The 144,179-nt window shown below is 40.3% G+C and overlaps 6 protein-coding genes across 24 annotated transcripts in view; 5 read left to right on the top strand and 1 right to left on the bottom strand.

The window, feature by feature from the left end:
• Positions 1-8,439, top strand: part of LOC110532740 (uncharacterized) — a 9,810-nt gene extending 1,371 nt beyond the window's left edge. For 4 of the 12 annotated variants that reach the window (XM_036988809.2, XM_036988811.2, XM_021616859.3 and 1 more), the window contains exons 4-14: positions 1-848; positions 1,031-1,155; positions 1,843-1,894; positions 2,050-2,178; positions 2,421-2,558; positions 2,767-2,915; positions 4,238-4,292; positions 4,402-4,481; positions 5,420-5,855; positions 6,566-6,777; positions 7,705-8,439. The exon at positions 1-848 is cut by the window's left edge and continues 110 nt beyond it. In XM_036988809.2, coding sequence (XP_036844704.2) covers positions 1-848; positions 1,031-1,155; positions 1,843-1,894; positions 2,050-2,178; positions 2,421-2,558; positions 2,767-2,915; positions 4,238-4,292; positions 4,402-4,481; positions 5,420-5,855; positions 6,566-6,777; positions 7,705-7,770 — 2,290 coding nt within the window. In that variant the 3' untranslated portion in view covers positions 7,771-8,439. Of the gene's footprint in view, positions 921-1,030; positions 1,156-1,842; positions 1,895-2,049; positions 2,179-2,420; positions 2,559-2,766; positions 2,916-4,237; positions 4,293-4,401; positions 4,482-5,191; positions 5,856-6,565; positions 6,778-7,704 lie in introns of those variants that run through there. The other 8 variants (XR_016483532.1, XR_016483531.1, XM_090185764.1 and 5 more) reach the window with 6 other exon arrangements.
• Positions 8,440-28,830: 20,391 nt separating this feature from the next.
• LOC110532739 (ATP-dependent 6-phosphofructokinase, muscle type) lies at positions 28,831-63,648 on the top strand. The gene is made up of 21 exons (XM_036988808.2): positions 28,831-29,068; positions 42,562-42,635; positions 42,959-43,036; positions 43,682-43,871; positions 47,786-47,951; positions 48,049-48,202; positions 49,605-49,700; positions 49,952-50,044; positions 50,338-50,463; positions 50,566-50,630; positions 50,738-50,801; positions 51,661-51,807; positions 52,105-52,175; positions 53,126-53,213; positions 53,499-53,651; positions 54,446-54,610; positions 58,504-58,565; positions 61,215-61,326; positions 62,057-62,156; positions 62,723-62,828; positions 63,180-63,648. Exons 1-21 carry the CDS (start codon positions 28,987-28,989, stop codon positions 63,364-63,366), a joined length of 2,379 nt encoding a protein of 792 aa, XP_036844703.2. The 5' UTR covers positions 28,831-28,986; the 3' UTR covers positions 63,367-63,648.
• Positions 63,649-63,866: 218 nt separating this feature from the next.
• On the top strand, positions 63,867-76,727 carry LOC110532738 (integrin beta-7). Of its 4 annotated transcripts, none has more exons than XM_021616853.3 (17): positions 63,867-64,152; positions 69,292-69,365; positions 69,462-69,541; positions 69,777-69,960; positions 70,687-70,857; positions 71,218-71,381; positions 71,560-71,640; positions 73,044-73,202; positions 73,277-73,372; positions 73,492-73,581; positions 73,677-73,817; positions 74,060-74,250; positions 74,627-74,865; positions 75,089-75,299; positions 75,588-75,772; positions 75,938-76,095; positions 76,289-76,727. In XM_021616853.3, exons 2-17 carry the CDS (start codon positions 69,299-69,301, stop codon positions 76,388-76,390), a joined length of 2,319 nt encoding a protein of 772 aa, XP_021472528.3. In that variant the 5' UTR covers positions 63,867-64,152; positions 69,292-69,298; the 3' UTR covers positions 76,391-76,727. The 4 variants fall into 4 exon arrangements, with proteins under 4 accessions (XP_021472528.3, XP_021472526.3, XP_090041887.1 ...); XM_021616851.3 differs by having other exon boundaries at positions 75,935-76,095; XM_090185761.1 differs by having other exon boundaries at positions 63,867-64,318.
• A 68-nt stretch (positions 76,728-76,795) lies between these two features.
• LOC110532737 (la-related protein 4) lies at positions 76,796-94,025 on the top strand. Of its 4 annotated transcripts, none has more exons than XM_036988806.2 (16): positions 76,796-77,365; positions 79,856-79,958; positions 80,571-80,741; positions 80,973-81,060; positions 81,338-81,474; positions 81,807-81,910; positions 82,087-82,197; positions 82,310-82,363; positions 82,528-82,746; positions 83,083-83,186; positions 88,442-88,660; positions 89,131-89,182; positions 89,411-89,569; positions 89,731-89,867; positions 90,124-90,355; positions 90,527-94,025. In XM_036988806.2, the coding sequence occupies exons 1-16, from the start codon at positions 77,249-77,251 to the stop codon at positions 90,953-90,955; spliced, it is 2,436 nt and encodes an 811-aa protein (XP_036844701.2). In that variant the 5' UTR covers positions 76,796-77,248; the 3' UTR covers positions 90,956-94,025. The 4 variants fall into 4 exon arrangements, with proteins under 4 accessions (XP_036844701.2, XP_036844702.2, XP_090041886.1 ...); XM_036988807.2 differs by lacking the exon at positions 76,796-77,365 and adding an exon at positions 78,763-78,984; XM_090185760.1 differs by lacking the exon at positions 76,796-77,365 and adding an exon at positions 78,814-78,892.
• Positions 94,026-104,097: 10,072 nt separating this feature from the next.
• LOC110532736 (myeloperoxidase) lies at positions 104,098-121,940 on the bottom strand. Its single transcript, XM_036988805.2, has 13 exons — positions 121,889-121,940; positions 121,048-121,207; positions 119,948-120,132; positions 119,691-119,823; positions 118,830-118,959; positions 118,500-118,706; positions 117,999-118,362; positions 116,765-116,925; positions 115,127-115,385; positions 114,534-114,704; positions 105,275-105,512; positions 104,791-105,040; positions 104,098-104,632 (listed from the first exon to the last, which is right to left on the bottom strand). Exons 2-13 carry the CDS (start codon positions 121,203-121,205, stop codon positions 104,627-104,629), a joined length of 2,262 nt encoding a protein of 753 aa, XP_036844700.2. The 5' UTR covers positions 121,206-121,207; positions 121,889-121,940; the 3' UTR covers positions 104,098-104,626.
• A 20,813-nt stretch (positions 121,941-142,753) lies between these two features.
• LOC110531249 (cyclic AMP-dependent transcription factor ATF-7) overlaps positions 142,754-144,179 on the top strand; it is a 47,636-nt gene continuing 46,210 nt past the window's right edge. For both annotated transcript variants that reach the window (XM_036988804.2, XM_036988803.2), the window contains exon 1: positions 142,754-143,216. The gene's annotated coding sequence lies outside the window, so the exon portion shown is untranslated. The remainder of the gene's footprint in view (positions 143,217-144,179) is intronic.

Raw genomic sequence — 144,179 nt, 5'->3', positions numbered from 1 at the left:
TGCAAGGGCTGGTGCTCAACCAACCCAACCTAAAAGTACTTTTAGCACTGCTGCCCATCTAAAAACAAGACCCACAACAACCACTACCCAACTGCCCAGTAGCATCCCAGCAACTCATAACAAGGCCCAATCAAAGTCAACAATAGCGCTTGCTGCTCAACTAAAAACAAGACCCACAACAACCACTGCCCAACTGCCCAGTAGCATCCCAGCAACTCATAACAAGGCCCAATCAAAGTCAACAATAGCGCTTGCTGCTCAACTAAAAACAAGACCCACAACAACCACTGCCCAACTGCCCAGTAGCATCCCAGCAACCCATAACAAGGCCCAATCAAAGTCAACAATAGCGCTTGCTGCTCAACTAAAAACAAGACCCACAACAACCACTGCCCAACTGCCCAGTAGCATCCCAGCAACTCATAACAAGGCCCAATCAAAGTCAACAATAGAGCTTGCTTCTCAACTCCCAACAATTGCACTACACTTGGCAGCTAGAAAAGCAGGCTCAGGGCCTGGCGGGATCTTGTCACAGCAAAATAGAGAGTTGGGGAAGCCTCATCAGACCCAGGCTCCCAGTGCTGCCACCTCCATGTCTTTGTCTCAACATCCCAAACAGTCTTCTTCAGATACTCTATTGCACGTACATGGATTGGGACAACTTTCCAGACCTCTCAGTTCATTTGCTCTTGGCTCAGGTCTTTCGTCCAGTGCTTTCTCATTTAGTAGTGCCTCCACTGCCTCAGCCCAGCCCACTGCCCTCAGTACGGAAGCCTGTGGTGGCCATTTTGACATGCTCAGCCTGAAAGATCCTTCCATGCCTGGGCAGTTACCAAGTAGTAGCACTGGTGAGAAGGGATTTTTATTACCAATGGTGGGGTACCAGTAAAGGACTCAAACATCCTCTGCTTCTTTCTCTGGTAATATTAGGCATAGTAGCCTACTATAGTCTCTCTCCCCAATCGCTTCATTTCACACATGTTTCTTTTTGAAATTGAAGATGTGCTCCATTGTACTGTGTGTGTTCCAGGGAGTGTGGAGGCTGCCTTCCACTCTGACCCCTCTGCCCTATGTAGTATCCTCCAGAATGAGGGAATCGGTGCAGCCAGGGTTTTTATGTCCAGCCGTCCCTCTACACAAGCCTATAACAACATGGTGAGTTGTCTTGTGGAATGAGGTACAGGGATTTTGGGTCGGTTGTAGTGCGTTGGTATTTGTTTGTTTTCAAATCAAATCGAATTGCATTAATCACATGCATCGAATACAACAGGTTGTCTTGACCTTACAGTGAAATGCTTACTTACGAGCTCCTAACTGACAGTGCAGTTTCAAAAATACAGATAAGAATATGAGATATAAGTAAAAAATAACAATATATACAGGGGGGTGCTGGTTATTTAGCCAGTATGTACATGTAGGTAGAATTAAAGTGACTATGCATAGATGACAGAGAGTGGTGTGGAGAGGGGAGGGGGGCAATGTGAATAGTCTGGGTAGCCATTTGACTAGATGTTCAGGAGTCTTATGGCTTGGGGGTAGAAGCTGTTTAGAAACCTCTTGGGCCTAGACTTGGCGCTCTGGTACCGCTTGCAGTGTGGTAGCAGAGAGAAAAGTCTGACTAGGGTGGCTGAAGTCTTTGACAATTTTCAGGGCCTTCCTCTGACACCACTTGGTATAGAGGTCATGGATGACAGGAAGTGATGTACTAGGCCGTTCGCACTACCCTCTGTATTAATGCCAAAGCAATGTTTGAGGTTGCCTGTACAATTGGTACTGATGAACTGTGAGTTTGTGTCCATCAGTTTGCCTATTAACTAACTAGAGGTATTATTTTATTTGCAGCCCCAGAGAGTGTCCATCATGAAGAATGGTCTGAGGACAGTGCCCTCTGCTGGTCAGTGTATTTATTTTTTATTTTTCCTCTTGTGAATTTGCATTCCTTCATGTTATGTACATTTTTACAGGTGGACATGTTTAATGTACTGTAGCATCTTATAAAAAAATACAATTTGCTGTTTTAGTATACTTTATGTTCTTGTGTTGAATTAGGTCCTGTCAGGAATGTAAAGTTGTCTCCGGCCCTGGGCAACATCCTGCAAACTGAAGGGGTCGGCTCCCCTCTGGAGCTGGAGAGGGTATCTGTCATGAAGAGTCACCAGACGACAGCAGCTTCTGCAGGTCCGTGGTAGTACTACTGAACACATCCCAGATGGATTTGTGTAACTTTCCTAATGCTGCAAATAAATGGTCTATGTGCTACTGATATAGTGTAAACGTTTAGGGCTATTAGAGGGTGGAAATGTTATATGTAGCACCTGTTTGATTAGCCAGTCTATTCAAACCCCTACTCCGGCTCAATCTATGGAAGCTGGGATCGGCTAGCAAGTCTGTTACCTTGTATGTGCATGTATTGTTTATAGGTCCCGTAAGGTCTGTTCAGTTCTCCCCTGAGCCTTCATCCCTCAACAGCATCCTGCAGGATGAAGGGGTCAGCTACTCTCTCCAGCCCCAAAGAGTGTCTGTCATGAAGAGTCACAAGAAGTCAGCAGCCTCTGCAGGTCAGTGGTAGTACTAGTGGACACATCCTATCTTTAGGCAAGTTTAAATAAAATAAAAAAATACATTTAAGAAACAAAGCTTAGAAATCCCAGAAATAGATCAGTACTGCTTCATTAATCATAATGCAAAAAAAATGAATTTTTAAAGACAGCAAAGAAGAAAAAACACTGTCAAACTATTAAGTCTGTAACCTTGTATGTGTTCCAGGTCCAGTACGGCGTGTTCAGTTCTTCCCAGATGCTGCAGCCCTCGGCAGCATCCTGCAGAAAGAAGAGGTGAAGGCTGGGAGACCCCTGGAAGCCACACCCCAGCGCACCTCTGTCTGTCCATCTGGCAGGGGCACCTCCATCTACACTGTCAGTCACCGTTTGATCGATTTGATTTATTAATAACAAAAACACATATAAAGCTGCTCCCACCAGGGCGAAAACAACATTATACATTTAGTTTTTGCGTCTTTTGCTTTTGGTTTTGTACACCAGCTTCAAACAACAGGGTTTTGAATGGTCCTGGAAAAGTTATGGAATTTTTATAATGGTGTTTTCAAGGCCTGGAAAAGTTTTGGAAAATTATAAAATCCATGAAGTCAGGGAAATTAAATGTATGTTAGGGTTAGGGTTAACCCTAACCCTTCAATCGCGTTGAATCAAATCATGTGAATCTAAATAATAATTTGTGAATCGTCAAACGAGATCATAGATGTAGCCTGTTTTTTTGGATTATGTTGATTCAAAACGTGTTTTTTTTTTTAGATCCAGGTTTATACAATGCCCCAATATATGGGGCATTGTAACTCTATATATTCCAGTCAGCCAGCAAAGTAAACACTTCTGAGATAGTTTAGCTAAATATGACTGAAGAAAATGTGAGGGATTGCTTCAATTGAATTAGAATATTTGCAGCCTTCCATAGTCATTTGATATTTTAATATATTAAATGAGTGAATTATTTAAAGGCGAAGCGTATTTGTTTGTAATGTTGCAATGTTTTACATCGAGGGTGGTCAACCATCCTCCAGTACCTCTCTAACAAACCATATTTTAGAAATGAGCTGCTCAACCAATCTTGATAAACTGTCTCTGACCTGTTTGAGCAGGGCTTGATCAAAAGCCTGCACACCCAATAGCTTTCCAGACCTGAGGGTTGACCACGTGTTATATACAGTTGCCTAACAGGTATTCTACTTTGTGGGAGTTTTGAGTGCCTTGCTGAAAGACGGGAGCTGGTTCATGAGAGCAGCCTCCCAGTGTTGGTACCACATTATTCTTACTTTATACATACTGTACATAAAGGTTTCATTGTTGGTCATGGACATTTGGTTAGAAGTAATTGAGAAGTCATGAAATTCCATCTATGAGTGAGTGCATGAACCCTGACAGCTGAAAATGCTTATGGAAAATATTTCACAGCGGTTTAGATGGTACAATGTTTTAAAAATGTTTTTTTTTACAAAAGAACAGCTTGTTTTGTCACAAACTGAAATTTAGGCAAACTATTAGAATTTTAGAAACCAGGAAATATACCAGAGCATTTTTCCTCATATTACACCCTGTAAAATGATTACCATCCTACTTTCTCATGTGCCTACTTGTTATGTCACCTTAGTGCTGTATGAAACAAGCAGCCACCCTCTACGGGTGAGTAACACAAGATTCACTGTGGTACTTTACCTTTCCAGGCACAGCGAGTACCCATCACAAAGTGGCACACTGAAGCTCCTGGAGAACCTATGGGTACGTTGGTCATATGCCTCCTTTTCTATTGCCACATCTCAACCAGATATTCTCCTGTTTGTCCCTCTCCTCTTTGGTCTGCCTTATGTCTATCTGTCCCTCTCCTCAGTGACATCAGTCAGCCTGACCCCAGCCTTAAAGTGGACACCCCAGCGGGTCCCTGACACAAGGCATCAGCCCATGTCCATGGTCAGTATGTTACAGTACACCCCTGACTCTTATGTCCATGGTTAATCTGTGAACACTAAAGTGATAACATTCAGTATTTGTTGCCCAATCAATCAAATGTAAAACGGGCTTTATAAATACATCAACAGATGTCACGAAGTGCTTATTCAGAAACCCAGCCTAAAACTCCAAATAGCAGGCATTGCAGATGTAGAAGCGCGGTGGCTTGGAAAAACACCATAGAAAGGCTGGAACACAGAGGAACTAGGCTATGAGGGGTGGCCGGGTGGAGGCTAGCTTGTTCTTCAAGATGTTCAAACGTTCATGGATGACCAGCAGGATCAAATAATAATCACAGTGGTTGAAGAGGGTGCAACCGGTCAGCACCTCAGGAGTAAATGTCAGTTGGTTTTTCATAGCGGAGCATTCAGAGGTCAAGACAGCAGGTGCTGTAGAGAGATCAAGAGAGGTCCCCGAACTGCTGTTTTAGACCAAGGTAGCACATCTGGTGAACAGGTCGAGGTTCCATAGCCTCAGGCAGAACAGTTGAAACTGGAGCAGCAGCACAACCAGGTGGACTGGGGACAGTCAGGAGTCATCAGGCCAGGTAGTCCTGAGGCTCAGATCCTCCGGGAGGGGAGGGAGAGAATTAGAGGGAGCATACTTAAATTCACATCCCTGCTATTGCCAGCACCATGGATGCTCTAACTCACTGAGCCATCTTCTTTCAGAGGAGGCTCCTGTCTGCCCATTGGACCCCCTACGCAGGCTCTCCCAGACTCTGGGGCCTCCAGGGCCACAGCGGAGATCTGGAGACATGGAAGGGGGGGGGGGGGGGGGCTAACAGGTGGCATTTACTTGCCACGATTGATGGATTTACATACTTTAGTTGAATGCATTGTTTGTAAGTCGCTCTGATTAGGTGTCTGATAAATGACTAACATGTCTATGTGTGGCAGGAGGTTGTCCAGACATTGTTTAAGGAGACTGAGGAGGAAGAACAGACAGACTGTGTGGTGTTGGATCAAGACCCTGCTGAGACACGAGCAGACCAACAGCTGGTGAAGGAGGAGAAGCAAAGTAACACAGGAGGACGACTCCAGACTTTCTTCCAAGCCACACACAGAGAATCAGTCATTTTCTTCTCAACTGGCAAGAAGCTGCACAGACCAGCTCCAGCACATGAACAGGAGAGCCCTGTGGCCGGATTTCTGGAGCGAGGTGGGCCCATGGAGCATTGTGCTGCAGGAGGACAGGAGGCGATGCACCTCCTCCCTCTGCATCCAAAGTTAGACAGAGCCTCTGCACCAGAGATCCCGGAAGTCACAGCTGCAGCCACAGATCTGACCAGGTTGACCAACCTCTCAGCTTTTGTCCCCCTGCGCCAGCCCAGAGGTAGGACTCAAAGTCAGTGTATGTACCAGCTGATTGTGCTTCTACTTGCTCTTTGTAGTCTAGTCTGGGTTACTGTAAAGCAGTGTTCGACAACTGATGTTGCAGAAAGGGCTTTATAAATGAATCTGTTTAATTGATCTATAACCGTGTATTGTTTCAGAAAGGGCTTTATAAATGAATCTGTTTAATTGATCGATAACCGTGTATTGTTTCAGAAAGGGCTTTATAAATGAATCTGTTTAATTGATCGATAACCGTGTATTGTTTCAGAAAGGGCTTTATAAATGAATCTGTTTAATTGATCGATAACCGTGTATTGTTTCAGAAAGGGCTTTATAAATGAATCTGTTTAATTGATCGATAACCGTGTATTGTTGCAGAAAGGGCTTTATAAATGAATCTGTTTAATTGATCGATAACCGTGTATTGTTTCAGAAAGGGCTTTATAAATGAATCTGTTTAATTGATCGATAACCGTGTATTGTTGCAGAAAGGGCTTTATAAATGAATCTGTTTAATTGATCGATAACCGTGTATTGTTGCAGAAAGGGCTTTATAAATGAATCTGTTTAATTGATCGATAACCGTGTATTGTTTCAGAAAGGGCTTTATAAATGAATCTGTTTAATTGATCGATAACCGTGTATTGTTTCAGAAAGGGCTTTATAAATGAATCTGTTTAATTGATCGATAACCGTGTAATGTTTCAGGTAGTATTATGTTCCCAAAGAGCGGTGCTCTGAGTTCTGCTACAGCCTTGCTCCGCCGGCGCCTCCCTCCTCTGAAGGAGCTACGTCTGGATGAGGAGGTGGCCACCTACACCTCCTCCTCCTCCCCAGCCCTACCTCCCTCGTCATCCTGGCCCCTGCAGACCCGCTGTGGAAACCCTGTAGCAGCAGCCCTGCATCTCCAGGACTACACTGTGAGTTGGGTATCATCCTTTAGTTTACATACAGTTGCGGCCAAATATATTGTCACCCTTGCACTTTTCTGAAGTCATTCCATATTTCTTCTAAAATATGTTAAAATTCAAAAAGCGTTTTGTCCCCACACTTAGTTATTGGGTTTTCAACATTGCAGAACAATTTTCTTTTTGTAAACTAAAGTTTACCATTTTTATTTAGAAAATTAGGACATGGCATAGACAGAAATATTGGCAGATAAACTCTTCTTGTAGCCATCAATGAGCTTACTGCACCTTTCTACTGGCAATTTGGCCCCTCATCAGCAGCAAACCACTCTAATTATTCAATGTGTGAGGGGTACCCTCCACCAACTGCTGTTTTCAGCTCTCACTGTAGGTTATGGATGTGATTGGGATCTGTACTCTTCGCTGGCCACTCCAGAACAGTCCAGCATCTCGTCTTGAACCATTTCAGGGTGCTTTTTGATGTAGCAAGACAACAACAACAAAAAAACACAAGAACCATCACCTTCAATGGACACTGGGTCGAACATCAATCTGCTGAGTTCATGATGTCTTGCATACATTGAAAGCCCCCAGTAGCAGAGGCAGCAAAGCCCCCCCCCCCCACATGTTTAATTGTAGGGAGGGAATTATTTTTCTTCAATTTAAATGATTTAAGAAAAGTGCAATGGTGCTAATACATTTGGCCCGTAACTGTATTAGTCCTATAGGCATTTATCTATAGCCTCGGGTTCCAGGATTCCTCCAGCAGCCGATTTGATAAACAAGACTTGGTAGGATAACATCGTGAGACTATCCAACCTATAGACTCTGATTCATGTTCATTGTGGATTAATCAGAAGAGCATCATTGATCATGTTGCGATAGTTGAAAGTATTTAATACTCTTTTCCTGTTCTTCCCGTTCATTCCTCCCCTTCAGTTTTTTCGGCCAATTATCTTGGACCCCTCATCTACTTCCTCCTCCTCTCCTCTCCGGGAGAGATGATGACTCATCACTGTTTTATTTTTTTGAGTCAGGTCTAGTTTACTGATAAGAAGAGACCCATAATGGATTGTTAAGCTACGTCTTTAAGGACTGTGCATGTTTGTTTTCCGAACCCTGTTATAGCCAGATTTGCTGTCACACTTACAAAATATCTATTACTGCTCCAAGTAGCTACTTTTCCAAAACATAACATGTTCAATAATGTATCAAGTTAGAAACATTTTTACCACATTGGCATGCACTGGCTATATAATGCTACTAATAATTTTTATTTCTGACAGTATTACAGTATGCAAAATATCCAAGAATGAGACATTTTTACATTTTGATTGGAATCAGAAACTAAGTGAATGAATTGATGTCCAGAAATCAAATGTTGGTGGGTACCAGTGATTGAAATCTATGATTTTGGAGTAGGCTACTGAACCTATTGGAGTAGGCTACTGAACCCAATGGGAATTGTTAACTTGATCAATGTTGCAATAAAATTTATTTTTTACAGCTTTCATAAATACGAAAGTAAAATTTTCATTGACACTTTTTAGAATGTGTATTATGTTTGCATTTTTTAATTGTGTGTGTGTGTATAGTGACATAGTTCAACACTAACTAAATGAGGCCCAAATCAGATTGTCTAGATTTGTTTATAATAAATGTATATGAACTTTCTTTACTGACGTGTATTATTTCTGTTATGTGATGCATGTTTTGTGAGTTTTATTATAGTGAAGCCCATTGGAAATGGCCAATACAAATTGACATACCTTTGTATGCCTCCTTGTCTGTGTACCTACAGACACAAAAGTGAGAAGTTCAGTCATCTGCACCCAATACAGATAGCTTTCAACATATTCTTAGTCTACATATTCTTATAGTCTACATATTCTTATAGTCTACATATTCTTATAGTCTACATATTCTTATAGTCTACATATTCTTATAGTCTACATATTCTTATATACATATTCTTATAGTCTACATATTCTTATAGTGACATATTCTTATACATATTGTTATAGTCTACATATTCTTATAGTCTACATATTCTTATAGTCTACATATTCTTATAGTCTACATATTCTTATAGTCTACATATTCTTATAGTCTACATATTGTTATAGTCTACATATTCTTATAGTCTACATATTCTTATAGTCTACATATTCTTATAGTCTACATATTCTTATAGTCTACATATTCTTATAGCCAACATATTCTTATAGTCTACATATTCTTATAGTCTACATATTCTTATAGTCTACATATTGTTATAGTCTACATATTCTTATAGTCTACATATTGTTATAGCATACATATTCTTATAGTCTACATATTCTTATAGTCTACATATTCTTATAGTCTACATATTCTTATAGCCAACATATTCTTATAGTCTACATATTCTTATATACATATTCTTATAGTCTACATATTCTTGTAGTCTACATATTCTTATAGTCTACATATTGTTATAGTCTACATATTCTTATAGTCTACATATTCTTATAGTCTACATATTGTTATAGTCTACATATTCTTATAGTCTACATATTCTTATAGTCTACATATTCTTATAGTCTACATATTCTTATATACATATTCTTATAGTCTACATATTCTTATAGTCTACATATTGTTATAGTCTACATATTCTTATAGTCTACATATTCTTATAGTCTACATATTGTTATAGCATACATATTCTTATAGTCTACATATTCTTATATACATATTCTTATAGTCTACATATTCTTATAGCCTACATATTCTTATAGCCTACATATTCTTATAGTCTACATATTCTTATAGTCTACATATTCTTATAGCCTACATATTCTTATAGTCTACATATTCTTATAGTCTACATATTCTTATAGTCTACATATTCTTATAGCCTAAATATTCGTATAGCCTACATATTCTTATAGTCTACATATTCTTATAGTCTACATATTCTTATATACATATTCTTATAGTCTACATATTCTTATAGTCTACATATTCTTATATTCTTATAGTCTACATATTCTTATATACATATTCTTATAGCCTACATATTCTTATAGTCTACATATTCTTATAGCCTACATATTCTTATAGTCTACATATTCTTATAGTCTACATATTCTTATAGTCTACATATTCTTATAGCCTACATATTCTTATAGTCTACATATTCTTATAGTCTACATATTCTTATAGTCTACATATTCTTATAGTCTACATATTCTTATAGCCAACATATTCTTATAGTCTACATATTCTTATATACATATTCTTATAGTCTACATATTCTTATAGTCTACATATTCTTATAGTCTACATATTCTTATATTCTTATAGTCTACATATTCTTATATTCTTATAGTCTACATATTCTTATATTCTTATAGCCTACATATTCTTATAGTCTACATATTCTTATAGCCTACATATTCTTATAGTCTACATATTCTTATAGTCTACATATTCTTATAGTCTACATATTCTTATAGTCTACATATTCTTATAGTCTACATATTCTTATAGTCTACATATTCTTATAGCCTACATATTCTTATAGCCTACATATTCTTATAGTCTACATATTCTTATAGTCTACATATTCTTATAGTCTACATATTCTTATAGTCTACATATTCTTATAGCCAACATATTCTTATAGTCTACATATTCTTACATACATATTCTTATAGTCTACATATTCTTATAGTCTACATATTCTTATAGCATACATATTCTTATAGTCTACATATTCTTATAGCATACATATTCTTATAGTCTACATATTCTTATAGTCTACATATTCTTATAGCATACATATTCTTATAGTCTACATATTCTTATAGCATACATATTCTTATAGTCTACATATTCTTATAGTCTACATATTCTTATAGTCTACATATTCTTATAGTCTACATATTCTTATAGCATACATATTCTTATAGTCTACATATTCTTATAGTCTACATATTCTTATAGTCTACATATTCTTATAGTCTACATATTCTTATAGTCTACATATTCTTATAGCCTACATATTCTTATAGTCTACATATTCTTATATACATATTCTTATAGCCTACATATTCTTATAGTCTACATATTCTTATAGCCTACATATTCTTATAGCCTACATATTCTTATAGTCTACATATTCTTATAGTCTACATATTCTTATAGCCTACATATTCTTATAGTCTACATATTCTTATAGCATACATATTCTTATAGCCTACATATTCTTATAGCCTACATATTCTTAGTCAACATATTCTTATATACATATTCTTATAGTCTACATATTCTTATAGTCTACATATTCTTATAGCCTACATATTCTTATAGTCTACATATTCTTATAGCCTACATATTCTTATAGTCTACATATTCTTATAGTCTACATATTCTTATAGTCTACATATTCTTATAGTCTACATATTCTTATAGTCTACATATTCTTATAGCCTACATATTCTTATAGTCTACATATTCTTATATACATATTCTTATAGCCTACATATTCTTATAGTCTACATATTCTTATAGCCTACATATTCTTATAGCCTACATATTCTTATAGTCTACATATTCTTATAGCCTACATATTCTTATAGTCTACATATTCTTATAGCATACATATTCTTATAGCCTACATATTCTTATAGCCTACATATTCTTAGTCAAAATATTCTTATATACATATTCTTATAGTCTACATATTCTTATAGTCTACATATTCTTATAGCCTACATATTCTTATAGTCTACATATTCTTATAGCCTACATATTCTTATAGTCTACATATTCTTATAGCCTACATATTCTTATAGCATACATATTCTTATAGCCTACATATTCTTATAGTCTACATATTCTTATAGCCTACATATTCTTATAGTCTACATATTCTTATAGTCTACATATTCTTATAGTCTACATATTCTTATAGCATACATATTCTTATAGCCTACATATTCTTATAGTCTACATATTCTTATAGCCTACATATTCTTATAGTCTACATATTCTTATAGTCTACATATTCTTATAGCCTACATATTCTTATAGTCTACATATTCTTATAGTCTACATATTCTTATAGTCTACATATTCTTATAGCCTACATATTCTTATAGTCTACATATTCTTATAGCATACATATTCTTATAGCCTACATATTCTTATAGCCTACATATTCTTAGTCAAAATATTCTTATATACATATTCTTATAGTCTACATATTCTTATAGTCTACATATTCTTATAGCCTACATATTCTTATAGTCTACATATTCTTATAGTCTACATATTCTTATAGTCTACATATTCTTATAGTCTACATATTCTTATAGCCAACATATTCTTATAGTCTACATATTCTTATATACATATTCTTATAGTCTACATATTCTTATAGTCTACATATTCTTATAGTCTACATATTGTTATAGTCTACATATTCTCATAGTCTACATATTCTTATAGTCTACATATTGTTATAGCATACATATTCTTATAGTCTACATATTCTTATAGTCTACATATTCTTATAGTCTACATATTCTTATAGTCTACATATTCTTATAGCCAACATATTCTTATAGTCTACATATTCTTATATACATATTCTTATAGTCTACATATTCTTATAGTCTACATATTCTTATAGTCTACATATTGTTATAGTCTACATATTCTTATAGTCTACATATTCTTATAGTCTACATATTGTTATAGTCTACATATTCTTATAGTCTACATATTCTTATAGTCTACATATTCTTATAGTCTACATATTCTTATATACATATTATTATAGTCTACATATTCTTATAGTCTACATATTGTTATAGTCTACATATTCTTATAGTCTACATATTCTTATAGTCTACATATTGTTATAGCATACATATTCTTATAGTCTACATATTCTTATATACATATTCTTATAGTCTACATATTCTTATAGTCTACATATTCTTATATTCTTATAGTCTACATATTCTTATATACATATTCTTATAGCCTACATATTCTTATAGTCTACATATTCTTATAGCCTACATATTCTTATAGTCTACATATTCTTATAGTCTACATATTCTTATAGCCTACATATTCTTATAGCCTACATATTCTTATAGTCTACATATTCTTATAGTCTACATATTCTTATAGTCTACATATTCTAATAGTCTACATATTCTTATAGTCTACATATTCTTATAGCCAACATATTCTTATAGTCTACATATTCTTATATACATATTCTTATAGTCTACATATTCTTATAGTCTACATATTCTTATAGTCTACATATTGTTATAGTCTACATATTCTTATAGTCTACATATTCTTATAGTCTACATATTGTTATAGCATACATATTCTTATAGTCTACATATTCTTATAGTCTACATATTCTTATAGTCTACATATTCTTATAGTCTACATATTCTTATAGCCAACATATTCTTATAGTCTACATATTCTTATATACATATTCTTATAGTCTACATATTCTTATAGTCTACATATTCTTATAGTCTACATATTGTTATAGTCTACATATTCTTATAGTCTACATATTCTTATAGTCTACATATTGTTATAGTCTACATATTCTTATAGTCTACATATTCTTATAGTCTACATATTCTTATAGTCTACATATTCTTATATACATATTCTTATAGTCTACATATTCTTATAGTCTACATATTGTTATAGTCTACATATTCTTATAGTCTACATATTCTTATAGTCTACATATTGTTATAGCATACATATTCTTATAGTCTACATATTCTTATAGTCTACATATTGTTATAGTCTACATATTGTTATAGTCTACATATTCTTATAGTCTACATATTCTTATAGTCTACATATTCTTATAGCCTACATATTCTTATAGCCTACATATTCTTATAGTCTACATATTCTTATAGTCTACATATTCTTATATACATATTCTTATAGTCTACATATTCTTATAGTCTACATATTCTTATATTCTTATAGTCTATATATTCTTATATACATATTCTTATAGCCTACATATTCTTATAGTCTACATATTCTTATAGCCTACATATTCTTATAGTCTACATATTCTTATAGTCTACATATTCTTATAGTCTACATATTCTTATAGTCTACATATTCTTATAGTCTACATATTCTTATAGCCTACATATTCTTATAGCCTACATATTCTTATAGTCTACATATTCTTATAGTCTACATATTCTTATAGTCTACATATTCTTATAGTCTACATATTCTTATAGCCTACATATTCTTATAGCCTACATATTCTTATAGTCTACATATTCTTATAGTCTACATATTCTTATAGTCTACATATTCTTATAGTCTACATATTCTTATAGTCTACATATTCTTATAGTCTACATATTCTTATAGCCTACATATTCTTATAGCCTACATATTCTTATAGTCTACATATTCTTATAGTCTACATATTCTTATATACATATTCTTATAGTCTACATATTCTTATAGTCTACATATTCTTATATTCTTATAGTCTACATATTCTTATATTCTTATAGTCTACATATTCTTATATTCTTATAGCCTACATATTCTTATAGTCTACATATTCTTATAGCCTACATATTCTTATAGTCTACATATTCTTATAGCCTACATATTCTTATAGTCTACATATTCTTATAGTCTACATATTCTTATAGTCTACATATTCTTATAGTCTACATATTCTTATAGTCTACATATTCTTATAGTCTACATATTCTTATAGCCTACATATTCTTATAGCCTACATATTCTTATAGTCTACATATTCTTATAGTCTACATATTCTTATAGTCTACATATTCTTATAGTCTACATATTCTTATAGCCAACATATTCTTATAGTCTACATATTCTTACATACATATTCTTATAGTCTACATATTCTTATAGTCTACATATTCTTATAGCATACATATTCTTATAGTCTACATATTCTTATAGCATACATATTCTTATAGTCTACATATTCTTATAGTCTACATATTCTTATAGCATACATATTCTTATAGTCTACATATTCTTATAGCATACATATTCTTATAGTCTACATATTCTTATAGTCTACATATTCTTATAGTCTACATATTCTTATAGTCTACATATTCTTATAGTCTACATATTCTTATAGTCTACATATTCTTATAGTCTACATATTCTTATAGCCTACATATTCTTATAGCCTACATATTCTTATAGTCTACATATTCTTATAGTCTACATATTCTTATATACATATTCTTATAGTCTACATATTCTTATAGTCTACATATTCTTATATTCTTATAGTCTACATATTCTTATATTCTTATAGTCTACATATTCTTATATTCTTATAGCCTACATATTCTTATAGTCTACATATTCTTATAGCCTACATATTCTTATAGTCTACATATTCTTATAGTCTACATATTCTTATAGTCTACATATTCTTATAGTCTACATATTCTTATAGTCTACATATTCTTATAGTCTACATATTCTTATAGTCTACATATTCTTATAGCCTACATATTCTTATAGCCTACATATTCTTATAGTCTACATATTCTTATAGTCTACATATTCTTATAGCATACATATTCTTATAGTCTACATATTCTTATAGTCTACATATTCTTATAGCATACATATTCTTATAGTCTACATATTCTTATAGCATACATATTCTTATAGTCTACATATTCTTATAGTCTACATATTCTTATAGTCTACATATTCTTATAGTCTACATATTCTTATAGCATACATATTCTTATAGTCTACATATTCTTATAGTCTACATATTCTTATAGTCTACATATTCTTATAGTCTACATATTCTTATAGTCTACATATTCTTATAGCCTACATATTCTTATAGTCTACATATTCTTATATACATATTCTTATAGCCTACATATTCTTATAGTCTACATATTCTTATAGCCTACATATTCTTATAGCCTACATATTCTTATAGTCTACATATTCTTATAGTCTACATATTCTTATAGCCTACATATTCTTATAGTCTACATATTCTTATAGCATACATATTCTTATAGCCTACATATTCTTATAGCCTACATATTCTTAGTCAACATATTCTTATATACATATTCTTATAGTCTACATATTCTTATAGTCTACATATTCTTATAGCCTACATATTCTTATAGTCTACATATTCTTATAGCCTACATATTCTTATAGTCTACATATTCTTATAGTCTACATATTCTTATAGTCTACATATTCTTATAGTCTACATATTCTTATAGTCTACATATTCTTATAGCCTACATATTCTTATAGTCTACATATTCTTATATACATATTCTTATAGCCTACATATTCTTATAGTCTACATATTCTTATAGCCTACATATTCTTATAGCCTACATATTCTTATAGTCTACATATTCTTATAGCCTACATATTCTTATAGTCTACATATTCTTATAGCATACATATTCTTATAGCCTACATATTCTTATAGCCTACATATTCTTAGTCAAAATATTCTTATATACATATTCTTATAGTCTACATATTCTTATAGTCTACATATTCTTATAGCCTACATATTCTTATAGTCTACATATTCTTATAGCCTACATATTCTTATAGTCTACATATTCTTATAGCCTACATATTCTTATAGCATACATATTCTTATAGCCTACATATTCTTATAGTCTACATATTCTTATAGCCTACATATTCTTATAGTCTACATATTCTTATAGTCTACATATTCTTATAGTCTACATATTCTTATAGCATACATATTCTTATAGCCTACATATTCTTATAGTCTACATATTCTTATAGCCTACATATTCTTATAGTCTACATATTCTTATAGTCTACATATTCTTATAGCCTACATATTCTTATAGTCTACATATTCTTATAGTCTACATATTCTTATAGTCTACATATTCTTATAGCCTACATATTCTTATAGTCTACATATTCTTATAGCATACATATTCTTATAGCCTACATATTCTTATAGCCTACATATTCTTAGTCAAAATATTCTTATATACATATTCTTATAGTCTACATATTCTTATAGCCTACATATTCTTATAGTCTACATATTCTTATAGTCTACATATTCTTATAGTCTACATATTCTTATAGTCTACATATTCTTATAGCCAACATATTCTTATAGTCTACATATTCTTATATACATATTCTTATAGTCTACATATTCTTATAGTCTACATATTCTTATAGTCTACATATTGTTATAGTCTACATATTCTCATAGTCTACATATTCTTATAGTCTACATATTGTTATAGCATACATATTCTTATAGTCTACATATTCTTATAGTCTACATATTCTTATAGTCTACATATTCTTATAGTCTACATATTCTTATAGCCAACATATTCTTATAGTCTACATATTCTTATATACATATTCTTATAGTCTACATATTCTTATAGTCTACATATTCTTATAGTCTACATATTGTTATAGTCTACATATTCTTATAGTCTACATATTCTTATAGTCTACATATTGTTATAGTCTACATATTCTTATAGTCTACATATTCTTATAGTCTACATATTCTTATAGTCTACATATTCTTATATACATATTATTATAGTCTACATATTCTTATAGTCTACATATTGTTATAGTCTACATATTCTTATAGTCTACATATTCTTATAGTCTACATATTGTTATAGCATACATATTCTTATAGTCTACATATTCTTATATACATATTCTTATAGTCTACATATTCTTATAGTCTACATATTCTTATATTCTTATAGTCTACATATTCTTATATACATATTATTATAGCCTACATATTCTTATAGTCTACATATTCTTATAGCCTACATATTCTTATAGTCTACATATTCTTATAGTCTACATATTCTTATAGCCTACATATTCTTATAGCCTACATATTCTTATAGTCTACATATTCTTATAGTCTACATATTCTTATAGTCTACATATTCTAATAGTCTACATATTCTTATAGTCTACATATTCTTATAGCCAACATATTCTTATAGTCTACATATTCTTATATACATATTCTTATAGTCTACATATTCTTATAGTCTACATATTCTTATAGTCTACATATTGTTATAGTCTACATATTCTTATAGTCTACATATTCTTATAGTCTACATATTGTTATAGCATACATATTCTTATAGTCTACATATTCTTATAGTCTACATATTCTTATAGTCTACATATTCTTATAGTCTACATATTCTTATAGCCAACATATTCTTATAGTCTACATATTCTTATATACATATTCTTATAGTCTACATATTCTTATAGTCTACATATTCTTATAGTCTACATATTGTTATAGTCTACATATTCTTATAGTCTACATATTCTTATAGTCTACATATTGTTATAGTCTACATATTCTTATAGTCTACATATTCTTATAGTCTACATATTCTTATAGTCTACATATTCTTATATACATATTCTTATAGTCTACATATTCTTATAGTCTACATATTGTTATAGTCTACATATTCTTATAGTCTACATATTCTTATAGTCTACATATTGTTATAGCATACATATTCTTATAGTCTACATATTCTTATAGTCTACATATTGTTATAGTCTACATATTGTTATAGTCTACATATTCTTATAGTCTACATATTCTTATAGTCTACATATTCTTATAGCCTACATATTCTTATAGCCTACATATTCTTATAGTCTACATATTCTTATAGTCTACATATTCTTATATACATATTCTTATAGTCTACATATTCTTATAGTCTACATATTCTTATATTCTTATAGTCTACATATTCTTATATACATATTCTTATAGCCTACATATTCTTATAGTCTACATATTCTTATAGCCTACATATTCTTATAGTCTACATATTCTTATAGTCTACATATTCTTATAGTCTACATATTCTTATAGTCTACATATTCTTATAGTCTACATATTCTTATAGCCTACATATTCTTATAGCCTACATATTCTTATAGTCTACATATTCTTATAGTCTACATATTCTTATAGTCTACATATTCTTATAGTCTACATATTCTTATAGCCTACATATTCTTATAGTCTACATATTCTTATAGTCTACATATTCTTATAGTCTACATATTCTTATAGTCTACATATTCTTATAGTCTACATATTCTTATAGTCTACATATTCTTATAGCCTACATATTCTTATAGCCTACATATTCTTATAGTCTACATATTCTTATAGTCTACATATTCTTATATTCTTATAGTCTACATATTCTTATATTCTTATAGCCTACATATTCTTATAGTCTACATATTCTTATAGCCTACATATTCTTATAGTCTACATATTCTTATAGCCTACATATTCTTATAGTCTACATATTCTTATAGTCTACATATTCTTATAGTCTACATATTCTTATAGTCTACATATTCTTATAGTCTACATATTCTTATAGTCTACATATTCTTATAGCCTACATATTCTTATAGCCTACATATTCTTATAGTCTACATATTCTTATAGTCTACATATTCTTATAGTCTACATATTCTTATAGTCTACATATTCTTATAGTCTACATATTCTTATAGCCAACATATTCTTATAGTCTACATATTCTTACATACATATTCTTATAGTCTACATATTCTTATAGTCTACATATTCTTATAGCATACATATTCTTATAGTCTACATATTCTTATAGCATACATATTCTTATAGTCTACATATTCTTATAGTCTACATATTCTTATAGCATACATATTCTTATAGTCTACATATTCTTATAGCATACATATTCTTATAGTCTACATATTCTTATAGTCTACATATTCTTATAGTCTACATATTCTTATAGTCTACATATTCTTATAGCATACATATTCTTATAGTCTACATATTCTTATAGTCTACATATTCTTATAGTCTACATATTCTTATAGTCTACATATTCTTATAGTCTACATATTCTTATAGCCTACATATTCTTATAGTCTACATATTCTTATATACATATTCTTATAGCCTACATATTCTTATAGTCTACATATTCTTATAGCCTACATATTCTTATAGCCTACATATTCTTATAGTCTACATATTCTTATAGTCTACATATTCTTATAGCCTACATATTCTTATAGTCTACATATTCTTATAGCATACATATTCTTATAGCCTACATATTCTTATAGCCTACATATTCTTAGTCAACATATTCTTATATACATATTCTTATAGTCTACATATTCTTATAGTCTACATATTCTTATAGCCTACATATTCTTATAGTCTACATATTCTTATAGCCTACATATTCTTATAGTCTACATATTCTTATAGTCTACATATTCTTATAGTCTACATATTCTTATAGTCTACATATTCTTATAGTCTACATATTCTTATAGCCTACATATTCTTATAGTCTACATATTCTTATATACATATTCTTATAGCCTACATATTCTTATAGTCTACATATTCTTATAGCCTACATATTCTTATAGCCTACATATTCTTATAGTCTACATATTCTTATAGCCTACATATTCTTATAGTCTACATATTCTTATAGCATACATATTCTTATAGCCTACATATTCTTATAGCCTACATATTCTTAGTCAAAATATTCTTATATACATATTCTTATAGTCTACATATTCTTATAGTCTACATATTCTTATAGCCTACATATTCTTATAGTCTACATATTCTTATAGCCTACATATTCTTATAGTCTACATATTCTTATAGCCTACATATTCTTATAGCATACATATTCTTATAGCCTACATATTCTTATAGTCTACATATTCTTATAGCCTACATATTCTTATAGTCTACATATTCTTATAGTCTACATATTCTTATAGTCTACATATTCTTATAGCATACATATTCTTATAGCCTACATATTCTTATAGTCTACATATTCTTATAGCCTACATATTCTTATAGTCTACATATTCTTATAGTCTACATATTCTTATAGCCTACATATTCTTATAGTCTACATATTCTTATAGTCTACATATTCTTATAGTCTACATATTCTTATAGCCTACATATTCTTATAGTCTACATATTCTTATAGCATACATATTCTTATAGCCTACATATTCTTATAGCCTACATATTCTTAGTCAAAATATTCTTATATACATATTCTTATAGTCTACATATTCTTATAGTCTACATATTCTTATAGCCTACATATTCTTATAGTCTACATATTCTTAAAGCCTACATATTCTTATAGTCTACATATTCTTATAGCCTACATATTCTTATAGCATACATATTCTTATAGCCTACATATTCTTATAGTCTACATATTCTTATAGCCTACATATTCTTATAGTCTACATATTCTTATAGTCTACATATTCTTATAGTCTACATATTCTTATAGCATACATATTCTTATAGCCTACATATTCTTATAGTCTACATATTCTTATAGCCTACATATTCTTATAGTCTACATATTCTTATAATCTACATATTCTTATAGCCTACATATTCTTATAGTCTACATATTCTTATAGTCAACATATTCTTATAGTCTACATATTCTTATAGTCTACATATTCTTATAGTCTACATATTCTTATAGCCTACATATTCTTATAGTCTACATATTCTTATAGCCTACATATTCTTATAGTCTACATATTCTTATAGTCTACATATTCTTATAGTCTACATATTCTTATAGTCTACATATTCTTATATACATATTCTTATAGTCTACATATTCTTATAGCCTACATATTCTTATAGTCTTCAACATATTCTTATAGTCTACATATTCTTATAGTCTACATATTCTTATAGCCTACATATTCTTATATTCTTCAACATATTCTTATAGTCTACATATTCTTATAGTCTACATATTCTTATATACATATTCTTATAGTCTACATATTCTTATAGTCTACATATTCTTATAGCCTACATATTCTTATAGTCTACATATTCTTATAGCCTACATATTCTTATAGTCTACATATTCTTATAGTCTACATATTCTTATAGTCTACATATTCTTACAGTCTACATATTCTTATAGCATACATATTCTTATAGTCTACATATTCTTATAGTCTACATATTCTTATAGTCTACATATTCTTATAGTCTACATATTCTTATAGCCTACATATTCTTATATACATATTCTTATAGTCTACATATTCTTATAGTCTACATATTCTTATATACATATTCTTATAGTCTACATATTCTTATAGTCTACATATTCTTATAGTCTACATATTCTTATAGTCTACATATTCTTATATACATATTCTTATAGTCTACATATTCTTATAGTCTACATATTCTTATAGTCTACATATTCTTATAGTCTACATATTCTTATAGCCTACATATTCTTATAGCCTACATATTCTTATAGCCTACATATTCTTATATACATATTCTTATAGTCTACATATTCTTATAGTCTACATATTCTTATAGTCTACATATTCTTATAGTCTACATATTCTTATAGTCTACATATTCTTATAGCCTACATATTCTTATAGCCTACATATTCTTATATACATATTCTTATAGTCTACATATTCTTATAGTCTACATATTCTTATATTCTTATAGCCTACATATTGTTATAGCATACATATTCTTATAGTCTACATATTCTTATATACATATTCTTATAGTCTACATATTCTTATAGTCTACATATTCTTATATTCTTATAGTCTACATATTCTTATATACATATTCTTATAGCCTACATATTCTTATAGTCTACATATTCTTATAGCCTACATATTCTTATAGTCTACATATTCTTATAGTCTACATATTCTTATAGTCTACATATTCTTATAGTCTACATATTCTTATAGTCTACATATTCTTATAGCCTACATATTCTTATAGCCTACATATTCTTATAGTCTACATATTCTTATAGTCTACATATTCTTATAGTCTACATATTCTTATAGTCTACATATTCTTATAGTCTACATATTCTTATAGCCAACATATTCTTATAGTCTACATATTCTTATATACATATTCTTATAGTCTACATATTCTTATAGTCTACATATTCTTATAGTCTACATATTGTTATAGTCTACATATTCTTATAGTCTACATATTCTTATAGTCTACATATTGTTATAGCATACATATTCTTATAGTCTACATATTCTTATAGTCTACATATTCTTATAGTCTACATATTCTTATAGTCTACATATTCTTATAGCCAACATATTCTTATAGTCTACATATTATTATATACATATTCTTATAGTCTACATATTCTTATAGTCTACATATTCTTATAGTCTACATATTGTTATAGTCTACATATTCTTATAGTCTACATATTCTTATAGTCTACATATTGTTATAGTCTACATATTCTTATAGTCTACATATTCTTATAGTCTACATATTCTTATAGTCTACATATTCTTATATACATATTCTTATAGTCTACATATTCTTATAGTCTACATATTGTTATAGTCTACATATTCTTATAGTCTACATATTCTTAAAGTCTACATATTGTTATAGCATACATATTCTTATAGTCTACATATTCTTATAGTCTACATATTGTTATAGTCTACATATTGTTATAGTCTACATATTCTTATAGTCTACATATTCTTATAGTCTACATATTCTTATAGCCTACATATTCTTATAGCCTACATATTCTTATAGTCTACATATTCTTATAGTCTACATATTCTTATATACATATTCTTATAGTCTACATATTCTTATAGTCTACATATTCTTATATTCTTATAGTCTACATATTCTTATATACATATTCTTATAGCCTACATATTCTTATAGTCTACATATTCTTATAGCCTACATATTCTTATAGTCTACATATTCTTATAGTCTACATATTCTTATAGTCTACATATTCTTATAGTCTACATATTCTTATAGCCTACATATTCTTATAGCCTACATATTCTTATAGTCTACATATTCTTATAGTCTACATATTCTTATAGTCTACATATTCTTATAGTCTACATATTCTTATAGTCTACATATTCTTATAGTCTACATATTCTTATAGCCTACATATTATTATAGCCTACATATTCTTATAGTCTACATATTCTTATAGTCTACATATTCTTATAGTCTACATATTCTTATAGTCTACATATTCTTATAGCCTACATATTCTTATAGCCTACATATTCTTATAGTCTACATATTCTTATAGTCTACATATTCTTATAGTCTACATATTCTTATAGTCTACATATTCTTATAGTCTACATATTCTTATAGCCTACATATTCTTATAGCCTACATATTCTTATAGTCTACATATTCTTATAGTCTACATATTCTTATATACATATTCTTATAGTCTACATATTCTTATAGTCTACATATTCTTATATTCTTATAGTCTACATATTCTTATATTCTTATAGTCTACATATTCTTATATTCTTATAGCCTACATATTCTTATAGTCTACATATTCTTATAGCCTACATATTCTTATAGTCTACATATTCTTATAGCCTACATATTCTTATAGTCTACATATTCTTATAGTCTACATATTCTTATAGTCTACATATTCTTATAGTCTACATATTCTTATAGTCTACATATTCTTATAGCCTACATATTCTTATAGCCTACATATTCTTATAGTCTACATATTCTTATAGTCTACATATTCTTATAGTCTACATATTCTTATAGTCTACATATTCTTATAGTCTACATATTCTTATAGCCAACATATTCTTATAGTCTACATATTCTTATATACATATTCTTATAGTCTACATATTCTTATAGTCTACATATTCTTATAGCATACATATTCTTATAGTCTACATATTCTTATAGCATACATATTCTTATAGTCTACATATTCTTATAGTCTACATATTCTTATAGCATACATATTCTTATAGTCTACATATTCTTATAGCATACATATTCTTATAGTCTACATATTCTTATAGTCTACATATTCTTATAGTCTACATATTCTTATAGTCTACATATTCTTATAGCATACATATTCTTATAGTCTACATATTCTTATAGTCTACATATTCTTATAGTCTACATATTCTTATAGTCTACATATTCTTATAGCCTACATATTCTTATAGTCTACATATTCTTATATACATATTCTTATAGCCTACATATTCTTATAGTCTACATATTCTTATAGCCTACATATTCTTATAGTCTACATATTCTTATAGTCTACATATTCTTATAGCCTACATATTCTTATAGTCTACATATTCTTATAGCATACATATTCTTATAGCCTACATATTCTTATAGCCTACATATTCTTAGTCAACATATTCTTATATACATATTCTTATAGTCTACATATTCTTATAGTCTACATATTCTTATAGCCTACATATTCTTATAGTCTACATATTCTTATAGCCTACATATTCTTATAGTCTACATATTCTTATAGTCTACATATTCTTATAGTCTACATATTCTTATAGTCTACATATTCTTATAGTCTACATATTCTTATAGCCTACATATTCTTATAGTCTACATATTCTTATATACATATTCTTATAGCCTACATATTCTTATAGTCTACATATTCTTATAGCCTACATATTCTTATAGCCTACATATTCTTATAGTCTACATATTCTTATAGTCTACATATTCTTATAGCCTACATATTCTTATAGTCTACATATTCTTATAGCATACATATTCTTATAGCCTACATATTCTTATAGCCTACATATTCTTAGTCAACATATTCTTATATACATATTCTTATAGTCTACATATTCTTATAGTCTACATATTCTTATAGCCTACATATTCTTATAGTCTACATATTCTTATAGCCTACATATTCTTATAGTCTACATATTCTTATAGCCTACATATTCTTATAGCATACATATTCTTATAGCCTACATATTCTTATAGTCTACATATTCTTATAGCCTACATATTCTTATAGTCTACATATTCTTATAGTCTACATATTCTTATAGTCTACATATTCTTATAGCATACATATTCTTATAGCCTACATATTCTTATAGTCTACATATTCTTATAGCCTACATATTCTTATAGTCTACATATTCTTATAGTCTACATATTCTTATAGCCTACATATTCTTATAGTCTACATATTCTTATAGTCAACATATTCTTATAGTCTACATATTCTTATAGTCTACATATTCTTATAGCCTACATATTCTTATAGTCTACATATTCTTATAGCCTACATATTCTTATAGTCTACATATTCTTATAGTCTACATATTCTTATAGTCTACATATTCTTATAGTCTACATATTCTTATATACATATTCTTATAGTCTACATATTCTTATAGCCTACATATTCTTATAGTCTTCAACATATTCTTATAGTCTACATATTCTTATAGTCTACATATTCTTATAGCCTACATATTCTTATATTCTTCAACATATTCTTATAGTCTACATATTCTTATAGTCTACATATTCTTATATACATATTCTTATAGTCTACATATTCTTATAGTCTACATATTCTTATAGCCTACATATTCTTATAGTCTACATATTCTTATAGCCTACATATTCTTATAGTCTACATATTCTTATAGTCTACATATTCTTATAGTCTACATATTCTTACAGTCTACATATTCTTATAGCATACATATTCTTATAGTCTACATATTCTTATAGTCTACATATTCTTATAGTCTACATATTCTTATAGTCTACATATTCTTATAGCCTACATATTCTTATATACATATTCTTATAGTCTACATATTCTTATAGTCTACATATTCTTATATACATATTCTTATAGTCTACATATTCTTATAGTCTACATATTCTTATAGTCTACATATTCTTATAGTCTACATATTCTTATATACATATTCTTATAGTCTACATATTCTTATAGTCTACATATTCTTATAGTCTACATATTCTTATAGTCTACATATTCTTATAGTCTACATATTCTTATAGCCTACATATTCTTATAGCCTACATATTCTTATAGCCTACATATTCTTATATACATATTCTTATAGTCTACATATTCTTATAGTCTACATATTCTTATAGTCTACATATTCTTATAGTCTACATATTCTTATAGTCTACATATTCTTATAGCCTACATATTCTTATAGCCTACATATTCTTATATACATATTCTTATAGTCTACATATTCTTATAGTCTACATATTCTTATAGTCTACATATTCTTATAGCCTACATATTCTTATAGTCTACATATTCTTATAGTCTACATATTCTTATAGTCTACATATTCTTATAGCCTACATATTATTATAGTCTACATATTCTTATAGCCTACATATTCTTATAGTCTACATATTCTTATAGTCTACATATTCTTATAGTCTACATATTCTTATAGTCTACATATTCTTATAGCCAACATATTCTTATAGTCTACATATTCTTATAGCCAACATATTGTTATAGTCTACATATTCTTATAGTCTACATATTCTTATAGTCTACATATTCTTATAGCCAACATATTCTTATAGTCTACATATTCTTATAGTCTACATATTCTTATAGTCTACATATTCTTATAGTCTACATATTCTTATAGTCTCCTCTGTTTTAGAAAGATTTGCACAAATATGAAAAGATAAATGGAATCTTCAAAAAACAATATATATATATATTTAGGTCATACAAAGGGGTCCTACAATTTAACTTAAATTGAGGAGATCTTAACATTTTTTCAGTTAAGTGCCTGCACCTGCTGTCCTTTCAAATCCAAACGTTTCAGTTGGGCAGTTAGGTTCCTGCAAGAACCTCCACCAAATAAGGAGGTTCCTCGATGAACCCAACCTCCTATGGGGTTCTTGGAAGAACCTTTTGGGAGGAATTTTCAGTGCCCAGAACCCTAAGTTTCTTCAAAGAACTTTGAGGATCTTAGAAGAACCTATGTTGAACCCCTAATTTTTAGAGGTCGAGTGATTGTGGAGACCAGGTCATCTGATGCAGCACTCCATCACTCTCCTTCTTGGTAAAATAGCCCTTACACATCCTGGAGGTGTGTTGGGTCATTGTCCTGTTGAAAAACAAATTATAGTCCCACTACGCGCAAACCAGATGGGATGGCGTATCGCTGCAGAATGCTGTGGTAGCCATGCTGGTTAAGTGTGCCTTGAATTCTAAATAAATCACTGACAGTGTCACCAGCAAAGCACCACCACACCATCACACCTCCTCCATGCTTCATGGTGGGAACCACACATGCGGAGATCATTCATTCACCTCCTCTGCATCTCACAAAAACACAGCGGTTGGAACCAAAAATGTAAAATTTGAACTCATCAGACAAAGGACAGATTTCCGCTGGTCAAATATTAATTGCTTGTGTTTCTTGGCCCAAGCAAGTCTTCTTATTGGTGTCTTTTAGTAGTAGTTTCAAATGCTCAAATGCTTTAAGAAGGAAAGAAATTCCAGAAATCAACTTTTAACAAGGCATACCTGTTAATTGAAATGCATTCCAGGTGACTACCTCATGAATCTGGTTGAGAGAATTGCAAGAGTGTGCAAAGCTGTCATCAAGACAAAGGGTGGCTACTTTGAAGAATCTCAAATTTAAAATATATTTTGATTTGTTTAACACTTTTTTTGGTTACTACATGATTCCATATGTGTTATTTCATAGTTTTGATGTCTTCATTATTATTCTACATTGTAGAGCATAGTAAAAAAAATTTAAAAAAAATAAAAAAATTAAAAAAACCTGGAATGAGTGGGTGTGTCCAAACTTTTGACTGGTACTGTATATTTAGCCCAGAGTTGTGTGTGTGTGTGTGTCTGTGTGTGTGTTTGTGTGTGTGTGTGTGCGCGCACGCATGTGTTATGCGGGGGGGGGACCAAGGGGTAGTGTCTTATAAAGCTGGTGCCGTTACCATTCTCTCTCTGAGATGCAGGGTATCTGCCATAGGAGAGTATCAGACATAGCCATCTCCTTTCCTTCCTTAGTGCCACCACCTGGTTGGAGTTGAGCCCTGTAGACACCATGTCACAAACAAGCATGGATCCAACCAAGATGGGTATCGGCCGGTCTGTCGCCGTGCTGACCTCAGGAGGTGATGCCCAAGGTAAGAAGTGTATGTGTGTGTGTCATCAGAGAGACAGTGTGGGTTGGTTTGTGTGTGTGTGACTGCGTGCGTCTGTACACATATTTGAGTGTGTGTGTACGTGTGCTTCAGTATTAGAAGTATTAGATGGTGATTGGGAGCATATAGAGTCTGTTCTTTATTATGTCAACTTTACTAACTCATCACCTGTTAGTATGTCAACTTTACTAACACAGCACCTGTTAGTATGTCAACTTTACTAACCCATCACCTGTTAGTATGTCAACTTTACTAACCCAGCACCTGTTATTATGTCAACTTTACTAACCTAGCACCTGTTATTATGTCAACTTTACTAACCCAGCACCTATTATTATGTCAACTTTACTAACCCAGCACCTGTTATTATATGTCAACTTTACTAACCCAGCACCTGTTATTATGTCAACTTTACTAACCCATCACCTGTTAGTATGTCAACTTTACTAACCCAGCACCTGTTATTATGTCAACTTTACTAACCCAGCACCTGTTATTATGTCAACTTTACTAACCCAGCACCTGTTATTATGTCAACTTTACTAACCCAGCACCTGTTATTATGTCAACTTTACTAACCCAGCACCTGTTATTATGTCAACGTTACTAACCCAGCACCTGTTATTATGTCAACTTTACTAACCCAGCACCTGTTATTATGTCAACTTTATGAACCCAGCACCTGTTATTATGTCAACGTTACTAGCCCAGCACCTGTTATTATGTCAACTTTATGAACCCAGCACCTGTTATTATGTCAACTTTACTAACCCAGCACCTGTTATTATGTCAACGTTACTAACCCAGCACCTGTTATTATGTCAACTTTACTAACCCAGCACCTGTTATTATGTCAACTTTATGAACCCAGCACCTGTTATTATGTCAACGTTACTAGCCCAGCACCTGTTATTATGTCAACTTTATGAACCCAGCACCTGTTATTATGTCAACTTTACTAACCCAGCACCTGTTATTATGTCAATGTTACTAGCCCAGCACCTGTTATTATGTCAACTTTATGAACCCAGCACCTGTTATTATGTCAACTTTACTAACCCAGCACCTGTTATTATGTCAACGTTACTAACCCAGCACCTGTTATTATGTCAACTTTACTAACCCAGCACCTGTTATTATGTCAACGTTACTAGCCCAGCACCTGAGTGTACAAAACATTAGGGACACCTTCCTAATATTGAGTTGCACCCCCTTTTCCACCCCGAAACAGTCTCAATTCGTCGGGGCATGGACTCTACAAGGTGTCAAAAGCGTTCCACAGGGATGCTGGCCCATGTTGACTCCAATGTTTCCCACAGTTGTGTCAAGTTGGCTGTCCTTTGGGTGGTGGACCATTCTTGATACACACAGGATACTTTTGAGCATGAAAAACCCAGCAGTGTTGCAGTTGTTGACACAAACTAGTGCACCTGGCACCTGCTACCCTACCCCGTTCAAAGGCACTTAAATATTTTGTCTTGGCACACATACACAATCCATGTCTCCTGAGTGGCGCAGCGGTCTAAGGCACTGCATCTCAGTGCTAGACGCGTCACTATAAACACCCTGGACCGAATCCAGGCTGCATCTGGGAGTCTCATAGGGCGGTGCACAATTGGCCCAGCGTCGTCCGGGTTTGGCCGGTGTAGGCCGTCATTGTAAATAAGAATTTGTTCTTATCTGACTTGCCTAGTTAAATAAAAGTTGAATGTATATATATTTTTTAAATGTCTCAATTGTCTCAAGGCTTAAAAATCCTTATTTAACCTGTCTCCTCCCCTTCATTTACAATGATTGAAGTGGATTTAACTAATGCCATCAATAAGGGATCATACGTTTCACTTGGATTCACCTGGTCATTCTATGTCATGGAAAGAGCAGGTGTTCATAATGTTTTGTATACTCAGTGTACAAAGCATTTAGCTGTTAGTTAAATAACTTTTGCGGTTAAATTCCCATGTAATCAAATAAAAAACACAAGTTAAATGAGTTTTCAACTGTGCTAATGATTTTGTCACAAAAACTATTGCGTTATCAAGCAAATGTGATCACTGTGGTCTTGGCATGTGCGCTCTAGCCAACAGCTGGCAGAGACAGTGCGGGTAGGCTACCTACGTTATGACACTATTAGGGGGTAGGGGATATTATTTGTATTTGTCAAACGGCAGCCAAGCATCTATCATCATGACACCAGAATATGATGTATTTATTGGAAAGGACCATCATGCTCATCATGTGCACTTTCACCACCATGTGAAGTTCATCACGTGCACTTTCACCACCCTGTGAAGTTCATCACGTGCACTTTCACCACCATGTGAAGTTCATCACGTGCACTTTCACCACCCTGTGAAGTTCATCACGTGCACTTTCACCACCCTGTGAAGTTCATCACGTGCACTTTCACCACCCTGTGAAATTCATTACAATTAATTTAATCTGTAGACTAATAAACTGAGTCGAAGTGGGAGGAACACACAAAATATCATCTCGTGACTCCAAGTTTACTTCAATATGATGGTAATTATATCAATATTTGAGTGTTAAAGGCTTTTTTACCTCCATTTCTCAAATAAAGGATTTTACAGACACAAAAAGATCCCATCGTGTCCAACAAACAAATTATCTGTCGGCATTTATAAAATTCTACCGAAATGTCCTGTTTCCATCACGGATGTTGTTATTTTTTATGCTGTTGTATTAGTTATGACTGTACACGCATAAAAACAGTGGATGGAAATGTGGTTACTCATACATATTCCAACAGTCATCCTCTGGATACGGTAGAGAGAGAGACATAGGCCTACATTTGGGCCTCTTGACGGAGTAAGGGCTGACTGGTCCTAAAGGCATTGTCTTGGGCCATTTCCCATGCGGCTGGAGGTGACAGAGCACATCATTTAGGTCCCAGCCTACACTAGCATTATTCTCTGATTTTGACTGACCTCCAGCTCTCTCGGTTGAACTGACACAGTGTCAAAGGAGTTTATATCAAACTCAACACCCTGAGTTGAACTAAACACCCTGAGTTGAACTAAACACCCTGAGTTGAACTAAGAGTTAGGGCTGGAGTTATTCTGTCTGAAGGGCTTCCAAAGCATGTGTAAGGCAGACAAAAAAACTGAAAGGGCAACTGAGATCAGCTATGCCAGTCAGATGCTGGAGGGGCTTGTGTTCTTGGTCGCTCAGTCCCAGGAGCCAGGTGTCAGTTGCAGATGGATGACTTTGGCTTTTACCTTCCCTGTGGTGGGTAGGGCAGGGAGGAGAACGTGATAAGTATAGTATGATAGCTATCCTGTACTCTTAGAGCCATGGGACTTTGGGACGTGTAGTCTGACATCCCATACAAATAACTGCACTTCTTGGCCATGATTTCACGCCCAGTCATCAGCTAGCATGTAAACAAAGATTTTTATACACTTGATCTCGGTTAACTGTGATTTGTTCAGATGCTCTATGTCCACAAGAGATTATTATATAGTAGACTGCATCTTCCCCTAGCAGAGTTGCAGAATAATATGTCTAATTACTCTTTACACAACAGTGAATAGATATCCTGGTAATATCCTACGTCACTCTCTTCTTTCACTTGGTCCCTGAACAGCCATGGTCCCTGAACAGACGTGGTATACATTAGTTTGTCTATAGTATGATGACTGATGTTAATATTGCTGACTTGTATCATTGCTAGATGATTCCAATTCTAGGATTCCAAATGTGCCCCCTAACCTTTTCCTTTGAGTCACTGTTATCTCCCGCCTGTTCCTCCTCTGTCTTCCCCTCCGTCTCCCCCTTGTGATCCTATGTCCCCCCAAAAAATGTGGGTCTAATTTTAGACCCTCTGACCTTTTTGTGGAATGTCATGTTATGGAGGCTTTCTTCCACAGCTGCTCTGTTGAAACTAGAGACCATCCTGTCCATGCTTGTGTATGGAGCAACCACAACACACATAGACGCAAGGGTGCACACACACACACCGTGGCCTTTACAGTGTTCTGAGCATGGAAGGAATATAGAGTAGAGTCAGATAGATCTGTTTACAGACATGACACCCTCTCTATTCTCACTCTGAAAATATGTGCAGGAGCCATTTTGAATGTTGTAGCCAAAACACTCTGAACCCAAAACACAAATGTCAAGTGACTTGATACCCATATGTCCATGCTTGATAACACATGAAATTTATGTGTATAAAGCATTGACATATGGGTATCAAGTCACTCTAGAGCTATAAAAGTCATTTTAATGTGTTTAACCATGTGTCATGACTCTCCTGACAGTGGATCAAAGGACCCATCAGCTAGGCAAATGTTTGAAGATAGCCAGAACCTCTCTCTCCCACAAAAGAGGGATGGGGGGGGGGGGGCTGTGCCAGTCTTGACACCTTACCACTGGGTCGTAAATTTAGAGAGAACTTTCTCTTCCTTTCCCTGCAGTATTGGAAGACTGAAACGCTCTTTGTTACAGAGAGACTTTTGCCACCAAAACCTTTTTTCCAAGAGAGTGAACAATATTCATAAGATAGGAATGTTAAGAATGGTCCGGCGTGGTCTAAAGAATAATTGTCACATTGTTTACTATTTTGTGATGTCATTAATGATGGTATAACACAGTAACTGTAAGTTAGGAAGGAAACACATTATATCTGTCAAGTTTACATCTAAATGTTGTATAAAATATATGATTACATATGAAAATACTTTTGTGAAGATAGCAATGTAATTTTGGCCTTCTAAATGAGAATTGTTTTTCATATAAACTTGTTGTAACGGTTTTCTTCGTGAGAAGGAGAGTCGGACCAAAATGCAGCGTGTAGATTGTGATCCATGTTTTAATGAACAAACGTAAAACACGAATCAATACAAACACTACAAAATAAAGAACGTGATGAACGTAACGAAAACCTAAACAGCCTATCTGGTGAGAACACATAAACAGGAACAATCACCCACAAACACACAGTGAAACCCAGGCTACCTAAATATGGTTCCCAATCAGAGACAATGACGAACACCTGCCTCTGATTGAGAACCATATCAGGCCGAACATAGAACTAGACAAACTAGACATGAAACATAGAATGCCCACTCAGATCACACCCTGACCAACCACAACATAGAAATATACAAAGTAAACTATGGTCAGGGTGTGACAGTACCCCCCCCCCCAAGGTGCGGACTCCGGCCGCAAAACCTGAACCTATAGGGGAGGGTCTGGGTGGGCATCTGTCCGCGGAGGCGGCTCTGGCGCTGGACGTGGACCCCACTCCATAATAGTCTTTGTCCACCTCCTTAGCGTCCCTAGATAGGTGACCCTCCTAAGAGACAGCTCGGGACAGAGGGGAAGCTCGGAACAGAAGGACAGCTCGGGACAGAGGTAGCTCGGGACTGATGGGTAGCTCAGCACTGAGAGGAAGCTCAGGCAGGTGGTTGGATCCGGCAGATCCTGGCTGGCTGGCGGATCCGGAAGATCCTGGCCGACTGGCGGATCCGGAAGATCCTGGCCGACTGGCGGATCCGGAAGATCCTGGCCGACTGGCGGATCCGGAAGATCCTGGCCGACTGGCGGATCCGGAAGATCCTGGCCGACTGGCGGATCCGGAAGATCCTGGCCGACTGGCGGATCCGGAAGATCCTGGCCGACTGGCGGATCCGGAAGATCCTGGCCGACTGGCGGATCCGGAAGATCCTGGCCGACTGGCGGATCCGGAAGATCCTGGCCGACTGGCGGATCCGGAAGATCCTGGCCGACTGGCGGATCCGGAAGATCCTGGCCGACTGGCGGATCCGGAAGATCCTGGCCGACTGGCGGATCCGGAAGATCCTGGCCGACTGGCGGATCCGGAAGAGTCTGGCCGACTGGCGGATCCGGAAGAGTCTGGCCGACTGGCGGATCCGGAAGAGTCTGGCCGACTGGCGGATCCGGAAGAGTCTGGTCGACTGGCGGATCCGGAAGAGTCTGGTCGACTGGCAGATCCGGGAGAGTCTGGTCGACTGGCAGATCCGGGAGAGTCTGGTCGACTGGCAGATCCGGGAGAGTCTGGTCGACTGGCAGATCCGGGAGAGTCTGGTCGACTGGCAGATCCGGAAGAGTCTGGTCGACTGGCAGATCCGGAAGAGTCTGGTCGACTGGCAGATCTGGAAGAGTCTGGTCGACTGGCAGATCTGGAAGAGTCTGGTCGACTGGCAGATCTGGAAGAGTCTGGTCGACTGGCAGATCTGGAAGAGTCTGGTCGACTGGCAGATCTGGAAGAGTCTGGTCGACTGGCAGATCTGGAAGAGTCTGGTCGACTGGCAGATCTGGAAGAGTCTGGTCGACTGGCAGATCTGGAAGAGTCTGGTCGACTGGCAGATCTGGGAGAGTCTGGTCGACTGGCAGATCTGGGAGAGTCTGGTCGACTGGCAGATCTGGGAGAGTCTGGTCGACTGGCAGATCTGGCTGCTCCATGCTGACTGGCTGCTCCATGATGACTGGCAGCTCCATGATGACTGGCAGCTCTGGCTGCTCCATGCTGACTGGCTGCTCCATGCTGACTGGCAGCTCTGGCTGCTCCATGCTGACTGGCTGCTCTGGCTGCTCCATGCTGACTGGCTGCTCCATGCTGACTGGCTGCTCCATGCTGACTGGCGGCCCTGGCTGCTCCATGCTGACTGGCGGCCCTGGCTGCTCCATGCTGACTGGCGGCCCTGGCTGCTCCATGCTGACTGGCGGCCCTGGCTGCTCCATGCTGACTGGCGGCCCTGGCGGCTCCTTGCAGACTGGCAGCTCTGGCGGCTCCTTGCAGACTGGCAGCTCTGGCGGCTCCTTGCAGACTGGCAGCTCTGGCGGCTCCTTGCAGACTGGCAGCTTTGGCGGCATCCTGCAGACAGGCAGCTCTGGCGGCTCCTTGCAGACTGGCAGCTCCTTACAGACTGGCAGCTCCTTGCAGACTGGCAGCTCCTTGCTAACTGGCAGCTCTATGCTAACTGGCAGCTCTATGCTAACTGGCAGCTCTATGCTAACTGGCAGCTCTATGCTAACTGGCAGCTCTGAACAGGCGGGAGACTCCGGCAGCGCTGTAGAGAAGGAAGGCTCTAACAGCGCTAAACAGGCGGGAGACTCCGACAGCGCTGGAGAGGAGGAGGGCTCCGACAGCGCTGGACAGGCGAGGCGCACTATAGGCCTGATGCGTGGTGCTGGCACTGGTGGTACTGGGCCGAGGACACGCACAGGAAGCCTGGTGCGGGGAGCTGCTACCGGAGGGCTGGGGTGTGGAGGTGGTACTGGAAAAACCGGACCGTGCAGGCGCACTGGAGCTCTTGAGCACCGAGCCTGCCCAACCTTACCTGGTTGAATGCTCACGGTCGCCCTGCCAGTGCGGCGAGGTGGAATAGCCCGCACTGGGCTATGCAGGCGAACCGGAGACACCGAGCGCAAGGCTGGTGCCATGTAAGCCGGCCCAAGGAGACGCACTGGGGACCAGCTGCGTAGAGCCGGCTTCATGGCATTAGGCTCGACGCTCAATCTAGCCCGGCAGACACGCGGAGCTGGAATATACCGCACCGGGCTATGCACCCGCACTGGAGACACCGTGCACCACTGCATAACACGGTGCCTGTCCGGTCTCTCTAGCCCCCCGGTAAGCACAGGGAGTCTGCCCAGGTCTCCTACCTGGCGTAGCCATACTCCCTGTTAGCCCCCCCCCCAAGAAATTTTTGGGGCTGCCTCTCAGGCTTCCATCCGCGTCGCCGTGCTGCCTTCTCATACCAGCGCCTCTCTGCTTTCACCGCCTCCATTCTACGGTAACCTTCCTCGCACTGCTCCAGCGAATCCCAGGCGGGCTCCGGCACTCTCCCTGGGTCGGCCGCCCACCTGTCGATCTCCTCCCAAGTAGTATACTCCATACTGTACTCCTCCTTGGGCTGTTCCTGTTGTTTCTTCTCCCGCTGCACCTTAGTGCGGCTACACTCCCCTGGTTTAGCCCAGGGTCCTCTCCCGTCGAGGATTTCCTCCCATGTCCAGAAATCCTTATTGCGCTTCTCCTCGCGCTGCTCCTGCCCGTTGACACGCTGCTTGGTCCTTTTGTGGTGGGTGATTCTGTAACGGTTTTCTTCGTGAGAAGGAGAGTCGGACCAAAATGCAGCGTGTAGATTGTGATCCATGTTTTAATGAACAAACGTAAAACACGAATCAATACAAACACTACAAAATAAAGAACGTGATGAACGTAACGAAAACCTAAACAGCCTATCTGGTGAAAACACATAGACAGGAACAATCACCCACAAACACACAGTGAAACCCAGGCTACCTAAATATGGTTCCCAATCAGAGACAATGACGAACACCTGCCTCTGATTGAGAACCATATCAGGCCGAACATAGAACTAGACAAACTAGACATGAAACATAGAATGCCCACTCAGATCACACCCTGACCAACCACAACATAGAAATATACAAAGTAAACTATGGTCAGGGTGTGACACTTGTGCCCAGTCAGTAACCGCCTACCCTAATGAAGTCAGAAGAGCGTGTCAGCGTCAGCGCCTTTCCGACCAGAGTGCTTAAAATGACAGAATGAACATATCAGACCAGCCTGATGGACAGCGTGAGCTGAATGTTACGAAATGGTTTAAACTCTAAAGACCAGTCTGACAGACAGCGTGAGCTGAACATTATGAAATGGTTTAAACTCTACAGACCAGCCTGACGGACAACGCGAGCTGAACATTACAAAATAGTTTATACTCTACAGACCAGCCTGACAGACAGTGTGAGCTGAACATTACAAAATAGTTTAAACTCTACAGACCAGCCTGACAGACAGTGTGAGCTGAACATTACAAAATAGTTTATACTCTACAGACCAGCCTGACAGACAGTGTGAGCTGAACATTACAAAATAGTTTATACTCTACAGACCAGCCTGACGGACAGTGTGAGCTGAACATTACAAAATAGTTTATACTCTACAGACCAGCCTGACAGACAGTGTGAGCTGAACATTACAAAATAGTTTATACTCTACAGACCAGCCTGACAGACAGTGTGAGCTGAACATTACAAAATAGTTTATACTCTACAGACCAGCCTGACAGACAGTGTGAGCTGAACATTACAAAATAGTTTATACTCTACAGACCAGCCTGACAGACAGTGTGAGCTGAACATTACAAAATAGTTTATACTCTACAGACCAGCCTGACAGACAGTGTGAGCTGAACATTACAAAATAGTTTATACTCTACAGACCAGCCTGACAGACAGTGTGAGCTGAACATTACAAAATAGTTTATACTCTACAGACCAGCCTGACAGACAGTGTGAGCTGAACATTACAAAATAGTTTATACTCTACAGACCAGTCTGACGGACAGCGTGAGCTGAACGTTTCAAATGGTTAAAACTACAATACCAGACAGCATGGAGCAGTGGCTACACAGTGGCTAAAATGGTGAGACCTGTATATTGCCAGGATACTACTCGTGTGTAAAGTGATTGGCAGCTGAACCCTGAATAATCAACCATTGATACCAAAAGACATGAGACGTTTGTCAACATGTTGAAATGGTGAGAAGCTCTGAAGCTCTCAACCTCAACACTAGAAGATAACCAAACACACCACTACCAGAGAAGCTCTACAAAGGACATTGTGACCTCTGGTGGACAAACCGGAGCCTTACAGACATCAACAACTTCACCATAGGAGTTGTCGAGTTCAACAGAGATGTAACAATGATCAAGGACAGCTACGCATAAATATATATAGCATTTCTAATACAAATGAGTGGTGGTTAGGGTGCTAAGTGTTGTCTCTCTTTGTCTCTCTCTCCCTCTCTTTACTTACCCCTCACTCTCCATATGTGTTGTCTCTCTTTGTCTCTCTCTCCCTCTCTTTACTTACCCCTCACTCTCCCTATGTGTTGTCTCTCTTTGTCTCTCTCTCCCTCTCTTTACTTACCCCTCACTCTCCATATGTGTTGTCTCTCTTTGTCTCTCTCTCCCTCTCTTTACCTACCCCTCACTCTCCATATGTGTTGTCTCTCTTTGTCTCTCTCTCCCTCTCTTTACTTACCCCTCACTCTCCATATGTGTTGTCTCTCTTTGTCTCTCTCTCCCTCTCTTTACTTACCCCTCACTCTCCATATGTGTTGTCTCTCTTTGTCTCTCTCTCCCTCTCTTTACCTACTCCTCACTCTCCATATGTGTTGTCTCTCTTTGTCTCTCTCTCCCTCTCTTTACTTACCCCTCACTCTCCCTATGTGTTGTCTCTCTTTGTCTCTCTCTCCCTCTCTTTACTTACCCCTCACTCTCCATATGTGTTGTCTCTCTCTCCCTCTCTTTACCTACCCCTCACTCTCCATATATGTTGTCTCTCTTTGTCTCTCTCTCCCTCTCTTTACTTACCCCTCACTCTCCATATGTGTTGTCTCTCTCTCCCTCTCTTCACTTACCCCTCACTCTCCATATGTGTTGTCTCTCTTTGTCTCTCTCTCCCTCTCTTTACTTACCCCTCACTCTCCCTATGTGTTGTCTCTCTTTGTCTCTCTTTGTCTCTCTTTACTTACCCCTCACTCTCCATATGTGTTGTCTCTCTTTGTCTCTCTCTCCCTCTCTTTACTTACCCCTCACGCTCCATATGTGTTGTCTCTCTTACCCCTCACTCTCCCTATGTGTTGTCTCTCTTTACTTACCCCTCACTCTCCCTATGTGTTGTCTCTCTTTACTTACCCCTCACTCTCCCTATGTGTTGTCTCTCTTTGTCTCTCTTTGTCTCTCTTTACTTACCCCTCACTCTCCATATCTGTTGTCTCTCTTTGTCTCTCTCTCCCTCTCTTTACTTACCCCTCACTCTCCATATGTGTTGTCTCTCTTTGTCTCTCTCTCCCTCTCTTTACTTACCCCTCACTCTCCCTATGTGTTGTCTCTCTTTGTCTCTCTCTCCCTCTCTTTACTTACCCCTCACTCTCCATATGTGTTGTCTCTCTTTGTCTCTCTCTCCCTCTCTTTACTTACCCCTCACTCTCCCTATGTGTTGTCTCTCTTTGTCTCTCTCTCCCTCTCTTTACTTACCCCTCACTCTCCATATGTGTTGTCTCTCTTTGTCTCTCTCTCCATCTCCTTACTTACCCCTCACTCTCCATATGTGTTGTCTCTCTTTACTTACCCCTCACTCTCCCTATGTGTTGTCTCTCTTTGTCTCTCTTACCCCTCACTCTCCCTATGTGTTGTCTCTCTTTGTCTCTCTCTCCATCTCCTTACTTACCCCTCACTCTCCATATGTGTTGTCTCTCTTTGTCTCTCTCTCCATCTCCTTACTTACCCCTCACTCTCCATATGTGTTGTCTCTCTTTACTTACCCCTCACTCTCCCTATGTGTTGTCTCTCTTTACTTACCCCTCACTCTCCATATGTGTTGTCTCTCTTTGTCTCTCTTACCCCTCACTCTCCCTATGTGTTGTCTCTCTTCGTCTCTCTCTCCCTCTCTTTACTTACCCCTCACTCTCCATATGTGTTGTCTCTCTTTGTCTCTCTCTCCCTCTCTTTACTTACCCCTCACTCTCCCTATGTGTTGTCTCTCTTTGTCTCTCTCTCCCTCTCTTTACTTACCCCTCACTCTCCATATGTGTTGTCTCTCTTTGTCTCTCTCTCCCTCTCTTTACTTACCCCTCACTCTCCCTATGTGTTGTCTCTCTTTGTCTCTCTCTCCCTCTCTTTACTTACCCCTCACTCTCCCTATGTGTTGTCTCGCTTTGTCTCTCTCTCCCTCTCTTTACTTACCCCTCACTCTCCATATGTGTTGTCTCTCTTTGTCTCTCTCTCCCTCTCTTTACTTACCCCTCACTCTCCCTATGTGTTGTCTCTCTTTGTCTCTCTCTCCCTCTCTTTACTTACCCCTCACTCTCCATATGTGTTATAAGCCGTCATACCTTGTCTTTTTTTTACCCCCTTTTTTCTCCTCAATTTCGTGGTATCCAATTGGTAGTAGTTATAGTCTTGTCTCATCACTGCAACTCCCGTACGGACTCAGGAGCGGCGAAGGTCGAGAGCCATGCGTCCTCCGAAACACAACCCAACCAAGCCGCATTGCTTCTTGACACAATGCACATCCAACCCGGAAGCCAGACGCACCAATGTTTTGGAGGAAACACCGTACAACTGGCGACCTGGTCAGCCAAACCTTCCCTAACCCGGACGACGCTGGGCGAATTGTGAGCCGCCCCATGGGCCTCCCGGTCGCGGCCGGCTGTGACAGAGCCTGGGCTCGAATCCAGGGTCTCTGGTGGCACAGCGAGCACTACGATGCAGTGCCTTAGACCACTGCAACACCCGGGAGGCCCCGTCATACCTTGTCAGTCCACTAGGGACATGTATCTCATGTAAGTGTGTATGTCTATTCTGTGTCATTATTTAGTTAGTTAATGAATACATTATTAAATCAATTTGTGCAGTACTGAATATACAGAAGGGCTAGGGTTCTCTCGGATCCAAAGATTATGCGACGTTCAGAATGAGACTGATGAGGTAATCATTCATAATTGACTGTTATTTATGTAAGAGATATCTGCATATCTTTAGAGTTTAAGTCGGGAAATAGTAACTCGTTAAACAACTTTTCCCGTGGTGCCCCAAATTCCTTGATGAGACCAAGGCGCAGCGTGATAAGCATACATTCTTCCTTTTACTGAAGGAAAACCACTAAACAAACGAACAAAGAAACCAAACGACCGTGACGCAATATAACACGAGTGCTGACAGGCAACTACACATAGACAATAACCCACAAAACCAAAATTGAAAATGGCAACCTAAATAGGATCCCCAATCAGAGACAACGATAAACAGCTGTCTCTGATTGGGAACCAATTCAGGCCCCCATAGACCTACATTTACCTAGACAATACCAAAACCCCATAGATATACAAAAAACCCTAGACAAGACAAAAACACACATACCACCCTCGTCACACCCTGACCTAACCAAAATAATAAAGAAAACAAAGATAACTAAGGTCAGGACGTGACATTCCTAATGAAATGATTGTTACGTGATTCAATTAATCAAGTAACAATTAAACGTAGTTCATTTATAAAATCAAATTAATGATAGTCACGTCACAACAGATGACAACCCTGAATCTAAACGTAAACTTGATTTAGTATTAAATGTTAGCATTGGTGAAACGGGTTGTTTTACGTCATAACTACTGTACTGCCATTGTGAGCTGTGTGTGTGTGTGTGTGTGTGTGTGTGTGTGTGTGTGTGTGTGTGTGTGTGTGTGTGTGTGTGTGTGTGTGTGTGTGTGTGTGTGTGTGTGTGCGTGCGTGTGCGTCACTGTAAACTTTGACAAGCTATTATTTTTTTTGTGCAGAGCATTGACCCTCAGGGCAACACTTTACTGAAATGTGTAAGGCTTTATAACTTGTTATATGCTTATATGAGCCTTCAGGCAGTCCTGAAAACCCCATGTTTGTCTGTCTGTGTCTCTCAGGTATGAACGCGGCTGTGAGGGCCACAGTCAGAGTTGGTCTCTACACTGGAGCCAAAGTCTACTTTGTTCATGAGGTAAAGACATACAGTAGAATATAATACAATCACAATCACAGTTCTGTGATTCAAGTTTATACACTTGATAATGTGTTTGTCTATCATTGCTGATCACCCATACTATAGTGTCTTCTACTATTAATTCATTCCTGATCTGACTGAAGGTTTAAGAAATTCACCGCCAAGAAATAGATTCTTTCACAAACCACATTGAGAGCAAAGTTGTGTCGCTGTAGTAGCATGCTGTTGTCTCCCATTTCAGAAGGCAGTGTTCCTCGTGTGTGGGTGAAACCCCGTTGAAGATAATAGTTTGTATTTGTGTTGATGATGTGTGTCTCCAGGGTTACCAGGGTTTGGTGGACGGAGGAGACAACATTAAACTGGCCACCTGGGAGAGTGTGTCCATGATGCTGCAACTGGTGAGTCCTGTTATCAGACTCACAACCACTGATGCCAATACAGGAGTCAGGACACAACTGTCATAAACTCACTGTCTAGAGAGGGTATGAATAAATGAATGACAAGAAACCAAGAGTTCTGCTTTATTTGAATATTAGAGACAGATACAGACTCACAACCAAGAGTGTTCATAGATGGTGATGATGATGATGACGATGAGAGAACAGCGGTCGGCTCCAGTAACACAAACTGACCTCTGCGCCCACAGAGTATTTGGATTGAGTCGGGACCTGGCCAGGCGGGTGGGCGGGCGGGCAGGCAGGCAGGCGGGCGGGCGGGCGGGCAGGCAGGCAGGCAGGCAGGCAGGCAGGACTGGGTTCTGAACAGATAGTTCAGGGCTTCTGCTCTTTTCTATAACCTGTAGGAACACAAAATATGGTCTATACTTGCCATTTAGGTTTCTCAGTTATGGGTGACACAGATTGCTATATGGGGGGGGGGATTTGCAGGGTATATACAAATTAAATACTGTAGTATTTACTATAGTTTAAAAAGTGTAGTGTTTTTACATATAATACTTTAGTATTTACTATAGTATTCTACAGTATTGCACCGGTCTGAGGGACTTTGTCTTTATTCTGATTCAATGAGTCTCTCTCTACCAGGGTGGCACGGTCATCGGCAGTGCCCGCTGCATGGACTTCAGAGCCAGGGAGGGCCGCATGAAGGCTGCCCTGAACTTGGTCAAGCTGGGTATCACCAACCTGTGTGTGATCGGGGGTGACGGTAGTCTAACCGGAGCTAACCAGTTCAGGACGGAGTGGTCCACTCTGCTGGTCGACCTGGTCAAAGCCGGTAAGGCTGACAAACCCCACGGGGACTATGGAAAACGCCTAAGAACTGGGAAGGGTCACAAAAAAAATCTATGTCCACATGGAAACACTTCATTTAAATTGGATAGTTAATTGAAATTGAATAGTTCATTGAGATTGGATAGTTCATTGAGATTGGATAGTTCATTGAGATTGGATAGTTCATTGAGATTGGATAGTTCATTGAGATTGGATAGTTCATTGAGATTGGATAGTTCATTGAGATTGGATAGTTCATTGAGATTGGATAGTTCATTGAAATGGGATAGTTCATTGAAATGGGATAGTTCATTGAAATGGGATAGTTCATTGAAATGGGATAGTTCATTGAGATTGGATAGTTCATTGAGATTGGATAGTTCATTGAAATGGGATAGTTCATTGAGATTGGATAGTTCATTGAAATGGGATAGTTCATTGAGATTGGATAGTTCATTGAAATGGGATAGTTCATTGAGATTGGATAGTTCATTGAAATGGGATAGTTCATTGAGATTGGATAGTTCATTGAGATTGGATAGTTCATTGAAATGGGATACTTCATTGAAATGGGATCGTTAATTGAAATGGGATAGTTCATTGAAATGGGATAGTTCATTGAAATGGGATAGTTCATTGAGATTGGATAGTTCATTGAAATGGGATAGTTCATTGAGATTGGATAGTTCATTGAAATGGGATAGTTCATTGAGATTGGATAGTTCATTGAAATGGGATAGTTCATTGAGATTGGATAGTTCATTGAAATGGGATAGTTCATTGAGATTGGATAGTTCATTGAGATTGGATAGTTCATTGAAATGGGATAGTTCATTGAAATGGGATAGTTCATTGAAATGGGATAGTTCATTGAGATTGGATAGTTCATTGAAATGGGATAGTTCATTGAGATTGGATAGTTCATTGAAATGGGATAGTTCATTGAGATTGGATAGTTCATTGAGATTGGATAGTTCATTGAAATGGGATAGTTCATTGAAATGGGATCGTTAATTGAAATGGGATAGTTCATTGAAATGGGATAGTTCATTGAAATGGGATAGTTCATTGAGATTGGATAGTTCATTGAAATGGGATAGTTCATTGAGATTGGATAGTTAATTGAAATGGGATAGTTCATTGAGATTGGATAGTTCATTGAAATGGGATAGTTCATTGAGATTGGATAGTTCATTGAAATGGGATAGTTCATTGAGATTGGATAGTTCATTGAGATTGGATAGTTCATTGAAATGGGATAGTTCATTGAAATGGGATAGTTCATTGAAATGGGATAGTTCATTGAGATTGGATAGTTCATTGAAATGGGATAGTTCATTGAGATTGGATAGTTCATTGAAATGGGATAGTTCATTGAGATTGGATAGTTCATTGAAATGGGATAGTTCATTGAGATTGGATAGTTCATTGAAATGGGATAGTTCATTGAGATTGGATAGTTCATTGAGATTGGATAGTTCATTGAAATGGGATAGTTCATTGAAATGGGATAGTTCATTGAGATTGGATAGTTCATTGAAATGGGATAGTTCATTGAAATGGGATAGTTCATTGAAATGGGATAGTTCATTGAGATTGGATAGTTCATTGAAATGGGATAGTTCATTGAAATGGGATAGTTCATTGAGATTGGATAGTTCATTGAGATTGGATAGTTCATTGAAATGGGATAGTTCATTGAAATGGGATAGTTCATTGAGATTGGATAGTTCATTGAAATGGGATAGTTCATTGAAATGGGATAGTTCATTGAAATGGGATAGTTCATTGAGATTGGATAGTTCATTGAAATGGGATAGTTCATTGAAATGGGATAGTTCATTGAAATGGGATAGTTCATTGAAATGGGATAGTTCATTGAAATGGGATAGTTCATTGAAATGGGATCGTTAATTGAAATGGGATAGTTCATTGAAATGGGATAGTTCATTGAAATGGGATAGTTCATTGAGATTGGATAGTTCATTGAAATGGGATCGTTAATTGAAATGGGATAGTTCATTGAAATGGGATAGTTCATTGAAATGGGATAGTTCATTGAGATTGGATAGTTCATTGAAATGGGATAGTTCATTGAGATTGGATAGTTCATTGAAATGGGATAGTTCATTGAGATTGGATAGTTCATTGAAATGGGATAGTTCATTGAGATTGGATAGTTCATTGAGATTGGATAGTTCATTGAAATGGGATAGTTCATTGAAATGGGATAGTTCATTGAAATGGGATAGTTCATTGAGATTGGATAGTTCATTGAAATGGGATAGTTCATTGAGATTGGATAGTTAATTGAAATGGGATAGTTCATTGAGATTGGATAGTTCATTGAAATGGGATAGTTCATTGAGATTGGATAGTTCATTGAAATGGGATAGTTCATTGAGATTGGATAGTTCATTGAGATTGGATAGTTCATTGAAATGGGATAGTTCATTGAAATGGGATAGTTCATTGAAATGGGATAGTTCATTGAGATTGGATAGTTCATTGAAATGGGATAGTTCATTGAGATTGGATAGTTCATTGAAATGGGATAGTTCATTGAGATTGGATAGTTCATTGAAATGGGATAGTTCATTGAGATTGGATAGTTCATTGAAATGGGATAGTTCATTGAGATTGGATAGTTCATTGAGATTGGATAGTTCATTGAAATGGGATAGTTCATTGAAATGGGATAGTTCATTGAGATTGGATAGTTCATTGAAATGGGATAGTTCATTGAAATGGGATAGTTCATTGAAATGGGATAGTTCATTGAGATTGGATAGTTCATTGAAATGGGATAGTTCATTGAAATGGGATAGTTCATTGAGATTGGATAGTTCATTGAGATTGGATAGTTCATTGAAATGGGATAGTTCATTGAAATGGGATAGTTCATTGAGATTGGATAGTTCATTGAAATGGGATAGTTCATTGAAATGGGATAGTTCATTGAAATGGGATAGTTCATTGAGATTGGATAGTTCATTGAAATGGGATAGTTCATTGAAATGGGATAGTTCATTGAAATGGGATAGTTCATTGAAATGGGATAGTTCATTGAAATGAGATAGTTCATTGAAATGGGATCGTTAATTGAAATGGGATAGTTCATTGAAATGGGATAGTTCATTGAAATGGGATAGTTCATTGAGATTGGATAGTTCATTGAAATGGGATCGTTAATTGAAATGGGATAGTTCATTGAAATGGGATAGTTCATTGAAATGGGATAGTTCATTGAGATTGGATAGTTCATTGAAATGGGATAGTTCATTGAGATTGGATAGTTCATTGAAATGGGATAGTTCATTGAGATTGGATAGTTCATTGAAATGGGATAGTTCATTGAGATTGGATAGTTCATTGAGATTGGATAGTTCATTGAAATGGGATAGTTCATTGAAATGGGATAGTTCATTGAGATTGGATAGTTCATTGAAATGGGATAGTTCATTGAAATGGGATAGTTCATTGAAATGGGATAGTTCATTGAGATTGGATAGTTCATTGAGATTGGATAGTTCATTGAAATGGGATAGTTCATTGAAATGGGATAGTTCATTGAAATGGGATAGTTCATTGAGATTGGATAGTTCATTGAAATGGGATAGTTCATTGAGATTGGATAGTTCATTGAAATGGGATAGTTCATTGAGATTGGATAGTTCATTGAGATTGGATAGTTCATTGAAATGGGATAGTTCATTGAAAGTACAAAATGCTTATTTATTATTAAGACCCAATACAGGGTTTATTTACTTAACCACTGATGCAGTTTCAGCATTCTTTGTCATTTCTTTTCACCATAAAACATTTTGAGCGATCCCAGATACACCAGATAGCCTGGCTACATTGGTGGAATTGCTGTTGAATATAACTGACAGAAGTGTGGGACTTCTCTGTCTCCAGGTAAGATCAGTGATGACGAGGCCAAGACGTCGTCCCACCTCAACATAGTAGGCATGGTGGGTTCTATCGACAATGACTTCTGTGGCACAGACATGACCATCGGGACAGACTCCGCCCTCCACCGCATCATAGAGGTGGTGGATGCCATCACCACGACCGCACAGAGGTGAGGAGAGGAGAGGTCATCGCTGTCACACACGGTTTCTGTTGTCTCTTTGGCACCTGGTTTATAACAAATAGGTTTCCGTTGTTGTTCTCCTCAGTCACCAGAGGACCTTCATCCTGGAGGTGATGGGTAGACACTGTGGCTACTTGGCCCTGGTGACTGCTCTGGCCTGCGGTGCTGACTGGGTGTTCATCCCAGAGATGCCCCCAGATGAGGGATGGGAGGGGCATCTGTGCAGAAGACTGGCTGATGTATGTTTACAATCACAGACAGACTGACACTAGCCTTCTGGACAGGATTCTCTTCTCTTCTTCTCTTCTCCTATTCTCCTCTTCTCTACTCTTCTATTCTCCTCCTCTTCTTCTCCTCTTCTCTACTCTTCTCTTCTCCTCTTCTCTACTCTTCTTCTCTTCTCTCCTCTTCTTCTCTACTCTTCTTTGCTTCTTCTTCTTTTCTTCTCCTCCTCTTCTTCTCCTCCTCTTCTTCTCTTCCTCTTCTCCTTCTCCTCTTCTTCTCCTCCTCTTCTCCTTCTCCTCTTCTTCTCCTCTTCTTCTCCTCCTCTTCTCCTTCTCCTCTTCTTCTCCTCCTCTTCTTCTCCTCTTCTCTACTCTTCTCTTCTCCTCTTCTCTACTCTTCTCTTCTCCTCTTCTCTACTCTTCTTCTCTACTCTTCTTTGCTTCTTCTTCTTTTCTTCTCATCCTCTTCTTCTCCTCCTCTTCTTCTTCTCCTCTTCTTCTTCTTCTCTTCTTCTCCTCCTCTTCTCCTTCTCCTCTTCTTCGCTTCTTCTTCTTCTCTTCTTCTCCTCCTCTTCTTCTCCTCTTCTTCTCCTCCTCTTCTTCTCCTCTTCTCCTCTTCTTCTCCTCTTCTTCTCTTCTTCTCCTCCTCTTCTTCTCCTCTTCTTCTCCTCCTCTTCTTCTCCTCTTCTCCTCTTCTTCTCCTCTTCTTCTCCTCTTCTTCTCTTCTCTACTCTTCTTCACTTCTTCTTCTCCTCCTCTTCTCCTCTTCTTCTCCTCTTCTTCTCCTCCTCTTCTTCTCCTCTTCTCCTCTTCTTCTCCTCTTCTCCTCTTCTCCTCCTCTTCTTCTCCTCTTCTCCTCTTCTCCTCCTCTTCTTCTCCTCTTCTTCTCCTCTTCTTCTCTTCTCTACTCTTCTTCACTTCTTCTTCTCCTCTTCTTCTTCTCCTCTTATTCTCTTTTCTTCTTCTCCTCTTCTTCTCTTCTTCTCCTCTTCTCCTCCTCTTCTTCTCCTCTTCTCCTCCTCTTCTTCTCTTCTTCTCCTCTTCTTCTCCTCTTCTTCTCCTCTTCTTCTCTTCTCTACTCTTCTTCACTTCTTCTTCTCCTCCTCTTCTTCTTCTCCTCTTATTCTCTTTTCTTCTTCTCCTCTTCTTCTCTTCTTCTCCTCTTCTTCTCCTCCTCTTCTTCTCCTCTTCTTCTCCTCTTCTTCTCCTCTTCTTCTCTTCTCTACTCTTCTTCACTTCTTCTTCTCCTCCTCTTCTTCTTCTCCTCTACTCTTCTCTTCATCTCTTATTTTCTATTTTCTTCTCCATATTGAAGTACTTTTTAAATACAACACATTACACCACAATCTTTCATTCCAGTTATCTGTTTCCACCCTTGGTACCTAATCACCAAACTGACGTATTGTGTCTCTGACAGCAAAGGGCCAGAGGATGTCGTCTGAATGTGATCATTGTGGCAGAGGGAGCTATGGGCAGAGATGGAAAACCCATTGGCTCTGAAGACATCAAGAAGGTCAGCAAACTCTCCCTCATATTACTGTTCCTAGCAGTTCAAATGGTTTTGTTTGCTTGTTTGTTAAGACCTCTTTTAGAGTAGTCTCGTCCACCAACCATTTCACTCTATGTGGACAAGGTTACTTTTAGCCCATTTCCCAAATATTACCTCAGAGTTAAAGCATTAATATTCTACTGCGTTGTCTACCAGGGGTTGAATAGGGTTAAACAGTCAGTTGCTAGCAGCTCTCCGTGTGTTTACGTTTGTAGTTGGTGGAGAAGAATTTGGGCTTTGACACCCGTACCACTGTCCTGGGACACGTGCAGAGAGGCGGTACCCCCTCCGCCTTCGACAGAATCCTGGTAGGTCTCTCTCTCTCTCTCTTCTCTATTTCACCCTGTCTCTTTCACACTCTCTCTCTTTCACCCTCTTTCTCTCTCTCTCTCTCTCTCTCTCTATGCGTATGAGCAAAAGCATGTCTGACTGTGTAATGGTGTAATGTGATGTGTTTGTGTGTGTGTGTGTTCTTCCCAATCCCAATTGCAACAGGATTTGTGTGGAGGCTCTGTTGGTGTGTTTGTGTGTGTCTCTCTAGTGTGTTGTGATTGTGTCTGGCTGTGGTGTCTCTCTAATCCTGGTGTGTGTTCTCCCCCAGGGCAGCAGGATGGGTGTGGAGGCTGTGATGGCCCTGTTGGAGGCCACTCCAGAGACCCCGGCCTGTGTGGTCAGTCTGTCCGGTAACCAGGCTGTCAGGCTGCCCCTCATGGAGTGTGTCCAAGTGGTCAGTATCAGTCACTAAGCCCCATCAACTGTTGTATGTGTGCCATTCTAATGTGTTCACCTATATCTGAGCACCCCCCCCCCCCTCTCTCTGTCTCCTCAGACTAAGGATGTGACTACTGCCATGGCTGAGAATAGATGGGAGGATGCTATCAAGCTCAGAGGAAAGTAAGAACACTAGCCTACTTTTACCAATCTAACAATGTCTTCCCTGTTACTGAAACTACTACATCCGAGTGGGATGTTACATCACTGTTTTTGTTGGCCCTGTCCAGGAGCTTTGAAAACAACTGGAACACATACAAAATGCTAGCCCACATCAACCCTCCAGATACCAAGGTAAGGGACAACACCTACACAATTAACACAGGAGTTGCATTAAATTAGTTACAAAACTAGAGCACTAACAGATCAATATATCACCATTCTCTCCTCTCCTCTCCTCTCCTCTCCCCTTCTCTCCACCTCCACCTCTCCTCTCCCATTCTCTCCACCTCCACCTCTCCTCTCACATTCTCTCCTCTCCTCTCCTCTCCTCTCCTCTCCTCTCCTCTCCTCTCCTCTCCTCTACTCTACTCTACTCTACTCTACTCTACTCTCCTCTCCTCTCCTGTACTCTACTCTACTCTACTCTACTCTACTCTCATTTCCTCTCCTCTACTCTCCTTTCCCCTTCTCTCCACCTATCCTCTCCTCTCCCCACCTATCCTCTCCTCTCCCCTTCTCTCTACCTCTTCTTTCATCTTCACTCCACCTCTCCTCTCCCCTTCTCTCCTCCTCTTCTCCACAACTTCTTTCCTCTTTTCTCCACCTTTCCTCTCCCCTTCTCTCCACCTCCACCTCCCATCTCCCCTTCTCTCCACCTCCACCTCTCCTCTCCACCTCTCCTCTCTACCTCCACCTCTCCTCTCCCCTTCTCTCCACCTCCACCTCTCCTCTCCCCTTCTCTCCACCTCCACCTCTCCTCTCCCCTTCTCTTCACCTCCACCTCTCCTCTCACCTTCTCTCCACCTCCTCCTCTCCTCTTCTCTCCACCTCTCCTCTCCTCTTCTCTCCTCTCCTCTTCTCTCCGCCTCTCCCCTTTTCTTCACCTCCTCCTCTCCTCTTCTCTCCACCTCCTCCTCTCTCCACCTCTCCTCTTCTCTCCACCTCTCCTCTTCTCTCCACCTCTCCCCTTTTCTCCACCTCTCCCCTCCAGAGCAACATTAATGTGGCCATAGTTAACGTCGGTGCCCCCTGTGCTGGTATGAATGCTGCCGTGCGTTCTGCAGTGAGGATTGGAATCATTCAGGGACACAATATGCTGGCCGTTCATGACGGGTTTGAGGGTCTCGCTCACGGAAATGTACGTACACATTACTAACTATGCACTGCACTCTACGCAGAGCCCATTAGCCTCAGCCTAAACTCCTCTATTGATCAGGGCCTGTACTCGTAAATCATCTCAGAGTAGGAGTGCTGATCTAGGATCAGGTCCCTTTTGTCCATTTAATCCTATACATAATGGTATATAAGGCTTGGATGCTTTGTTGTTTACAGAACCAGGTCATCTATAATCTAAAGATAGAACAAGGCCTGGTACAATAACTCTTGTCCAGTGAAGCTTGAAACCTCTGACCACTGATCTTTACCCCTTGACCAGATCGTGCCCATCACCTGGACAGGAGTGTCAGGCTGGACTGGGAAGGGAGGCTCTGAGTTGGGCACCAAGAGGTATTACATCATATCTCTTTTTCAACTCAGTTTGTATTGTCAACTGGGGTGGAACCAATGATTTATATATACACTAGATGACTGACAGGTGTCTTGTTTTGAAGCCACTGCGCCTCCATCTTGGCATTCCCTACCATAGTAAAAAATTATATCTTTACTTGTTTTTGCCATGTTTATTCTATTACAGACACCTTAATGCATACTTTTAAATTATTTTATGTGAGCTAAACATAAAAATAAAAATGAAAAAACATATTTAAAAAATGTCCTTATAGTATAATATTGTCATCAAGGCAAAGGGTGGCTATTTGAAGAATCTCAAGTATAAAATATATTTTGATTTGTTTAACACTTTTTTTGGTTACTACATGATTCTATATGTGTTATTTCATAGTTTTGATGTCTTTTTTATTAAGTTTTATTATTAAGTTTTTTATTCTACAATGTAGAAAATAGTAAAAATGAATAAAACCATTGAATGAGTAGGTGTTCTAAAACTTTTTACTGGTAGTGTAAATTCCCCAAAATTCCCATAAAGTGACGTTAGCTGATAAAGATTATCTCATTGAACATCTCCTAAGCCTGTGTTTTCCACAGACCTTATTTTTCGCCATTTATCCAAAAACGGCATTCAATTTTCTCATAGGCTTTGTCTTTTTGTAGGCTTTAGTGCCTACAAAAAGACGCCATTACTATTTCTCTCTATACTGTGGAATCCCATTCATTCCTATGGAGGACTGCTCCTACTTGGGAGTGTCAATACGGCCGACTGTTGGCTTCAAAGCCTTTCATTGGCCAATACATATTATCAGCAATCCAGGGTTAATGTAAAAAAATGTAAAAATATTTTTTGAGCAGAGATTAAAAAATATGAACCCTTCCCCTGCTTGTGAGTACTGTATATCACTGATGTTTCACACAATAACTGCTGTCTGCTTCTTCATTTGAAGAGTCCTGCCTTCTAAGTACATTGAGGAAATCAGCTTGACTATTGCTAAGTTCAATATCCACTCTCTGGTAATAATTGGAGGGTTTGAGGTAAGAGTCCTAAGACTACCCCATCACATGTATGTCTTCTTTGATATATGGTTATCTTACCTACTTCAGAACATTAAATTCAATTTGATAAATGACTAAGGTGTCAATGTAATGTATAACCACAAAACCACAAAAGACAAGTAGGCCCGGTACCTCAGTAGTGTCTCCCACTGCTGCACTTCCCCTCCTTTCACCTCCCTCTCAAAATCAAATCAAATTGTATTTGTCACATGCTTCGTAAACATCAGGTCTAGACTCTCCCCTCTCCTCCTGTCCCCTCACCAGGCGTTTATGGGTGGTCTGGAGCTGGTGACAGCCAGGGAGAAGTATGAGGAGCTGTGCATTCCCATGGTGGTCATCCCCGCCACTGTCTCTAACAACGTACCCGGCTCCGACTTCAGCATCGGAGCTGACACCGCCCTCAACACCATCACCTCGGTGAGTACCGTAAAACATCAACACCATCACCTAGGTCAGTACTGTAATACATCAACACCATCACCTAGGTCAGTACTGTAAAACATCAACACCATCACCTAGGTCAGTACTGTAATACATCAACACCATCACCTAGGTCAGCACTGTAATACACCAACACCATCACCTAGGTCAGTACTGTAATACATCAACACCATCACCTAGGTCAGTACTGTAATACACCATCACCTAGGTCAGTACTGTAATACACCAACACCATCACATAGGTCAGCACTGTAATACACCAACACCATCACCTAGATCAGTACTGTAATACACCAACACCATCACCTAGGTCAGTACTGTAATACACCAACACCATCACCTAGGTCAGTACTGTAATACACCATCACCTAGGTCAGTACTGTAATACATCAACACCATCCCCATTACATCACCAACATTTGGTTTGTGTTCAGTAGAGAGAAAATGTTTTGAAACTGTGAGGTGCTGTACCTGAGCTCGTCCCATAAGAAAACAAATGTTCAATTCTCCATTGCAAAACATTTTCCTATGATGTGAGTCACACATCACATCACCCAACTCAATCCCACAGTCCAAACCATAACTACCACATTCTGTAACACCTGTGAGACCTGCTTAAAATGTATGTAATGTCTGTCTTCAACTGAAGCAGTTTAATATGTGTTTTCACTGTCATCAAATGAATCATCACTATGCCCCTATCCTCGCTACGCTCACTTTTGCTTCTTCCCTCTCTCCCCCTCTCTTGATTCCTGATTCCCCTATAACAGACCTGTGACAGGATCAAGCAGTCAGCAGCAGGCACCAAGCGTCGTGTGTTCATCATTGAGACCATGGGAGGGTACTGTGGTTACCTGGCTACCATGGCAGGTCTGGCTGCAGGGGCGGATGCTGCTTACATCTATGAGGACAAGTTTGGAATCAGGGACCTCGAGGTGAGATGATGGATACACTCTCTCTCTCTCTCTCGCTCTCTCGCTCTCCCTCTCCGATGACATTGAGCGCTTTAGACACCGTGTACATAAAGAACACTACATTATGCTAGCTTGTGAAAATCTTTGGGCCAGTTTCCCGGACACAGATTAAGTTTAGTCCTGGACTATCCCACATTTAAAAAAAACTACTATAGTGTACTATTCACTGTAGTGTTTCTGTGGACTTTAGTATATACTGTAGTATACTGTAGTATGTACAGTTAAATATAGTATAATTACTGTAGTAAAATAAAAGGGTAGTATTTTTGCAGACTATACTAGTAGTTACTGTAGTGTTTTTGTTTTATTATCTTTGACATAGAAGTGGAGGCTTTCTCCTTCAGGAAACCTACTGGAAGAGCATCTTTCCATAACCTGTTGATAGTTAGGACTGGGGTCTGAACAGATAGTTCAGAGATTCAGCTCTTTTATATAACCTGTTGATAGTTAGGACTGGGGTCTGAACAGATAGTTCAGAGATTCAGCTCTTTTATATAACCTGTTGGTAGTTAGGACTGGGGTCTGAACAGATAGTTCAGAGATTCAGCTCTTTTCCATAACCTGTTGGTAGTTAGGACTGGGGTCTGAACAGATAGTTCAGAGATTCAGCTCTTTTATATAACCTGTTGGTAGTTAGGACTGGGGTCTGAACAGATAGTTCAGAGATTCAGCTCTTTTCCATAACCTGTTGGTAGTTAGGACTGGGGTCTGAACAGATAGTTCAGAGATTCAGCTCTTTTATATAACCTTTAGGAACACAATATATGGTCTATACTTGCATGTAGGTTTCTCACTTATGGGTGACACAGATTGCTATATGGGGGAGGGGAATTTGCAGGGTATATACAAATTAAATACTGTAGTATTTACTATAGTTTAAAAAGGTGTTGTGTTTTTGCGGACGTTACTGTAGTATTTACTACATTTTTTGTTGTTGCATATAATACTTTCGTATTTACTATAATATTCTACAGTATACTACAACATTTTATAGTAAGTACTACAAATTATCGAGGGATACTACAGTGTGTACACCTTTAAAAAAATATATACATATTTTTTTAAATATCCTTTTTTAGGAGGTAGCTTTAATATTGCAGATTGATTGTGTTTTTCATCAAAGTAATTGTCTGCATCATTTCCAATCCCCCATATGTATTTGTTTGTAAATATACAGTACCAGTCAAAAGTTTAGACACACCTACTCATTCAAGGGATTTTCTATATTTGTACTATTTTTACATTGTAGAATAATAGTGAAGACATCAAAACTATGAAATAACACATATGGAATCATGTAGTAACCAAAAAAGTGTTAAACAAATCAAAGTCTATTTTAGAGTCTTCAAAGTAGCCACCCTTTGCCTTGATGACAGCTTTGCACACCTGTTTTTGCCATATATCTTTCAACTGTGCTGTGTTACTTCACAAAAGTTTTGAACCTTTCTATTCTCATAGTTTCTACAGATCGTAAATTAAATATACAATTTTTTGCTAAAAGTATTATTGTTATATTATTGGTCGATTGACTTTGACTTTTCAAACCATTATTGCTGTCTGCAGAGTTAGCTCCAGGTAAATGTTGCAATTCTTCAGCCATTCCTGGACCTGTGACCAAAAACAAGCTACATATGGACATTGCCTAAATAAATAATCTAATGACTCTGCCTCCTCGCAGCAGAATCTGCAGAGCTATATATAACATTCTATTGGTTGCAAGAATTTTGTATAATAATTTAAATTGAACAATACTACGTTTTGAATCCGGCATCATTTTGCATATCAGTTCATAAATCATGTGCCATGGAATCAGTACATCTAAAATCTCTTCCCAACTATTTTGCAATCTATATGGCACAGCTGCCAATTCTTTGGTCCTTAAATGAAACGGGTATATTTTTTTATTTATCACAATTTAACCAATTTTGGTCTTTAAATGCGGAAGACACATTTCAATTGAAGGCATTTAGTTGTACAACTGACTAGGTATCCCACCTTCCTTTTCCCTAATTGCATCTCGAAGTTCCTCTTCTGTAATTTTTCCTTCACATGAGTCTTTCCGTACAGCTTTTAATTTTACATTATTAATACAAAAAAATCCATACAACGAGCTTCGGTTAGTGGAGATGGAGGATACTGAAACAATAACAGATGCATATAGTACTTTACTTCCTCTTTCAAAATATTGTTTGGCGAATCATGGGTGACTGTAACAAGTTTCAGTAAATTATTTTTGGTAGCATTTCTATTATTATTATTATTGTGTCCCATACAATAATGGGATCTGCTGTACCCATGTTATGTATGCAGCACCTTAATTGGGGAGGACGGGCTCGTGGTAATGGCTGGAGCGGAATCAGTGGAATGGTATCAAATACATCAAACACATGGTTTCCATGTTGGTTTCCAACATTATTATGAACTGTCCTCCCCTCAGCAGCCTCCACTGGTGTGTAGTATAGTACTCTGCAGTATACTACAGTTTACTATATAATTCTATAGTAAGTACTATAGTATACAATAGTATACTTTTACTATAGTAAAATGTAGTATTTTTTGGGGCGTCAGGTAGCCTAGTGATTAGATTGTTGGACTAGGAACCGAAAGGTTGCAAGATCGAATTCCTGAGCTGAAAAGGTAAAAATCTGTCGTTCTGCCCCTGAACAAGGCAGTTAACCCACTGTTCCTAGGCCGTCATTGAAAATAATAATTTGTTCTTAATTGACTTGCCTAGTTAAATAAAGGTTTAAAAAAATGTGAGCACTGTAAATCTTCATTGAACATGATTTCTAGTCCAGGACAAGGCTTAATCTGTGTCTGTTAAACCAAGACCTTTCCTATGTATAATATATAATTATTGACGATACATCTATATAAAAGTAAACATGAGGTCTCCTCTATATAATGTATATAATGTATCTATACAATCTATACAATGTACAGGTTAGTCAAGGTTATTTGTACATGTAGGTAGGGGTAAAGTGACTATGCATAGATAATAAACAGAGAGTAGCAGCAGTGTAAAAACAAAGGGGGGGGGTAGAAAGGGGGGGTAGAAGCTGTTAAGGAGCCTTTGAGACCTAGACTTGGCGCTCCGGTACCGCTTGCCGTGTGGTAGCAAAGAGAACGGTCTATGACTTGGGTGACTGGAATCTTTGACAATTTTTTGGGACCTTCCTCTGACACCGTCTAGTACATAGGTCCTGGATGACAGGAAGTTTGGCCCAAGTGATGTACTGGGCCATACGCACTACCCTCTGTAGCGCCTTATGGTCGGATGCCGAGCAGTTGCCATACCAGGTGGTTATGCAACCGGTCAGGATGCTCTCAATGGTGCAGGTGTATAACTTTTTGAGCATCTGAGGACCCATGCCAAATATTTTCAGTCTCCCGAGGGGCAAAAGGTGTTGTCATTCGCTCTTCACAACTGTCTTTGACCATGATAGATTGTTGGTGATGTGGACAACAAGGAACTTGAAACTCTCGACCCGCTCCACTACAGCCCTGAATATGTGAATGGGGGCGTTCGACCCTCCTTTTCCTGTAGTCCACCATCATCTTCTTTGTCTTGCTCACGTTGAGGGAGAGGTTGTTGTCCTCCCACCACACTGCCAGGTCCTGACCTCCTCCCAATAGGCTGTCTTATCGTTGTCAGTGATCAGGCCTACAGTACCACCGTAGTGTCGTCAGCAAACTTAATGATGGTGTTGGAGTCGTTCTTGGCCACACAGTCGTGGGCGAGCAGGGAGTACAGGAGGGGACTAAGTATACATTATATAAATGTTTATAGGATTCCTCTATATAAAAGTATACATGATATGAATGTGTCCTGACTGACTACCTCCGGTTTACAGATGAACGTAGAGCATCTCGTGCAGAAGATGAAGACAGACGTGAAGAGAGGTTTGATTCTCAGGTGGGTTTCATCCAAGCATTCATTAATTTATTTATTCAGTAATTTATTCATTTGTTTATTTATTTATTTATTCATTCATTCATTCTTCTAGATCTCTATCTGCCATACTTGTTATTTTCCAAAACTCTCTCCCTCCCACCCTCATGTTACATTTTTGGCATTTAACAGATGCTCTTATCCAGAGTGATTTCCTTAGTGGGCCCATAATGGCTGTCACAAAAACGGTTGTGTTATATAGCAAATGTGCCCACTCTGGTTGCAAATGCGCTCTAGCCAACAGCCCGAAAATACAGGCTAGCCTACTGTACATGATGAGATTATTAGGGATAAGAGCTAGATTAATTTTGTTTGTCAAACGGCAGCCAAGCATCGATCATCATGTCACGAGAACATGATGTATTTATTGGAAAGGACCATCAAGCTCATCACGGGGACTTTCACCACCCTGTGAAGTTCATCACAATTTATTTAATCTGTAGCCTAAAAAACGGTATGCTTTCCCCAATCATAGTGGGAGAACCACACAATACAGTTGAAGTCAGAGGTTTACATACACCTTAGCCAAACACATTTAAACTCAGTTTTTCACAATTCCTGACATTTAATCCTAATAAAAATTCCCTGTTTTAGGTCAGTTAGGATCACCCCTTTTTTTTAAATGTGAAATGTCAGAATAATAGTAGAGAGAATGATTTATTTCAGGTTTTATTTATTTTATCACATTCCCAGTGGGTCAGAAGTTTACATACACTCATTTAGTATTTGGTAGCATTGCCTTTAAATTGTTTAACTTGGGTCAAACGTTTCGGGTAAGCTTCCCACAATACGTTGGGTGAATTTTGGCCCATTCCTCCTGACAAAGCTGGTGTAACTGAGTCAGGTTTGTAGGCCTCCTTGCTCGCACACACTTTTTCAGTTCTGCCCACAAATTTTCCATGGGATTGAGGTCAGGGCTTTGTGATGGCCACTCCAATACCTTGACTTTGTTGTCCTTAAGCCATTTTGCCACAACTTTGGAAGTATGCTTGGGGTCATTGGAAGACCCATTTGTGACCAAGCTTTAACTTTCTGACTGATGTCTTGAGATGTTGCTTCAATATATCCACATAATTTTCCCCCTCATGATGCTATCTATCTTGTGAAGTGCACCAGTCCCTCCTGCAGCAAAGCACCCCCACATCATGATGCTGTCACTCACGTGCTTCACGGTTGGGATGGTGTTCTTCGGCTTGCAAGCCCCCCCCTTTTTCTTCCAAACATAACGATGGTCATTATTGGTAAACAGTTCTATTTTTGTTTCATCAGACCAGAGGACATTTCTCCAAAAAGTACGATCTTTGTCCCCATGTGCAGTTGCAAACTGTAGTCTGGCTTTTTTATGGCAGTTTTGGAGCAGTGGTTTCTTCCTTGCTAGGCAGCATTTCAGGTTATGTCGAAATAAGACTCGTTTTACTGTGGATATAGATACTTTTGTACCTGTTTCTTCTAGCATCTTCCCAATGTCCTTTGCTGTTGTTCTGGGTTTGATTTGCACTTTTCGCACCAAAGTACATTCATCTCTAGGAGACAGAGTGCGTCTCCTTCCTGAGCGCTAAAATGGCTGCGTGGTCCCATGGTGTTTATACTTGCGTACTATTGTTTGTACAGATGAATGTGGTAACTTCAGGCGTTTGGAAATTGCTCCCAAGGATGAACCAGACTTGTGGAGGTCTACAATTTTTTTCTGGGGTCTTGGCTGATTTCTTTTGATTTTCCAATTATGTCAAGCAAAGAGGCACTGAGTTTGAAGGTAGGCCTTGAAATAGATCCATAGGTACACCTCCAATTGACTCAAATTATGTCAATTAGCCTATCAGAAGCTTCTAAAGCCATGACATAATTTTCTGGAATTTTCCAAGCTGTTTAAAGGCACAGTCAACTTAGTGCATGTAAACTTCTGACCCACTGGAATTGTGATAGAGTGAATTATAAGTGAATTACTCTTTCTGTAAACAATTGTTGGAAAAATGACTTGTGTCATGCACAAAGTAGATGTCCTATCTGACTTGCCAAAACTATAGTTTGTTAACAAGAAATTTGTGGAGTGGTTGAAAAACTAGTTTTAAAGACTCCAACCTAAGCGTATGTAAACTCACGACTTTAACTGTATATCAGTGACTCCAAGTTTACATCAGTATCATGGTTATTATATGAATATTTGCTCATAAAGGCGTTTCCACCCCTATTTCACACATAATACATTTTACCTACTCAAAACGATCCCGCCATCTCTTTGCCCAAACGAGAAAACCCTCGAGTGTCAGCCCTGCCTCCATAGCCATCTTTCATTGAGGATTGTCATGTGTATCCTACCAGAGTCCTTAGCAGGATAGTTTTAAACCCCTTTAATGCTTAGATGGAAACCCGGTTATGGTAAGCAAATAATTCCTCCATAAAGCAGCTATCAGCAAAGTCAGTGCTCGTGCTCTGTATCCTGTTTGTGGTCAGGAATGAGAACTGCAATGCCATGCCAATTCAACTGTAAATATACAAAATATTCATGTTTTGATCTCATCTGTACTCCTTTCCTCTGTCTCAGGAATGAGAACTGCAATGCCATGCCAATTCAACTGTAAATATACTGTATATTCATGTTTTCCTCTGTCTCAGGAATGAGAAATGCAATGCCAACTACACTACAGACTTCATCTTCGCCCTCTATTCTGAGGAGGGCAAAGGTGTCTTCGACTGCCGCAAGAACATCCTGGGACACATGCAACAGGTCAGTTAACAGTCTGCTCACAAATGGCACCCTATTCCCTTTATAGTGCACTACCTTTGACCAGGGCTGTGTTCAAAGAAGTGCTCTATGTAGGGAGTAAGTGCCATTTAGGATGTAACCACAGTTTCAATTAATTACAAGAGTGCTCCTAATTGGGTTTAATTCCATTTCAAGTAATTCAATTGAGAAAGTAATCTGAAATTCCAATTTTCCCTTATTACTTATAAAACTTAACCAGAACATGAAGTACATAAACTTTAGTTAAGTAATCCAACCTCAACTCTCCCCTCCCCTGTACTCCACTCTCCCCTCTCCCCCTCTAACTCTTCCCCTCTAACTCTCCACTCCCCTGTACTCCCCTCTCCCCTCTAACTCTCCCCTTGTCCTCCACTCTCCCCTCTCCCCCTTTAACTCTGCCCTACCCTGTCCTCCACTCCCCCTCCCCTGTCCTCCACTCTCCCCCTCTAACTCTCCACATCCCTGTACTCCACTCTCCCCTCTCCCCCTCTGACTCTCCCCTCCCCTCCCCTCTCCCCCTCTAACTCTCCCCCTCTAACTCTCCCCTCTCTTCCCCTCTAACTCTCCACTCCCCTGTCCTCCACTATCCCCCTCTAACTCTCCTCTCCCCTGTCCTCCACTCTCCCCCTCTAACTCCCCTCTCCCCCTCTGACTCTCCACTCCCCTGTCCCCCCCCCCCCCCCCCCACCTTTGTCCTATTCTCTCTCCCCAGGGCGGAACCCCGACACCTTTCGACAGGAACTTTGGTACAAAGATGGGCTCCAAGGCTGTTCTGTGGCTCACAGAGAAACTCAAGGAGATGTACAGACATGGTAAGACAGGCTGTGGGGTGTCACCATTAAAAAATACTGAGATAAAGGAATGAGAGGCATATTGCTGCACCCAAATACACATCGTTTTGAATTCACTCTTAGAAAAAAACGATTCCAAAAGGGTTCTTCGGTTGTCCTCATAGTAGAACCCTTTTTGGTTCCAGGTTGAAATATTTGGGGTTCCATATAGAACCCTCTGAGAAAAGGGTTCTACCTGGAACCTAAAAGGGTTATTCAAAGGGTTCTACAATGGGGACTGCCGAATAACTGTTTTAGGTTCTAGATAGAACCCTTTTTGGTTCCATGTAAAAACCCTTTTCACAGAAGGTTCTACATGGAACCTAAAATAGTTCTACCTGGAACTAAAAAGAGTTCTACCTGGAACCAAAAAGGGTTCTTCAAAGGGTTCTATTATGGGGACATCCATATAACTGTTTTAGGTTCTAGATAGAACCTTTTCTAAACAAGAGTCTAAGTTTTTACCTACTGATACCAGTTGTTAGTTTGTCTCATTGAGTATAACGCCATGTGACCCCATCTGTCACCCTGCCTTCTCTCTCCTCCAGGTCGTATCTTCGCTAACACCCCAGACTCTGCCTGTGTGCTGGGCATGAGGAAGAGAGCACTGACCTTCCAGCCGTTGGCTGAGCTTAATGAACAGACAGACTTCGAGTAAGATCCTTTCATTCTCAGAGATTTCTTCTTAGAAACCCAAGGCACTATGACGCTAAAACATGAGAGTGGCAGTTGCTGACTGTTGCTCACTCTCCTCAACATTAATTGAGTCATACTTTAACACCCTGTTCATACTGATCCACAGTTCAAGTGGATATTGTGAGTGCATATCCCTCAACTAATATCTGTTTCGAAAAGGAACATTCCTTCTTCTCTTTCTGACTACATCACTGTTTTCACATTATGTATGTAGACATAATGGTATGTAATGATTTAAAGGTAAAAAAGTGGTGAAGTGTCCATTTAACATCCCTCTACCCCCCCCCCCCCCTCTGCTGTCCTGTCCAGGCACCGCATCCCCAAGACATCGTGGTGGCTGAAGCTGAGGCCCATCATGAAGATCTTGGCTAAATACAATATCAGCCTGGACACATCTGAGCATGCCCACATGGAACATGTGATCAAGAAGAGGGTGTCGATGCCCGCACCACTGATGAAGAAGCACAAGGAGGAGGTAGAAGAGGAAGAAGAATAGGGGGAAGATGAGGAGCAAGAAGAGGAGGAGGAGGAAGAGGAAGAAGAGTCATTTATTTGTATTAAATTTATGTGTGTTTTACATGTATGTTTCTGGATGAATTAATCATCTGAACCAGAGTTACATTATTTTGTGCCCGTTGTTTCCTTTCTGATCTCCTTGGTCTTCTCAACTATTTTTCCTCACATACTCTTTCTTCGCGTCTTAATCAGTGAACTCGGTGGGCTGCCCTGCTCTGGGAGCCAGTTTTGCCTTTCTTCAAGAATTAAACACTTGTTACTATTTTGACTCTTGTGATTTATTTTTCCATGGCTTACAGTATTTTAATGCTTTTCCTTTCCAATAAAACAAAAGTGCAAAATAATGACATTAGAATCATAACATAATCTTAAAAAATAGGTTCAATGTTTTAAGGGGAGAATTGGCTGGTGGCCGCCTTGCAAAATAGAGAACTCACTCAGCATTCAGAAGCTAAACGTGATGATATGCAAAGGAGGGACACACCCAAAGTTGCATGTGTTCTCACATCTCACCCAAACTTGTCAAAGAGGGACCTCTCCATCAGACAGACAACCTAACCTCAGGATTCCTTCTCCATGCCCTCCTACTTCTACTGTCACCTTGGTACTGTATCTTTACATTCATTACCTTTAGGATGTACTCTGTTGTCAGGACCTTGCCTCAACGTTCACTTCACCTGGGAAGTCCCTGATGTCCCCAGCCTGTCTTGCAGAAGGAGATTCCAGAACTGGGAGACAGAGAAGTGGATGTGTTGGTGCCATCCAGGTTTGTCAGTCATTTTTACAACTTAAAGTGCAACTCAAGTCCGAATCCAGCAGACTAAAAGTCACAAGGACACTACTGTAACCTGACTCTTTATCATCGAACTCATGAAACCTCAAGAGCAGGTGACAGACCTGTCATACTAATGGGCCTGTTCAGAAGCTCTCAGGTATGAGATTGTAACATGTCTGTCAAACTTTTCAATTGTTCTTAGTTGAAGAAAACTTGGGCTCACTGGTCAAATCGTGTTGGTTAGGAGTAGGAAACAATATAATTGGCTGCTTTGTAAATATATTGCTAACACTAAAGAGTGTCTTTGGGACTGTATATTTTTTTAAATTGCATATTTTATGAAAAAGTACATTAAACAAACAACATTAATGTATCTCATGCTGAGTAGCATCTGAAACAGTGTGGTGACCCTCTCTCTGTGAAGAGGAACTGAAACTAGAATAACAAGAGTGTAAAACTGTTGAAGACAGCACCTCTCTCTCTCTGTGTGTGTCTCTCTCTCTCTACCTCTCTCTCTGTCTCTGTCTCTCTCTGTCGGTCTCTCTCTCTCTCTACCTCTCTCTCTGTCTCTGTCTCTCTGTCTGTCTCTCTCTCTCTACCTCTCTCTCTGTCTCTGTCTCTCTCTGTCTGTCTCTCTCTCTCTGTCTGTCTCTCTCTGTGTGTGTCTCTCTCTCTCTACCTCTCTCTCTGTCTCTGTCTCTCTCTGTCTGTCTCTCTCTCTCTGTCTGTCTCTCTCTGTGTGTGTCTCTCTCTCTCTACCTCTCTCTCTGTCTCTGTCTCTCTCTGTCTGTCTCTCTCTCTCTGTCTGTCTCTCTCTGTGTGTGTCTCTCTCTCTCTACCTCTCTCTCTGTCTCTGTCTCTCTCTGTCTGTCTCTCTCTCTCTGTCTGTCTCTCTCTGTGTGTGTCTCTCTCTCTCTACCTCTCTCTCTGTCTCTGTCTCTCTCTGTCGGTCTCTCTCTCTCAATTCAATTCAAGGGGCTTTATTGACATGGGAAACATGTGTTTACATTGCCAAAGCAAGGGAAATATATAATAAATACAAAATGAACAGTAAACATTACACTCACAAGATCCAAAAGAATAAAGACATTTCAAATGTCATATTATGGATATATACAGTGTTTTAAGGATGTGCAAATAGTTCATGTACAAAAGGGAAAATAAATAAACATAAATATGGGTTGTATTTACAATGGTGTTTGTTCTTCACTGGTTGCCCTTTTCTTGTGGCAACAGGTCACAAATATTGCTGCTGTGATGTCACACGGTGGTATTTCACCCAGTAGATATGGGAGTTTATCAAATTTGGATTTGTTTTCGAATTATTTGTGGCTCTGTGTAATCTGAGGGAAATACAGTGCAAAGTATCGGAAAGTATTCAGACTCCTTTCCATTTTCCCACATTTAAAAAAAACAGATTATATATTTTTTCCCTCATAAACCTACACACAACACCCCGTCATGAGGAAGTGAAAACATGTTTTTAGACATTTTTGCAAATATATAGAAAAAAAAAAATATATATATACCATATTTACATAAGGATTCAGACCAATTGGTACGAGACTCAAAATTGAGCTCAGGTGCATCCTGTTTCCAATTATCATCCTTGAGCTGTTTCTACAACTTGATCAGAGACCACCTGTGGTAAATTCAATTGATTGGACATGATTTGGAAAGGCACACACCTGTCTATATAAAGTCCCAGAGTTGACAGTGCATGTCAGAGCAAAAACCAATCAGTGAGGTTGAAGGAATTGTCCGTAGAGCTCTGAGACAGGATTGTGTCGAGGCACAGATCTGGGGAAGGGTACCAAAACATTTCTGTAGCATTGAAGGTCCCCAAGAACACAGTGGCCTCCATCATTCTTAAATGGAATAAGTTTGGAACTACCAAGACTCTTCCTGAGCAATCAGGGGAGAAAGTAATTTGTCAGGGAAGTGACCAAGAACCCGATTGTCAATCTGACAGCGCTCCAGAGTTCCTCTGTGGCGATGGGAGAAGCTTCCAGAAGGACAACCATCTCTGCAGCACTCCACCAATCAGGCCTTTATGGTAGAGTGGCCAGATGGAAGCTACTCTTCAGTAAAAAAAAACATGACTGCCCGCTTGGAGTTTGACAAACAACACCTAAAGGACTCTCAGACCATTTTATTTGTTTATCTATTTATGTATTGAAATTTAAAAATATATATTTTTATCAAATTTATTTTTGTTTTTGTTTTATATATGTATATATTTTAATTATACATTTATTTTTAATTTATCTATTTATGTATTGAAATTTAAAAATATATATTTTTATCAAATTTATTTTTGTTTTTGTTTTATATATGTATATATTTTTAATTATACATTTATTTTTAATTTATTTAATTTATTTGAGGTATTTTCTTAACTGCATCGTTGGTTAAGGGCTTGTAAGTAAGCATTTCACTGTTGTTTCCGGCGCATGTGACAAATCAAATTTGATTTGAGATTCTCTGGTCTGATGAAAAAAAGATTGAACTCTTTGGCCTGAATGTCAAGCGTCATGTCAGGAGGAAACCAGGCACCATCCCCATGGTGAAACATGTTGGTGGCAGCATCATGCTGTGGGGATGTTTTTCAGCTGCAGGGACTGGGAGACTAGTCAGGACCGAGGAAAAGAGGAATGGAGAAAAGTACAGAGAACCTTAATGAAAACCTGCTCGAGTGCTCAGGACCTCAGACTGGGGCGGCGGTTCACCTTCCAACAGGACAACGACCCTAAGCACACAGCCAAGACGACGCAGGAGTGGCCTTGGGACAAGTTTCTGAATTGTCACTTTAATAACTCTACCTACATGTACATATTACCTCAATTACCTCGACTAACTGGTGCCCCCGCACATTGACTCTGAACCAGTACCCCCTGTATATAGCCTCCACATTGACTCTGAACCAGTACCCCCTGTATATAGCCTCCACATTGACTCTGAACCAGTACCCCCTGTATATAGCCTCCACATTGGCCCTGTACCGTAACACCCTGTATATAGCCTCCACATTGACTCTGAACCAGTACCCCCTGTATATAGCCTCCACATTGACTCTGAACCAGTACCCCCTGTATATAGCCTCCACATTGGCCCTGTACCGTAACACCCTGTATAAAGCCTCCACATTGACTCTGAACCAGTACCCCCTGTATATAGCCTCCACATTGGCCCTGTACCAGTACCCCCTGTATATAGCCTCCACATTGGCCCTGTACCGTAACACCCTGTATATATCCTCCACATTGACTCTGTACCGTAACACCCTGTATAAAGCCTCCACATTGACTCTGTACCGGTACCACCTGTATATAGCCTCCACATTGACTCTGAACCAGTACCCCCTGTATATAGCCTCCACATTGGCCCTGTACCGTAACACCCTGTATATATCCTCCACATTGACTCTGTACCGTAACACCCTGTATAAAGCCTCCACATTGACTCTGTACCGGTACCACCTGTATATAGCCTCCACATTGGCCCTGTACCGTAACACCCTGTATATATCCTCCACATTGACTCTGTACCGTAACACCCTGTATAAAGCCTCCACATTGACTCTGAACCAGTACCCCCTGTATATAGCCTCCACATTGACTCTGTACCGTAACACCCTGTATATATCCTCCACATTGACTCTGTACCGTAACACCCTGTATAAAGCCTCCACATTGACTCTGTACCGGTACCCCCTGTATATAGCCTCCACATTGACTCTGTACCGGTACCCCCTGTATAAAGCCTCCACATTGACTCTGTACCGGTACCCCCTGTATAAAGCCTTGCTATTGTTATTTTACTGCTGCTCTTTCATTATTATTATTTTTTTGTGGGGGGGGGGGGTTCTTAAAACTACATTGTTGGTTAAGGGCTTGTAAGTAAAAAAATTCACTGTAAGGTGAAAGAGCCCGGACTGGAACCCGATAGAACATCTCTGGGGAGACCTGAACATAGCAGCGCAGCGACGATCCCCATCCAACCTGACAGAGATTGAGAGGATCTGCAGAGAAGAGTGGGAGAAACTCCCCAAATAGAGGTGTGCCAAGCTTGTAGCCTCATACCCAAGAAGACTGGAGGCTGTAATCGCTGCCAAAGGCACTTCAACAACATACTGAGTAAAGGGTCTGAATACTTCTGTAAATGTGATATTTGAGTTGTTTTTTTATTATATACATTTGCAAAAATGTCTAAACCTGTTTTTGCTTTGTCATTATGGGGTATTGTGTGTAGATTGATGACGGGGGGACAATTTAATCCTTCATTTTGGGTCAATCACAGGGTCAGGTATTCTGCTACAGTGTACTCTCTGTTTAGGGCCAAGTAGCATTCTAGTTTGCTCAGTTTTTTTGTTAATGTGTCAAGTAATTATCTTTTTGTTTTCTCATGATTTGGTTGGGTCTAATTGTGTTGTTCTGGGGCTCTGTTTGTGTTTGTGAACAGAGCCCCAGGGCCAGCTTGCTTGGGGAACTCTTCTCCAGGTTTGTCTCTCTGTAGGTGATGGCTTTGTCATGGAATGTTTTGGAATCACTTCCTATTAGGTGGTTGTAGAATTTAAAGGCTCTTTTCTGGATTTTGATAAATAGTGGGTATCAGACTAATTCTGCTCTGCATGCATTATTTGGTGTTTTTCATTGGACACGGAGGATATTTGTTCAGAATTCTGCATGCAGAGTCTCAATTTGGTGCTTGTCCCATTTTGTGAATTCTTGGTTGGTGAGCGGACCCCAGACCTCAAAACCATAAAGGGCAATGGGTTCTATAACAGATTCAAGTCTTTTTTTGACAGATCCTAATTGGTATGTCGAATTTTATGTTCCTTTTGATGGCGTAGAATGCCCTTCTTGCCTTGTCTGTCAGATCGTTCACAGCTTTGTGGAAGTTAAATGTGGTGTTGATGTTTAGCCGAGGTATGTACTGTATCGTTTTTTGTGTGCTCTAGGGCAACAGTGTCTAGATGGGATTTGTATTTGTGGTCCTAGCTATAATATTTTTACATTGCCAAAGCAAGTGAAATAGATAATAAACAATAAAATGTCTCTCTCTCTCTCTCTCTCTCTCTCTCTCTCTCTCTCTCTCTCTCTCTCTCTCTCTCTCTCTCTCTCTGTATAGGCAGACAATGAGAAAGGTGTGGCTGGCTGTGGTGGTTCTTCTGATACACTTCACTGAGCTGAGAGGATCTATGGGTAAGTGGCGATGCACATAGCGAATGGAGAACCCATCCTCTGAAAGGGTGTGTTTTTCACAGACAGACTGCATGCCTCTGTGTCCATGCTCTCTAGGCCTGGATGGAAGATGCCTGTCTAAGCCCACCTGCACTGAGTGTCTGAGAAGCCTTGGCTGTGCCTGGTGTAAACAGAAGGTATCTCAATCTGTTATTATTTTTTACATTTGTTGAGAACATTCTACCAGGCTTTGAATTACTTTGGTGTGGGTTACACTCAAAACAAACCTCCATAGCAATAACATAGTATGTACATACAGTATGTATCAACAATATTCATATTAGTCCTCAGATCCTTTACACGCCTCTCTATTCAAGCAGAAACTTTCAAGCCATCTGTCAAAGTTGTGTTCTGTTGACCTCTGACCTGCAGGATTTCCTGGCGCAAGGGGAGCCAGACGAGCGTCGCTGTGACAGGGAGGAGGCACTGAGAAAGAGACACTGCTCTGACGGACAGGTCCTGAACCCCCAGCCTGCAATACGGAGCAGGGCAGAGGAGCCAATGGGGAACGGGGTCCAGCTAGAGCCACAGAACCTCCACCTTAAGCTAAGAGTTGGTGAGGACTTAGGACTTACACGTATGGACACACGGAAGCCGGGAAGGCACACTCTTAGAGTCGGTACACTCTTAGAAAAAAGGATTCCAAAATGGTTCTGCGGCTTTCCCCATAGGAGAACCCTTTTTGGTTACAGGTAGAACTATTTTAGGTTCCATGTAGAACCCTCCATGGAAAGGTTTATACAAGGAACCCAAATAGGTTCTACCTGGAACCAAAAGGGGTTCTTCAAAGGGTTCTGCTATGGGGACAGCTGAAGAACTCTTTTTGGTTCTAGATAGCAATTTATTTTTCCTAAGAGTGTAGGGACTGAGGACTCACACAGGCAGGCACACACACACACACACACACACACACACACACACACACACACACACCTGAGTCAGTGAAGACTGTAGACAGCAGACAAAACAGGTTGAAATTAGGTCATTAGAACAAGAGAACAACCAGTTCTGGTGAGGATTTAAACTTCTACAAATTATCCCCACTGATTGGTCCACTGATTATTATAGGGAAATCAGAGGACATTTTACTTTGCAAGTATAACTTATCTTAGGCTAATATTATTATTATTATCTCATACAATATGATATTGATTGTTGATAGCCCAAGGCCTAAGTAAGTATAAAATATGTTATGTTTGATCAATGCTCCTTTGATCAATCACATGCACATTTGATGGTTGATCACTTTTCCTCTTATCACCCTCTTCTGTTTAAATCCCAGGCATGCCCCAGTCATTTGAGGTGAGGTTCAGGCGTGCAGAGGTTTATCCCATAGACCTGTACTACCTGATGGACCTGTCTTTCTCCATGAAAGATGACCTGAAGAACATTAGGAACCTGGGACGGGAGGTGGCCACTGCCATGAAGAACATCACCAGTGCTCTCAGGATAGGTGAGTGTCACTGTCCAGCCATTATGGGGCTTTGGAAGGTGTTGCTCTCAAACTTATTGTGTCTGTGCGTCTCAGCTCCATCACTTCCCGTCAACCGGTAAGATTATATGACCCTTGAACAGAGCATACAATTCACCCATCAGCCCAACTCAACCAATTCATGCAGAGGAAAGTTTGCCCACTTTACCGTTTTGATTTGGACTGAAAGTTTATGCCTGATCCGATCGGAACCTGTTGACAATCCCTGTCAGGTTCAGGCTAATCTCATCCATCAGCCGGCTGCAGCAGTTGAGCCTGGGGATGAGGTTCACACTTGGGGTCAAAAGTCTAGCCCTCATAGTGTTTCTCTATCCCCCTCAGGCTTTGGTTCCTTTGTGGATAAGGTGGCGGTACCCTACGTCAATACAGTGGAGGCCAAACTGGCCAACCCATGCATTGAGGGGTACAAGAACCCCTGCCAGCCTGCCTTCAGCTTCAAACATGTACTGAAGCTCACTGAGGATGTTGAAGAGTTTGAGAGAAAGGTGAGCCAGTAGAGTTACTTACGACTTTGAACTCCTTGTAGAACATCACTTCCAACTCCAGGCTTCTTCTTCTTCTTTTTGTCTTATTATCCTTCTTATTCTTCTGTCCTGCGCCATTGGTTCAAGGTATTGCCATGTCAGTCCTTTATTAATTTCCTCTTCTGTGTCACGCCTTTAGGTGAGCAAGCAGAGCATCTCCAGTAACCTAGACAACCCAGAGTCAGGCTTTGACGCCATCATGCAGGTGGCTGTCTGTCAGGTAAGAACGAATGGCTGATTGGTGTTTCAATAGAACTCAGAACTGTATTTTGAAAATAGAGTTAGAGAGAAAACCGTGGAAAAGAACAGCAAATAAGCTTCATTGAGCCTTTATGCACTGGCCTGCCCTAAGTATGTCTAATCACATAGAACAGCATACTGTACATAAAGTCCAATAAAATAAAATCAAATTTTATTTGTCACATGCACTGAATACAACAGGTGTAGACCTCAACAGGTAAAAACATTTTTTTTAAAGTAAGAGATAAGAAAAACAAGTAATTAAAGAGCAGCAGTAAATAACAATAGCGGGGCTATATACAGGGGGTACCGTTATAGAGTCAATGTGCGGGGGCACCGGTTAGTCGAGGTAATTGTGGTAATTATGTACATGCAGGTAGGGTTATTAAAGTGGCTATGCATAGATAATAACAGACAGTAGCAGCGGCGTATGGGGGAGGGATGCAAATAGTCTGGGTAGCCATTTGATTAGCTGTTCAGTAGTCTTAGGTAGAAGCTGTTTAGAAGCCTCTTGGACCTAGACTTGGGGCTCCGGTACCGCTCGCCGTGCGGTAGCAAAGAGAACAATCTGACTTGGGTGGCTGGAGTCTTTCACAATTTTTAGGGCCTTCCTCTGACACCACCTGGTATAGAGGTCCTGGATGGCAGGAAGCTTGGCCCCGGTGATGTACTGGGCCGTACGCACTACCCTCTGTAGTGCCTTGCGGTCTGAGGCCGAGCAGTTGCCATTCCAGGCAGTGATGCAACCCGTCAGGATGCTCTCAATGGTGCAGCTGTAAAACCTTTTGAGGATCTGAGGACCCATGGCAAATCTTTTCAGTCTCCTGAGGGGGAATAGGTTTTGTCGTGCCCTCTTCACGACTGTCTTGGTGTGCTTGGACCATTTTAGTTTGTTGGTGATGTGGATGCCAAGGAACTTGAAGCTCTCAACCTGCTCCACTACATGAGAATGGGGGTGTGCTCGGTCCTCCTTTTCCTTTAGTCCACGATCATCTCCTTAGTCTTGATCACATTGAGGGAGAGGTTGTTGTTGTCCTTGCACCACACGGTCCCTACCACACGGTCCTCCCTATAAGCTGTCTCATCATTGTTGGTGATCAGGCCTACCACTGTTGTGTCATCAGCAAACTTAATGATGGTGTTGGAGTTGTGCCTGGCCGTGCAGTCATGAGTGAACAGGGAGTACAGGAGGGGACTGAGCACACACACCTGAGGGGCCCCCTTGTTGAGGATCAGTGGGGCGGATGTGTTTCCTACCCTTACTTCCTGGGGGCGGCCCGTCAATCCTGGGTCAGCACAATGTTTAAGTCATTGTTTTTATATACTGTAATATTGTATGTACTGTATATGTAGTTTAAAACCCTCCACCCAACCTGTCTGTAGGATGACATTGGCTGGGGTAATGCAACTCGTATCCTGGTCTACACCTCAGACGATATCTTCCACCTGGCAGGTGATGGGAAGCTTGCTGGGATCTACCAACCTAACGACGGGAAATGCCACCTGAATAGCAATGGGCTCTATAATAAGGACACCGTTTATGTGAGTGAACCTTATGTCCGTCCCTAGGAAGCTATCTCTTCTCACAAACCAACCTCCACACAAATGTATTTTAGGACTATCCCTCAGTTGGACACCTATCTCAGGTCCTATCAGCCAATAACATCAGGCTGATCTTTGCAGTGACAGACCAGCATATTCAAAACTATGAGGTAAGGAATTCAGTTACTGAAGACTTGAGTTTGCTCCCTTAGCAATGTCTAAATCTTTTGGATACGGTGTGCCCTAATGAACATGACCCTCAAACTCCTTTTCTGAACCCCCATCCCAGGCACTCAGTGAGATGATCCCCCAGTCGGTGGTGGGCCTCCTGGAGGATGACTCCAGCAACGTTGTTCAGCTCATCTCTGAGGCCTGCAACGTGAGTCTATTTATACCTACTGCACAAACCCAACTATGGCATTTCAGTTGTACTGAAAGATTCATGATGACCTCTTCCACTGATGTCCTCCTCAGAACCTATTGTCCTCCATCCTCCTGGAGCACCGTGATGTCCCACCAGGCCTGGGGGTCTCCTACAACTCCCACTGTGGTGATGACAGGCTAGCTCAGGGGCAGGACAGAGGGGAGTGCAGTGATGTCAGAACCAATCAACAGGTAAAGCAACTGGCAGGTTAAATACTGTGGCAGTAGCAACGTCCTCTAATAATGCCCAGTGAACTGTATACTCAAAAAGCACTGTCAATACAACTGACTCAGAAAAGCCAAGGTATAATTCTAGGTTTGCACTTAGTCATCCACTACAGTTAACAAAAATGTGGTACAGCATGTGGAGACCCAGGGGACCAGACAAATAAAAAACTGCTTTTATGAACCCTATTGATCATTCGACTGTATAGGTCAATTTCACAGTTACTGTGACCAGCTCGAGCTGTCTGTCCAAGACAGAGTCTTTCATCATCAAAGTGCAGGGTATCAATGAAGAGCTGAGGGTTACCGTGGAGACGCTGTGTGACTGTGACTGTCAGGACTCCGAGGAACAGTCATCCCAGTGTCATGGCAATGGAACATTCCACTGTGGTATCTGTAGGTAGGTAGTGGCACCCAACTTACAGCCGTGCTGATTTTCACTATCTTCAGCATTAAGTTGTGTATTGAAGAGAGACATTTCATCATCTTGCTGCTGTATGTTGGTTGAAATTGATGTGGTGCAGACATCAGTGCTTTGTTGAAACCAATAACCTTGATCTTTGGGTCTAGGCCGGGTTGCTGCAAAGGTCTTTGCGACAACTGTTGATGTTAAAAGGGCTTTGAGAATACATTTGACTTATAGAATCACTGTGTGAAGGCCAAAAGCTGAAATGCGTTGGCTCTATTTTTAACAGAAAATTAGCTTTTTTATTTAATTCCATTGTCCTCCAAGAGTTGCTGAATCTCCTCTCTACTTGACCATGGTTGTTTTACAGCTGTGATTCAGGACACACAGGCCAGCGTTGTGAGTGTGAAACACAGCCGGACAAAGACACCAGTCTGGCCTTAGAGACCCTGTGTTCACCTGCACAGACAAACAGCACAGGCACACCACTGTGCAGCGGCCATGGGAGCTGTGTGTGTGGCCAATGTATCTGCTGGGGCCAACACAGGGGCCAACACTGCCAGTGTGACGACATTAGCTGTAACCGTCACAACAACATGATCTGTGGCGGTAAGGGGAAGTTAGGTTTAGAATGGGAGTGTTTAAAATGTCCTTTAGAATGTGTTTATCACCTGGTTTCACTGCTTTTTCTTCTCAACCACTTTAGTTTAATATGCTGAAAATTATTATCCTATCTGGCTCAAAAGAGCTGGAGAGGGTTTTTAGTACAGTCTGTATTGAGATTATTAACGCCCCTGTATGTGTTCTGTCCGTGTATCTGTCTGTTCTGCAGGTAATGGGAGGTGTGACTGTGGTAACTGTGAGTGTTTCCACAACTACACAGGCCCTGCATGTGAATGCTCTACCCTCACAGATCAGTGCCAGACCAGTAACGATGGAATCTGCTCTCACCGAGGACAGTGTGAATGTAATGAATGCCATTGTCACCCTGGTTTCTTTGGCAGCCACTGCACCAAGCCCCTGGCACCATGTGACACATACCGGTGAGATAAACCTGATGTACTATATATGCCACATAGTAGATGCTTTTATCCAAAGCAACTTGTATGTAATCCCAGAGGGAATTGACCCCACAACCATGGCACTCTTACCAATAGAGCTATACAGGACATTTTATCTTCCAAATATTAGTCCATGATCATTTCAACAGGTGCAACGTATTACTTTAGCTACAGTTTTGTTTCCACACTATTACTATTAGTTGGTTGCTATATACTGTATATTTGAGTACGAAGGACCAAATAAAACATTTTCCTTGGTGCGTGTTTTAGGGCCTGTGTTGCTTGCATGTTACATGAGTCAGCCATAAACATGTGTCACCATCCCTGTGGCTCTGCCAAGCCTATCCGCATCAATGGGACTCAATCATTCACCTGTCAGGATGATACTGTACGTTTTAATGTGGAACTCCTCATAAACACTGGTGACATCTTTGTCTACTACACAGATACTCCAAGTAAGTTTTATATTGTCAAACTGTAAATTATAGAATAACTTTATTTTTCCCCATAGAGAACTTCCGTATATTATCCGAAGCCAATCCTAAGCAACACCCATTGGTAATAAATCGTGTATTTTTTGTCTCTTGTCTTGTGGTGTCTTCCTCAATTCCTGAAAGGAGGGATTGACCCATGGATTATAAACATGGGGAAGGCAGTGGTAGGAATCGTTTTACTGGGTGTCATCATGATAATAATTTACCGGCTGATGTTAGAAGTGTCCTACCAGCGGGAGCGTAGAAGTTTCCTGAAGGATAAGGAAAATATCTGCTGGGAAGACGTGAGTATAAGAAAAGAGAGAAAGGGACAATTATAATATGCACCATCCAAAAACACAGTCAAAAGTAGAAAAAGGCAGCACGAGTGTGATTCAAAATGTGAGGCATTTGCTGACCCTTTGAAGGACAAAAACTATGTTGATGGGTTGCTAGATTTATGTGTTATTTCCTACATTTTTTATTTATTTATTACAGACTCAAAATCCACTGTTCCAAGAGGCCAAGACAACATTCACCAACCCCATGCAAGTGTTGGAGCCAGATGCAGATTGTGCTACATCAACCTTTGGAAAATAAAACAAATGTGATGTGGTCTATTATGGCTCAGCTGAATTGTTGTAGGAGATATGATACTTGGTGGGATTTTTATGTGGCTGGAGATTTTTTGTTGTTAAATGTACATGTGAAAGAACCCAAGGAAAGTGGTGTTCTACTTTGTGTATGAATAGTAGCTTTCATAATCCTGCCAAAATGTAGAACATCACATCACACTATATCCAGTGATCCTCTGATATGAAATCAATGGTTTAGAAACGTTATAGCGACTCCCCCAAAAATGTGTTGCCATTCTTTGATAAAACGTACAAAATGTATTGTAGCCTACAATAAAAGTACAGTATTTCAAGAAAGAAAAGACGCTACTTGTTTGTATATCCGTTTGTCAACCGGAAACAGAAAATACGAACGTTCCTAAGGTCATTTGCAGCTCGCAGTGTGAGTCGGGACGGTGGCGCCCTTTACCAATGTCTGCCTGCTCTTAGGAAAGGTGCGTGTCCGCTTCGGTCGCCCGGCTAGGAATGCGCCTTTCGGCTTTGACGCTTGTTAAATTTTGGGGGGCAGAAACATTAGTGAAAAAGGTGGTTGGTAAAAGTAGAGGCATGCTCTGGCATAGTTTTCGTCTGTAGTATATTGTCGTGCGAACTTGATTCACCAACGTTGATTAATATCTAGCTGACTAGCTAGCTAAGTAGGATAGCTTACTTGCTAGCCCTGGCTGTTTAGCTAGCTATCTTTTGGTGTTGGCTAAACAAGTCTAGCAGGAGATAACCCGATTGATTGTAGACAGCAACCTGTACTTTGAGAGACGAGGGGGTGGAACACGGGCCGGGGGGTTGGGAGGAAAACGACGGGGGAGACGTGAGCCAAGAGCGGCCGATGAGTTCGGACCAGGGCGGAGAGCCGCGGCTGCTGCAGGAGGAGGCTGATCCGGGGCCGAAGACCTGTGGGGAGCAAGAGACACCACTTGGGATCGGGGGAGGATCAGGCGGCATGGTGAGTTGCGGCCTCTACGCCTACTAGCTAGTTAAGCTAACGTTAGCTAGTCTACACACACCATCCCCTGCCATTGCCATCTCGTCCCACCAACTTGATTTGTCGCCTGCCGTCATTGCCCTTCTCTAAATAGGGTCATGCTCCAGTCATAGGCTGAGGCCAAGAATATTACCATATTTTCTGCAAGCTACCAATCTGATTCACATCGAGATTTATGGCTAACGTTACCATATGTTTTGCTGAATGATTGATTCGCTGTCGCTGGATACACTATGTAACGACAGATTAGCTAAAAGCATGAATATATTGTTTGACGCGTTCTTAACTATGTCCTTCAAAATTAGAGTAATGAGTAGTCCCCCAATAACTTAATTTGCCAGCTAAGCTAAATAGCCAAACTAACGTTTTTCTGCCAGTTTAGTCAGCTAACGTTAGCTACTTTGGCAGCGATTGAATTTGCTAGCTTAGCAGCCAAGCTAGGAAATGTAGCAATTTGCTGAGTAATCATTATGCAGTAACAAATGTCTATTTATTGTACTATCGATTGGAGATGGCAGGCACGGATATCGCCCAACTAGCTGTGCAACCTCACCAGTAAGCACATTTACCGAATAAAAACTAGCATAAACTAGCCTAATCTCGCCAGACTAACTAGCTAACTAACATGTATTGCAAATACCCGGCCTATGCAGCACAGCAAATATCAGCCGACTTTAATAACTGGGGCTAACGAGATACAACCAGTAAACTAGCTATCTAGCGAACACTGCACATATGTCGAGATTAATCCGAGTTGTTTCGCTAGACAGAGACAGCTTTCACTGAATTCATGTGTACAATGTAATGTTTGTTCCATATCACAATCATTTTTAAACCACTCAATCATGAACAGGATATATTGAGATGTGACAGCTGCTCTTGCTAGTAGTAGACTACGAGAAGGGTAGATCAATTGTGTAGCAGGTGGTCACTAGGAACGACCCCCAGTGGAAGGGTGCCTTTAGTATTTTTTATTTATTTCCACGTGCCACTACCTACCTAGAGTGAAACAAGATCAAATTAAAATTGACACCCCTGGCTACGGCCTATTGTCTCACACCTACTCAACATAATTGACAGCTCAACAAGAGATTTCTACGCCTGGTTGGGATTAGTGCCGAGATTTTGTAAAAATCCACCCAATCCTTTAAAAGTGTATCGCCTGGGGATCCGCACATGCTCTCGGGAAGAAAACTCATTTTAGAATGTTCTATCGATTCTGGAACACTGGGAGGAAGTGGCACGTGCCTCAAGATATCATCAGAGATGTTGAAGTGCTCACCAGCAGGGGTAGCAGGAGCAACAGACTCCTTTTATTTTTGTCGGGTTTGAGATTGACAAAGCTGTCTACCAACTGCGGTTCTGGATTTGGGTTGGCGGTAAAGCGTGCGGAAGAGAGCGCGCTCTCTGCAGATACATGTGGGTCCCACTGCCAAGGATGTAGGTGGAGAAGAGCGAGCACCGCACGTTGAACTTTAAACTACAAAAGTAAAGCATCTCAAGTTCTGCTCGCATTATATGATATGTGTCTTACATATTATTTATCAAGAAAGTATAATAAAATGATTTTATTTATTGAGGTAAGCATCTTTTATTGTTTTAAATGTAGGCCGGACAACATACTCGGGATTCGCCAGTGACTGATAGTGGTTTTGTGATCGTATTTATCAATCAGTGGTTGGAATGAAAAACATTTATGGGAATCTACCACGAATTAAATTGCGTTGTTTATGCGTCTTTCGGGTTTGTGTGTTGTGCCAATGCATAACGGAAACAAATGTAACACTTTTTTTAGGCGTTTGATACATAACAAATTCGGTTGACATTTGTATTATTGGTGTTTCAGTAAATGTTGAGCCTGTAATCCTGAATAAATGTGATTAGTTACATGATGGTTATTTTATTTGACCTTTTATTTAACTTGGCAAGTCAGTTATGAACAAATTCTTATTTTCAATGACGCATAGGAACGGTGGGGCTGAACGACAGATTTGTACCATGTTAGCTCGGGATTCGATCTGCAACCTTTTGGTTACAAGTCCAACGCGCTAACCACTAGGCTACCTGCCTGCTACATTCTGCTGTAAAATTGATAAACCAATTTGCAGCATGCACAATTTCAACGATTTTCTAATTAACTCGGTAACTGAGAACTGAGTCAATCTAGAACATAAATTCAACCGGATTTGGGTTTGTTTTGTTTTCAGTATGTGTAAATGCAAATGGTGGTTATGTCTATTTCCCTTGTTGGGTTGGGGCCAATCAGAGGAGGACACACCCGTAAAGAGAACATCCTGCTTTTATCAGAGTGTATGTATCACTGTGTATGGTGTAATGTATGGTAACATACATCATGTAAATCTATTTAATGTTGTCTTGGATTGGAGCGGCTTTATATATGCATTTTTCAATTCATACGTTCCATTGTATTTCCTGGGCCCCTGTTCCAAGGTCACCTCCAAGGGCGCAGGCCTGAACCCCAATGCCAAGGTGTGGCAGGCCCCTGCTGATGGCCCCGACGGAGCACAGTGGCCGCCGGCTGACATCACTGAAGGTGAGAAATAACATATACTATATACTGTTTAATAACATAATATTACTGTATGTACCATTTAGCAGACTTTTAACCAAGCAACTTATTGTTGCGTGTAAAGTACATATAAAATAAAAAAAATATATTATGCTCCAGTAGGAATTGAACCCACAACTCTGTCGTTGCTGGCACCCTACCTAAGAATCATAATCATATTTGGTTTATATAATACTTTTCCAAATGTTCAAAGCGCTTTTACATTGTAAGGGGATTTCATCTTATCCACCAAATCAATTCAATAAACTTTATTAGTCCACGATGAGCTATTATTGCTGACAGCAGTATACGTGATATCAATGCCACATGTACTGAAATATATATATATAATATATATAGGGCTGTTTTTATTGAGAACATCATCTCTCTTTATTGAAAAGGGCCAAGAGGGTGCAGCAGGAGACATATAGGAAGTCAATCATGGGGAACCCTGTTGCACCCTCTTTCCGTCCCAGTGCAGGCCTGTAGGCAGTTAGTATTTCAAATGGGCGACTAAATATTCTTACACTATTATTCTTTTAACTAATAAATCGAATAATAATGGTGCCCCTGTCGCTCCCACTCTCTCCCATCCAGGTTATTCCGAGTCTGTGCCCTCCACTGCTTGTAAACCGTACATGGTAGGCTTCACCACCCTGGAGGACAGCAGCTCCTCCTCCGCAGCAGCCTCAGCTGAGATCACTGTGAACGGCATGGATCCTCCAGACCTGGCGTTCACCCCTGCTGAGACTACAACTGGGACCTTGGGTTAGTTAAAGCATGATGGACTAAACTAAAGTACCCATAATCCACCATAAGATTAAGACTGTTAGTCTAATTATATCATAGCCACAAGGCTGTATGTTTCTCACTGACAAATTACAACACTGTTACAAATGCATTATCCGGGCAGACCTCTTACATGTCTTTTCGGGCCTCATGTAATTATGTAATTATCTGACATTATTGCATACTCACTGAACACATGTTGATTTGAAGGGGAGACCAAGCTGACCGAGGAACAGCCCCTCTCGTCAGAGAACCTGACAGAGTCCCTCAAGAAAGAGCTAGAGTTCTACTTCTCTCGGTGAGGACACATGTTTTAGGTTAGGTGTTCTACCTCTAGGTGAGCGTAGTTGTTCCTATGTTTGAAATGGGAGATACTACCTGAACTTGTCCAATAACTGCTTGTATTTTTTTAGTTGCAAAACATTTTACTACATTATGCCCTGCTGAATGACCCCAGAGTCATTGTGGTTTTTTTGGATAAGTGATTGTAATGAGTGTATTCCTTCGAATACGTGTGCATGGTTGATAGCATGCATCTTTTACGATTTGACCTTTGTCCCTCGTTTGTTGTGTAGGGAGAACCTGTCCAAGGACCTATACCTGATGTCCCAGATGGACAGTGACCAGTTTGTCCCCATATGGACCATCGCCAGCATGGAGAGCATCAAGGCCCTCACTACTGACATGGAGCTCATCCTGGACGTGCTCCGATGTAAGGGGACTAAACCTTTCTTTTATTTGTATTTTTCCCAACTTTTTTTGGAACCATGTAACTTGGTCCCAAATCTGTTTCGTCTTTTCTTGCCAACTCCTATGGCAATACCGTGACCATAGGAGTCGGCAAGACTGCACAAACAGTTCTGTGACCACGTGGGCTTGTGATCGAATGGTACGTTTTCTTTTTAAACGCACCTAGGGCAATACGTTTATGGCAGTGTAGAAGAGGGATGGACCCCCCCCACCCCACTACAATGCTAGTTACTGTATGTGGATCGATAATGATGTCATTTGTGTCCCTGAGCCTGACATGCTTGTGGTTCTCAGCCTCTCCAATGGTTCAGGTGGATGAGCAAGGAGAGAAGGTGCGTCCTGATCACAAACGCTGCATCATCATACTGAGGGAGGTTCCTGAGACGACACCTGTAGAGGTAAGACAACCATGTTAGTCATGTTATAATCAATATACAACCATGTTACAGGCATTGTCTTATTGAAAAAGGTGAATTGGTGTGAGTACACCTCCGTCAATCACAACGCTGGCACATTTGCTGTATTTAATCTTATTTGCTGTATTTAATCACATTTTTCTTCTTTGTTCCCTAAGGAAGTGGAGGCTCTCTTTAAAAGTGATGACTGTCCGAAAGTCATTAGTGTAGAGTTTGCGCACAATAACAACTGGTACATCACATTCCAATCTGACACTGATGCTCAACAGGTAGGTTTGATCTGATTGGTTTATAAAGCAGTGTTAACAGCTTAATGCCCATTACACCAATCAGAAGCCTTATCAGAATTACTTCCTGTCTGAGTCTTTCTGTCCTTTTCAGGCACACAGATATCTAAGAGAAGAGGTGAAAACATTTCAGGGAAAACCTATCATGGTGAGTTGCATTATAACACTATCAATCACTTGCAAATTAAGTCTGCAATTTCCCTCAACTAGCACATCCCTTTATTGATCTCTCCTCCCTTCCCAATTATGTTGTGAAGCCAAAGACACATTTCACAAGTTTATAAAAAAACCCGTTATACTCCTTCCTTCCAGGCGAGGATAAAAGCCATCAACACATTCTTTGCTAAGAATGGGTACCGTAGCATGGACAGCAGCCTGTACACAGCCCAGCAGTCTGCCCCGACCCAGACCCAGTACAACCCTAACCTGTACATGCAGCACGTGTACAGCCCTCAGCAGCAGTACCCTCTCTACGGCATTGTACCACAGACCTGGACAACCTCTCCTACACCCTACTTCGAGACTCCGCTGGTGAGCATCGTAAACTTTATCCTTTTAAATGGTGTTATAAATAATATTGAAAATATTTGGTGAGATGCAGAACGCTATAAATTAATCCTAGTAAATTGTGTTAACTGTAATTTAATTCATTTATATAGGTTAGTCTTGGTAACTTCTCTTGATGACATTTCCAATCAAAAAATATTTAAAGTTATTGCTTATTCAACATTGATCTGTATAAAGGGGATTGCTGTACACTGCGGCTGACCCTGTGCTTCCAATCCATCTGTGTGTGTTAGGCTGATCAGACAAAAAGGAGAAATTCTGTTTAAGAAAAAAAAAAATATTATTTCCCCATCTCTTCAGGCACCCTTTCCCAACAGTGGCTTTGTGAATGGATTCAGTTCTCCTGGACACTACAAGACTGGCAACAACTCCCTCCACATAACTCGCCCCTTCAACAGAAACCGGTACGTTGAAAGTTGGTCTAGTATTCTCTGAAGTGCAATGAGTTTCTTTCTGTGGGTGAATCTGCTTCGAACCCATGCATGCCAGTTTGTGAGTGGGGTAAATGGTTAAACCATAGGAACATTGGTGACTTGAAAAGGACTTTGATATTTTGTTTTTAATTCTCTGTAGAGCAAGGCTTCAGCCACACAGAAATTGTAGATTGAGGGTGTTTTTTTAATTCAAGATTATCTATCAAAAGCACACAGTATGTCTGCCGTTAACTTTATGCTGCTCATCCAAAAAGGGTTGACTTGGGTTGAACTTTTGACTGACAGTTGATGAATGCATATATTCATGTTCATGAGTCTGTGGCCGTCAGATATACAGTGCCTTCGGAAAGTGTTCAGACCCCTCGGCTTTCTCCACATTTTGTTACGTTACAACCTTATTCTCAACTTTGATGAAGAATTTTGTTAATTTAATAATCTACACACGCTTTTATTTCACCTTTATTTAACCAGGTAGGCTAGTTGAGAACAAGTTCTCATTTACAATTGCGACCTGGCCAAGATAAAGCAAAGCAGTTCGACACATACAACAACTACACAGAGTTACACATGGAGTAAAACAAACATACAATACCCCATAATGACAAAGCGAAAACAGGTTTGTAGAACCTTTTGCAAAATGTATTAAACATAAAAAAAAAAAAACAGGACCTCCGGAGTGGTGCAAAGGTCTAAGGCACTGTGTCACAGTGGTAGCTGTGTCCCTGCAGATCCTGGTTTGATTCCGGTGTCGCAGCCGGGCGAGACCTGGAGACCCATGAGGCGGTGCACAATTGTCCCATTGCGCTCTAGCGACCAGCTGTATGGTGTCTTATTCTGACATGTTGGTGCGGCTGGCTTCCGTGATTGTGTTTCAGAGGACACACGGCTCTCGACCTTTGCCTCTCCCGAGTCCCATCGCTCAAACTCCCGTACGGACAAGACTAACTACCAATTGGATACCATTGGGGAGATAAAGAGCAAAAACTGTAAAACAGATAACATATTTGCATAAGTATTCAGACTCTTTGCGATAAGACTCAAAATTGAGCTCAGTTGCATCATGTTTCCATTGATCATCCTTGATATGTTTCTACAACTTGATCGGAGTCCACCTGTGGTAAATGCAATTGATTGGACATGATTTGGAAAGGCACACACTTGTCTATATACTGTAAGGTCCCACAGTTGACCGTGCGTGTCAAAGCAAACACAAGCCATGAGGTCGAAGGAATGGTCCGTAGAGCTCAGAGACAGGATTGTGTCGATGCACAGACCTGGGGAAGGGTACCAAAACATTTATGCGGCATTGAAGTTTCCCAAGAATACAGTGGCCTCAGTCATTCTTAAATGGAAGAAGTTTGGAACCACCGAGACTCTTCCTAGAGCTGGCTGCCTGGCCAAACTGAGCAATCGGGGGAGGAGGGGCCTTGTTCAGGGAAGTGACCAAGAACATGGTCACTAACAGAGTTCTTAAAGACTCTCAAATCATGAGAAACATGATTCTCTGGTTTGATGAAACCAATATTGAACTCTTTGGTCTGAATGCCAAGCGTCCTATCCGGAGGAAACCTGGCACCACCACTGCAGTGAAGCTAGGTGGCAGAATCGTGCTGTGGGGATGTTTTTCAGCGGCAGGTACTGGGAGACTAGTCCGATTCGAGGGAAAGATGAACAGCGCTGTCCTTGATGAAAACCTGTCCAGAACACTCAGACTGGGGCGAAGGTTCACCTTCCAACAAGACAACGACCCAAAGCACACAGCCAAGACAATGCAGAAGTGAGTGGCTTCGAGATGAGTCTCTGAAATTTCCTTGAGTCGCCCAGCCGGAGCCTGGACTTGAACCCGATCGAATATCTCTGGAGAGACCTGAAAATGGCTGTGCAGCAACGTTCCCCATCCAACCTGACAGAGCCTGAGAGGATCTGCAGAGAAGAATGGGAGAAACTCCCCAAATGTGCCATGCTTGTAGTGTCATTCCCAAGCAGAATCGTGGCTGTAATCGCTGCCCAAGGTGCTAAAACAAAGTACTGAGTAAAGGGTCTGAATACTTATGTAAATGTGATATATTTTATTTAAAATAACAATTTCTAAACCTCTTTTTGCGTTGCCATTATGGGGTATTGTGTGTGTGTGTATATTGATGGGGGGGGGGGGGTTTAATTCATTTTAGAATAAGCCTGTAACTTAATGTGGACTAAGGGGTCTGAATACTTTCTGAATGCAGTGTATATGCCATTTAGGCTTCCATAAAAACAAAGAGGATGCATTTCAATATGAGTAGTTTATGGGTATTACTGACTGAACCGCTCCCTGTTCTCTTACGGTCTGTCCCCACAGTGTCCCCCTCTATTCAAGAAAGAAAGTAATAAATACCTTCAGGTACAGCCATTATACTGTCTAGAATCAGCTTCATCGCTTTGTCAGTTCATAACAGTTCAGTTTTAACCCATCTCTTACCATACCAGTCGACAACCTAATGGCAAAATCTAGAACTGGGCCCAAGCCTTGGCTCTAAGAGCAAGATTTGTCCATTCATAACATCTTATAGTGGTTTATAACAGTACAGCTCATTAACTTTACCATAATCAATGTTAAGATACAGTATGTTCTAGAATTTAACTCATTTGACCTAACTTATAGACGCTGTTTTATATGAGCGACTCTAAATTGGCCAGATCATAGTTAGGCTAATTGACCTAGCAAGCCCTCCATTTAGTCAACTGTTCTCTCATCATCCTGACCATCCATCCATCTGGTTTCTTTTCATTTATCTCTTAAGTTTAATTTAGAGGTTTCATTATTACAGCTGTACTTTGGTAATGTAGTCATGTTACCAAAAACATGTCCTTTACTAAGAAGTGAGTGAGATCCTATGACATCTGATTCATATGATGACTGTATAAATAAGACCACTTGCTTCTGTAGCCAGGGCAATGGAGATTTGGTCAGTCCAAAATATTTGGCTGGTACATTTTAATTTGTCAACTGCCATTTCAACCTGAATTAAAAAGTAATCTAATTTGAGCTGGAGAACTGGTACGGGAAGCCACTTGTTAATATTGTATGGTGGTTTACATTGAGAAATGCATCCACTGCTTTTTAACAAATAAACTCAGCAAAAAAAGAAACATCCGCTCACTGTGAACTGCGTTTATTTTAAGGAAACTTAACCCGTGTAAATATGTGTATGAACATAACAAGATTCAACAACTGAGACACAAACTGAGCAAGTTCCACAGACATGTGACTAACAGAAATGGAATAATGTGTCCCTGAACAAAGGGGGGGTCAAAAGTAACAGTCAGTATCTGATGTGGCCACCAGCTGCATTAAGTACTGCAGTACATCTTATCCCCATGGACTAAACCAGATTTGCCAGTTATTGCTGTGAGATGTTACCACACTGTTCCACCAAGGCATCTGCAAGTTCCTGGACATTTCTGGGGGGAATGGCCCTCACCCTCCGATCCAACAGGTTCCAGACGTGCTCAATGGGATTGAGATCCGGGCCCTTCGCTGGCCATGGCAGAACACTGACATTACCGTCTTGCAGGAAATCACACACAGAATGAGCAGTATGGTTGGTGGCATTGTCATGCTGGAGGGTCATGTCAGGATGAGCCTACAGGAAGGGTACCACATGAGGGAGGAGGATGTCTTCCATGTAACGCACAGCATTGTGATTGGCTGCAATGACAACAAGCTCAGTCCGATGATGCTGTGACAAACCGCCCCAGACCATGACGACCCTCCACCTCCAAATCAATCCCTCTCCAGAGTACAGGCCTCAGTGTAGCGCTCATTCCTTCGACGATAAACGCGAATCCGACCATCACCCCTGGTGAGACAAAACCGCGACTCGTCAGTGAAGAGCACTTTTTGCCAGTCCTGTCTGGTCCAGCGACATTGGGTTTGTGCCCATAGGCGACATTGTTGCCGGTGATGTCTGGTGAGGACCTGTCTTACAACAGGCCTACAAACCCTCAGTTCAGCCTCTCTCAGCCTATTGCGGACAGTCTGAGCACTGATGGAGTGATTGTGCATTCCTGGTGTAACTCGGGCAGTTGTTGTTACCATTCTGTACCTATCCCGCAGGTGTGATGTTCAGATGTACTGATCATGTGTAGATGTTGCTACACGTGGTCTGCCACTGCGAGGACGATCAGCTGTCTGTCCTGTCTCCCTGTAGCGCTGTCTTAGGCTTCTCACAGGACGGACATTGTAATTTATTGCCCTGGCCACGTCTGCAGTCCTCAAGCCCCCTTGCAGCATGCCTAAGGCAAGTTCACACAGATGAGCGGGGAACCTGGGCATCTTTCTTTTGGTGTTTTTCATAGTCAGTAGAAAGGCCTCTGTAGTGTCCTAAGTTTTCATAACTGTGACCTTAATTGCCTACCGTCTGTAAGCTGTTAGTGTCTTAACAACCGTTCCATAGGTGCATGTTTATTAATTGTTTATGGTTCATTGAACAAGCATGGGAATGTGTTTTAAACCCTTTACAATGAAGATCTGAAGTTATTTGGATTTTTACGAATGATCTTTGATAGACAGAGTCCCGAAAATGGGACATTTCTTTTTTTGCTGAGTTTACATTTGTAAGAATCCGACCATAGCAGAAACACACAATGAAAGTGTCACGTTCTATTGTACTCTTATGCAAACACTGGTTGGATCTTAAGACGAAAACATTGATGTTCATAGAGGAACTGCAGGCTGTAGAGATTAGGTCTGGTGCGCTCCTCTCCCTCTCATTGAATTTATTTATTTATATTTTTATATATATATATATATCTATATCTGTCCTGATGAGCGCTAAGATTGAAATCTGAAGGTTTTCATGTATGGATTGGAAAAAACGAACCAATGGAAGGAAGCGGAAAAGAGGAAGTATTGTAATAATCTCTTACCAAGTTCATATTTTTGTGGTTTTCTTTGCTTGCCTCTGTATTTGTCATCAGGAGTTGGCCAACATACTGCATGCTATTATTTTATTGCCCACCACATATTCCTGTCCCAGTTGTGCCAAGATTAGCCTCTAACTCTGGGTCGTATTCATTAGGGAACACCGTAGCAAAACGTTTTGCAACAGAATTACATTTTTCTTTTTGGTTTCGTACTGGAAGTCCCTCCCTGTTTGTCAGTTTTCTGTTTGGGGCCTATTGAATACGACCCAGATGTATCTAAACCTGGTCGGATCTGTTATCACATCTCCTTCGTCCTCCAGGAACCATGTGAAACCCCAGGTGGGGAGACCAGGTGAAGTGACCCCTACATCTGTGGCCCCTGTCCCCTTGGAGAGCTTGACTGGCCTGAGGAGCCCTCAGCCCCCCACCACCAACCCTGGGCCCCTCCAGACCCCTCCGGACCCGACCTCAACCTTCCCCCACCTCTCCTCCACCTCCTCGGACCCCAATGATGACGGAAGCATGTCTGTACGTGGAAGGTGAGCCTGACACTATTATTAACCTTGGTGTTTTAACTGGTAAAAATTATCTGGACCCGATGTTTTGACGTAACACACAGTGAGGTATTGTTCCCCCATATTGGAACAATGAAGTTGGGTTTTTGAAGTGGTGAATTCCTCTGAGTCATCTCAGACCTAGTGATGACAACTTGATGCACAGGAGGGAAATCAGGCTGTGGAGTGAGAATGGTTTTAGGATTATTTCTCCTCTACCTCTGCTCCCCCCCTCTACCTCTGCTCCCCCCCTCTACCTCTGCTCCTCCTCTCTACCTCTGCTCCTCCTCTCCCCGAAGCTATTATCTTCTACACCTGTCCCGATGAGGGCTAAGATTATGAGATCTGAAGGTCTGAGATGGAGAATGTAAAACCAACCAGTTTACAGAGAACCAAGTGTACAAATTTCAGCACCATCTCTAAAAGAAAAGCATCTCTTCTGTCCTCCATTACAGAAGGACGACATACAGAGGCACGCGAAGGAGGAGAGAGGATGAGCGGATCACGGTAACGTTACAAAATTAACTACAGTAACTATGTAGAGTTGGCGTTTGCATAACGTATTTAATTAGGACCAACCCGGTTATCTACTTCCTGGTGCATGTCTGTTGTTTTTAAGCTTATGGTTTAATGGCTGTTACATTGTGTGGATGTACATTGAGTTTTATGGTGCAAAATGAGTTTCCTCATTGAGGGCATTAACATGTTCATAATGTTCTCTCTTGGTCCTTCCAGAGACCCGTCCCTCTGGCTGAGGTAAAGGTGGCGCCCCCTAAGTTTGACCTGGCTACTACTAGTTTCCCCCCGCTGCCGGGCTGTGTGGCCAGTACCCAGGGAGAGCCCCTACTGGAGAACAGGATGTCTGACGTGGTGCGAGGACTGAACAGGGACAAGGTAAACACTGGATCCCTGTGGTTGTTCATACCTTAATACTGAGATGGATACAATTAACTTAGACTGTTGTATAAATCACACTTTGACACATCAATGGAAAATGGGAGTTACACATGCAGATCAAGTCATATGCTCACTTCAGTGTGCCCTCCTCTCTGTAGACAACGGAACTAGCCAACAAGGAAGTGAGTGCCGCCCCAGGACATGAGGAGGCAGTGTCTGTCTCTAGTCTTGTTCAGCCTACAGCCAAACTTGCTGTACACCCTCAAGCACCCCCCGCCCCTGTCCCAGCCCCCAGGTAAGGAAACAGGCTGAAGTCTGCTCATTTTTTTTGAGGGTCAGTTGTTCCGTCATTTCACGTACTCTTTGTTTAGAGACTAAATGAATACCTACGAGTGGAAAGTATTCTACGTCTTAGGCCTATCAGCTGGTCATTCTGCTCCTCAGCATTTTCATGTAAAGGTTGAATTGACTAGAATCACGATATGTAGAGGTCAAACAGGGAGGTACAGGTCTGCCTCAGTCCTAATGGTGTTTTTAATTTTCTTCTGTAGCGTACCACATCAGGAGAAGAAGTGGGATAGGGTGGCAGAGCCCTCAGCCCCCAAAGTCACCCCACATAGACGTGCTATCTCTGGGGCCAACCCAACCGGACCCCCCTCCACACAGCCAGCTGTGTCTGGCCCCAAGCCCCAACCCAGAACAGTGTCCTCTACACCAGTTACACCGAGCACCCTGGCCTCTACTACCACCACCACCACCACCACTACTACCCCTGCACCACTGGTAAGACACCATGGATAATACTGGACCTCTACTCTAGCCATTTACACATGATTGGAACTGTGTTAGATAACGATTGCTTCTTTGTCTTATGAAATGTAATTAATTTCCCTTCTCTGACCTTAGCCCAAATATCTACATCTAACTCTTTTTTAAAAATTCTCTCTTCTTCAGGAGCCCCGCAAGCTCAGCTATGCCGAGGTGTGCCAGCGAGCCCCCCCTCCAGGCCCCCCAGCCTCGGCCTCCTCCACACCAGCCCAGCCGCTGCGTGAGCAGCGTGTCAACAAAGCAGAGGAGCCAGGATCCAGCTCCACCACCAGCCCAGACGACCACACCAGGGGAGATCGGCAGGACAAGGCCCAGGAGAGGGATGGGGGCTGGGAGTGCAAGGAGAGCCGACCACGTGACCGTGACCATCGAGACCGTGACTCCCGGGATGGACGGTACTACCGCAACAATGGACCCCCCAGACAGGGGGGCTCTGGGGGCCTCAAGTTCCATGAACAGAGACGGGGTCCCCAACTGGCCCGACGCAGCTCCCCCCAAGGATGCCCCCGACACACTGGCAAAGAGCAGAACATCCCCCCGGTATCGCCAAAGTAAAACTTCTGATATGACTGATGAAAACAAACAAAAGTGTGACATATATGGATATATATATATATATATAAAGAAAATCAATGCATATAAAAGTAACAACCTTAGTGGTAACCCCCCCCCTCCCCCCCCTCCCCTGCCTCCTGGAACATTGTCCCAGAGAAAGAAAGAAAAGCTTTGTTATTGAAGTTATAATGGAAGCCTGGGGACATCCAGGAGAAAGAACCAACATCTAAACAAGGATCAACTAACTTTCGGAGTGATATGAAAAAGGAAAAAATATATCATTTAGGCCTCGTAAACAAATCTATTATTAGCCCAATTTAAAATCGGTGATTTATTTGGAGTTAGTTTCCTTTGCCTCTCTGCCGGGGAGAGGTTGTACACTGGGCCCTCTACATTTTTTAAAAGATTTTAAACAATAGATGTTGGTCTACAAGGAGCATATGCACTAAAGAACTTAACATACATGCATATGTTGTGTACATAACAAAGATATCACTAACAACGACTATCTTTTTTTTTTTTTCCTTTGCTGTACGTTCGTCAAGGATGAATGACTGACTGAAATAAGATGTGATTGATTGAGATCTGTTTTTTGCTTCGATTTGTTGCTAAGCAAACAGATTGGAACAGAGTGCTACAGTTCAGTTCATTGGTTTTCATGGAACAAATGAACAGCTCATTGGGATTCAAGAATCGAACTACCTGAAATTGGCCAGTTAGACATGATCCTCTTAATAATGTTTATTCATGAAAAATGTTAATGATATGAGCGTTGTTAATGATTGGCTCACCTATGTTATCAGTAAAGAATTCTACCAAAATAATTGGTAATAATGAAGTTACAGTTGTATGCCCCGCCCCCCCCCCAGCTGTCTATGTGGCATATACAGGTAACTGCCAAAATAAAGGAAACCCCAACATAAAGTCTCTCTTAATAGGACATTGGGCCACCACGATCTGCCAGAACAGCCTCAGTGCACCGTGGCATCATAGATTCTCCAAGTGTCTGGAACTGTATTGGAAGGATGTGACACCATTATTCCACAAGAAATTCCTAATTTGGTGTTTTGTTGATGGTGGTGGAAAACGCTGTCTCAGGCGCCACTCCAGAATCTACTATAAGTGTTTAATTTGGTTGAGATCTGGTGACTGACAGCCATGGCATATGGTTTACATTGTCAGTGCTCTGTGGATGGGGGCATTGTCATCCTATATTGGCATAGCCATGGTAGCCAAAATAATGGCCTGGCCAGTACTTATTTATTCAACCTTAAGTGTGATGGGATGTTAATTGCTTAATTAACTCAGGAACCACACCGGTGTTGATCTCATTTACTTAAGTGTTTCCCTTATTTTGTCAGCTAACTGTATGTGACTCTGCTTTGTTGTTGCAAACTGAGGTCCACTTGGGGTAAGAGCATTCCTCAGCCTGTTTAGATCGCAGTTTCCTGTTCATTTTCAAGTTATTTCATCTCTTATATTCATTTCCTGATATATTTGTATTTGGAAACCTAGGAAATTATATGTTGATGGGTGCCAGTCTGTTTCTGCCTTTTACTTATGGAATTGTCATGTTTGGCTTGACATTGACAACAATGGGGTTGGTAAGAGCACAAATAGATCTGGGACCAGGCTGGAAGGTTGACACGGTCAAGTGCGCCTGAATGGTCTTGGCAAGATCTGTTTGGTTTCTACCCACATCAATGCAGGATATTCAGGTTTAGCAACTAATTTTTGTGTATTGTAAAAAATACATTTAAAAAATATTGTTTAGAAGTATCAGATTGAGGTAGGGGTAGTGCAGTGTTTCCCAAACTCAGTTCGGGTGCACGTTTTAGTTTTTATCCTAATGCCACACGGCTGATTTCAAATAATCAAAACTTGATGAGTGTAATTTCAATTGGCTGTGTAGTGCTAGGGCAAAAACCAAGATGTGCTCCCGGGACTGGTTTTGGGAACCCTGGGCTAAAGAGTGCTGTTAACAGAGATGGATTTAGCTAGCCTATATAGTAGATTTGGCAGCCAAGTAAAGGGTTAAACAATCAGACCATTTTCATGTGCTATGTGTCAGCTGCCTATAGTTCTAGTTGACGTGGTAGGGTAAGCTCTCTGTGTCCCAAATGGCATCCTAGTCCCTATATATATAGTGCCCTAACTTTTGACCAGGGCCCTCGTTGAAAGTATTGCACTAATATAGGGACTAGGATGCCATTTGGGACGAACACGAGTTGAAAGGTCGGCTTAGTAATGTAGTCCTTCAGGGGGTAAACTCTTTGTCCCAGTTGAACTGAAGAGGTGTCGTATCCTATGCTGTATGGTATTATTATTATTATTATTAACCCTTTGCTAGAGCCGTGTGTGGACGACTGTATTGGTTCTAATGCTGAACATCCAGAGGAAGGGAGGCTGACTTTTGTCAAAGATGGGTATCTACCACCATATTGTTTATTTTTAGGGTGAGTTTGCAGTTCTAAAATTGGATAAAAACAGACAGAAATTTGACGTGAGGATTTTCAGTTTGGACTGTACAACATTATTTTACTTAAATTTTATTTATTTTAATCCTACTGTTGGTTGGCTGGTTTCCCCAAGGTGTGTGTGTGTGTGAGTGAGAGCGAATTGGCAAAGAAGCACGCAGATGATGACATTGTATATTGTTTGAGATTTCAGCTGAGAGAAATACTTGATGCATTGACTTTGGGTTTTGTAATACCGTTTATAATTGAGTTAATCACTCGCTGAGGCTGTTTATTCATGAATGAGTTGTGAGCAGCTAGGGATGTAGTGTGGTGATGCACTAACTTGTTTTTAAAAAGAATCTTACTGTTCAAGTAATGTGAAAAGAATTTTAGAAGCATATGGTAATGATATTAATGTTGACAAGCTTGAGAATCTACAGGAATAGTTTTTTCTTTTTTTTTTCTCCATAATGTTTTCAGTAGAATTCTTCTGTAAATTTGGGGTGGCAACAAGCAAATATAGCAACGGATTGATTTTAAGTGTTTGAGACACTAAATTCTAGAACTCTGTATGAAACGTCACCCAAAAAAATAAATTATTTTGATTTGGCCTTTTGAGTTCAGTTTATTTTATTTTTTGTGTGTGTGATTTATCAAAGTATGTTATGTTCCTAGTCCAGGCACTATACGTCTGCAATAACCAAGATTAGTCTCGCGTCTGGATTACGGCAACTCTGTGCTGGCTGGGCTCCTAGCTCCCGTGCCATCATACCCCTGAAACTCAACCAGAATGCCACAGCGTGCCTGTTGTCAACCTTCTCAAGTCCCCCCGCTCCTTTGCAGTCACCGCTGGCTCCCAGTAGAAGCATGCATCCAGTTTCAGACCCTGATGCTTGCCTACTGTGCAGCAAGGGTTACGGTCAGTTTATGGTCAAACCTACACCCCAACAAGAGCGCTCCATTTTGAGTCTCTCTGAATAATAGTGCTAAATGTTAATCATATGTTGTGCACTCACACGATTACAACGTCGACGATCAAGTCTGACCATCTAAGCTTAAAAGAAAACAGACTGACAGTTTGAGAACTGTCCTAGATCATACATATTGTTTTCATTGATAACATGCGTAGGTGTATTTTGCACGTGAGGGGAACATGTCCCACCCAATATTCCAGATGGCTATTCTGCTATAAACCGTTGTGACGGAGCAGTTCTCCTATTTGTCTAACTTTTGAGTGATGGAGCTTTCAGGACGTTCACAAACCGCACAGGACATTTGAAAGCAATGTAGATGTTCTATTCTACACACTTATTACCAGATCACAAAACCGTTGATGCATTTCAGTCAATACAAACCATTAATCCTTCAGATTGAAGTTTGGGCTACCCAATTTGACCTCTTTGTTATTTAAATCTTAAATCCGTAAACATGGGCACCCTCAGATATTATCCTGACCAACTTGCCCTCCAAATACACCTCTGCTGTTTTCAATCAGGATCTCAGCGATCATGCCTCATTGCCTGCATCCGCTATGGGTCCGCGGTCAAAAGACCACCCCTCATCACTGTCAAACGCTCCCTAAAACACTTCTGAGAGCAGACCTTTCTAATCGACCTGGCCCGGGTATCCTGGAAGGATATTGACCTCATCCCTTCAGTCGAGAATGCCTGGTTGTTCTTTCAAAGTAATTTCCTCACCATCTTAAATAAGCATGCCCATTTAAAAAAAATTATATAGAACTAAGAACAGTTATAGCCCTTGGTTCACTCCAGACCTGACTGCCCGTGACCAGCACAAAAACATCCTGTGGCGGACTGCACTAGCATCAAATAGTCCCCGCGATATGCAACTTTTCAGGGAAGTCAGGAACCAATACACACAGTCAGTCAGGAAAGCAAAGGCTAGCTTTTTCAAACAGAAATTTACATCCTGTAGCTCTAACTACAAAAAGTTTTGGGAGACTAAAGTCCATGGAGAATAAGAGCACCTCCTCCCAGCTGCCCACTGCACTGAGGCCAGGTTACACTGTCACCACCGATAAATCCACCATAATTGAGAATTTCAAGAAGCTGTCTCTACGGCTGGCCATGCTTTCCTACTGGCAACCCCGGCCAACAGCCCTGCACCCCCCTCTGCACCCCCCAGCTACTTGCCCAAGCCTCCCCAGCTTCTCCATCACCCAAATCCAGATAGCAGATCTTCTGAAAGAGCTGCAAAACCTGGACCTGTACAAATCAGCTGGGCTAGACAATTTGGACCCTCTCTTTAATTATCCACTGCCATTGTTGCAACCCCTATTACCAGTCTGTTCAACCTGTCTTTCCTATCGTCCGAGATCCCTAAAGATTGGGACGCTGCTGCGGTCATCCTCCTCCAGGGGGTGACACTGTAGACCCAAACTATTATAGACCTATATCCATCCTGCCCTGCCTTTCTGAAGTCTTCGAAAGCAAAGTTAATAAACAGATCACTGACCATTTCGAATCCCACCGTACCTTCTCTGCTGTGCAATCCGGTTTCCGAGCTGATCACGGGTGCACCTAAGCCACGCTCAAGGTACTAAACGATATCATAACCACCATCGATAAAAGATTGTACTGTGCAGCCGTCTTCATCGACCTGACCAAGGCATTCGACTCTGTCAATCACTGTATTCTCATCAGCAGGCTCAACAGCCTTGGTTTCTCAAATGACTGCCTCGTCTGGTTCACCAACTATTTTTCAGACAGAGTTCAGTTTGTCAAATCGGAGGGCCTGTTGTCCGGACCTCTGGCAATCTCTATGGGGGTACCGCAGGGTTCAATTCTCGGGCCAACTCCTTTCTCTATATATCAACGATGTCGCTCTTGCTGCTGGTGATTCCCTGATCCACCTCTACGCTACATTTTCGTCTCCAGACCCACTGGGTCCAGGTCATCCATAAGTCTATGCTAGGTAAAGCTCCGCCTTATCTCAGCTCACTGGTCACGATATCACCCACCCGTAGCACGCGCGCCAGCAGGTATATCTCACTGGCCATCCCCAAATCCAACACTTCCTTTGGCCGTCTTTCCTTCCAGTTTTCTGCTGCCAATGACTGGAACGAATTGAAAAAAATCGCTAAAGCTTAAGACTTTTATTTTCCTCACTAACTTTAAACATCAGCTATCTGAGCAGCTAACCGATCTCTGCAGCTGTACCTAGCCCATCTGTAAATAGCCCACCCAATCTACCTACCTCATCCCCATATTGTTTTTATTTACTTTTCTGCTCTTTTGCACACCAGTATTAATACTTGCACATCATCATCTGCTCATCTATCACTCCAGTGTAAATTTGCTAAATTGTAATTACTTCGCTACTATGGCCTATTTATTGCCTCACGCCATTTGCACACACTCTATATAGACTTTATTTTTTTATATTGTGTTATTGACTGTACACTTGTTTATTCCATGTGTAACTCTGTGTTGTTGTTTGTGTCACACTGCTTTGCTTTATCTTGGCCAGGTCACAGTTGTAAATGAGAACTTGTTCTCAAACTAGCCTACCTGGTTAAATAAAGGTGAAATAAAAAAGACAAATATTTAGGGCATTTAATGATGTAATGGCAGTAAGGTCAAATCCATGTTTAATCAAATCATTTCTACACTTGTTTCTGATAGCTTGATTGTCTGTTATTACTATTTTAAAACTAAGGGTAGTAGATCTAGAGAAAATGTTTTTTTCATTTGAATAAAAAAAATTGTTTTAGACTAGCAGTACCCAGAGGAAGGAGGCTACATCTCGCCGGTCCTTGGCACAAAAACGCTGAAAGGTTTCCTTACCATAAAAGCAGTCTAAGCAGACAGGCCAGTTATGGACCTAAACTGAAACACTCATGAAAACATGAAGGTATTGTACAAGTATACAGTGCATTTGGAAAGTATTAACACATTTTGTTACGTTACACAGCCTTATTCTAAAATGTATTTAATCTTTTTTCCCCCTCACCCATCTACACTCCATACCCCATGAAGACAAACTGAAAACATGTTTTTAGAAACTTTTGCAAATGAACAAAAAAAAACAAATACCTTATTACCTATATTGATTGCTAAGTGACTCGAAATTGAGTTCAGGTGCATCCTGTTTCCATTGATTATCCTTGAGATGTTTTTACAACTTGATTGGAGTCCACCTGTGGTAAATTTAATTGATTGGACATTATTTGGAAAGGCATACACCTGTCTATATACTGTAAGGTCCCACATTTGACAGTATGTGTCAGAGCAAAAACCAAGCCATGAGGTGAAAGGAATTATCCGTAGAGCTCCGAGACAGGATTGTGTTGATGCACAGATCTGAGGAAGGATACCAAAAAAGTTCTGCAGCATTGAAGGTCCCCAAGAACACATTGGACTCCATCATTCTTAAATGGAAGAAGTTTGGAACCACCAAGAATCTTCCTAAAGCTGGCTGCCCGGCCAAACTGAGCAATCGGGGGAAAGGGTCCTTGGTCAGGGAGGTGACCAAGAACCCGATGGTAACTAACAGAGCTCCAGAGTTTCTCTGGGGAGATGGGAGGAACCTTCCAGAAGGACAACCATCTCTGCAGCACTCTACCAATCAGGCCTGTATGGTAGAGTGGCCAGACGGAAGTCACTCCTCAGTAAAAGGCACCTAACAGCCTGCTTGGAGTTTTCCTAAAGGACTCTCAAATCATGAAAAACAAGATTATCTGGTCTGATGAAACCAATTCAGGCCTGAATGCCAAGCGTCAAGTCTGGAGGAAACCTGGCACCATCCCTACGGTGAAGCATGGTGGTGGCAGCATCACGCTGTGGGGATGTTTTTCAGATGCAGGGACTGGGAGACTAGTCAGGATTGAGGGAAAGATAAACAGAGCAAAGTACAGAGAGATCCTTGATGAAAACCTGCTCCAGAACACTCAGGACCTCAAACTAAATGTGTTTTACCTCATTTCTACCAGCATGTTAAATGTGCAACCAGAGGAAAAACTCTAGACCACCAGTACTCCACACACAGAGACGGGTGCAAAGCTCTCCCTCGACCTCAATTTGGTAAATCTAACCATAATTCTATCCTCCTGACTCCTGCTTACAAGCAAAAATTAAAGCAGGAAGCAGCATTAAAGTGGTCAGATGAAGCAGATGCTAAGCTACAGGAATGTTTTTCTAGCACAGACTAGAATGTGTTCCGGGATTCTTACGATGGCATTAAGGAGTACACCACATCAGTCACTGGCTTCATCAATAAGTGCATCACTGACGTCGTCCCCACAGTGACTGTACGTACATATCCCAACCAGAGCCATGGATTATAGGCAACATCCGCACTGAGCTAAAGGATAGAGCTACCGCTTTCAAGGAGCGGGACTCTAACCCAGACACTTATAAGAAATCCCGCTATGCCCTCCGACAAACCATCAAACAGGCAAATGGTCAATACAGGACTAAGATCGAATCGTACTACACCGGCTCTGATGCTCGTCGGAGTGTCACAAGCCTACCACACAAGCAAAATGACTTCTATGCTCGCTTTGAGGCAAGTAACACTGAAAGATGCATGAGATCATTAGCTGTTCCAGACGACTGTGTGATCATGCTCTCCGACTGGCAAGTGTCTTCACTGACATTTTCAACCTCTCCCTGTCTGAGTCTGTAATACCAACATGTTTCAAGCAGACCCCAATAGTCTCTGTGCCCACGAACACTAAGGTAACCTGCCTAAATGACTACCGACCCGCAGCACCATGAAGTGCTTTGAAAGGCTGGTCATGGCTCATTATCCCAGAAACCCTAGACCCACTCCAATTTGCATACTGCCCCAACAGATCCACAGATGATCCAATCTCTATTGCACTCCACACTGGCCTTTCCCACCTTGACAAAGGGAACACCTACAGTTGAAGTCGGAAGTTTACATTCAACTTAGCCAAATACATTTAAACTCAGTTTTTCACAATTCCTGACATTTAATCCTTGTAAAGATTCCCTGTCTTAGGTCAGTTAGGATCACCACTTTATTTTAAGAATGTGAAATGCTAGAAAAATAGTAGAGAGTAATTTATTTCAGCTTTTATTTCTTTCATCACATTCCCAGTGGGTCTGAAGTTTACATACACTCAATTAGTATTTGGTAGCATTGCCTTTAAATTGTTTAACATGGGTCAAACGTTTCGGGGAGTCTTCCACAAGCTTCCTACAATAAGTTGGGTGAATTATGGCCCATTCCTCCTGACAGAGCTGGTGTAACTGAGTCAGGTTTGTAGGCCTCCTTGCCTCGCACACACTTCTTCAGTTCTGCCCACAAATTGTCCATTGGATTGAGGTCAGGGCTTTGTGATGGCCACTCCAATACCTTGACTTGGTTGTCCTTAAGCCATTTTGCCACAACTTTGGAAGTATGCATGGGGTCATTGTCCATTTGGAAGACCCATTTGCGACCAAGCTTTAAGTTCCTGACTGATGTCATGAGATGTTGCTTCAATATATCCACATAATTGTCCTTCCTCATGATGCCATCTATTTTGTGAAGTGCACCAGTCCCTCCTGCAGTAAAGCACCCCCACAACATGATGCTGTCACCCCCATGCTTCAGGGTTGGGATGGTGTTTTTCTGCTTGCAAGCCTACCCTTTTTTCCTCCAAACATAACGATGGTCATTATGGCCAAAAATTTATATTTTTGTTTCATTATACCAGAGGACAATTCTCCAAAAGTACGATCTTTGTCCCCATGTGCAGTTGCAAACCATAGTCTGGCTTTTTATGGCGGGTTTGGAGCAGTGGCTTCTTCCTTGCTGAGCGGCCTTTCAGACTATGTCGATATAGGACTCGTTTTACTGTGGCTATAGATACTTTTGTACCTTTTATCTCTAGCATCTTCACAAGGTCCTTTGCTGTTGTTCTGGGATTGATTTGCACTTTTTGCACCAAAGTATGTTCATCTCTAGGAGACAGAACGCGTGCGTGGTCCCATGGTGTTTATACTTGGGTGCTATTGTTTGTACAGGTGAACGTGGTACCTTCAGGCGTTTGGAAATTGCTCCCAAGGATGAACCAGACTTGTGGATGTCTACAATTTTTTTTCTGAGGTCTTGGCTGATTTATTTTGATTTTCCCATGATTTCAAGCAAAGAGGCACTGAGTTTGAAGGTAGGCCTTGAAATACATCCACAGGTACACCTCCAATTGACTCAAATGATGTCAATTAGCCCATCAGAAGCTTCTAAAGCTATGACATCATTTTCTGGAATTTTCCAACCTGTTTAAAGGCACAGTCAACTTAGTGTATGTAAACTTCTGACCCACTGGAATTGTGATACAGTGAATTATAAATGAAATAATCTGTCTGTAAACAATTGTTGGAAAAATGACTTGTGTCATATACAAAGTAGATGTCTTAACCGACTTGCCAAAACTATAGTTTGTTAACAATAAATTTTTGGAATGGTTGGAAAACGAGTTTTAATGACTCCAACCTAAGTGTATGTAAACTTCTGACTTCAACTGTATGTGAGAATGCTATTCATTGACTACAGCTCAGTGTTCAACACCATAGTGCCCTCAAAGTTCATCAATAAGCTAACGACCCTGGGACTTAACACCTCCCTCTGCAACTGGATCCTTGACATCCTGACGGGCCACCCCTAGATGGTAAGGGTAGGTAACAACACATCTGCCACGCTGATCCTCAACATGGGGCCCCCCAGGGGTACATGCTCAGAACCCCTCCCTTACTACTTGTTCTGCACGGCCAGACACGACTCAAATGCCATCATTGAGTTTACAGATGACACAACAGTGGTAGGCCTGATCACCCACAACAACAAGATAACCTATAGGGAGGAGGTCAGAGAACTGGCAGTGTGGTGCAAGGACAACAACCTCTCCCTCAAAGGACATGATTGTGGACTACAGGAAATCGACGGCTGAACACGCCCCCATTCTCATTGACGGACTGTCTGGAGCATTTTGAGAGATTCAAGTTCCTTGGCGTCCACATCAACAACCAAATAACATGTTCCAAGCACACCAAGACAGTTGTGAAGAGGGCACAACAAAACCTATTCCCCCCAGAGGGCACGACAAAACCTATTCCCCCTCAGGAGACTGAAAAGATTTGGCATGGGTCCTCTGATCCTCAAAAGGTTCTACAGCTGCAACATCGAGAAAAATAAAATATTATATCGGCTTTGTCACTCAAAATTATTGTAACTTAAAAAATCTAAATGAAAATAATTCAAATCTAAAAGTTTAAATAAAGGTTAAATAAAACAATTATAATAATTCAATCAAAGAGCACCCTTAGATCGTGGGAAAATGCTGCACTTGACAGCTGCACTGTAATCATTCCGATGGTGAATGGCTAAGCCTGCAACGCTATTGCAGAGATGTTGATATTACCAGTCGCATTTGATATGGTGAAAACAATGTGTGCGGAGGCAGAGACACAGAAACTCACAACAATAACTTTGTCAGATAACTCTGTGAAACAAATAATTGATGCTATAGCTAGCAGTCAAAAGGAAACTGAAAGAAAACCCTGAAAACTCCCCACCATATGCTCTCCAAATGGAAGTTAGCTGTGAGGGACAACATGCCCATGCATTGACTTTTGTTCACTATATGTCGGCCCGGGGATGTTAGGACGAGGACAAATTGTTCTGTCTCAGTGATGTTCAGTGTGCTGCGTGGCTATATTGACGAAAAACAGATTCCAAATGAGCGAATGGTGGTCTTTTGTACAGATGGGGCTCCATCTAGCACGGGGCGGTGGGCAGGACTATGCACTCTAGTTATGAATGTGTCTCCCAAAGCTATACGGACGCCTTATATGATACACCCGCTGAGCTATAATGAATAGACCGAGAGCAACTGGCGGCAAAAGAGCTGAGCGCAGAACTCGGAGATACTCAGCAGTTAGATTTGTAAATTACATCGCGCACGCCTGTTCGCGAAACTATGTGGATATATGAGATCATAGCATGACAATGTTCTATTTCACACCGAGGCTCGGTGGTTATCGAGGGAATATTTTTTCGAATTGAGAGAGGAACAGTTGTCATTCGCAACAGTTTGTTGACTTTCTGTGTAATGAAAATAATGTGTATCCTTGCCTATGTAAATGTCATATTTGGGAAACTGAACGCAAGGATGCAAGGGAAATACAAAAACAAAAAAAATATACAGATTAGTGACCGAATCCGCGAAACCCATTTGACTGTGATCCTTGCTCAGTTGACATGCAAGTAAGTGACATCGAATGCTGCAGACAACGCATTCACGGCTCACTATGGAGGAGTTTTGGATCCTGACAAAAACGGAATACTGTGCCGTCTCCCTCCGAGCATTACAACTCATGGTACTCTGATTCAGTGCTCTCCTCTGCATTAAAAACACATATCGATCCAGGTTGGATGTGACAGCATAAATGAGGTGCGCACTGTCGATCACGCCCCCTGACTTTGAGACATACATCCCAGTGTTGCCAACTAATTTTCAGGGTACATTGTTGTGATGTTGTGATGTCATTGAGTGCTAACGTAAAACTGCGTCATTATGTAGATTACGCAATAACGTTACTCAAATAGACTGGCCATCTCGGCAAAAAAAATGGGATTTGACGTTTTTCAGGTACAGACTCACTCTTTTCTGTACAATTTTGATTTAGACATGTTGATTGATGTTGTAAGTTCTGTTCAAGATCAAACATTCGTGACCAGCTATATTCATTGGGTTTGGCTCGTAGCCAACAAGGATTTGCAATTTGCAGGCCTGCTGCTGGCTGTGCACGAGCTGAGCGCCTGCTGGTCACGTCACTCACAATGCACTTTTGCAGCTGTGCAGTGTGTGACAGACAAAAACGTTTTTGGGTCATTTAGAGGGAAAATGCGTGCATTTTAGCGTTTGAGTCACTTTTCAAAAGTTGCTAAAAGTTCCAAATACATTTTTAAAAGTATCTCAATTTGTAGCTAGGTGCTGTTTGAAAAAAAAGTTGCCAGGGTAGACTGAAAAGTTGTTAAATCTAGCAACAAAATTGCTAAATTGGCATCACTGCAAGACACACACACCCATCTCATTAGTTGTGGTGAGATAAGATACATTATGTCAGACTACTTTGTAGTTGACTGTCATAGCCCCACATTAGAAGTATGTGATGGTGAGTTGAGAAAACAATCAGAAATACTGTTAATGTTTTTCAACTGATTGCCAAAGCCCATAATAAAAAGTTAACGTTGGCTGTTAATTACATAATTGTTTTTCACATGGTTGGGGTCTTGAGAATTTTAAGATATCAAAATGGGGTCCCCTGGGTTAGGGTAGGAGTATGCCACCTGTTTTTTCATACAAACACTCAGCATAGAATACTGAGTTTTCTGATGCAGTGCTTATTTTTGCAATAAAACACACAAATACAGTGTTTCAATAAAATAAAATATTAGCGAAATGCACCATCACAAGCAGTAAACATTTAAAGCAGTACAAAATCTACAATTAGCAAAGTCTTATGATAACTGACATGAACATAGGCTACAAATATAATCTAAGATTGCTGATAATTAACTAATTACACAATTATCCAAAATGTGCTACTAGAACTTCTAGCTGATTGACATTAGTACCACGTTTAGTGCCATTGTATGTGTTTGAGGTAAGGCGGTGTGTGTATATAGACATTTTGGGGAAAAAAATAACTATGATTTCCGAACGCTTTTATAAAGGCAAGTCTTTTACATTTCTTCTCATAAATCAATACATACACATTTATGAAGTACTCCTTAATTAATTGTCATAGCAACACATAAGAAGTCACAATAACAAAGGCATAACAAAATAGAAGATTCCAAAGAAAATCTTTTTTTACAATCCTGTTTAAAATGGCAAACACCCTTACTAGTTAATTGACCTTGACCAACTGCAAGAAGTGCAGAAGCTGTCTGAAGTGAGGCCATTGACACAACTCACCTCATTGTTAAGCCACAGGTCCACACTAAGAAAGTAAAGGAAAACTGGTATCACCAGATGTGGTGCTGGTGGTTAGGAACACCCCTGAGTTTTTATTGTAATGGTTCGGCCTGTTGTAGACAACCTGGCTAAAAACGATGGTGTTGTTGTGTGTGAGAAAGTTGTCGGTCAGCTGGACAGAGAAGGCGGAGAGCTGCTGATGGCATATGTTGCTGCTGGGCCCTGGGGTGTCCGGGGGGGGGACTAGGGGAGGGGCTCACATCAGATCTAGAGAGGAATAGAGAAAAATAGGATGATGTTTGGAGAGAGGGTTGGATGGAGAGAGTGGCAGAAGGAAAGAGGCGAGAGAGGGTGTAGGGGTAGAGAGAGACAGGTGTCGATGGATTAAAAAACACCTTAACTGATATTGTAGTTCAATCTACTACCTCGTTGTCCTGGTCCGAATTCTCCTGCTGCTTCTGATCGGCCGTAGAAGCGCTCTCCTTCCAGGCACTAAGGTTTAATTGCTGGATGTTGTTGCACTTGATGGGTGTGTTCCCTCCTTCAGGGATGAGGAAGGGGTCACGTGACACGGCTGTAATGCCAGTGTTGTCACAGATGATCTGAGCCAGAGATACATTTTTCAGGGCCTTCCTCTGTGCCGAGGTGAAGACGCCTGGGTTTTCATACCATAGCCTGGGGATCAACAAGCGATAAGAGACACATACGATGACAGACAAACACACACTGGACCTTTAAAAACAGTAATAAACTGCACTCTGGCAGTGCTATGTCAAATACCTTACATGGTGCAGGTCAGTCAATGCCCACCAAGATGTGGGCAACTCTCTCTCACACTCACTCACTCACTCACTCACTCACTCACTCACTCACTCACTCACTCACTCACTCACTCACTCACTCACTCACCTGTCTCCCTGGCGGATCTTCTGGAACTGGGTGGCGATGAGGCAGGCAAAGAGAGGCCCGACGCGGCCCTTGTGAACGAAGGGTTCAGCCACGCCCCCCATCCACACGTCAATGTTATCTGGGGTGCCGTAGAGCTGCAGCAGTCTGAAGGCCAGGTCTGTGTTGTTCAGAACCACGGCCAGCTCGCCCAGGTTACTAGGTGTTGAGAGCCCACAGAATTTACGCCAAGCGTTGTAATCTAGGTTAGGGAAAAGAAAGGAAATAATAAGTGAATGGAACTGACCAATAGAGATACAGTATATGGAAGACAAGAGGAATTAGAAAGATGATTGATTTTGTGTTAACAGCCAAAGGATATGAGTTTAATGGTATAGGTGTGTTTATCTGTGGTATCAGGGTAACTGTATAGATGTGTTTATCTGTGGTATCAGAGTAACAGTATATATGTGGTTATCTGTGGTATCAGGGTAACTGTATAGATGTGGTATCAGGGTAACTGAATAGATGTGTTTATCTGTGGTATCAGGGTAACTGAATAGATGTGTTTATCTGTGGTATCAGGGTAACTGAATAGATGTGTTTATCTGTGGTATCAGGGTAACAGTATAGATGTGTTTATCTGTGGTATCAGGGTAACAGTATAGATGTGTTTATCTGTTGTATCAGGGTAACAGTATAGATGTGTTTATCTGTGGTATCAGGGTAACTGAATAGATGTGTTTATCTGTGGTATCAGTGTAACTGAATAGATGTGTTTATCTGTGGTATCAGGGTAACAGTATAGATGTGTTTATTTGTGGTATCTGGGTAACTGAATAGATGTGTTTATCTGTGGTATCAGGGTAACTGTATAGATGTGTTTATCTGTGGTATCAGGGTAACTGAATATATGTGTTTATCTGTGGTATCAGAGTAACACTATATATGTGGTATCAGGGTATCAGGGTAACTGTATAGATGTGGTATCAGGGTAACTGAATATATGTGTTTATCTGTGGTATCAGGGTTTATCTGTGGTATCAGGGTAACTGAATAGATGTGTTTATCTGTGATATCAGGGTAACAGTATAGATGTGTTTATTTGTGGTATCAGGGTAACAGTATATATGTGTTTATTTGTGGTATCAGGGTAACTGAATAGATGTGTTTATCTGTGGTATCAGGGTAACAGTATAGATGTGTTTATTTGTGGTATCAGGGTAACAGTATAGATGTGTTTATCTGTGGTATCAGAGTAACACTATATATGTGGTTATCTGTGGTATCAGGGTAACTGTATAGATGTGGTATCAGGGTAACTGAATAGATGTGTTTATCTGTGGTATCAGTGTAACTGAATAGATGTGTTTATCTGTGGTATCAGGGTTTAGCTGTGGTATCAGGGTAACTGAATAGATGTGTTTATCTGTGGTATCAGGGTAACAGTATAGATGTGTTTATTTGTGGTATCAGGGTAACAGTATAGATGTGTTTATTTGTGGTATCAGGGTAACAGTATAGATGTGTTTATCTGTGGTATCAGGGTAACAGTATAGATGTGTTTATTTGTGGTATCAGGGTAACAGTATAGATGTGTTTATCTGTGGTATCAGGGTAACAGTATAGATGTGTTTATCTGTGGTATCAGGGTAACAGTATATATGTGTTTATTTGTGGTATCAGGGTAACTGAATAGATGTGTTTATCTGTGGTATCAGAGTAACACTATATATGTGGTTATCTGTGGTATCAGGGTAACTGTATAGATGTGGTATCAGGGTAACTGAATAGATGTGTTTATCTGTGGTATCAGGGTTTATCTGTGGTATCAGGGTAACTGAATAGATGTGTTTATCTGTGATATCAGGGTAACAGTATAGATGTGTTTATTTGTGGTATCAGGGTAACAGTATATATGTGTTTATTTGTGGTATCAGGGTAACTGAATAGATGTGTTTATCTGTGGTATCAGGGTAACTGTATAGATGTGTTTATTTGTGGTATCAGGGTAACAGTATAGATGTGTTTATCTGTGGTATCAGAGTAACACTATATATGTGGTTATCTGTGGTATCAGGGTAACTGTATAGATGTGGTATCAGGGTAACTGAATAGATGTGTTTATCTGTGGTATCAGTGTAACTGAATAGATGTGTTTATCTGTGGTATCAGGGTTTAGCTGTGGTATCAGGGTAACTGAATAGATGTGTTTATCTGTGGTATCAGGGTAACAGTATAGATGTGTTTATTTGTGGTATCAGGGTAACAGTATAGATGTGTTTATTTGTGGTATCAGGGTAACAGTATAGGTGTGTTTATCTGTGGTATCAGGGTAACTGTATAGATGTGTTTATCTGCGGTATCAGAGTAACAGTATATATGTGGTTATCTGTGGTATCAGGGTAACTGTATAGATGTGGTATCAGGGTAACTGAATAGATGTGTTTATCTGTGGTATCAGGGTAACTGAATAGATGTGTTTATCTGTGGTATCAGGGTAACTGAATAGATGTGTTTATCTGTGGTATCAGGGTAACAGTATAGATGTGTTTATCTGTGGTATCAGGGTAACAGTATAGATGTGTTTATCTGTTGTATCAGGGTAACAGTATAGATGTGTTTATCTGTGGTATCAGGGTAACTGAATAGATGTGTTTATCTGTGGTATCAGTGTAACTGAATAGATGTGTTTATCTGTGGTATCAGGGTAACAGTATATATGTGTTTATTTGTGGTATCTGGGTAACTGAATAGATGTGTTTATCTGTGGTATCAGGGTAACTGTATAGATGTGTTTATCTGTGGTATCAGGGTAACTGAATAGATGTGTTTATCTGTGGTATCAGAGTAACACTATATATGTGGTATCAGGGTATCAGGGTAACTGTATAGATGTGGTATCAGGGTAACTGAATAGATGTGTTTATCTGTGGTATCAGGGTTTATCTGTGGTATCAGGGTAACTGAATAGATGTGTTTATCTGTGATATCAGGGTAACAGTATAGATGTGTTTATTTGTGGTATCAGGGTAACAGTATATATGTGTTTATTTGTGGTATCAGGGTAACTGAATAGATGTGTTTATCTGTGGTATCAGGGTAACAGTATAGATGTGTTTATTTGTGGTATCAGGGTAACAGTATAGATGTGTTTATCTGTGGTATCAGAGTAACACTATATATGTGGTTATCTGTGGTATCAGGGTAACTGTATAGATGTGGTATCAGGGTAACTGAATAGATGTGTTTATCTGTGGTATCAGTGTAACTGAATAGATGTGTTTATCTGTGGTATCAGGGTTTAGCTGTGGTATCAGGGTAACTGAATAGATGTGTTTATCTGTGGTATCAGGGTAACAGTATAGATGTGTTTATTTGTGGTATCAGGGTAACAGTATAGATGTGTTTATTTGTGGTATCAGGGTAACAGTATAGATGTGTTTATCTGTGGTATCAGGGTAACAGTATAGATGTGTTTATTTGTGGTATCAGGGTAACAGTATAGATGTGTTTATCTGTGGTATCAGGGTAACAGTATAGATGTGTTTATCTGTGGTATCAGGGTAACAGTATATATGTGTTTATTTGTGGTATCAGGGTAACTGAATAGATGTGTTTATCTGTGGTATCAGGGTAACTGTATAGATGTGTTTATCTGTGGTATCAGGGTAACTGTATAGATGTGTTTAGCTGTGGTATCAGGGTAACTGAATAGATGTGTTTATCTGTGGTATCAGAGTAACACTATATATGTGGTTATCTGTGGTATCAGGGTAACTGTATAGATGTGGTATCAGTGTAACTGAATAGATGTGTTTATCTGTGGTATCAGGGTAACAGTATAGATGTGTTTATTTGTGGTATCAGGGTAACAGTATAGATGTGTTTATCTGTGGTATCAGGGTAACAGTATAGATGTGTTTATCTGTGGTATCAGGGTAACAGTATATATGTGTTTATTTGTGGTATCAGGGTAACTGAATAGATGTGTTTATCTGTGGTATCAGGGTAACAGTATAGATGTGTTTATCTGTGGTATCAGGGTAACAGTATAGATGTGTTTATCTGTTGTATCAGGGTAACAGTATAGATGTGTTTATCTGTGGTATCAGGGTAACTGAATAGATGTGTTTATCTGTGGTATCAGTGTAACTGAATAGATGTGTTTATCTGTGGTATCAGGGTAACAGTATAGATGTGTTTATTTGTGGTATCTGGGTAACTGAATAGATGTGTTTATCTGTGGTATCAGGGTAACTGTATAGATGTGTTTATCTGTGGTATCAGGGTAACTGAATATATGTGTTTATCTGTGGTATCAGAGTAACACTATATATGTGGTATCAGGGTATCAGGGTAACTGTATAGATGTGGTATCAGGGTAACTGAATATATGTGTTTATCTGTGGTATCAGGGTTTATCTGTGGTATCAGGGTAACTGAATAGATGTGTTTATCTGTGATATCAGGGTAACAGTATAGATGTGTTTATTTGTGGTATCAGGGTAACAGTATATATGTGTTTATTTGTGGTATCAGGGTAACTGAATAGATGTGTTTATCTGTGGTATCAGGGTAACAGTATAGATGTGTTTATTTGTGGTATCAGGGTAACAGTATAGATGTGTTTATCTGTGGTATCAGAGTAACACTATATATGTGGTTATCTGTGGTATCAGGGTAACTGTATAGATGTGGTATCAGGGTAACTGAATAGATGTGTTTATCTGTGGTATCAGTGTAACTGAATAGATGTGTTTATCTGTGGTATCAGGGTTTAGCTGTGGTATCAGGGTAACTGAATAGATGTGTTTATCTGTGGTATCAGGGTAACAGTATAGATGTGTTTATTTGTGGTATCAGGGTAACAGTATAGATGTGTTTATTTGTGGTATCAGGGTAACAGTATAGGTGTGTTTATCTGTGGTATCAGGGTAACTGTATAGATGTGTTTATCTGCGGTATCAGAGTAACAGTATATATGTGGTTATCTGTGGTATCAGGGTAACTGTATAGATGTGGTATCAGGGTAACTGAATAGATGTGTTTATCTGTGGTATCAGGGTAACTGAATAGATGTGTTTATCTGTGGTATCAGGGTAACTGAATAGATGTGTTTATCTGTGGTATCAGGGTAACAGTATAGATGTGTTTATCTGTGGTATCAGGGTAACAGTATAGATGTGTTTATCTGTTGTATCAGGGTAACAGTATAGATGTGTTTATCTGTGGTATCAGGGTAACTGAATAGATGTGTTTATCTGTGGTATCAGTGTAACTGAATAGATGTGTTTATCTGTGGTATCAGGGTAACAGTATATATGTGTTTATTTGTGGTATCTGGGTAACTGAATAGATGTGTTTATCTGTGGTATCAGGGTAACTGTATAGATGTGTTTATCTGTGGTATCAGGGTAACTGAATAGATGTGTTTATCTGTGGTATCAGAGTAACACTATATATGTGGTATCAGGGTATCAGGGTAACTGTATAGATGTGGTATCAGGGTAACTGAATAGATGTGTTTATCTGTGGTATCAGGGTTTATCTGTGGTATCAGGGTAACTGAATAGATGTGTTTATCTGTGATATCAGGGTAACAGTATAGATGTGTTTATTTGTGGTATCAGGGTAACAGTATATATGTGTTTATTTGTGGTATCAGGGTAACTGAATAGATGTGTTTATCTGTGGTATCAGGGTAACAGTATAGATGTGTTTATTTGTGGTATCAGGGTAACAGTATAGATGTGTTTATCTGTGGTATCAGAGTAACACTATATATGTGGTTATCTGTGGTATCAGGGTAACTGTATAGATGTGGTATCAGGGTAACTGAATAGATGTGTTTATCTGTGGTATCAGTGTAACTGAATAGATGTGTTTATCTGTGGTATCAGGGTTTAGCTGTGGTATCAGGGTAACTGAATAGATGTGTTTATCTGTGGTATCAGGGTAACAGTATAGATGTGTTTATTTGTGGTATCAGGGTAACAGTATAGATGTGTTTATTTGTGGTATCAGGGTAACAGTATAGATGTGTTTATCTGTGGTATCAGGGTAACAGTATAGATGTGTTTATTTGTGGTATCAGGGTAACAGTATAGATGTGTTTATCTGTGGTATCAGGGTAACAGTATAGATGTGTTTATCTGTGGTATCAGGGTAACAGTATATATGTGTTTATTTGTGGTATCAGGGTAACTGAATAGATGTGTTTATCTGTGGTATCAGGGTAACTGTATAGATGTGTTTATCTGTGGTATCAGGGTAACTGTATAGATGTGTTTAGCTGTGGTATCAGGGTAACTGAATAGATGTGTTTATCTGTGGTATCAGAGTAACACTATATATGTGGTTATCTGTGGTATCAGGGTAACTGTATAGATGTGGTATCAGTGTAACTGAATAGATGTGTTTATCTGTGGTATCAGGGTAACAGTATAGATGTGTTTATTTGTGGTATCAGGGTAACAGTATAGATGTGTTTATCTGTGGTATCAGGGTAACAGTATAGATGTGTTTATCTGTGGTATCAGGGTAACAGTATACATGTGTTTATTTGTGGTATCAGGGTAACTGAATAGATGTGTTTATCTGTGGTATCAGGGTAACTGTATAGATGTGTTTATCTGTGGTATCAGGGTAACTGTATAGATGTGTTTAGCTGTGGTATCAGGGTAACTGAATAGATGTGTTTATCTGTGGTATCAGAGTAACACTATATATGTGGTTATCTGTGGTATCAGGGTAACTGTATAGATGTGGTATCAGTGTAACTGAATAGATGTGTTTATCTGTGGTATCAGGGTAACAGTATAGATGTGTTTATTTGTGGTATCAGGGTAACAGTATAGATGTGTTTATTTGTGGTATCAGGGTAACTGAATAGATGTGTTTATTTGTGGTATCAGGGTAACAGTATAGATGTGTTTATCTGTGGTATCAGGGTAACTGAATATATGTGTTTATTTGTGGTATCAGGGTAACTGAATAGATGTGTTTATTTGTGGTATCAGGGTAACAGTATAGATGTGTTTATCTGTGGTATCAGGGTAACTGAATAGATGTGTTTATTTGTGGTATCAGGGTAACAGTATAGATGTGTTTATTTGTGGTATCAGGGTAACTGAATAGATGTGTTTATCTGTGGTATCAGTGTAACTGAATAGATGTGTTTATCTGTGGTATCAGGGTAACAGTATAGATGTGTTTATTTGTGGTATCAGGGTAACAGTATAGATGTGTTTAGCTGTGGTATCAGGGTAACTGAATAGATGTGTTTATCTGTGGTATCAGAGTAACACTATATATGTGGTTATCTGTGGTATCAGGGTAACTGTATAGATGTGGTATCAGTGTAACTGAATAGATGTGTTTATCTGTGGTATCAGGGTAACAGTATAGATGTGTTTATTTGTGGTATCAGGGTAACAGTATAGATGTGTTTATTTGTGGTATCAGGGTAACTGAATAGATGTGTTTATTTGTGGTATCAGGGTAACTGAATAGATGTGTTTATCTGTGGTATCAGGGTAACTGAATATATGTGTTTATTTGTGGTATCAGGGTAACTGAATAGATGTGTTTATTTGTGGTATCAGGGTAACAGTATAGATGTATTTATCTGTGGTATCAGGGTAACTGAACAAATGTGTTTATCTGTGGTATCAGGGTTTATCTGTGGTATCAGGGTAACTGAATAGATGTGTTTATCTGTGGTATCAGGGTAACAGCATAGATGTGTTTATTTGTGGTATCAGGGTAACAGTATAGATGTGTTTATTTGTGGTATCAGGGTAACAGTATAGATGTGTTTATCTGTGGTATCAGGGTAACAGTATAGATGTGTTTATCTGTGGTATCAGGGTAACAGTATATATGTGTTTATTTGTGATATCAGGGTAACTGAATAGATGTGTTTATCTGTGGTATCAGGGTAACTGTATAGATGTGTTTATCTGTGGTATCAGGGTAACTGTATAGATGTGTTTAGCTGTGGTATCAGGGTAACTGAATAGATGTGTTTATCTGTGGTATCAGAGTAACACTATATATGTGGTTATCTGTGGTATCAGGGTAACTGTATAGATGTGGTATCAGTGTAACTGAAAAGATGTGTTTATCTGTGGTATCAGGGTAACAGTATAGATGTGTTTATTTGTGGTATCAGGGTAACAGTATAGATGTGTTTATTTGTGGTATCAGGGTAACTGAATAGATGTGTTTATTTGTGGTATCAGGGTAACAGTATAGATGTGTTTATCTGTGGTATCAGGGTAACTGAATATATGTGTTTATTTGTGGTATCAGGGTAACTGAATAGATGTGTTTATTTGTGGTATCAGGGTAACAGTATAGATGTGTTTATCTGTGGTATCAGGGTAACTGGATAGATGTGTTTATTTGTGGTATCAGGGTAACAGTATAGATGTGTTTATTTGTGGTATCAGGGTAACTGAATAGATGTGTTTATCTGTGGTATCAGTGTAACTGAATATATGTGTTTATCTGTGGTATCAGGGTAACAGTATAGATGTGTTTATCTGTGGTATCAGGGTAACAGTATAGATGTGTTTATCTGTGGTATCAGGGTAACTGAACAAATGTGTTTATCTGTGGTATCAGGGTTTATCTGTGGTATCAGGGTAACAGTATAGATGTGTTTATCTGTGGTATCAGGGTAACAGTATAGATGTGTTTATCTGTGGTATCAGGGTAACTGAACAAATGTGTTTATCTGTGGTATCAGGGTTTATCTGTGGTATCAGGGTAACTGAATAGATGTGTTTATCTGTGATATCAGGGTAACAGTATAGATGTGTTTATTTGTGGTATCAGGGTAACTGAACAAATGTGTTTATCTGTGGTATCAGGGTTTATCTGTGGTATCAGGGTAACTGAATAGATGTGTTTATCTGTGATATCAGGGTAACAGTATAGATGTGTTTATTTGTGGTATCAGGGTAACTGAATAGATGTGTTTATCTGTGGTATCAGGGTAACAGTATAGATGTGTTTATCTGTGGTATCAGGGTAACAGTATAGATGTGTTTATTTGTGGTATCAGGGTAACTGAATATATGTGTTTATCTGTGGTATCAGGGTAACAGTATAGATGTGTTTATCTGTGGTATCAGGGTATCTGAATAGATGTGTTTATCTGTGGTATCAGGATAACTGAATAGATGTGTTTATCTGTGGTATCAGGGTAACAGTATAGATGTGTTTATCTGTGGTATCAGGGTAACAGTATAGAGGGAAAATGGAAGGTGTGTACCAGGCAGGCCATGGTCGCGTCCACGCTGCATGTTGAGGGAGCCCAGGTCCAGAGCCAGATGGTTTATGAACTGGAAGAGTTTCTCCCTCAGAGCATCCACCATCATGTGGTTCTGGGTGTTCAGCTTAGCAGGGTGACCCACCAGACCACGGATAAGAGGGTCGATACCACCTAAAGGAGGACAGACAAAGAATAGGATGCTTTTTTTTACCTTCCCCCCCATCATAGACTGTTATAAACGGGGTGGTTCAAGCCCTGAATGCTGATTGGCTGACAGCCATGGTATATCAGACCGTATACCACTGAAATTACAAAACATTTCGTTTTACTGCCCTAATGACGTTGGTAACCAGTTTATAATAGCAATAAGGCACCTCGGGGTTTGTGGTATATGACCAATATACCATGGCTAAGGGCTGTATCCAGGCACTCCGCGTTGCATCGTGCCTAAGAACATCCCTTAGCCGTGGTATATTGGCCATATACCACACCCCATCATGCCTTATTGCTTAATTAATAATCCTGAGAGTGAATTAGTTTACAACTGGTAGAGGGGTCTGCAAAGCATTCCTATGTGACCCACCACCACTCACCCTCAAACACCAGCCTCCAGGGGGTGAAGAAGGCCTTGAAAAGGGGCACGCTGGGGAACATGGGATTCTCCTTGTTGTTGATGTCCAGGCGGGACAGCGTGGGCTGGATGGCCAGATGGGCAAAGCGGTACGCTGCTGTCGCAAACACGTTGGCAATGCTGGGATCAATCGTCTCGTTGTAGCCAGGGTAACGGCCGAGCTGCCGGGCCATGGTGTCTGGGCCCACGATGTGCGGCAGGTAGTCCCTGAACACAAACACCTGGGAGGGAGGGAGTCTGTTACTGGTACCTAGGTGGTGAATAGAGTCTGTTACTGGTACCTGGGTGGTGATATCAGTCTGTTACTGGTACCTGGGTGGCGATATCAGTCTGTTACTGGTACCTGGGTGGCGATATCAGTCTGTTACTGGTACCTGGGTGGCGATATCAGTCTGTTACTGGTACCTGGGTGGTGATATCAGTCTGTTACTGGTACCTGGGTGGCGATATCAGTCTGTTACTGGTACCTGGGTGGCGATATCAATCTGTTACTGGTACCTGGGTGGCGATATCAGTCTGTTACTGGTACCTGGGTGGCGATATCAGTCTGTTACTGGTACCTGGGTGGTGATATCAGTCTGTTACTGGTTCCTGGGTGGCGATATCAGTCTGTTACTGGTACCTGGGTGGCGATATCAGTCTGTTACTGGTACCTGGGTGGTGATATCAGTCTGTTACTGGTTCCTGGGTGGCGATATCAGTCTGTTACTGGTTCCTGGGTGGCGATATCAGTCTGTTACTGGTACCTGGGTGGTGATATCAGTCTGTTACTGGTACCTGGGTGGTGATATCAGTCTGTTACTGGTACCTGGGTGGTGATATCAGTCTGTTACTACCTGGTTGGTGATATGAGTCTGTTACTGGTACCTGGTTGGTGATATCAGTCTGTTACTGGTACCTGGGTGGTGATATCAGTCTGTTACTGGTACCTGGGTGGTGATATCAGTCTGTTACTGGTACCTGGGTGGTGATATCAGTCTGTTACTACCTGGTTGGTGATATGAGTCTGTTACTGGTACCTGGTTGGTGAAATCAATATGTTACTGGTACCTGGGTGGCGATATCAGTCTGTTACTGGTACCTGGGTGGCGATATCAGTCTGTTACTGGTACCTGGGTGGCGATATCAGTCTGTTACTGGTTCCTGGGTGGCGATATCAGTCTGTTACTGGTACCTTGTTGGTGATATCAGTCTGTTTCTGGTACCTTGTTGGTGATATGAGTCTGTTACTGGTACCTGGGTGGTGATATCAGTCTGTTACTGGTACCTGGGTGGCGATATCAGTCTGTTACTGGTACCTGGGTGATGATATCAGTCTGTTACTGGTACCTGGGTGGCGATATCAGTCTGTTACTGGTACCTGGGTGATGATATCAGTCTGTTACTGGTACCTGGGTGGTGATATCAGTCTGTTACTACCTGGTTGGTGATATGAGTCTGTTACTGGTACCTGGTTGGTGATATCAATCTGTTACTGGTACCTGGTTGGTGATATCAATCTTTTACTGGTACCTGGTTGGTGATATCAGTCTGTTACTGGTACCTGGGTGGTGATATGAGTCTGTTTCTCTGGTTGGTGATATGAGTCTGTTACTGGTACCTGGGTGTAGGCGCCCATGATCTTGCGAGCCTCCTGATAGAGTGTCTCACCGTCCCAATGTGGGTTGAGACGAAGCAGGGCACCGGCCAGACGGTTGTGCTCACGCAAGAACATTGTGTGAATGGATGTCAAAGCTATGTTCTCATCCACACGAACATCACCTGGCAGACAGAGACTTACAGGTGAGACCAGAGACATACAGGTGAGGCCAGAGACATACAGGTGAGGCCAGAGACATACAGGTGAGGCCAGAGACATACAGGTGAGGCCAGAGACATACAGGTGAGGCCAGAGACATACAGGTGAGGCCAGAGACATACAGGTGAGGCCAGAGACATACAGGTGAGGCCAGAGACATACAGGTGAGCCCAGAGACATACAGGTGAGGCCAGAGACATACAGGTGAGGTCAGAGACATACAGGTGAGCCCAGAGACATACAGGTGAGGCCAGAGACATACAGGTGAGGCCAGAGACATACAGGTGAGGCCAGAGACATACAGGTGAGGCCAGAGACATACAGGTGAGCCCAGAGACATACAGGTGAGGCCAGAGACATACAGGTGAGGTCAGAGACATACAGGTGAGCCCAGAGACATACAGGTGAGGCCAGAGACATACAGGTGAGCCCAGAGACATACAGGTGAGGCCAGAGACATACAGGTGAGCCCAGAGACATACAGGTGAGGCCAGAGACATACAGGTGAGCCCAGAGACATACAGGTGAGACCAGAGACATACAGGTGAGGTCAGAGACATACAGGTGAGGCCAGAGACATACAGGTGAGCCCAGAGACATACAGGTGAGACCAGAGACATACAGGTGAGGTCAGAGACATACAGGTGAGCCCAGAGACATACAGGTGAGGCCAGAGACATACAGGTGAGGTCAGAGACATACAGGTGAGACCAGAGACATACAGGTGAGCCCAGAGACATACAGGTGAGGTCAGAGACATACAGGTGAGACCAGAGACATACAGGTGAGGTCAGAGACATACAGGTGAGGTCAGAGACATACAGGTGAGACCAGAGACATACAGGTGAGGCCAAATAGTGATTGAGATGAACATCATATACATTGTCTTTCTGTATCCGGACAACTATTGTACATGGGAAGTCAAAGAATTCCTCTAGTCAAAGTTCTATCGCTTTTTGTCATCATTCTGTGTCTTAGACTTTAACTTAAATATACATTGGTCTACTCTTTGGACAAACGGATTTGAAAGGCTAACCTGCAACGAAGCAGGGCACCTCCTTGGCATTGGTGTCGTTGGTGATTCTCCTGCGGGTGGCACACATGTTCCCCTTCACGTCAGTGAAGGGAAGAAACTCACGTCCGTTGTCTGTGAACTCTTTGTTGATACGTAGCAGGCCTCCATCGTTGGTGAGGTCACGTAGGTCACGCGCCAACCCCTCCTCAGAGCCGTACACCTGCCCCAAGTCCAGGAAGGCATTCAGGGCATTGATCTGCTCCCTCCTGTTGGCCATGTCACCGAAATTGAAAGCAGACTTTCCTGTGCCGCACACAGGCGCTGATCGGAAGACCGGGATGCAGCTGTCTGGGCCAGTGGGCAAGCGTGGGTCATTGAGAGGAATCTGGTCATGGAGGAAAAGACAAGACAGAGGTTGAAGAACTAATAATCCAGGGACCATGGATCGAAAAGGGCCAGATATCCAGGGGTGCCTGTTGTAAGTGTTAGGCTGTGGGATGTGATGTGAGAGCTGTGACTGACCTGGATGGGGAAACAGGGTTCGGAGCGTTCACAGCTCTCATCACAGTCCAGGCCGTTGCTGAAGGCACGGATGCTGGGGGAGGAGGGCGTGAATGTCAGGTCATGGTCGTTCCACTGGCCAAAAATAGTAACCATGTGTGTAAACTCGCGATCGCTCTCTACACTGGCGTCATTGGTTGCCAGGATACGGTTAGAGACCTCCCTTACCTGCACACATGGAGGGAAGCAGGGCAGAGGGAGAACAATGAAATACAATTATGTTACTTTATATCTAACTTGTGGTGAAATAGTGGCAGTTATTGCAACCATGTCTATGTATTGTCATCATACCAGAGGGAGCACAAAGTTGTTGAAGCTCCTATTTGGGTCCCAGCTTTTGGGTCTAGAGACCCCATCGTCATACTGAGCAGGCAGCCAACGAGTGAAGGGGGTGTTTGAGGCTCCCAGACGAGGAGACTTCCTAATAAGAAGGAAGAAAATACAAATCAGAATAGAGAAACCTCGCTTGAGAAACTCAAGGTACAGGTAACTGCCAAAATAACGGAAACACTTGAGTAAATGAGGGATACAAAGTATATTGAAAGCCGGTGCATCCACACAGGTGTGGTTCCTGAGTTAATTAAGCTATTAAAATCCCATCATGCTTAGGGTCATGAATAATAATGCTGGGCATGCTATTATTTTGGCAATTATTTTGGCAACCATGGCTATGCCAATATAGGATGACAATGCCCCCATCCATAGAGCACTGACAATGTAAACCATATGCCATGGCTGTCACCAGATCTCAACCAAATTAAACACTTATAGTAGATTCTGGAGTGGCGCCTGAGACAGCGTTTTCCACCACCATCAACAAAACACCAAATGATGGGATTTCCCGTGGAAGAATGGTGTCACATCCCTCCAATAGAGTTCCAGACACTTGGAGAATCTATGATGACAAGGTGCATTGTTTTGGCAGCTCGTGGTGGCCCAATGTCCTATTAAGACTCTTTATGTTGGTGTTGCCTTTATTTTGGTAGTTACCTGTATAAAGCCACATCTCCTGCAGCCTATGACTGTATAGCCAGACCTCAGACCTACACTGATTGCACTTCCCTTTATATTCCACCCTATACAACTACTGTGCACAAGGCTTTCAAATTGTTGTGTCAAAGTATTAAACCCGCCATGCCCTGGTGCTCTCACAGGTTGTTGCAGACGCTGGTGGCTGTGCGGTACTTGTTAACGTTGGGTGTGGTGCGGCAGGAGGGCTTGCTGACACGAGCTGCACAGCCAGTGACCCGTGCAATGGTGTCTAGCTCCTGTGGTGTGAGGAGGTCTGAGAAACAAGGGATAAGGAATAATGTGAAATATGTGTTTGTGTGTGGATGGGTGTATGTGTGTTTGTCTGAGTGTATATGTGTTGCCGCGTATGTACGTATGTATATTTGTGTGCAACTGACCTGTTGCGTTGAGCGAACGTTTGTGCAGCCTGTGGGTGCGGTGGACTTTCTCATGGATCAGTCTCAAGGTGTTCTCCAGGTAGTCTGCAGACCGAACAGCAGAGCGCGTGTCCCTGGCAGGCTGCTTCAGGAGACGCAGGACATCTGAGGGCCTGATGGACTGTCCACGCACTCTCTCCAGACTCCTAAGGAATGGACAAGCACAGTGGTGTAAAGTACTTAAGTAAAAATACTTTAAAGTACTACATAAGTTGTTTTTTTGTGTATCTGTACCTTACTTTACAATTTATATTTTTTGACAACTTTTACTTTTACTTCAAGTCATTCCTAAAGAAAATATGTACTTTTTACTCCATACATTTTCCCTGACATCCAAAAGTACTTGTTACATTTTGACAGGAAAATGGTAAAATTCACACAGTTATCAAGAGAACATCCCTGGTTGTCCCTACTGCCTCTGATCTGGCTGACTCACTAAACACAAACGCCTGGTTTCTAAATGATGTTGGAGTGTGTCCCTGGCTATCTGTAAATAAAAAAGAAAATGGTGCTGTCTGATTTGCTTAATGTAAGGAATGTAAAATGATTTATACTTTTAGTACTTAACTATATTTTACATTTACTTTTGATACTTAAGAATATTTAAAACCAAATACCTTTGGAGTTTTATTCAAGTAGTATTTTACTTGGCGACATAATTTTCTGTTAAGGTATCTTAATTTTTTTACTCAAGTATGACAATTGGGTAGTTTTTCCACCACTGGACAAGCATATGATTGAGTTTTGAACAGAAACAAGCTCCTGCAGTTGAATTAAAATATTTGTACACTGGCAGATTTATTGTACTAATCATAAGAACTTATGAGAAATAGAAATAGTGAACCTATTATTTTCTAAAGGAAATACAAAAGGTACAATTAAAGCAAATTGAAAAATTAGAAAGACAAGGCTAGTGCAAATCTGTTTCTTCGACTGAGTGAGACAATTGTGCTAGGTGCATATGGAGTAAGACACTAGTGCTGGTCATTTCATTTGACCCAATTTACAAAGACAGAGATGATTGACTACATCTGAAGAGATCAACTGTCAGGTTTACTCACTTTTCTCTGGAGTACTTGTAGGCTTCATCTACGAGTCTCTTTGCCTCCTCTATTGAACTGTGAATGAAAGGGCCACCCAAACTTTCCTGTGTGGACAGTGCTGGCTGGATGAACATCAGGCACTGACCCAATGCCAGGAGGGAGGAAAACAGCTTCATCTCTAGAAAGCAGAAAGGGAGGTTTATCAGTTTATCATCCTTATAAAAACATGCTGCTCTCTTCAATGTAATGAGCAAGTATTTTGCTTCTAGCTGTTTTTCAAATTGTGAGAGAGAACTACAGAGACTTCTAAAAAAAAAAAAATGAAATCATTTTGCACACAATAATCATATTAAAAACTAGGGCTGTCAGAGTAAATCAGCTAACTCAAGTTAACTTTATATCATTTTATTGCACTGTTTTTTTTTATTGTGATTAACCGCATTGTCTGAAAGCGTTGAAAATGCACTGAAAACATCTGCAATACATCATATATACAGATAACAACAATAAATGTAAAAATAAGTTGACATTGAGGTTGACGAAAGTGTGCTTTCTAAATGTACCTCATTTTGCTTACCGTTACTTACAAAATCAAGACAAGTCAATATTCTTGTAATATTTTTTTTGTATGAAAAAATACAGCTTAGTTTAATCAAATTCTGAATTTGCAATTATTTGCGATTAATCACAGCAAATGTAGCGATTAAATCAATTCAATGTTTGAACAATTTGACATCCCTGTTAATAACACATTCATGCATGGATCAGAATTACCATGGTTAACAGAAAACTCAAATATAACCTCATGATCAGACCAGACAAGGGAAACATGCAGCAAATGTATTTTATTCAATCATACCTTTGTTTGAACAACTCTTGTTGTGAAGTCTTGTTGAGAAGTAAACTCGTCTGAAGATAGAGTCCTCTCTAACAGTTCTATTTATAGTCAATGTTACAAAGCCCCACCCCTATTATCTGACATTTTATTTGTATTGAACTAGGCATGTTGTTATTTACAATGATGACATCATGCAACTTCCTTCTTCCTTTTGCCTTGACCAAATCGATCATTAACTGATCATATTATTTAATGTGCTACTTTTGAGTCAGACAAGGAATATGGTAAATGCTTACTCTATATTCTAGCCAGCTGTTTCCTGCTAGAACCCTTTTGCAGCATCATGAGTTAAATGATTGTGATGGTTATGCCTGCATGGCCTATGGTCTGGGCTTTACAAGAATGAATGAATGACTTTATTTTGAGCTGCTGTGTACTCAGAGCTTCTCGGTAATGGCGCACTTACAACCAGTACAATTTATACAAGTTCACCGCTCTTTTTAAAAATATCTAGAACCTTAATTAATTAAAGGGTTCTTTGCCTTTCCCCATGGGAGAACCCTTTAAAGAACCCGTTTAGGTTCCATGTAAAACCCTTTCCACAGAGGGTTCTACATGGAACCCAAAAGGGTTCTACCTGAAACCCAAAATGGTTTCAAAGATTGCAGCTTCACGATATTTGAATTAGTGAAGTTGACATCATGCAACAGACTTGTGCATTGTAATTTAAATATGTGCTTTAGGATTGTATCGTAAGTCACAAACGTTACTTTTGTCAAGTCAAATTGGTCCATTGGGTAGAACCCCAGAGCTAGCTACAGTCTGTTGAAATGACCTCCACAGGGAAGTTTGAGAAAAAACCTAACTCCAAAATGACAAAGGTCATTTGAAATATAACATATTTTCACCATCCTTCTTCCTTGTTGCAGTGAATGACACCTGACTAAGTTCATTTCAGAGATGGTGCCAGATCATTTCCTTGTATGCACTGCAGCATTTTATGTTCTTTGTGTAATGGTAAGAGGAAATACCGAGGGAATATTTCACCTGTGACGACCGTGTGTTCCGTGATAACCCATCTGATTATCAGGGTTTGTGTCTGGTAAGGGGATGGACCATTCACTTTTCTCAAACAATGATACTACAATATGTTTCAGAACACAAGATATAGTTTTGTTTTACCTGGCTGATTACTGCAGTTATTTTTTTCAGTCACTTTGGTGAATTTTCAGAACTCTATGCACAAACATTAAAAATATCATCAAAATAGCCACTTTTAGCCTCTACACCTTAGGCAGTATTGCTTCCATGGCCTATCCTGCCATATGGGGGACAAAATATATTTGGTTTCTTGCACCGATGCAAGCCAACACAGTGATTTCAAGAATCAATGTACAGTTGAAGTCGGAAGTTTACATACACTTTGGAGGTTGGAGTCATTAAAACTCATTTTTCAACCACTCCACAATTGACTTGTTGACAAACTATAGTTTTGGAAAGTCGTTTCAGACGTCTACTTTGTGCATGACACAAGTCATTTTTCCAACTGTTGTTTACAGACAGATTATTTAACTTATAATTCACTGTATCACAATTCCAGTGGGTCAGAAGTTTACATACACTTAGTTGACTGTGATTTAAACAGCTTGGAAAATTCCAGAAAATGATGTCATGGCTTTAGAAGCTTCTGATAGGCTAATTGACATTATTTGATTCAATTGGAGGTGTACCTGTGGATGTATTTCAAGGCCTACCTTCAAACTCAGTGCCTCTTTGGTGCAAAAAGTGCAAATCAATCCCAGAATAACAGCAAAGGACCTTGTTAGGATGCTGGAGTAAACAGGTATAAAAGTATCTATACCCAGAGTAAAAACGAGTCCTATATCGACATAACCTGAAAGGCCGCTCAGCAAGGAAGAAGCCACTGCTCCAAAACCGCCATAAAAAGCCAGACTATGATTTGCAACTGCACATGGGGACAAAGATCGTACTTTTGGAGAAATGTCCTCTGGTATGATGAAACAAAAATAGAATTGTTTGGCCATAATAACCATCGTTATGTTTGGAGGAAAAAGGGGGAGGCTTGCAAGCTGAAGAACTTCATCCCAACCGTGAAGGACAGGGGTGGCAGCATCATGTTGTGCGGGTGCTTTGCTGCAGGAGGGACTGGTGCACTTCACAGAATAGATGGCGTCATGAGGAAGGACAAATATATGGATGTATTGAAGCAACATCTCAGGACATCAGTCAGGAAGTTAAAGCTTGGTCGCAAATGGGTCTTCCAAATGGACAATGACCCCACGCATTCTTCCAACGTTGTGGCAAAACGGCTTAAGGACAACAAAGTCAAGGTATTGGAGTGGCCATCACAAAGCCCTGACCTCAATCCCATAGAACATTTGTGGGCAGAACTGAAAAAGCTTGTGCGAGCAAGGAGGCCTACAAACCTGACTCGGTTACACCAGCTCTAATTGAGTGTATGTAAACTTCTGACCCACTGGGAATGTGATGAAAGAAATAAAAGCTGAAATAAATAATTATCTGTACTATTATTCTGACATTTCACATTCTTAAAATAAAGTGGTGATCCTAACTGACCTGAAGACAGGGAATTGGACAGGGTCTGGACAGAAATATTATGACAGTACATAGTCTTTTGGTCCAGACAGCATCAGATACATGGTCTACACCTACTGAGACAGAGGGGGCGCTGTTTCACTGTCCAGACTGCATCAGATACATGGTTGATACATACTGAGACAGAGGGGGCGCTGTTTCACTGTCCAGACTGCATCAGATACATGGTCTATACATACTGAGACAGAGGGGGCGCTGTTTCACTGTCAGACTGCATCAGATACATGGTCTATACATACTGAGACAGAGGGGGCGCTGTTTCACTGTCCAGACAGCATCAGATACATGGTCTACACCTACTGAGACAGAGAGGCACTGTTTCGCTTGCTTAGATGCTTTATCTGAGATTGATGTGTATTTCTGTCGGCGCACGTCGTGGTCAAATAAATGATCAATATTTTATTAGAACATGGAAAAAAGTGTGGTAGCATGGGCCAGGCCCCCAAATAGCCTCCAATAACAGCGGATCTGGCAACATCATGGCCTTGTAGAGAAACTGCTCTGTTCACGACCACAAGGCCCTTCAGTGGGCAGCCTGCAGCGGGTGGTGAAGACAGCCCAGCCGTGCTCCCACCCATACAGGACATGTCCTCAAAGCGGTGCTTGAGGAAGACCTGGAACATCATCAAGGTCCCCACACAGCCCAGCCATGGATTGATCACTCCCTTACCGTTGGGCAGATGTATCGGAGCATCGGGTCTAAGACCACCTGGCTCATAGACAGTTTCTATCTGCGCTGCCCAGCCAGCCACAAGCCATCAGAAGCTGGTACAGAGACTGCTCTCAACCAACTCTATAAGGCCATAAGCAAAGAAGAAAATGCTCACCCAGAAGCGGCGCTCCTAGTGGCCGGGGACTTTAATGCAGGCAAACTTAAATCAGTTTTGCAACATTTTTCCCAGCATGTCACATGTGCAACCAGGAGAAAAAAAATCCTAAACCACCTTTACTCCACACACAGAGATGCATACAAAGCTCTCCCCCGCCCTCCATTTGGCAAATCTGACCATAATTCCATCCTCCTGACTCCTGTTTACCTGCAAAAACTAAAGCAGGAAGTACCAGTGACTCGCTCAATATGGAAGTGGTCAAATGACGCGGATGCTACACTACAGGACTGTTTTGCTAGCACAGACTGGAATATGTTCCTGGATTCATCCAATGGCATTGAGGAATACACCACCTCAGTCATCGGCTTCATCAATAAGTGCATCGATGACATCATCCCCACAGTAACTGTACGTACATGTCTCAACCAGAAGCCATGGATTACAGGCAACATCCACATCGAGCTAAACTCTAGAGCTGCTACTTTCAAGGAACGGGAGAATAATCCGGATGCTTATAAGGAATCCTGCTATGCCCTCAGACGAACCATCAAACAAGCAAAGAGTCAATACAGGATTAAGACTGAATCCTACTACACCAGCTCTGACGTTCATCGGATGTGGCAGGGCTTGAAAACTATTACGGACTACAAAGGGAAACCCAGACACGAGCTGCCCAGTGCCGAGAGCCTACCAGACGAGCTAAATGCCTTTTATGCTCGCTTCGAAGCAAGCAACACTGAAGCATGCGCGAGAGCACCAGCTGTTCTGGATGACTGTGTGATAATGCTCTCGGTAGCCGATGTGAACAAAATCTTTAAACAGGTCAACATTCACAAAGCCGCTGAGCCAGACGGATTACCAGGATGTGTATCAAAGCATGCGCGGACCAACTGGCAAATGTTTTCACTGACATTTTCAACGTCTCCCTGACCGAGTCTGTAATACCTACATGTTTCAAGCAGACCACCATAGTCCCTGGGCCCAAGGAAGAAAAGGTAACCTGCCTAAATGATTACCGCCCCGTGGCACTCATGTCCGTAGCCATGAAGGCTGAAGGCTCACATCAACAGCATCCTCCCAGACACCCTAGACCCACGCCAATTTGCATGCAGCGCCACAGATACACAGATGACGCAATCTCAATCGCACTCCACACTGCCCTTTCTCACCTGGACAACAGGAACACCTATGTGAGAATGCTGTTCATTGACTACAGATCAGTGTTCAACACCATAGTGCCCACGAAGCTCATCACTAAGCTAAGGACTCTGGGACTAAACACCTCCCTCTGCAACTCGATCCTGGACTTACTGACGGGACGCCCCCAGGTGGTAAGAGTAGGCAACAACACATCGGAAACGCTGATCCTTAACACTGGGGCCCCTCAGGGGTGTGTACTTAGTCCCCTCCTGTGTTCCTTGTTCACCCACGACTGCGTGGCCAAACACGACTCCAACACCATCATTATGTTTGACACAACAGTGGTAGGCCTGATCACCGACAACGATGAGATGGCCTATAGGGAGGAGGTCAGAGAACTGGCAGTGTGGTGCAAGGACAACAACCTCTCCCTCAACGTGATCAAGACAAAGGAGCTGATTGTGGACTACAGGAAAAGGCGGGCCGAACAGGCCCCCATTAACATCGACAGGGCTGTAGTGGAGCGGGTCGAGAGCTTCAAGTTCCTTGGCGTCCACATCACCAATGAACTATCATGGTCCAAACATACCAAGACAGTTGTGAAGAGGGCACAACAAAACCTTTTCCCCCTCAGGAGACTGAAAAGATTTATCATGGGTCCCCAGATCTTCAAAAGGTTCTACAGCTGTACCACCGAGAGCATCCTGAACGGTTGCATCACCGCCTGATATGGCACCTGCTCAGCATCTGACCGTAAGGCGCTACAGAGGGTAGTCCGAACGGCCCTGTACATTGCTGGCGCCAAGCTTCCTGCCATCCAGGACCTATATAATAGGCGGTGTCAGAGGAAAGCCCATAAAATTGTCAGAGACTCAAGTCACTCAAGTTATAGACTGTTTTCTCTGCTACCGCACGGCAAGCGGTACTGGAGTGTCAAGTCCAGGACCAAAAGGCTCCTCAACAGCTTCTACCCCAAAGCCACAAGACTGCTGAACAGTTCATAAAATCGCCACCAGACATTTTACATTGACCCCCCCCCCCCCCTTTTGTGCACTGCTGCTACTCGCTGTTTGTTACCTATGCATAGTAATTTCGCCCCCACCTACATATTACCTCAACTAGCCTGTACCCCCGCACACTGACTCGGTACCGGTGTCCCCTGTATATATCCTCCACACTGACTCGGTACCGGTGTTCCCTGTATATATCCTCCACACTGACTCGGTACCGGTGTCCCCTGTATATATCCTCCACACTGACTCGGTACCGGTGTCCCCTGTATATATCCTCCACACTGACTCGGTACCGGTGTCCCCTGTATATAGCCTCCACACTGACTCGGTACCGGTGTCCCCTGTATATAGCCTCCACACTGACTCGGTACCGGTGTCCCCTGTATATAGCCTCCACACTGACTCGGTACCGGTGTCCCCTGTATATATCCTCCACACTGACTCGGTACCGGTGTCCCCTGTATATATCCTCCACACTGACTCGGTACCGGTGTCCCCTGTATATATCCTCCACACTGACTCGGTACCGGTGTCCCCTGTATATAGCCTCCACACTGACTCGGTACCGGTGTCCCCTGTATATAGCCTCCACACTGACTCGGTACCGGTGTCCCCTGTATATAGCCTCCACACTGACTCGGTACCGGTGTCCCCTGTATATAGCCTCCACACTGACTCGGTACCGGTGTCCCCTGTATATATCCTCCACACTGACTCGGTACCGGTGTCCCCTGTATATAGCCTCCACACTGACTCGGTACCGGTGTCCCCTGTATATAGCCTCCACACTGACTCGGTACCGGTGTCCCCTGTATATAGCCTCCACACTGACTCGGTACCGGTGTCCCCTGTATATAGCCTCCACACTGACTCGGTACCGGTGTCCCCTGTATATAGCCTCCACACTGACTCGGTACCGGTGTCCCCTGTATATAGCCTCCACACTGACTCGGTACCGGTGTCCCCTGTATATAGCCTCCACACTGACTCGGTACCGGTGTCCCCTGTATATAGCCTCCACACTGACTCGGTACCGGTGTCCCCTGTATATAGCCTCCACACTGACTCGGTACCGGTGTCCCCTGTATATATCCTCCACACTGACTCGGTACCGGTGTCCCCTGTATATAGCCTCCACACTGACTCGGTACCGGTGTCCCCTGTATATAGCCTCCACACTGACTCGGTACCGGTGTCCCCTGTATATAGCCTCCACACTGACTCGGTACCGGTGTCCCCTGTATATAGCCTCCACACTGACTCGGTACCGGTGTCCCCTGTATATAGCCTCCACACTGACTCGGTACCGGTGTCCCCTGTATATAGCCTCCACACTGACTCGGTACCGGTGTCCCCTGTATATAGCCTCCACACTGACTCGGTACCGGTGTCCCCTGTATATAGCCTCCACACTGACTCGGTACCGGTGTCCCCTGTATATAGCCTCCACACTGACTCGGTACCGGTGTCCCCTGTATATAGCCTCCACACTGACTCGGTACCGGTGTCCCCTGTATATAGCCTCCACACTGACTCGGTACCGGTGTCCCCTGTATATAGCCTCCACACTGACTCGGTACCGGTGTCCCCTGTATATAGCCTCCACACTGACTCGGTACCGGTGTCCCCTGTATATAGCCTCCACACTGACTCGGTACCGGTGTCCCCTGTATATAGCCTCCACACTGACTCGGCACCGGTGTCCCCTGTATATAGCCTCCACACTGACTCGGCACCGGTGTCCCCTGTATATAGCCTCCACACTGACTCGGCACCGGTGTCCCCTGTATATAGCCTCCACACTGACTCGGCACCGGTGTCCCCTGTATATAGCCTCATTATTGTTATTCTTATTGAGTTATTTTGTATTATTACTTTTTATTTGATTCTACTTGGTAAATATTTTCTAATTATTGAACTGCACTGTTGGTTAAGGGCTTGTAAGTAAAGCATTTCACAGTAAAGTCTACACTTGTTGTATTCGGCGCATGTGACAAATAAAGTTTGATTTGATTTAACCAAACTGCTCAACACCGATAAGTACTTAAACTTTGCAATATACAGATTTGGTTATCTACATAGTTTGATAACTGTTGATCACTAAAATTCTATATTTTTAAAACACGAATGAATCAACTGACATCAATTTACGTTGGAAGGTAAAACCAAATGATGTATGGATGTGGCTGTAAATACTACATCATCGTCCATCAGCCAGTGTGCTTCAACAGGACAAAGTAGAAAGACTGCCATGTGCTACCATTATAGTGTAGTGTAAAATGCACTGCTCAAATACAGGTTGTATATAACAATTTATAAACTGGGTGGTTCGAGCCCTGAATGCTGATTGGCTGACATACTATGGTATATCAGACCCGTATTCCACTTACTTTGGTAACCAGTTTATAATAACAATAAGGCACCTCCGGGGGTTGTGGTATATGGCCAATATACCACGGCTAAGGGCTGTATCCAGGCACTCTGCGTCACGCCTAAGAACATCCCTAAGCTGTGGTATATTGGCCATATACCACAACCCCTTGTGCCTTATTAATTAATATTCCACTCGTCTGAATTTAATTTAGACACAGTAAGCCGATTGAATTTTGGCAAGCAGAGAGACGTGATACTGTACAGTTGACAAGTCACATAGAAAATTTTATCATTTACAATGTTGCATGGGGCAGAAATGGAATACACACATTGTGCTAGCTAGACCAATATGTTTGTACAGTATACTGTCTTTAAAATACTTCAATTTCTGATTATTTGTTATGAATTTAAGACGGGGGCCTTACAAGTGCTATCCGTTTTGAGTTTTGTACTAAGAACTTTGAAAATACATCACTTGCATGTGAAAAATGTGCCAGTGTTTGAAAGACAGTGAATCTAATTTTCTGATAAACTCTTCACCTTTCTTCTTGCACAACAAGGAAATGTACCAAGGTTATACAATGGGGAAGTTTATATCTTTGAAAGAAAATGAATGGAGAAGGCATGTAATGAATAACCAGCAAGCAAATACTACAGAGATACAGTATGGGGCCACCTGTTTGTCAAACAGCTCATTCCAAAATCATTGGTATTAATATGGAGTTGTTCCACCCTTTGCTGCTGTAACAGCCTCCACTCTTCTGGGAAGGCTTTCCACTAGATGTTGGAACATTGTTGCGGGGACTTGCTTCCGTTCAGCCACAAGAGCATTAGTGAGATTGTGCACTGGTTTTGGGCGATTAGGCCTGGCTCACAGTCAACTTTCCAAATCATCCCAAAGGTGTTCGATGGGAATGAGGTCAGGGCTCTGTGCAGGCCAGTCAAGTTGTTCTACACCGATCTTGACAAACCTCTATGGACCTCATGTTGTGCACGGGGGCATTGTCATGCTGAAACAGGAATGAGCCTTCCCCAAACTGTTGTCACAAAGTTGGAAGCACAGAATCGCCAGTCCAACGGCGACAAGCTTTACGCCACTCCAGCCGACGCATTGAGCATGGTGATCTTAGGCTTTTGTGTTGCTGCTCGGCCATGGAAACCTATTTCATAAAGCTCCTGACGAACAGTTATTGCGCTGACGTTGCTTCCAGAGGCAGTTTGGAACTCGGTATTGAGTGTTGCAACTGTGGACTGACAATTTTTACACGCTTCAGCACTCGGGGTCCCATTTTGTATGACAAGGTGAAGTTGAATCTGGTAAAGAAAAGAGCCCACCTTGCTTGGCTCGGGTTCAGTCGCATCGCTGTCCGCATGTACTCCAGGTTCCAATGGTCGGTTCCGAAGAGAAACGGGTCCGTGGAGCCCTCCAGCCAGTGTCTCCAGTCTTCTAATGCTAACTTCACCACCAGGAGCTCCCGGTTGCCAACATCATAGTTCCTTTCTACAGGATACAGCTTTTTACAAAATACAATCAAGGCACGGCATTGGATAGGGAGAGCTCTGCAGTGCTGATTTATGACATCTGAATGTGCATCAGAGGGCAACAAGATCATATTGTACAGCAATTTCATCAGGTAACATGAATACAAAGCAAGCGAGAGCTGGTTAAAATAGGATTTGAGGCCAAAGGTCTGTGTAACCAATAGAGAGTCAGAGTCCCGAGTGTGGGAATATAAACATAGTCTGTCCCACGGTTGGGTAAAGAAAGTTTGTAGTCTACAAAGTAAGCAGGAGTCATGAGGCAAATAGCAAAATAGTCAAATGCACAAGAAAAAAATTACATATATAATGACTTGGGGTTAGCCATTGTAAGTTCAGAGTCACTCGTCCCAACAGTCGGGAGAAAGGGGTGAGTGTGGTGGGGTACCTGTACCAGACAGGGGGAGACAGGCCAGGGCAGACGGTGAACAGAGAGGGGGGAGTGTGGTGGGGTACCTGTACCAGACAGGGGGAGACAGGCCAGGGCAGACGGTGAACAGAGAGGGGGGAGTGTGGTGGGGTACCTGTACCAGACAGGGGGAGACAGGCCAGGGCAGACGGTGAACAGAGAGGGGGGAGTGTGGTGGGGTACCTGTACCAGACAGGGGGAGACAGGCCAGGGCAGACGGTGAACAGAGAGGGGGGAGTGTGGTGGGGTATCTGTACCAGACAGGGGGAGACAGGCCAGGGCAGACGGTGAACAGAGAGAGGGGAGTGTGGTGGGGTACCTGTACCAGACAGGGGGAGACAGGCCAGGGCAGACGGTGAACAGATCGCCAGGTGGAATCCAAGCAGCAGTGCAGCAGGCAACAGGAGTAGGTGTCACACCCACTTAGCTGTTGTGAAAGCAGCAGCTACACTTCCTGGGGTCCACACAAAACATGAAACATAGCATGATACAGGACACTAATAGACATTAACAGCTCACAAGGACAGAACTATATACATGTAAACATGGTCTACATATCAATGCATACACATAAACTATCTAGGTCCAATAGGGGAGAGGTGTTGTGCCGTGAGGTGTTGCTTTATCTGTTTTTTGATCCACGTTTGCTGTTTATTTGATCATTGAGTTCCATGCAATAATGGCTCTATATAATACTGCACGCTTTCTTGTATTTCTACTGGATTTGGGGACTGTGAATAGACCCCTGGTGGCATGTCTGGTGGGGTAAGCGTGTGTGTCAGAGCTGTGTGTAAGTTGACTATGCAAACCATTTTGAATTTTCAACACAGGGGGCATAATAGCCTCCACACGGCCCTGAGATCCACACACAATGGTAAAGTCATTTAACCTGTCGTTTTGAGCTCCACCGTCTGCAATCCCTGTTCTGTTCGCCACACATAACCCACTCAGTATTTTAAAAACCATACATTCTTAAAAACACTTAACAAGCCTAGGCCAACGAAAGAGGACATAGACATAACATTGAACATTTATACGTAACATTTAAAACACGTTCCAGTCGCTAGCTGCAGTGAAAAGAGGAGCGACCCAGGGATGTGTGTGCTTTGGGGATCTTTAACAGACTGTGACTGGCAGAACGAGTGTTGTATGTGGAGGATGAGGGCTGCAGTAGATATCTCAGATAAGGGGGAGTGTGACTCTTTTCCTTTCCTGCTAAGCAAAGTACTTAAGTAAAAATACTTTACAGTTCTACTAAAGTCATTTTTTTGTGGAATCTTCATTTGACTATTTATGTTTGACTACATTTACTTCACTACATTCCTTAAGAAAATATTGTACTTTTTACTCCATACATTGTCTTTGACACACAAAAGTACTCATTACATTTTGAATGCTTAGCAGGAAAGGAAAATAGTCAAATTCACACACTTATCACTCCCCCCTATCTGAGATATCTACTGCAGCCGTCATCCTCCACATACAACACCTGTTCTGCCGTTCACATTCTTTTAAAGGTCCCCAAAGCGCACACATCCCTGGGTCGCTCCTCTTTTCAGTTCTCTGCAGCTAGCGACTGGAACGTGTTTTTAAATGTTACCTATAAATGTGCTGTGTTGCCACCATGCTGTGTTGTCATGTGTTGCTGCCTTGTTATGTTGTTGTCTTAGGTCTCTCTTTGTGTAGTGTTGTGTCTCTCTTGTTGTGATGTGTGTTTTGTCTTATATTTATATTGTATTTAATAATACAAATAAATTAATCCCATGCCCACGTCCCCACAGTAGGCCTTTTGCCTTTTGGTAGGCCATCATTGTAAATGAGAATTTGTTCTTAACTGACTTGCCTAGTTGAAAAAGGTTTAATAAAATAAATGTCATCCATACTGCCTCTGATCTGGAGGATTCACCAAACACACATGCATTGTTTGTAAATTATGTCTGAATGTTGGAGTTTGCCCATGGCTTTCCAAAAATGTAAAAACAACGAGAAAATGGTACCATCTGGTTTTCTTAATTTAAGGAATTTTAAATTATTTATACTTTTACTTTTGATACTTAAGTACATTTAAAATCAAAATACTTTTAGAATTTTACTCAAATAGTATTTTACTGGGTGACTTTTACTTGAGTAATTTTATTTTATCTTTATTTTTACTCAAGTATGAAAATGTGGTACTTTTTCCACCACTGATAAAAACACAAAATTCAATGTCAGAGTAGATTCCTGTGTAGATGCTGTGGGTGTAGCCCAGTCACATGTTTTAGCAGCAAATAAAATTACTTTACCATCTCTGTGTTTTTCAAGCTTGCATTGCACAGTGTTACTGCATTCTTTTAAACTGTGGACCCCCCAAAAATATCGACATAACAATGCAACTTGAATTTTATGTCAAGCTATGGGAATATTTCATCACAATCATTAAAATGTATGATAATTGTTATCTTATCTGCTATAGTGGTCAGCTAGAGTGGAAAACAGCTAACCGATTACGCTAGCTATCGGTTAGCTGGCTGCTGCCGAGGCCGGGACATTTAGTTTACCAGGCTTGTGTTTGGGTTAACTACTGAAAATATGTTTAAGAATTTAGCTAGATAGCTATAGCTTAGCTATGTTATTTATTTATCGCTGGCTTAGTTAATGTAAGTAAGTTAGCTAACTAGTTTGACACTAAGTATTAGTCAGCATTAATGTTAGCTTCTACTATTTATACTACTAGTCGACGGATAAACGGGCTCGCAAGTCGTTTTCTTGCAAGGTTTAACCTAACAAGGTAGCTATCTAGTTTAGTTTCTACTTTTTTCCTCATGATGCACAGGTAAAGCTTGAAAAACGTTTGACAGGTTAGGTATTATGCTAGCTGTCTTGTATAGTAGTAGCTTTTCAGTTGGTGTGGACGGGGTATCAACACAGAAAGGTTCCAAGGGTTGTTATCGTTTTGATGCGCAGTATGTCAATGTCAGTCAACATTACATTTACATATTGACCAGAGGGGGGATTGCACTCCCCTTTGATGCATAAAAGCCTACAAATTATTTTGCTTCAATATAATGTAGTTCTAGTTAAGTCTCAGAAATCCCAGAACGATAATTGGGATGGGCTCATTGTAATGGCTGGAATGGAATACACAGAATGGAGTCAAACATGTGGATTCCATCTGTTTGATTTGTTTAATACCGTTCAATATATTCCATTCCAGCCATTACAATGAGCCAGTCCTCCGATATATCATCCCACCAGCCTCCTCCGGCTGGAACGTTGGTACATTCTGGAAGGCAACCCGTCTAAACGGCCAGATGCCCATCTCTCGCCTGGTGGCCCGGGGCCTGGGGGCGGAGCAACAGGAGTGTCTGGAGCTGCTGTGCAGGGCGGCAGGGAGGTTTGTGTTGTGTTGTGTTGCAGCCTGACTTGTGTTTTTTCTTATCACCCATCTACACCCATAATGGGCTCCCTAGCGGCACAGCATCTCAGTGTTTGAGGCCTCACTACAGACCCCCTGGTTCGAATCCAGGCTGAAATATAAAATGTACATAAGTATTCACACCCCTGAGTCAATACTTTGTAGAAGTGATTACAGCTGTGAGTCTTTCTGGGTAAGTCTCCAAGAGCATTCCACACATTAAAATTCTTCAAGCTCTTTCAAGTTGGTTGTTGATCATTGCTAGACAACCATTTTCAGGTCTTGCCATAGATTTTTGAAGTAGATTTAAATTAAAACTGTAACTCAGCCACTAAGGAACATTCACTGTCTTCTTGGTAAGCAACTCCAGTGTCGATTTGGTCTTTTGTTTTAGGTTATTGTCCTGCTGAAAGGTGAATTCATCTCCCAGTGTCTGGTGGAGAGCAGACTGAAGCAGGTTTTCCTCTAGGATTTTGCCTGTGCTTAGCTCTATTCCGTAAATGTTTTTATCCTGAAAAACTCCCTTGTCCTTAACGATTACAAGCATACCCATAACATGATGCAGCCACCAATATGCTTGAAAATATGAAGAGTGGTACTCACTATTGTGTTGTGTTGTATTTGCCCCAAACATAACACTTTGTATTCCGGACAAAATGTGAATTGCTTGGCCACATTTCTTGCAGTATTATTTTAGTGCCTTATTGCATGTTTTGGAATATGTTTTATTCTATACAGTCTTCCTCCTTTTTTACTATGTCAATTAGGTTAGTATTGTGGAGTAACTACAATGTTGTTGATCAATCCTCAGTTTTATCCTATCACAGCCATTCAACTCCGTAACTGTTTTAAGGTCACCATTGGCCTCAAGGTGAAATCCCTGTGCAGTTTCCTTCCACTCCAGCAACTGAGTTAGGAAGGACGCCTGTATCTTTGTAGTGACTCTGTCTATTGATACACCATCCAAAGCATAATTAATAACTTCACCATGCTCAAAGGGATATGCAATGTCTGCTTTTAACATTTTTACCCATCTACCATTAGTATCCCTTCTTTGAGAGGCATTGGAAAACGTCCCTGGCCTTTGTGGTTGATTCTGTGTTTGAAATTCATTGCTCGACTGAGGGACCTTACAGATCAAATCAAATCAAATTGATTTGTTACATACACATGGTTAGCAGATGTTAATGCAAGTGTAGCGAAATGCTTGTGCTTCTAGTTCCGACAATGCAGTAATAACCAACGAATAATCTAACCTAACAATTCCAAAACTACTACCGTATACACACAAGTGTAAAGGGATAAAGAATATGTACATAAATATATATGAATGAGTGATGGTACAGAACGGCATAGGCAAGATGCAGTAGATGGTATCGAGTACAGTATATACATATGAGATGAGTAATGTAGGGTATGTAAACAAAGTGGCATAGTTTAAAGTGGCTAGTGATACATGTATTACATAAAGATGCAGTAGATGATATAGAGTACAGTATATACATATACATATGAGATGAGTAATGTAGGGTATGTAAACATTATATTAAGTAGCATTGTTTAAAGTGGCTAGTGATATATTTTATATCAATTACCATCAATTCCCATTATTAAAGTGGCTGGAGTTGAGTCAGTGTGTTGGCAGCAGCCACTCAATGTTAGTGGTGGCTGTTTAACAGTCTGATGGCCTTGAGATAGAAGCTGTTTTTCAGTCTCTCGGTCCCAGCTTTGATGCACCTGTACTGACCTCGCCTTCTGGATGATAGCGGGGTGAACAGGCAGTGGCTCAGGTGGTTGTTGTCCTTGATGATCTTTATGGCCTTCCTGTGACATTGGGTGGTGTAGGTGTCCTGGAGGGCAGGTAGTTTGCCCCTGGTGATGCGTTGTGCAGACCTCACTGCCCTCTGGAGAGCCTTACGGTTGTGGGCGGAGCAGTTGCCGTACCAGGCGATGACACAGCCCGACAGGATGCTCTCGATTGTGCATTTGTAGAAGTTTGTGAGTGCTTTTGGTGACAAGACAAATTTCTTCAGCTTCCTGAGGTTGAAGAGGCGCTGCTGCGCCTTCTTCACGATGCTGTCTGTGTGGGTGGACCAATTCAGTTTGTCCGTGATGTGTACACCGAGGAATTTAAAACCTACTACTCTCTCCACTACTGTCCCATCGATGTGGATAGGGGGGTGCTCCCTTTGCTGTTTCCTGAAGTCCACAATCATCTCCTTTGTTTTGTTGACGTTGAGTGTGAGGTTATTTTCCTGACACCACACTCCGAAGGCCCTCACCTCCTCCCTGTAGGCCGATAATTGTATGTGTGGGGTACAGAGATGAGGTAGTCATTAAACACTATTATTATCACACAGTCCATTCAACTTATGTGATTATGTGATTTTTTTTTATTCCTGAACTTATTTAGGCTTGCCATAACAAAGGTTTTGAATATTTATTGACTCAACACAAAAATCTTGAAAAACATAATTCCACTTTGACACTATGGGGTTTTGTTTGTAGGCCAGTGACAATAAATCAAAATGTAATGCATTTTAAATTCAGGCCGTAACACAACAAAATGTGGAAAAAGTCAACGGGTGTGAATACTTTCGGAAGACATGGTATGTGTCTGTTTTACAAAATCATCTGTATATACCACTTCCTGTCAAGTTTCATAAGTGTGAAAATGTTGATTTGGTATTTATGTGAGCTATACATGTTATTGAATGCAAATGGTACAGTTTACTCTCTTATTTTAGTTGAAGTATGCTGATATACAACCAGCTAATTAAGAATAAATAGATATTTTGGTTTCCACAAAGACTAGGTCAACTTTAATTATTATATATTTTTTTACATCAGTATTTTCAATGGTGCTTATTTGCAAAGAAAAAGCCATATCTCAGACTGGGCAATAAAAATATTAAGATGGGGAAAAGAACACAGACACTGGACAGAGATATGGCTTTTTCTTTTCAACTCTGCCTAGAAGGCCAGCATCCCGGAGTTGCCTCTTCACTGTTGACATTGAGACTGGTGTTTTGGGGGGTACTATTTAATGAAGCTGCCAGTTGAGGACGTGTGAGGCGTCTGTTTCTCAAACTAGACACTCTAATGTACTTGTCCTCTTGCTCAGTTGTGCACAGGGGCCTCCCATTCCTCTTTCTATTCTGGTTAGAGACACTGTTGCACTGTTCTGTGAAGGGAGTAGTACACAGAGTTGTACGAGATCTTCAGTTTCTTGGCAATTTCTTGCATAGAATAGCCTTCATTTCTCAGAACATGAATAGACTGACGAGTTTCAGAAGAAAGGTCTTTCTTTCTGTCCATTTTGAGCCTGTAATCAAACCCACAAACGCTGATGCTCCAGATACACAACTAGTCCTAAAGAAGGACAGTTATTTTGCTTTAATCAGGACAACAGTTTGCAGCTGTTCTAACATAATTGCAAAAGGGTTTTCTAATGATCAATTAGCCTTTTAAAATGATAAACTTGAATTAGCTAACGCAACGTGCCATTGGAACACAGGAGTGATGGTTGCTGATAATGGGCCTCTGTATGCCTATGTAGATTTGCTATTAAAAATCTGCCGTTTTCCAGCTACACTAGTCATTTACAACATGAACAATGTCTACGCTGTATTTCTGATCAATTTAATGTTATTTTAATGGATCAAAAATGTGCTTTTCTTTAAAAAACAAGGACATTCCTAAGAGACCCCTAACTTTTGAACGGTAGTGTATATAACAGTGATAGTTCATTTGTTTGTCTCTTAACAATGTCAACCTACAAAGGCTGTGTTCATACAGGCTGCCCAAATGATCTTTTTTTCCCCCAATTATTGGCAAAAGAGCTAATCTGATTGGTCTTGGTCAAAAGACCAATTGGAGGGGAAAAAAGAAAAAAAAAGAAAACACCTTTCCTTATATTATACACTGGATTCCCCCCTTTTTTTGGTGTTCGGTAGCGGCAGTCTACGCCCCTTCGTCGGTAATTTGTCAACATTACTACTCCCAGTAGTAGTGGGAACTAAGGACGGGATACTTGAATTAAGTGTTTGTCCTTCAACGAGCGACGACTTGTTTTCAGTTGAGAAATACTGCACCAAACATCTTAGTTAGATGCCAATTGCGTGACTAAAGCCCCTCAAAATTAAAGTTGCAATATGCACAAAACGCTCCGCCATTTCTTGGTTGCTGAAATTCTAATATTTCAGGGTATTTGACAAAACAAGCAATGTATAGTGTAGGGAATTATTGTACCATCTAAAGTGCTGTGATTTTTTTTTTTCAATAACCAAAAATATTGTATTTTCAGCTGTTTTGAAACTTGTGTACAAAACCGAAAGTAAAAGACGAAAAACTAAACTTAAAAACAGGAAGCATAGAAGCTTCTTAGACTTGCTTTCAATGAGAATGACAGATCTATAACTCACATTTCAGCTAGCCCAAAAAGTTACATATAACAGCTTTAATTACAGAGTTCTGGATTTATTTTAGATTAATTCAGACTATTTTGAGAAAGTGCATTGCTATGTTGTTGCTACGGCGTCTCGTGTGACAAACAATAATATTACCGTTTTTTAAGTGATTTTCTTTTAAGGGAGTATGCGATGCAAAAAACATTTGCTTCGCCTTGCTGAGTTCTCATAGGAGCAAACTGAAGCTAGTATGCGGGCACCTTGAGACGCTATGTAGTTTCATCTCATGCAATTTTGTAATTGTCCAGAAGGGGTCTCTAGCCTTCAACACACAAATCAGTCTTTGCTTCAATAGCAGGAGAGACTGTTTTGGATAGATCTATGTATAGTCAATCAAGTGAAAAATAGGTAAATAATCCTCAGTAATGTTTTGTTATTAAAAAATATCAAGACAAATAAATATTTGGTTTAACAAAGTCTTAAGAAGTACATACTGAACTCACAAAATGAGTTTATACGTTTTCTGTCTAAATAACACCCTATTTACAGAAGAATACAGTGTACTCTTGTTTATTTATTGACCCTTAATTTATCTGGTAAGATGACTGATAACATATTCTCTCATACAGCAACGACGCAAGGCAATGCAATGTACCCTTCACTGGCACAGGACATTGGATCTCCTTAGACCAGAGGGAAGAGGGCCCCCTACTGGACCTCCAACACCACTTCCAGCAGCATCTGGTCTCCCATTCATGGATGCGGGCACCAGTACTGACCCTACTTAGATTCAGCAGTGGGATGCAGGGTAGTATGCATCTGGCTGTGAATAATGTACAGATAGGTCTTGTTTGCCATTGTTGGTGTAGCACTACTGAAGACTGACAGTTCATATATTTGACTGTTTATCTTAGTGTTTACAGTTGCTGCCACTCTAATATTTAACTTAATTGTCACAGTGTGAAAACAAAGCTATTTGGACAATTTTAAAATCCCCTTTGTCTTCATTGGCTGCTTCCCCCTTGTTTACATGTCATCAGGTTCAAACGTACCACTCGATAATAATCCTTTGTTGAGTTACTAGTAGGTATTTTTTTTGTTGACATTTCCAATGCTATATTTTAGCTCCATGTCTCAACACAGACAGGACGTTAGTTTCCCAGCGAGAGTAAACAAAGGGGGAGAATTTCAGGAAGGAAAGTAAAGCAACAAAGAAAAAAGGCCCCCTGTCAGCTCTCTCTCACATTACTTCCTTAACTGGATCATACAGTAGTTTATACACTCCATCTGTTCAATGTCTGGATTTTCTTGACTTAAAATCAGTTATATTGTACATTTCCAATCCTACTGTACATTATTATTGTAGCCTACTATAGTGTACATTTTTCAATCCTTCAATATATCAGGATTTTTACTCGTATCAGGCTTGGAAATGTTAAATGGATGAAAACAATGTAATGAAAAATGTTAGGACAAAATTATGTTAATTTTTTTATGAGAGCATTGTAGCTGCCCTCATCAGAGATGGTCTATAATGTCGTAACGAGTTTTAAATGTGACATTTATAACTATGACAGAAGATTGTACAAAGTTAACCACCCTCATCAAACCTAACAACAGTGCTCATCCATACATAGAAATATAATAAGCATTCTAGTTCTGGATTCATTTTAGTTCTAGAATCATTCTAGTTCTGTGGCTCCACATGCCCAGGGTTGGAGGCAGGCCAGGCCAGCGGTGGTTATGCAAGACATAACATTAAGGACTGAATGAATAATTAAAGACAGTCTGTTTTCCAAATGGCACCCGTTTCCCTTTAAAGTGCACTTTTGTGTCCTTTTCTTTTTACCATGGCCCGTAGTTTTATTTGTTCACAGGCTCCTAGCTTAGTCAGGATGCAGAATATGGGAACAACAGTTGGCTAACAAAGCAAATGGGTAGAGAATTTGACCTAGGCAATAATGATGAGCAACACACACTGCTGGTTGTTTCTAAAAAAGAGGGAATCGTACAGTGTACTGACTAACCAGTTTTTTATTTTGCATCTTGAATTTTATATACCTGCTTCATGTGAAAGGTTCTGAATTAAGAATTTAAAACCCAGCCATTTTTTTACAGTGACCAGCTTCTATTAATAATAATAATACATAATAATAATAACAGTATTATATTTTTAAAGTGCACAAGGTAGAAAACAAAACACATCAAACCATTACCTACTAATACATTATATAGACTTTAACCATATTCTATTTTATTATTATCTAGCTTTTACTTTAGATTTATTACAAACAACATTTTACACTTTGCATTTTCTTCTCCAGAAACAGACAGTATATATCTTTTTTACATTTAACTAGGCAAGTCAGTTAAGAACAAAATTCTTATTTACAATGATGCCCTACACCGGCCAAAACCGGACGACGCTGGGCCAATTGTGTGCCGTCGATTGGGACTCCCAAACACGGCCGGTTGTGATACAGCCTGGAATTGAACCAGGGTGTCTGTAGTGACGCCTCTAGCACTGAGTTGCAGTGCCTTTCACCGCTGCTCCACTCGGGTGCCCCATGTATATCTAGTTAGTATTAGAAGGAGAGAGACAAAACTCATGTATTTCATCACCACATCCCAGAGACTGGTTAGTAAGGTAACCAAAACAACCACAAATGCAAGGTGCCTTTTTTGTTTGATTTGAAAGCTGTCAGAGGTTATGAGTATGAGCAATGTATGAAATCAGTATTGTGTTCACTGTCAGAAATATATAGTAGACTTACAGTATGACACTCAAGGTACAGTACGAGTCAACATTTTTGACACACCTACTCATTCAAGGGCTTTTATTTATTTGACTATGTTCTACATTATAGAACAATAGTGAAGACATACAATCTATGAAATAAAACATATGGAATTATGTCCAGACTTTGACTGGTACTGTATATAAAATAAATTGTGGCCCTTGGGAAAAATGTTTATACCATTTGTATGTATCACCTACTACATCTCAAAATAATGAAGGTAGGCGTACGTAAAAATAATAATAATATGCTTACTGTATTTCTAATGTAAACTGCAGCGCCTTTTTTAATGAGATAGTACAGAGTTTCTAAACCCAGAGGCGCGATATCGCGAAACTTCTGGGAACGCCTGCGAAACAGACCAATCAGACCTGGTCGTGGTTTAGGGTTTGAGAAGTGAAAAATTATGCCTTAGTTGTTCATTTTCTCGAACTCTAAAGGCACAACATAGATTCAAGCGACTGTCTTAAGTAGTTGAACATGGCATTACTCCAACCTCGTAAAAGTGACAAACTGCACGTTTTATTTTCGTCAAAAACAACTTTATAATGAAGGAGTACCTTTGAGTTGACGGGTTACCAATGCGCAGTTTGGCGAGAGAGATTTTGCGCATGAGCTTAGCTAGCCAACGCCACCGTGCGTTATCGGGGAATTCTATTGGAGAAGCAGTTTCTGCCCATCTTTATAATGTACTGTCTTTGTTATGAGTTTATGAAGACTCTGACGTAGGTAGAACCTCGCGATGATTCAGGGAGGAGGGGAGTGTCAAATTCCAAAAGAGAAGAGAGGGAGAGGAGCGCAAAGGTGAGTTTTGTAAACAGTATATTATTGTCAAAATGTACAATCCATATGTAATTCCGTTGAAAATGTGACATAAGTATTGAAAGTCGTTTAGAGTTGGTGTGTTCGTTTCTAATGTTGTCGGACATGAAATCAGAGTGGCCAATAAGTTGACAAAACTGTTGTGGTCTGTCTTCTCGCTCGCATTCGAGTGCCAGCCTACCTACTTCAGCTTGCTCTAAGCTAACAAGTTGGTTAGCAGTTAGCAAAATAAAATGTCAACTAATAATTTATCAGCACTGCACGGTTGTATGACATGCTCCTGTTGTCATGCATGAAGTTCGTTGTTGTTGAGGTTTTAGTACTGCACATTGCTTTTCCCTGACCGTGGTAGCGGCCTGTTCAAAGTTGGCACTGGGGAAACATGTAGTTTATGATATCTCCCATATTTTGAGTGGAATCGTTATGAACCAATCACATTCTTCTGTCAGAAGTGATTGACAGTTTACTGAGCGATAGGGTAACGAGTGGGTGCTGATTAACATGTCTGTACCCAATAATTGAAAAGAAAAGGCGGTCCCGTGCGGGAAAAGGTACGGCTTGTGTGCAAAAAGGGTACTCCGGTCTCAGCTACCATGCTAAAACGCTAATTTGGCTAGACAGCTAATTTAACCAGTGTCTGAAGGTTTAAACTTTTAGCAAAAGTAATCGCTTCTTAAAAATACAAGTTCATACCTTTTTAACTAACTAGACGTTTTCTTAATCACAATCATAAGAAATCCATACACCATGTGCTTCTAGCTGAAATAATAACCTGCAGTATGTTACAGTACACCAATGCAACACAATAGCTACTTGATGATAATATATATATATATATATTTTTTTTCCCGAGGTGATTCAAATTCCTCAACATACTCTCCTACATTCTATTGCCAGTTGGGACTTTAACGTCAGCCATATATTTATAACACGATTCTTAAATGC

This window comes from Oncorhynchus mykiss, chromosome 9 (assembly GCF_057628025.1).
Source record: "Oncorhynchus mykiss isolate SJ-2025 chromosome 9, ASM5762802v1, whole genome shotgun sequence".
NCBI lineage: Eukaryota > Metazoa > Chordata > Actinopteri > Salmoniformes > Salmonidae > Oncorhynchus > Oncorhynchus mykiss.
Note: the sequence above shows the minus strand (reverse complement) of the source record. Positions and strands in the feature narration are given on the sequence as shown.

Bases quoted from the DNA above. Each gene is read 5' to 3' on its own strand.
- LOC110532736 (XM_036988805.2), bottom strand. From the start codon at position 121,205: ATGAAGCTGTTTTCCTCCCTCCTGGCATTGGGTCAGTGCCTGATGTTC. The intron at 119,824-119,947 runs GTCAGTTGCACA...CTTGTTTCTCAG, and splicing joins ACGTTCGCTCAACGCAACAG to ACCTCCTCACACCACAGGAG. The intron at 114,705-115,126 runs GTGAGTGGTGGT...GTCCTCCTTTAG, and splicing joins CTGGAGGCTGGTGTTTGAGG to GTGGTATCGACCCTCTTATC.
- LOC110532739 (XM_036988808.2), top strand. From the start codon at position 28,987: ATGTCACAAACAAGCATGGATCCAACCAAGATGGGTATCGGCCGGTCT. The intron at 50,802-51,660 runs GTAAGGGACAAC...TCTCCCCTCCAG, and splicing joins TCAACCCTCCAGATACCAAG to AGCAACATTAATGTGGCCAT. The intron at 52,176-53,125 runs GTATTACATCAT...CTTCATTTGAAG, and splicing joins TCTGAGTTGGGCACCAAGAG to AGTCCTGCCTTCTAAGTACA.
- LOC110532738 (XM_021616851.3), top strand. From the start codon at position 69,299: ATGAGAAAGGTGTGGCTGGCTGTGGTGGTTCTTCTGATACACTTCACT. The intron at 69,542-69,776 runs GTATCTCAATCT...TCTGACCTGCAG, and splicing joins GTGCCTGGTGTAAACAGAAG to GATTTCCTGGCGCAAGGGGA. The intron at 71,382-71,559 runs GTGAGCCAGTAG...TCACGCCTTTAG, and splicing joins TTGAAGAGTTTGAGAGAAAG to GTGAGCAAGCAGAGCATCTC.
- LOC110532737 (XM_036988806.2), top strand. From the start codon at position 77,249: ATGAGTTCGGACCAGGGCGGAGAGCCGCGGCTGCTGCAGGAGGAGGCT. The intron at 79,959-80,570 runs GTGAGAAATAAC...TCTCCCATCCAG, and splicing joins GCCGGCTGACATCACTGAAG to GTTATTCCGAGTCTGTGCCC. The intron at 82,747-83,082 runs GTGAGCATCGTA...CCATCTCTTCAG, and splicing joins CCTACTTCGAGACTCCGCTG to GCACCCTTTCCCAACAGTGG.